Source organism: Zea mays, chromosome 7, assembly GCF_902167145.1.
Source record: "Zea mays cultivar B73 chromosome 7, Zm-B73-REFERENCE-NAM-5.0, whole genome shotgun sequence".
NCBI classification, from domain to species: domain Eukaryota; kingdom Viridiplantae; phylum Streptophyta; class Magnoliopsida; order Poales; family Poaceae; genus Zea; species Zea mays.
This window is the reverse complement of record NC_050102.1, coordinates 164,337,740-164,479,094: the sequence shown is the minus strand read 5'-3', so window position 1 is coordinate 164,479,094 and position 141,355 is coordinate 164,337,740. Positions and strand designations below refer to the sequence as shown.

Here is a 141,355-nt window from a genome sequence, read left to right as displayed (position 1 = left end):
TGTTACTCAGGCTATCATCAAATCTGGATGAAAAAGGAGGATGAGCCGAAGACTAGTTTCATAACCCCAAGTGGTACATATTGCTATCTTCGGATGCCGGAGGGGCTTAAGAATGCTGGAGGGAGTTTCAGCAGGATGACTGCGAAGGTTCTCCAATCTCAGATAGGCAGAAATGTGTTGACCTATGTTGATGACATTATTGTAAAAAGCACGAAGCAAGAAGACCATATTGCTGATCTGCAGGAGACCTTCGCCAGCTTCAGACAAGCTGGTCTGAAGCTGAATCCAGAAAAATGTGTCTTCGGAGTAAAGAAGGGTAAGTTCCTTGGATGCTTAGTCTCAACAAAGGGAATTGAAGCTAACCCAAATAAAATCGAAGCTATACTTCGAATGGAGCCACCAACCACAAGAAAGGGGGCCCAAAGATTGACAGGAAGACTGGCATCTCTTAACAGATTTATATCCAGATCAGCGGAAAGAAATCTACCCTTCTTCGAGGTGCTAAAATCAGCTGAAGTCTTTCAATGGGGCCCAGCTCAACAAAAAGCTTTCGAAGAACTCAAGCAGTACCTGATAGATCTAACAACATTAACTCCACCAATGCCAGGGGCTCCTCTGTTGTTGTATGTGGCAGCTTCGCACTCAGCAGTAAGTGCGGCACTTGTGCAGGAGAAGTTTGATGGACAAATCAAGAAGCAGGTCCCAGTATATTTTGTATCTGAAGTCCTTAGTGTCTCAAAGAAAAATTATACAGAACTGGAGAAGGTGTTGTATGCCGTTCTAATGGCATCCAGGAAGCTTCGGCATTATTTTCAGGCATATAATATTATTGTTCCTTCTTCGCAGCCTTTGAAGGATATCATGAGAAATAAAGAAGCTACTGGCCGAATTGGAAAATGGGCTGCGGAGCTTAATGAATTTTACATTGATTATGTGCACAGATCCTCGATCCAGTCTCAAGCATTGGCGGATTTTATTGCCGACTGGACGCCAGGGGCTCAGGGCGAAGAAGCAAATAAAGATGCCGAAGCATGGACAGTGTTTTGTGATGGCTCCTGGGGAACCTTCGGAGCAGGAGCAGCTGCTGTTTTGGTTTCACCGTCCAAGGTTAAAACTTGCTATGCAGCAAGACTGGATTTCAGTTGCACAAATAATATTGCTGAGTACGAAGCCTTGCTCCTGGGCCTTCGGAAACTAAAGGCGATGGGGATCAGGAGGGCGATCCTTAAAACTGATTCTCAGATTGTTTCGGGTCATATTGACAAAAGTTGCAAGGCTAAAGACCCGAAGCTTGAAAAATACTTAGACACAGTCCGAAGGATCGAAGCTTCCTTCGAAGGATTTTCTGTTAAGAATATCCCTCGAGGGCAAAATGAACATGCTGATTTGTTAGCCAGGTCTGCAGCACAGGGGCTGCCGCTACCTTCGGATGTATTCTTCGAAACAATAAAGGCACCTTCAGTGGAGTTACTTGAAAGAGCAGTTCTTACTATCTCTCCCGTGTACAGTGAAGATTGGAGAACTGAAATAATTTCTTACCTTCAGGGCAACTTCCTATCAGATGACGAAGCTTATAATAAAAGAATAGAGGCAAGAGCTCGTCCGTATATCATTATAGAAGGGGAGTTATACAAGCATGGAGTTTGTGCCCCGCTGCTCAAGTGCTTGTCTAGAGCCGAAGGTATAGAGTTGATGAAGGAGATACATGCAGGCCTTTGTGGATCCCACATCGGATCCAGGCCGTTACTTGGAAAAGTGTTCCGACAAGGTTTTTATTGGCCGAAGGCAGCTTCGGATGCAGCTGAGTTAGTTCAAAAGTGCGAAGGTTGTCAGAAATGTGCAAGAGATCAAAAACAACCTTCGTCTTTGACACAGCTAATACAACCCATCTGGCCATTGCAAAGGTGGGGCCTCGATTTGCTGGGCCCATTACCACCGGCTCAAGGCAATCTGAAATATGTTGTAGTTGCTGTGGAATATTTTTCCAAGTGGATTGAGGCGAAGCCATTAGCTACAATAACTTCGGCCACTGTCCAAAAATTTTTCTGGCAGAATATTGTCTGTCGCTTCGGAGTGCCGAAGGCTATAACTGTAGATAATGGAACACAATTTGACTCCGAAGAATTCAGAAATTTTTGTGATCAAATTGGCACGAAGATCCACTTTGCGTCAGTCAGGCACCCGGAGTCGAATGGGCTTGTTGAAAGGGCCAACGGCATTATAATGACAGGAATAATGAAGCTAATCTTCAATCAACCAAGGGGAAAGTGGCCAGATCAGCTTACCAAAGTGGTATGGAGCCATAACACAACAACATCAAGATCTACAGGCTTTACCCCATTTAAGTTGTTATTTGGTGACGAAGCAATAACCCCGGAAGAAGCCAAAGCTGGATCAATAAGAGTGGTAGCTTCGGCAGAATCAAGTCCCGAAGATGCTTGTCTCGTGGAAAAAGATGCCTTAGAAGGGATCAGGCTTCAGGCCGTGGAGAATATCAATAAGTACCAGGCTGAAACAGTTAAATGGCGAGATAGAAAGGTCCGGCTAAAAAATATTGAGCCAGGACACTTGGTGCTTCGAAGAGTGGCCAATCCAGATACAGTGGGCAAATTGCAACTGAAATGGGAAGGGCCTTTCTTAGTAGCATCTTCGTCAAGGCCTGGTTCGTACAGACTGAAGGACATGGATGGCAATGAAATTCCAAGATCTTGGAATGCGGATGAGCTTCGGCGGTTTTATGTATAATTCGATGTAATTTTGACTTTTCTTTTCTTTTTCATGGCACCCTTTTCCTTTCTAAAGGGGGAGAAAGGTTTTTAATGGGGCCATCGTATGTAATTTCCTTTTTAGTTTTATAAGAGCAAAATCCCCCAAAGATGTACATGTAAAAGCTGAGAGTGCACCATCGAGTGCCGAAACTAAAAAAGAGAAGAAGCTCCAAAGACGTCCCTAAGGGGATGCAGAGCTCACAGCGAAAAGTCAACGCTGATTCCGCCGAAAGTAAAAGGCGAAGAAGCTCCAAAGTCGTTCCCAAGGGAATGCAGAGCTTATACCGTCTAAGTAAAAGACGAAGAAGCTCCAAAGACGTCCCTAAGGGGATGCAGAGCTTACAGCGAAAAGTCAACGCTGATATTGCCTAAGTAAGAGGCGAAGAAGCTCCAAAGTCGTTCCTAAGGGAATGCAGAGCTAATGTGTGGTTGTTTCCAAGTAATGGCTGACAATATGGCTTCGGACATATGCTTCGGACATTCATTCGTGCATTACATTACATCATAACATTCGCATGCATAAGCATTCATTCATAGCATTTGTGTTCCCAAGTGGCTGCTTCGGCAAAAAAGCTTCGGAGAAGTGCCTTTATATGACTTGTTACGCTATGTTGTGTGCAAAAGTGAAAAGTTCCGTTGCTTTGGCACAAAGAAAAGTTTCAGTATAAGGGAGAACTGGATTTTTATGAATCATTGTGTAAAAGAGTAGTAGTCTCTTATGTTTTGTCATGAAAGGTTTCGAAGAAGTGGTTTTTATGAATCGTTGTATATAAGAGAAGTAGTCTTTTATGTCTTGCTATGTAAAAGCTTCGGCAGAAAGAAGAAGTAGTCTTTTATGTCTTGCTATGTAAAAGCTTCGGCAGAAAGAAGAAGTAGTCTTTTATGTCTTGCTATGTAAAAGCTTCGGCAGAAAGAAGAAGTAGTTTTTTATGTTTTGCTATATGAAGAAAAGCTTTGGCAAAAAGAGGAAGCGACCGTTTAGGCTTCGTTGTGTACGAAAAGAAGGGAAGGTGTTTTTTCGCCTTCGGCTCAAAATACTGATTTCGTCCACATCAAAGCGACTCAATCGAAGGGTAAGGATATATTACAAGGTATGTACAAAGTTCCTTGAGAACAGTTCAATTGTATTTACAAAACTTGTTACAAAAGCATCCTGAGTTTTTTCCTATAGTACATTTCTACTGATCTTCATTAAGCTTCAGCTTCGGCGACAGTTTCAGCGACATAACTTAGGCATCATCTTCACCTTCGTCAACCTACATAAATCAAGGAATCGTGAGTAAAAATCAAGTGCAAAGAAAAAGGTAAGTACGAAGTATTATCTCTTACTGGTTCAAGATGGCTTCGTGCTTCATCTCCAGCCTTCTCCCGCCCGCCTTTTGTCCATATCATTTTTATAAATCTGTTGGAGATACTTCGGGCAAGGTCAGGCATATCATCCAGGATTGATGGAGATAAGGCGAAGTTGGGCCTGTTAACAACTTTTCCATGTTCACAGCCAGCCTTCATGAAGGCTGCAGCAGTCCCTCGAGAAGCTACCCAGGCACAGAAATCACCATGCCCAGCTATGACTTCGTCGAGCTCGTCAATTTCCCCCTCAATGTGTTCGAAGGTTTGCGGTAGGTCTTCAGCTGAGGGGGTAAATTTTTCGCTGCTAGCTCCAACCGAATGAAAAATCTTTCTTAGTCGCTGAATGCACTTGTTGCTAAATTCTAGGCATTTTTCTTGAAGATTTGTCAGTAGTTTTCTCAAATCCGAATTTTGCTGAGCTTCGGCTTCAAGTTTTGCATTGAGATCTTGTTTTTCTTGTTCGAACTGCTCAGACTGGCGGAGAAGCTTCGTGTTCAGTTCTAATATTTTTGCTTCAGCTTCCGCCAGTAAACCTTCGGCTGCCTGGAGTTCGAAGTTCTTTTTCTCAAAAGCATCTGATTGTTCCTTTATCTTGTTTTCCAAATTTTCAATTATAACTTCATGCTTTTTATCTTCAAGATCCTGCTGCATTTGCAAGGCCTTGCTCAATAGCATACTCTACACAAACACAACCTTCATCAGACATGTTTTTGTTAGGAGCAATAAAAGTTAGGGGACAAGTCATTTACCTTGAAGTTGGAGTAAAACAAACTACCAACGACATGCTGTCGTCGGTAGCGGCTGATATCTGCTTCTAGCTTCGGAAATCCAATACTCTTGGACAGAGTACTAATAACTCTGGCCCCTGTTTGGTCCCGAATACACTTTAACTTCTCATCATCAACACCTCCGAAGAGGAGTGCCCCAGGTTTGTATCCACAGGATTGGGCATACTCTTTAAGCTCTTCTATTTCAGCTTTTGTTAGATGTTCTCCAACTAAGTTTTGAAACGCGAAGGTTTCGTTTTTTGAAGCTTCGTCAGCAATTTCTTTTCCTTTCTTTGACGCTACGGTCACAATTTCTCCGACAGCAGTAGCAGCTTCTTCTGCAGCCATGTCTAGCAGCATTTGGTCAATATGTTCAATTGTGCTCTCTAAATTAAAATCTTCAGCTGAGGTAACTTCGGCGGCTGCGGCCTCCGAAGGTGTAATTTCAATATCTGCTCCCTCTGCAGCCGCTCGTGTTTTCTGGGCCGAAGCTCTCGGCGGCGTTTTGTCAATTACCTCTGTCACGGTAATGATTCTTTGTTTCTTCGCCTTGATTGTTTTCCTTGATTTCTCGGGCTCCTTGTCCTTCTGAAAAAACTTTGTCAGTTGAGGACCTAGTGGACTTAGCTTCGCAGGTAGGGATTCAGTCATTACCTTCAGAATTTCCCCAACAACAGCAGCAGAAGGCGACGCGGGGGTTTCTTCTGCTTCGGATATTTGTTGCTTCGGAGAAGAAGTTTTCTTTTTCTTTTGAGTTTTCTTCTTTATTGGTTCTTTTTTACCTTCATCTAAGGCCTCAGTTGCTCTTTTCCTTTTTTGGCCCTTGGCACCTTTGTTCAGATCTTCGTAGTCTGGATATTCGAAGCCCAGGGCGTCCAATACTCGATTCAGCCTTCGTTTTGGACGGCTGCCGAAGGCTGCGGTCATCAATTGATCCTCTTTCTTGGAATAATTACCAAGTATTTCGTTGCACATCACTTCAATCGTATCTAGCCACTCTTGGCAAGGAGTTTTAAAGAATTTCTTAAATTTGAAGCAGTAAGGCAAGCGTACAAGTTCACCCTTTTTCTTTTCCCCCTCCAGCTTCGGCATTTCCCACTCTTTTACACTAGGGAAAACTTTGAAAGCCAAGAATTCCTGGACCAGGTCCCTTGTACCGATATTTTCTGCAATTATTTTGAATTCATACATTGCTTTTTGAGTTGGACCCTCTGGTAACATGTGGCACTGGGGGCGGGTTTCTCCGAAGGTCAGTTCCAGTGGGCTTTGCACAAGCTTCTCTTTATCATCATCAACCTTAACATAGAACCATTCCGATTTCCACCCTGCTGCCCATTTGCTTCGGTAGCTAATCACAGGACACTTTGTAGTTTTCCGATAAGCAAAATTATAGCAACCAAAGTTGTCATGTAATCCATCCTTTCTAGCCTTTGTCTGATAGTGCAGTTCATGAACTCGGCAAAAGCTGTCCGCAAACGGTTCCACCGCCTGGCTTCGGAGTGCCCAAATATAAACATTAAGCCTAACGATAGCGTTAGGGGTTAGCTGGTGAAAATAGATTCCAAAATCATTCAATATCTCTGCAATAATCCCGTGAAGGGGGAATCTCAACCCAGCCTTTAAGAAGCTTTTAAAAATAACAATTTCATCTTTCTCCGGCTTTGGGGTAGTCTCTTCTCCTCCGAAGCGTAGTAGCTTCTTTTGATTTTCAGTAAAATAGCCTGACTTTACCATCTTGGACAAGTCAGCCTTCGAAACAGTAGATTTCCCGAAGTCCAGATGGCTGGGTTTGCTTGGTGTGGCAAGGTGATAATCATCTTCGGAGTTTGTTTCCTCAGCTTCTTCTCCTTCTGCTTCAGCGATTGCTTGTTCTGCATCATCAATAGGAATCTTTTCCGAAATCACTAGCCCGGACCGTTGCATGGCTTCGGAGATAGGGACGGTCTCCGAAGCTTCAGTTTCCTCCCCCTCGCGTTCAATCCTAGCAGTAGAACGGATTCTGGCCATTTAACTATGAACTTGTGAAACTTTAATACTTTTTTCTCCGAAGCAGGTTTCAAGATGGAGCTTCGTTCAATTCTGACAAACAAGCTTCGGCGATGGTTAAAAATTTTGGCAGCAAAACAGTGCAAATAGCAATGAATGCTGTGGTAACTTCACAACTACTTGTCAGTTTATATAGTGCTGCAGGTAAGAAGGCGAAGCGGCGGAATTGTTACACCAGGCGCGCAGTAACTTGCACCCGCTGCGCAGTGGACCGCAAGGATCAAACAGTAACTCTGCAAGGTGGGACCGACACGCGCTCGGAAGTCGGATCGTTTCTCCGCAACGAGCTCAGGGAAGGTGTTTTTTGGACCTTCGGCTTCCCGAAGCTGAAGAGGCTTTTTTCACGGGTCAAGCTCGTTACGAAGAACGATCTAGCACCGCGAAAGGGGCTACTGTTGGGGTTGTGCTTCGGTGCGCCGAAGGTCTCACACGAAGAAACAGCTTCGGCTGAAGTCGTCTCCAAGAGATAGCCGAAGGTCCCTTTTTCATGGAGCTTCGGCGTTTTAAACCGACATAGAGATAGAATGACCTTTTTATACATATAGGTCTGAGTCAATGCTGTAAACTTTCGCAAGGGACATAATTGTAATTTGTCACAGGCTGCGACCTGTGCCTATAAATAGATGAACAGTACCTCTGTACTGTTCACGTGAACCTGTCATTTGCTTTCACATCACGCTTGTACTTTTGCCTTCTGCAAGACCGAAGGTACATTTGTAATTCAAAGTCATTTATATTCATTAATACAAGTAGAGATAATTCTATGACAATATAAAAATGTTTATTTCATATTCTATGATTTATGCGAATGCTTCATTTTTCGTTGTTATGCTTACGAAGGTATGTCCTTCGTAACCTTCGTCCGAGATGCTTTATATCCCGAAGGGATATATCGTTATGGAGGACGAAGGACCTTAACACTTAACATTTTTTGTGTTGCCTTGTTCTTAATTCTTAGCATTTGAGAACAAGTCCCCAACACTACAGGAGCAAAGGTCTCCTCAAAGTCCAAACCTGCGACTTGGGCATAACCTTTTGCCACAAGTCGAGCCTTGTTCCTTGTCACCACTCCGTGCTCGTCTTGTTTGTTGCGAAACACCCACTTGGTTCCCACAACGTTTTGCTTGGGACGTGGCACCAGTGTCCAAACTTCATTGCGCTTGAAGTTGTTGAGCTCCTCTTGCATGGCCAACACCCAGTCCGAATCTAGAAAGGCCTCTTCTACCCTGAAAGGGTCAATAGAAGAGACAAAGGAGTAATGCTCACAAAAATTAACCAATCGAGATCGAGTAGTTACTCCCTTGCTAATGTCACCCAAAATTTGGTCGACGGGATGATCCCTTTGAATCATCGCTCGAACTTGGGTTGGAGGTGCCGGTTGCGCTTCTTCCTCCATCACATGATCATCTTGTGCTCCCCCTTGATCACACATCTCCTGTTGATGAACCTGTTCATCGTCTTGAGTTGGGGAATGCACCATAGTTGAGGAAGAAGGTTGATCTTGCTCATCTTGTTCCTGTGGCCGAACTTCTCCAATCGCCATGGTTCGTATAGCGGCCGTCGGAACATCTTCTTCATCTACATCATCAAGATCAACAACTTGCTCTCTTGGAGAGCCATTAGTCTCATCAAATACAACGTCGCTAGAGACTTCAACCAAACCCGATGATTTGTTGAAGACTCTATACGCCTTTGTATTTGAGTCATAACCTAACAAAAACCCTTCTACAGCTTTGGGAGCAAACTTAGAATTTCTACCCTTCTTCACTAGAATGTAGCATTTGCTCCCAAATACACGAAAGTAAGATACATTGGGTTTGTTACCGGTTAGTAGCTCATACGACGTCTTCTTGAGGAGGCGATGAAGGTAGACCCTGTTGATGGCGTGGCAAGCCGTGTTCACGGCTTCCGTCCAAAAGCACTCGGGGGTCTTGAACTCTCCTAGCATCGTCCTCGCCATATCGATGAGCGTCCTATTCTTCCTTTCTACCACACCGTTTTGCTGTGGTGTGTAGGGAGCGGAGAACTCGTGCTTGATCCCTTCCTCTTCAAGGAACTCCTCTACTTGAAGGTTCTTGAACTTGGACCCGTTGTCGCTCCTTATCTTCTTTACTTTGAGCTCAAACTCATTTTGAGCTCTCCTGAGGAAGCGCTTGAGGGTCCCTTGAGTTTCAGACTTATCCTGCAAAAAGAACACCCAAGTGAAGCGGGAAAAGTCATCAACAATAACTAGACCATACTTACTTCCTCCTATGCTCAGATAGGCGACGGGTCCGAAGAGGTCCATATGCAGCAGCTCCAGTGGTCTTGAGGTGGTCATCACATTCTTGCTGTGATGTGTTCCTCCCACTTGTTTACCTGCTTGACAAGCTGCACAAGGTCTATCTTTTTCGAATTGAACGTTAGTCAAACCTATTACGTGTTCTCCCTTTAGAAGCTTGTGAAGGTTCTTCATCCCCACATGTGCTAAGCGGCGATGCCACAGCCAGCCCATGCTAGTCTTAGCTATTAAGCATGCATCTAGACCGGCCTCTTCTTTTGCAAAATCAACTAAATAAAGTTTGCCGTCTAATACACCCTTAAAAGCTAGTGAACCATCACTTCTTCTAAAGACAGACACATCTACATTTGTAAATAGACAGTTATATCCCATATTGCATAATTGACTAACCGATAGCAAATTATATCCTAGAGACTCTACTAAAAACACATTAGAGATAGAGTGCTCATTAGAAATTGCAATTTTACCTAACCCTCTTACCTTGCCTTGATTCCCATCACCGAATATGATTGAATCTTGGGAATCCTTATTCTTGACGTAGGAGGTGAACATCTTCTTCTCCCCCGTCATATGGTTTGTGCATCCGCTGTCAATAATCCAGCTTGAACCCCCGGATGCATAAACCTGCAAGGCAAATTTAGGTTTGGGTTTTAGGTACCCAACTCATGTTGGGTCCTACAAGGTTAGCACAAATATTCTTAGGGACCCAAATGCAAGTTTTGTCTCCCTTGCATCTTGCCCCTAACTTCCTAGCAATTACCTTTTTACCCTTTCGACAAATTGCAAAGGAAGCATTCAAAGCATGATATATTGTAGAAGGCTCATTAACTTTCCTAGGAATATTAACAACATTTCTCCTAGGCATATTATGAACAACATCCCTTCTACCAACATTTCTATCATGCACATGTGAAGAACTAGAAGCAAACATAGCATGAGAAAAATCATCGTACGTATTATAACTCCTATAAGCATTTCTGGTTTGTCTCCTATCATGATACAAAAAGGCATGGTTCTTTTTAGCACTAGTTGCCATAGGGGCCTTCCCTTTCTCCTTAGCGGGAATGTGAGCCTTATGGCTTGTTAAGTTCTTGGCTTCCCTCTTGAAGCCAAGTCCATCCTTAATTGAGGGGTGTCTACCGATCGTGTAGGCATCCCTTGCAAATTTTAGTTTATCAAATTCATTCTTGCTAGTCTTAAGTTGGGCATTAAGACTAGCCAATTCCTCAGTTAATTTAGAAATTGAAACTAAATGATCACTACAAGCATCAACATCGAAATCTTTACACCTAGTGCAGATCTCAACATGTTCTACACAAGAATTAGATTTACCGGCTACTTCTAGTTTAGCATTTAAGTCATCATTAACACTCTTTAAAGTAGCAATGGTTTCATGACAAGAAGATAGTTCACTAGAAAGCACTTCATTTCTTTTAACTTCTAAAGCATAAGACTTTTGTGCCTCTACAAATTTGTCATGCTCTTCATACAAAAGGTCCTCTTTTTTTCTAAGAGTCTATCTTTTTCATTCAAGGCATCAATCAATTCATTAATTTTATCTACTTTAGTTCTATCCAATCCCTTGAACAAACTAGAGTAATCTATTTCATCATCACTAGACTCATCATCACTGGAAGAATCATAAGTGACATTGTTTTGATTACATACCTTCTTCTCCCTTGCCATAAGGCATGTGTGACGCTCGTTGGGGAAGAGGGATGACTTGTTGAAGGCAGTGGCGGCGAGTCCTTCATTGTCGGAATCGGAGGAGGAGCAATCCAAATCCCACTCCTTTCCGATATGTGCCTCGCCCTTGGCCTTCTTGTAATGCTTCTTCTTTTCCCTCTTGCTCCCGTGTTCCTGGTCACTATCATTGTCGGGACAGTTAGCAATAAAATGACCAAGCTTACCGCATTTGAAGCATGATCGCTTTCCCTTGGTCTTAGTCTTGCTTGGCTGTCCCTTGCGACCCTTTAGTGCCGTCTTGAATCTTTTGATGATGAGGGCCATCTCTTCATCATTAAGACCGGCCGCCTCAATTTGTGCCACCTTGCTGGGTAGCGCCTCCTTGCTCCTTGTTGCCTTGAGAGCAATGGGTTGAGGCTCATGGATTGGGCCATTCAACGCGTCGTCCACGTACCTTGCCTCCTTGATCATCATTCGCCCGCTTACAAATTTTCCAAGAATTTCTTCGGGCAACATCTTGATGTACCTAGGATTTTCACGAATATTGTTCACCAGGTGAGGATCAAGAATGGTAAATGACCTTAACATTAGGCGGACGACGTCGTGATCCGTCCATCGCGTGCTTCCGTAGCTCCTTATTTTGTTGATAAGGATCTTGAGCCGGTTGTATGTTTGTGTCGGCTCCTCGCCCCTTATCATCGCGAATCGTCCGAGCTCGCCCTCCACCAACTCCATCTTGGTGAGTAAGGTGACATCATTCCCCTCATGAGAGATCTTGAGGGTGTCCCAAATCTGCTTGGCATTGTCCAAGCCGCTCACCTTGTGATACTCATCCCTGCACAAAGAGGCTAGCAACACAGTAGTAGCTTGTGCATTTTTATGGATCTGTTCATTAATAAACGAAGGGCTATCCGAGCAATCAAATTTCATTCCACTTTCCACAATCTCCCAAATGCTTGGATGGAGAGAAAATAGGTGAGTACGCATTTTGTGACTCCAAAATCCGTAGTCCTCTCCATCAAAGTGAGGAGGCTTGCCAAGTGGAATGGGGAGCAAATGAGCATTTGAGCTATGCGGAATGCGCGAATAATCAAAAGAAAAGTTTGAGTTGACCGTCTTCCTGTAGTCGTTGTCGTCGTCCTTTTGGGAGGAGGAAGATTCGTCGCTGTCGTAGTAGACAATTTCCTTGATGCGCCTCGTCTTCTTCTTCCTCCCGTCTTTTCTTTTGTGGCCCGAGCCTGAGTCAGTGGGCTTGTCATTATTGAGCTCGTTGACGAAGGTCTCCTTCTCCTTGTCGTTGATCACCATCCCCTTGCCCTTAGGATCCATCTCTTCGGGCGGTTAGTCCCTTTCTTGAAGAGAACGGCTTCGATACCAATTGAGAGCACCTAGAGGGGGGTGAATAGGTGATCCTGTGAAACTTAAACTTATAGCCACAAAAACTTGTTAAGTGTTAGCACAACAATTGCCAAGTGGCTAGAGAGGAGTCTCAACAAAACACAATACCACAAGAGATCAAACACAGAGATGACACAGTGGTTTATCCCGTGGTTCGGCCAAGACCAACGCTTGCCTACTCCACGTTGTGGCGTCCCAACGGACGAGGGTTGCAATCAACCCCTCTCAAGCGGTCCAAAGACCAACTTGAATACCACGGTGTTTTGCTTTGCCTTTCAATATCCCGTTTGCGAGGAATCTCCACAACTTGGAGTCTCTCGCCCTTACACTTGAGATTCACAAAGAAATACGGAGTAAGGGGGGAAATGAGCAACGCACACAAGACTTCAAAAGATCAGAGCAACAACACGCACACAAGTTGCAACAAGAGCTCGCAACACAACTCAATGAGTTCACAACTCAACAAGAGCTCTAGATGCTATCACAATGAACCAAATGCGCGGAATCGATGTCTTGGTGCTTAGGAATGTTGTAGGAATGCTTGGTGTACTCCTCCATGCGCCTAGGGGTCCCTTTTATAGCCCCAAGGCAGCTAGGAGCCGTTGAGAACAATTCTGGAAGGCCATCCTTGCCTTCTGTCGTCGGGCGCACCGGACAGTCCGGTGCACACCGGACACTGTCCGGTGCCCGATTTCCTTCCTTAAACAGCGCAGCCGACCGTTGCAGATGCGGGAGCCGTTGGCGCACCGGACATGTCCGGTGCACACCGGACAGTCCGGTGCCCCTTCTAGCCGTTGGCTTGGCCACGTGTCCCGCGCAGATCGCGCGACCGACCGTTGGCCCGGCCGACCGTTGGCTCACCGGACAGTCCGGTGCACACCGGACAGTCCGGTGCACACCGGACAGTCCGGTGAATTTTAGCCGTACGTCGTCGGCGAATTCCCGAGAGCGACCACTTCGCTCGAGCCAGCCTGGCGCACCGGACACTGTCCGGTGCACCACCGGACAGTCCGGTGCCCCAGACCGAAACAGCCTTTTGGCTGTACACAGCCAACTCTTCTCTTTTCTTCTTCATTCTGTTTCTGATACTTAGACAAGTATATTAGTACACAAAATCAATGTACTAAGACTTAGAAACATACCTTTGCTCTTGATTTGCATTTTGTTCATCCATGGGCATAGATTCACATTTAAGCACTTGTGTTGGCACTCAATCACCAAAATACTTAGAAATGGCCTAAGGGCACATTTCCCTTTCAGAAAGAAACGAGGGAAATGGCGGATGTGTGTAGACTACACTGGTCTAAACAAGGCATGTCCGAAGGTTCCCTACCCTCTGCCTCGCATCGATCAAACCGTGGATTCCACTGCTAGGTGCAAAACCCTGTCTTTCCTCGATGCCTACTCAGGGTATCACCAAATCAGGATGAAAGAGTCCGACCAGCTCACGACTTCTTTCATCACACCCTTCGACATGTACTGCTATGTCACCATGTCGTTCGGCTTGAGGAATGCGGACGCGACATACCAGCGGTGCATGAACCATGTGTTCGGCGAACACATTGGCCGCACGGTCGAGGCCTACGTCGATGACATCGTAGTCAAGACGAGGAAAGCCTCCGACCTCCTTTCCGACCTTGAAGTGACATTCCGATGTCTCAAGGCGAAAGGCGTCAAGCTCAATCCCGAGAAGTGTGTCTTCGGGGTGCCCCGAGGCATGCTCTTGGGGTTCATCGTCTCCGAGCGGGGCATCGAAGCCAACCCGGAGAAGATCGCAGCCATCACCAGCATGGGGCCCATCAAGGACTTGAAAGGCGTACATAGGGTCATGTGATGTCTCGCGGCTCTAAGCCGCTTCATCTCATGCCTCGGCGAAAGAGGTCTACCTCTGTACCGCCTCTTAAGGAAGGCCGAGTGCTTCACTTGGACCCCTGAGGCCGAGGAAGCCCTCGGGAACCTGAAGGCGCTCCTCACGAAGGCGCCTATCTTGGTGCCCCCAGCTGCCGGAGAAGCCCTCTTGGTCTACATCGCCGCGACCACTCAGGTGTTTAGCGCCGCGATTGTGGTCGAGAGGCAAGAAGAGGGGCATGCATTGCCCGTTCAGAGGCCAGTCTACTTCGTCAGCAAGGTACTGTCCGAAACCAAGATCCGCTACCCACAAGTTCAGAAGTTGCTGTATGCGGTGATCCTGACACGGCGGAAGTTGCGACACTACTTCGAGTCTCATCCGGTAACTGTGGTGTCATCCTTCCCCCTGGGGGAGATCATCCAATGCCGAGAGGCCTCGGGTAGGATTGCAAAGTGGGCGGTGGAAATCATGGGCGAAGCAATCTCATTCGCCCCTTGGAAGGCCATCAAGTCCCAGGTCCTGGCAGACTTCGTGGCCGAATGGGTCGACACCCAGCTACCAACAGCTCCGATCCAACCGGAGCTCTGGACCATGTTCTTCGACGGGTCGCTGATGAAGACAGGAGCCGGCGCAGGCCCACTCTTCATCTCGCCCCTCGAGAAGCACCTACGCTACGTGCTACGCCTCCATTTCCCGGCATCCAACAATGTGGCTGAGTACGAGGCTCTGGTCAACGGATTGCAGATCGCCATCGAGCTAGGGGTCCGACGCCTCGATGCTCGCGGTGACTCGCAGCTCGTCATCGACCAAGTCATGAAGAACTCCCACTGCCGCGACCAGAAGATGGAGGCCTACTGCGATGAGGTTCGGTGCCTGGAAGACAAGTTCTACGGGCTTGAGCTCAACCACATCGCTCGGCGCTACAACGAGACTGCGGACGAGCTGGCTAAAATAGCCTCGGGGCGAACAACGGTTCCCCCAGACGTCTTCTCCCGAGATCTGCATCAACCCTCTGTCAAGATCGACGACACGCCCGAGCCTGTGGCGCCCTCAGCCCCGCCCGAGGTACCCTCGGCTCAGTCCGAGGCACCCTCAGCTCGGCCTGAGGCACCCTCGGTTCAGCCCGAGGCACCCTCGACCCCCGAGGGTGAGGCACTGCGCGTCGAGGAGGAGCAAAGCGGGGTCACGCCTGATCAAAACTGGCAGACCCCGTACCTACGATATCTCCACCGAGGAGAGCTACCCTCCGACCGAGCCGAAGTTCGGCGGGTGGCGCGGCGCGCCAAGTCGTTCGTCTTGCTGGGAGATGAGAAGGAGCTCTACCACCACAGCCCCTCTGGCATCCTCCAGCGATGCATCTCCATCGCCGAAGGCCAGGAACTCCTGCGAGAGATACACTCGGGGGCTTGCGGCCATCACGCAGCACCTCGAGCCCTTGTCGGGAATGCTTTCCGACAAGGCTTCTACTGGCCCACGGCAGTGGCCGACGCCACTAGAATTGTCCGCGCCTGCGAAGGGTGTCAGTTCTACGCAAGGCAGACCCACCTGCCCGCTCAGGCTCTACAGATGATACCCATCACCTGGCCTTTTGCTGTGTGGGGTCTGGACCTCGTTGGCCCCTTGCAGAAGGCACCCGGGGGCTACACGCACCTGTTGGTCGCCATCGACAAATTCTCCAAGTGGATCGAGGTCCGACCCCTAAGCAGCATCAGGTCCGAGCAGGCGGTGGTGTTCTTCACCAACATCATCCATCGCTTCGGGGTCCCGAACTCCATCATCACCGACAATGGCACCCAGTTCACCGGCAGAAAGTTCCTGGACTTTTGCGAGGATCACCACATCCGGGTGGACTGGGCCGCCGTGGCTCACCCCATGTCAAATGGGCAAGTAGAGCGTGCCAACGGCATGATTCTGCAAGGACTCAAGCCTCGGATCTACAACGACCTCAACAAGTTCGGCAAGCGATGGATGAAGGAACCCCCCTCGGTGGTCTGGAGTCTGAGGACAACGCCGAGCCGAGCCACGGGCTTCACGCTGTTCTTTCTGGTCTATGGGGCTGAGGCCATCTTGCCCACAGACTTAGAATACGGTTCCCCGAGGACGAGGGCCTACACCGACCAAAGCAACCAAGCTAGTCGAGAGGACTCGTTGGACCAGCTGGAGGAGGCTCGGGACAAGGCCTTACTACACTCGGCGCGGTACCAGCAGTCCCTGCGACGCTACCACGCCCGAGGGGTCCGGTCTCGAGACCTGGTGCTTCGGCTGCGACAAGACGCCCAAGGGCGGCACAAGCTCACGCCCCCCTGGGAGGGGCCGTTCGTCATCGCCAAAGTTTTGAAGCCCGGAACATACAAGCTGGCCAACAGTCAAGGTGAGGTCTACGGCAACGCCTGGAACATCCAACAGCTACGTCGCTTCTACCCTTAAGATGTTTTCAAGTTGTTCATATACCTCGCTCCCACGCAAAGTTTAGTCATCAAGGAAGGGTTGGCCTCTCCTCGGCAAAGCCCGACCCTCCCTCGGGGGCTAAAAGGGGGGAACCCCCTCTGCGTCGAATTTTTTCCTCGAAAAAAGATCCTTTCTGCCAGAATGTCTTTCGTGCTTTTTGACTACTTCGAAAGTGGATCCTGAAAACGACGGAGTACACGTAAGCAGCCAAGGTTGACCGAGCCGAGGGACTCCTACGCCTCCGGGATATGGATACCTCACTCATCACCTTCTGCGATAAGTAACTCACGTTCGGATAAGTGACTCCGCGGACCGAACAAGTCTTCATGTTCGGAAGCTCTTCTGCCGAAGCAATTCTTCGAGCCTTCTCGACTGCGTCGGTGACAGAACCCCATGGACGGGTAAGAGTGCGCGTAAGCGGCAAGGCCGACCGAGCTGAGGGACTCCTACGCCTCTGGGATACGGATACCTCACTCATCACCTTCCGCGAGAAGCAACTCTCGCTCGCACAAACATTTCTGTTACCGACAAAAAAGTCCAGATACTCGAAAACAAGAGGAAAAGAGACGCGGCTTTACAACACGGCGAGGGTGTGTGTTGGCCTCGGCGGCCACAGAAAACACACGCTACAAGATGACCCGATCCTGCAGGCTCGGATCTTGACGCTTGAAGGGAGCAGCAGCACCCTCGGCGTCGACAACACCTTCGGCGAGGTCCGACCTGGCCTCGGACGGCGACACGGTCCAAGGATCTCAGCTCTGAAGGACAACGTCATCACCAAGCCCGGGCCATCGCCGCCAGGGTCTTCCCCGAGAATCCGGCCCGAGCAGGCAGCTCGGCCGATCACCCCGGGGCCTCGGCCAGCTGCCCTCCAAGGACATCAGCCCGGCCCGAGGCCTTGGCAGTTTAATTCCGGCGTCGGTCCCACTAACGGACGACCCGGCCAAGCTCCGGCCGGCCAGGTCTTCTTTTCGGGCCAACTCTGCCTCTGTTCACGCTGACACCGCTACCCCTGGCCTCGGATCATCGAAGAGCGGCCGAGGGGTTCCTTTAACTGAGCAAGAGAAGCCTCGGGCAACAAGGCTGACCGAGCCGAGGGACTCCTACGCCTCCGGGATACGGATACCTCACTCGTCACCTTTGCACGGGGCGACTCACGCTTGGTGAAGCGGTTCAGACAACCAACAGGCGAGTCTTAGCGCTCGAAAATGAGGAAAAACACGGCTCCGTGCCGAAATTACATACATGTTGAGGCCTCGACAGCCACAATGAACAAAAACACTGGCATTCAAAGTGCCATTACAAACGGAACTCCGGTTCCATCTCCGCAGGTACGAACAACCCCACTCGATGGGGGGGGCCTACGGAGCAACAGAAGACCGACGGGCGGCTCGCCATCGCCCGCTCCGGCTGCAACGACGACGACCCTCGCTCCGGGTGGCCGAATTGCAGCAGCGAGGGCCTCAGGGCGGATGCTGCTGCAATCTTGCCCTCGCCCACGCCTACGCTCGATGGGCGAGGACAAGTACAAAGAGCCGGAGGCCCGAAGCGCGGATGGTGGCGGTGATCCCGTCGGCAACGGGGACTTCTCGAGCCGCCTCCACCTCGGCATCGACGACAGGGGCCGTCAGCCCTCCAGCAGATCCCCACTCAGATCCTCCCGGACGAGTGGGGCACTGACCTCCGCGCGGAGGCGCCGTACCAGTGCAAAGGCAGGACCGCCCTAGAACACGAACGCCGCCCTGGCAGCGCGCGATATCTTGGGCGGTCCTCCCGTGCACACGGCGCGGCAGCCGCCTTCCGGCAGGGGGGCACCGGGAGCCAAGCCGACGAGCCCGACGCGCTAAGGCTGACGACGCCCGCCGTCGACCGGCCCCGCGTTGTCGAAGTCCGACCCGCCCGCAGGGCCAGTGAGCACCCTCTCCCTCGAACGCCGAAGGAGAGGCCGACCCACGAACCCGCGCGGGAGGTAGAGCTCCGGCTCAGCCCGGCCTCCACCCCAGCGAGGATGATGAACATCCTTGAAGCTGAGGGTGGGACCAAGATCGCAGCCCGGCTTGCTTCTCCCCACCCAGGGGCTGGTGGTCACCGTCTCGGGTGACCGCCGGCGTAGGGGTACAACCGGGCTGGCTGATGAAAATCCTTGAAGCCGAATGATGGCTGAAAGGTACCAACTCCCGCGGAGTTGCGTTCCCCCAACGACAAGGCGGAAAGACGACGGGTATCCCCTATCCGGGGGCTTGGAAGGTGGAAAGACACGATGCATAAGGAAGCGCGAAGACATGGTCGCCTCCTAAGGGGGTCACCCTCCTTTTAAAGGCGACTCTCCTTACTTGCGTCCTCAGCCGTCGCGAGCTGAGTCTTCTCCAACACGCTCCAAGGCCCTCCTCCTACGGCGCGGGGGCTGGGTCCCACACGTCATGCAAGCCGGCACAAAGCAGAAGAAGCCAAACCGCCGTGCGTGATGCGTACAACCGCCCAGCGGTTACAAGCGGCTCTCCACTTTTGCCCAGACCAGTGGGCGAAAGGGGCAGGCAGCCATGTAGGTGGCATGCAACCGCGCCAAGTGGGCGCACTTCTCCGACTCCCAACACGCCCAGCATGGAGGCCTAGGCCCACGCGTCATGCAACCGGCACGCCGAATGCTTCGTGCATGCAACTGCATCGCCACTTGCGCCACCACCGTGCCTCCTCGACTACGGAACCAATACCGCGACTCGAGGCGACCCAGAGCACGACCCAGCAGCGCCAGCCTGGCGCGACGGTCAATGTGGCCAAAAAAGGGCCGGCAGTAATGGCGGTGGCAGGCGGGCAGGAGCAGCGGTCACGTCGTCAGCCAAGCCTACGTCCCATCCAGGGGCGACAAGAGAACCCTCTCTCACGGTGTGAAGACAACGCGCCCGTGTTCCGTTCCTCGAACGGCTCGCGCACGCGCAACGGCTGCCCCGCGAACCACTCGCCCTGTCGCATTAACTCCGCGGCGGGACAGGCGGCGCCTCTGGCAGGAGAAGCGGGCGACGCTTCGCCTTCGCCATAATGACCGCGTCAGAAAAGGTACGCCGCGTCGTTCGATTTCGTATCCTTTTCCTTTTGTCCTCTTTCTCTCTCTTGCAATAGGGACCGGGAAAGGGGGATACCCCGAAAAGGATCCTTCCCCGTGAAGGAACCAGGCTCCGAGCCTCCCTACTGATCAGAGGTTCGAAGGCTGGCCCCTCGGAAGGGTTTAACAGCCGCCTCAGAGCGCGTGGGCTCCAAACCCACTACTGGTCAGAGGTTCGAAGGCCGGCCCCTCGGAAGGGTTCAACGGCCGCCTCAGGCTACTCGGGCTCCGCGCCCACTACTGATCAGGGGTTCGAAGGCTGGCCCCCGAAGGGTTCACAACCGCCTCAGACACAGAGCGAGGGATGACCATGGGTACGTTCGATACATAACCAAGGCTCGGGCTGCGCTCCCGAGGTACCCTAGGACATTTCCGAGACCAGCGGGAACGATCTTGTAACGGAATCCCATCAGAGGGAGGCATCGAGCCCTCGGACCCCGTCGCCAGGGGACCGGGTCCGGCAGATCACCCGCAGGTACTTTTGGGCGCGCCTCTGGGCCCCTAGCCAACCCCTAACGAACGGGGCACGGACGTCCACTCGGATTACCCGCCTGCAGCTCACCAGAGACACCATGTTCGGCGCCCACCGAGGTCAACATGGCGCTTTCCCCCCTCCTCCTTGCGGAAAGGCGACGTAGGGGCATATATAAAAAAGTCGAGTCTGTCCCTGGTCGCCCTCTCGCCCTGTGCAGAGGCTCGGGGGCTGCTCTCGCAAACCCGGCTCCGACCACACCGTTGACAGCGTCAACATACCAGCCCGAGAACTTGGGACCCGACCGTACACCCGGGCTACGGCCAGCTCGCATGAGGGAACGACCAGACCAGCCGAAGCATTGCGCGAGGCATTAAGACCTCGGAGGAGTCAAACCACTCCTCTGAGGCCTCGGGGGCTACACCCGGCGGGTGCGCTCGCGCGCACCCACCGGAACAAAACGCAACCGAGAAAGGCTGGTCCCCTTGCAAAAAAGTGCGACGAAAGCCTCTAAGCGAGTGCTAACACTCCCTTCGAGGCTCGGGGGCTACTGTCGGGGACCATAATTAGGGGTACCCTCAAGGCTCCTAATTCTCAGCTGGTAACCCCCATTAGCATAAAGCTGCAAAGGCCTGATGGGTGCGATTAAGTGAGGGATCAGTCCATTCGAGGGACTCGATCACGCCTCGCCCGAGCCTAGCCTCGGACAAGGGCAGCCGACCCTGGAGGATCTCCGTCTCGCCCGAGGCCCCCCTCCAGCGGCGAACATATTTCCGGCTCGCACGAGGCCCTGTCTTCGCCAAGAAGCAACCCTGACCAAATCGCCGCACCGACCGACCAAATCACAGGAGCATTTAATGCAAAGGTGGCCTGACACCTTTATCCTGATGCGCGCCCCCCAGCCGACAGAGCCGAAGTGACCGCCGTCACTTCGCCGCTCCACTGACCGGTCTGACAGAAATACAGCGCCGCCTGCGCCGCTCCGACTGCGGTGTCACTTGACAGAGTGAGGCTGACAGGCAGTCAGGCCCGGCCGCAGGCACCATAGGAAACTCCGCTCCGCCCGACCCAGGGCTCGGACTCGGGCTAAGCCCCGGAAGACGGCGAACTCCGCTCCGCCCGACCCAGGGCTCGGTCTTGGGCTCAGCCCCAGAAGACGACGAACTCCGCTCCGCCCGACCCCAGGGCTCGGACTCCGCCCTGGCCTCAGCCGACGGTCTCCACCTCGCCCGAACCAGGGGCTCGGACTCGACCTTGGCCACGGAAGACAGACTCGACCTCGGCTTCGGAGGAGCTTCCACATCGCCCAACCTAGGGCGCAGACCAGCCACGTCAACAGGAGGCGCCATCATCACCCTACCCCGAGCTGACTCGGGCCACGGGGAACAAGACCGGTGTCCCATCTGGCTCGCTCTGCCAGATGGGCAACGATAGCGCCCCGCATACTCTGTGACGACGGTGGCTCTCAGCCCCCTTACGGAAGCAAGAGGATGTCAGCAAGGACTCAACAGCTCCGACAACTGTCCCTCCGCCAGGCTCCAGCACTCCTCCGACGGCCACGACACCACACCAGCTGGGTGCCAAAATCTCTCCGGCTGCCACAACGACATGTACTTAGGGCGCTAGCTCACCTCCGCTAGACACGTAGCACTCTGCTACACCCCCCATTGTACACCTGGATCCTCTCCTTACGCCTATAAAAGGAAGGACCAGGGCCCTCTTAGAGAGGGTTGGCCGCGCGGGGACGAGGACGAGACAGGCGCTCGCGTGCGGCCGCTTGCTCCCTCTCTCGCGTGGACGCTTGTAACCCCCTACTGCAAGCGCACCCGACCTGGGCGCGGGACGAACACGAAGGCCGCGGGATTTCCACCTCTCTCACGCCCATCTCCGGCCACCTCACTTCCCCCCTTCGCGCTCGGCCTCGCGCCGACCCATCTAGGCTGGGGCACGCGGCGACATTTCACTCGTCGGCTTAGGGACCCCCCGGTCTTGAAACGCCGACAAGAAGTGACGGACGCCGCGTCGGAGCCGGAGGTGGATGCCGATGAAGAATCGGTCTCATAGTAGACCACCTTCCTCATTCTCTTTTTCTTGTCCCCACTCCGATGAGGCTTGTGGGAAGAGGATTTCTCCTTCTTCTCTTTGTGGTGTGAAGAAGATTTCTTCTCCTTCCCTTTGGCGGAGTCCTTCTTCTTCTCCTTCCTCTTGGTGCGGGACTCTTCCGATGAAGTGCTCCCGTGGCTTGTAGTGGGCTTTTCGCTGGTCTCCATCTCCTTCTTGGCGTGATCTCCCGACATCACTTCGAGCGGTTAGGCTCTAATGAAGCACCGACCTCTGATACCAATTGATAGTCGCCTAGAGGGGGGTGAATAGGGTGAAACTGAAATTTACAAAATTGATCACAACTCGCAAGCAAATGATAACGAGCCGGGTTAGCGTTAGAAATAATAACGAGTCCGAGAGAGACGGCGCAAAACAAATCGCAAGCAAATGAAGAGTGTGACACGCGAATTTGTTTTTACCGAGGTTCAGTTTTCGCAAACCTACTCCCCGTTGAGGAGGCCACAAAGGCCGGGTCTCTTTCAACCCTTACCCTCTCTCAAACGGTCCCACGGACCGAGTGAGCTTCTCTTCTCAAGTCAAAACCGGGAACAAAACTTCCCCCGCAAGGGCCACCACACAATTGGTGCCTCTTGCCTTGATTACAATGGAGTTTTGATCACAAGAACAAGTGAGAAAGAAAAGAAGCAATCCAAGCGCAAGAGCTCAAAAGAACACGACAAATCTCTCTCGCTAATCACTAAAGCCTTGTGTGGAATTGGAGAGGATTTGATCTCTTTGGTGTGTCTAGAAATGAATGCCTAGCTCTTGTAAGTGGTTGAGAAGTGGAAAACTTGGATGCAATGAATGGTGGGTGGTTGGGGGTATTTATAGCCCCAACCACCAAACTAGCCGTTTGGTGGGGCTGACTGTCGTATAGTGCACCGGACAGTCCGGTGCACACCGGACATGTCCGGTGCGCCAGCCACGTCACCAAAGCCGTTGGGTTCTGACCGTTGGAGCTCTGACTTCTGGGCCCGCCTGGATGTCCGGTGGCGCACCGGACATGTACTGTAGAGTGTCCGGTGCGCCACTACGCGCGTGCCTGACTTCTGTGCGCTCTGGCGCGCATTAATTGCTGTTGCAGGTGACCGTTGGCGCGAAGTAGCCGTTGCCCCGCAGTTACACCGGACAGTCCGGTGTACACTGGACATGTCTGGTGAATTATAGCGGAGCTGCCGTTGCGAATTCCCGAGGCTGTCAAGTTCCAGAGCCGCGTTCCCTTGGAGCACCGGACAGTCCGGTGAATTATAGTGGAGTTGCCTCTGAATTTTCCCGAAGGTGACGAGTTTAAGTTGGAGTCCTCTGGTGCACCGGACACTGTCCGGTGGTGCACCGGACAGTCCGGTGCGCCAGACCAGAGGTGCCTTCGGTTGTCCCTTTGCTCTTTTGTTGAACCCAATACTTGGTCTTTTTATTGGCTAAGTGTGAGCCTTTGGCACCTGTATAACTTATACACTAGAGCAAACTAGTTAGTCCAATTATTTGTGTTGGGCAATTCAACCACCAAAATTTAATTAGGGACTAGGTGTAAGCCTAATTCCCTTTCAAAAACCCCTATAGAAAAAGAAATGGAAAAGGAATTAGAAAATTCAGAGAAAAAGAAAAGGAGTAAGCAACCCAAACTAGCCCAATCGGCCCATCCAGGTCGCGCGCTCGCGCGCCCGCGCCGTGTGACAGGCGGACCCCGCCTGTCAGCGTCAGTTCTCCCTCGCGCGCGCGCCCTCCCTCCCTCGCTCGCTGCCTAGTGGGGCCAGCCTGTCGAGGCCAGTTTTCTTCCCCGCGCACTCCCTCTCTCTCTCTCTGTCTCGCGGGCCCGGTCCGCCAGTCGCCGAGCCGTTGCCCCACACGCCCCTTTTCCTCTCTCTGCGTCGTGGACCCTGCCCTGTCAGTTCCGCCCCCTCCGCGCTCGCCGTGGACCGGCGCGTGCGCACTCGCGCACGTCTCCGAATTTCTCGGCCACGACGCCCGCCCACGTGCCCAGCTCCCTTCTTAGAGCCCCGCGCACACCCCTCACCTCATTTCGCGCAGCTTCGCCTTCTCTCGCGCTCTGCCCATGCCGCCAGCCGCCGCCGGAGACCTGCGCTCGCGTTCCCGGCCATCCAGCTCGTCGGAGACCACTCCAAGCCTCCCCAAGCTCCGCCCCAAGGTGAGTCACCCGTCCCCGTGCCCAGTTTCCCTTATTGCGCCCTGTGCTCGGTCAATTTCGCCTTCGGCGGCGCTCGGCCGCGATGGTCCGCCGTGCTCGCGCGGTGGCCGGACGATTTAGCCTGGTCTAGTTCACCGGAGTAGGTCCCCGTGTCGCCCCTACCTCTGCTGAAGTTAGCCAAGGCCTTAGCGCGCCTTAGGATCCCTCCCCGTGTCCGGAATGGCTCACCGGAGTTGCTCCGGCCCGCCCGAGACCTTCTCACCGCCGTTCTCCCTTCTGTGCCCATGGATTCATGGCCTCTTCCCCGCCATTGAGTTCGCCGTGGTGCCCTCTCCCTCTCTGCCCTACTCCGGCGACCCCGGAACCCCCTAGCTCACGCCTGCCTCATCTCCGGCGACCTCACCGCCGCGGAGAGGAGCGGCGCCGCCCGCAGTCGTCTGTTTCCCCTTGGTCTGATCCCCTCCGTCCGATTCAGATCGAACGGCCTAGACCGCGGGTACCACTTCGCGCGTTCAACCCCCCGGTCTGATCCCCTCCGTCCGATTCAGATCGAACGGCCCGGACCGCGAGTACCGCTTCGCGCACGTGTGCCCTGACGCCCTGACCCGCTTGTCAGCGCCCAAGTCCTCTGGCGCCGGGCCCGCTCGTTCAGTGCGCCCCTCCCCCTCTGCCGCTGACGCCCCTGGCCCCGCTTGTCAGCCGCGCCTGCATGCCCGCACCCGCGCGCGCGCCCGCGCGATCTAATCTCAGCCGTCGATTTTCTGATCCAACGGTTGAGGGAGCCCGATACCCCTTCGCTTGGTTGTTTTGCTTAAGAAACCCCCTGTTTTAGGAAATCAACCCGTCGTCCTCTGTTTTAGCGCATAGGTCCTTGGTTTGTTTTAATTAGCCCCTGGACTTTTATTTAATCACAGATTTAGCCCTAATTTCATATTTCAAACTTCAAAACTTGTTTATTTCATATCTTTTTCATATGAACTCCAAATTTAGTGGTTAAAATTGCAAAATGTTCACCAAATTATTCTCTGTTCAAATAAAATATGACCAACTGTAATCTGTACATTTTAATTTTTACACTTAGAATATAGAATTAAAGTATATGTTGATTTATTTATTTAATGAAATAAATAAAAGGAGAACCCTAGGAATAAAGTATATTCAATCTTGTGAGATTAGTGTTATGCATTACTTGGATTTATTTTTGGCTTAACCTCTAGGCCTTAATGACATAAATAGAATTAGGACTGCAATTATGGATAATATTTAAAGGATAATCAAATTTCTAAATGTGAGTAGTTTATCTTATAATTCTAGCTTTCATTCGTTTTAATCACTACTTAACCTTTTTGAGCTATGTTCCAAATATTTAGAGAGTAATCAATTCCCCAATTAGGATTAGTCCATTTTTATAACTTGACCTCATTCCTCTGTACTTAATACTGTTACCATATTGTATTGTGTGTCAATATTTGTACATGTGTGATGTGATGTTCATTTTTACCTTCCAAATGTATTGAATGTATGCTCGCTTTACTTAGACAACGAGCAGCTCGTGGTTCCTGAGTGTGTTTTCGAAGATCCCTCTGAGCAACAACCTGGTAAAGGCAAGTGTCCTCAGACCTATCATGTCCTACTTTACTCTATAATTCACTGTCCCGCATTACTTTATTGAAACCTAAGGATTGACTAGTTTGTATTTCCCTTACCCTTATTTACCTTTTTGGGTTAATCATGGTTAGCCTATGCTATTGCTTAAACTTAATCAATGAACATGATGTGATCTTTTATAATACGATGATGTTATCCCGATGGGGTCCTTGTGATTACTTTAGGGAGCTCAGGCTGTTTCCTGGGTACCTCTCCGTAAGGACCTGTTTGGGGAGTGACAACCCAGGATAACAGCGCAACCATGAGGGTGGAATGAGACACCCTTAGCTGATAATTAGAGGAACCAGAGGAGTAGTTGGCTTCGCCGTAGGGCCGTCAATGGGGTCCGGGCACAGTACTTGCTCTGCCGAGGTTGGTTGCAGAGGTTCTTTGATTTGGTTTTGTTAGTCACCCTTCCTTTGGGGAGATGTACTGTGTTTATCAAACTGGAGAAACCTAACGGGCGGCTATGTCCTCTGGGAAATCTTTGTAAAGGCTACATAGTGAGACCCTGCTAGGTCACCTTGGTAGTGATCAATGGGGAGGCTAGAACCTCGGGCAGAATGGGAATCACGTTTTGTGGGTAAAGTGTGCAACCTCTGCAGAGTGTTAGAAATTGGTATATCAGTCGTGCTCACGGTTATGAGCAGCCTTGGGATCCTCTTCGTTTAGAAGAACAATGGTTACTTTTATGATGATGATTAACAATGATGGTTATAATCCTGATCTCTGGTATTTCCTCTTGGAGGGAGTGCCTCTGGGTAATAACTGGGTTATTACTAAAACTTGGCACTACTTATAGTAATAAAACTTGACCAACTAAAAGCAACTGCTTAACTTCAAACTCTATATACAGCTAGTCCACTTTAGCCAAACGGGACATTTGCTAAGTACGTTGAAGTGTACTCACCCTTGCTTTACAAACCACCCCACCCTAGGTTGTCCCCACTGTTCTCAGTGCTCAGGAGGTGAAACTGGTAAAATGGATGACTTCGAGGAGTTCCAGGAATACGATGAGTTCTAGTTTATTTTAGTGGCAAACCCTCAGTCAGCTGCCTGTGTAGGCTTAACATCTACGTTTCGTATTTCCGCACTTCGATTTAATGTTGAACACTATGTTTATGTAATAGACTCTGTAGATGTCTCAGACATCTTGATGTAACTAAGTACCTTTCCGCTATTTAATTCAAGCATTGTGTGATGATGTCCAATTATGTAATCGTTGTGTACATGAGTTTCTGATCCTGACACGGACATGGTTCGTATTCAGTTTGCCTTCCAAAACCGGGTGTGACATAAGTGGCATCTGTGGGGGATAGATATCCCCCGGGTCCACTAAAAGAGTAAAAGACCTCGCGAAAGGCCCAAGGGCCCAATAAATCGTAAGGTCATCCTTTCGTGAGCCTGGGGGGGGGGGGACAACCAACAGAGCAGATCGACATGAGGCCGGATTGATGCAAACTCGGACGACCCACAATGTCGAGCGAGTGACCACAACAGAGATCCGACTTTCCCGCGCTGGAGCCCCCATGCAACGGAGCCATGCGAGGATACGTCGGCAGGGTTACGTGGAGATAAACTCAAGCAGTTCACTATCTTTTAGCTACTCGTTGTTATCATATCCACATGTATTGCCCCACGGTCGAGTATATAAGGCCTAGGGGGCACCCCTTCAGAACGATCGACCCTATTACTTAGCCACCCACATCAACTCTCTGCATTCTCAATTCAGAGAGCTCTCTTGTAACCTTGTTCACCAAGCATACTCACCAGGACGTAGGGTGTTACGCATCTCTAAGCGGCCCGAACCTGTAAACCTTGTCCACTGTCCCTCGTGCAATCGGCACGAACCATTTTGCTACAGTTGTCGACACCGTCCTACTCCTAAAAACACCTTGAGGGGCAACCCTGGGTGTGCGGTCGGACCCAAAACACCGACAGCTGGCGCGCCAGGTAGGGGGTGTGTCGACGATCCAAGCTAGCTCAATGGCCGTCACCTTCTACAGCAAGATCACCTTGCGTCCCGGATCCGTATTCTGCTTCGGAACAATCTCATCTGTAGCGGATGAAGAGGGAACTCTACACCGCATTGCGGATCCGCCGGAAAGGAAGTCTCCTCCAACAAACTCCGAAAATGTCGGAGAAGCGCAACCTCCAGCTCTCCGGAAAAAGATCGTCTCCGGAAAGTCGGGGGCCGAGGACTCGCTGACCCGGAGAACTCCACTGCCTACTTCTCCGACAAAATAATGGACACAGATCGCGAGGAAGAAGGAGACCAGGGAGAAGCAAGTTGTTCTTTCCGTTCCTCCGCCCTCAAAGGAGAACGGAAAGAAGGTCGCCACGATAGCAGCACCATTCTACCCCGACGTCCTCTTCATCGGGAGAGTGGAGTCGCCTACCGTCTCCGACGACGAGCCGACCGCACCCGGAGAAGAACTGCCTCAACGAGAATCCCGCCGACGGAGGAATCGGCGCAGGAACGTTCGACGACATCACGCGACCGGAGAACGGGATCCGGAGCAGCCTGTCTCGTGAGACGAGGTCTCGGAGATAGGAGAAACTCCGGAAGAACGTGTCTTCAAAGAACGAAGGAACTCCCGACGACGTGATCGCCGACGGGCTCAGGAACAAGCCGAGCAAGATGCAAGGCAACGCCGGGAGAATCCATTCTTCGGGCGCAACCTGAATCCCGACTTCGCCCGAGCTATGAACACGCCGAGCGAAGTCGGAGGGGTACTAGCTCGGATAGCTGATGGACTTCCTCGGACTCCCGACGCTGAGGGCTACCGACGACTGTTCACCCAGGCGACCAACCATCTCCTACCGCTTGCTCACCCGCCGAACGATCTACGACATGCCATCAACAGTCGCCGAGACGCGCGAAGCTCCATCAACGCTTCACGCGAATGGCAGCATGAGAACGAGATTCGCCGCCGGGAGGAGTACGACAGGGATCATGGCATCCCGGCTCAGAGCCAGGCCACCAGAACTGAGTCGGCAACAGCCTCAACTGGTGGTACCACCCGGGGACGGTCGAGGAACCACAACCACAACTCCCCTCCCCAGGACAGACATCGTCCCCGACGACAGGAGGACACGTGCGGAGTATCAGCTCTTACTCCGTGCCTTAGGGCCATCCAGTGGCCTCCCAACTTCAAGGTATCCAATGTCGACAAATATGAACCTAAGCAGGATCCAGGGGGTTGGCTAGCCGTCTACACCACCGCTGCTCGAGCTGCCGGGGCGTCCGAAGACGTGATGACCGCGTACTTACCCATTGTCCTTGGGCAAGACACGCTGAAATGGCTGCGACATCTACCCCGACACTGCATCGATGACTGGGGCGACTTCAGTCAACGTTTCACCGCCAACTTCCAGTCCGTCTTCGACAAGCCGGCGCAACCGTGGGACCTCAAATCCATCAAGCGCCGGGGGGACGAGACTCTTCGGTCGTACCTCAAAAGGTTCCAGACCATGAGAAATCGTATCCCCGAGGTCACGGAGGCGGCCGTGATCGAGGACTTCTACAGAGGATCCAATGACTCGGCTTTCGTCCGAGCCATACTACAGAAGGCACCGACTACCTCCGAGGAGCTGTTCCGGGAAGCCGACCTCTACATCACCGCCGACGAGCGGGCCCAGGACCTCATCGGAGGAACAAAGCCCGCACCGGCAGCACCACGACGCGACGCGAACCAGCAAACCGACAAACGATGGGAGAAGAGGCCTCGCGAAGAAGTACACGCCGCCGGACCACCTGCCTCTCACGCCCGAGGAGGACCTCGTGGAGGCGAACGCACGCTGGACGACATCCTCGACGCCCAGTGCCCGTACCACAAGGACATGCGCCACACTCTTCGTAACTGCCGGGACTTCAAGCATTCCGTCGGACACGGCCGACCCTTCCAACCTCTACCTCCTCCTCTGCCGAGAGGAGGACCAGATGAACCACGACAACCCCATCAGCAGGAGGAGGGGGGAGGAGGAGCTTTCCCGCGCGTCGACAGGGAGGTCAACGTCATCTTCGGCAGACATGGGTCGCAGGAGAACAAAAGACAACAAAAGCTCAACGACCGCCAGATACTGGTGGCGACCACCGGTCCTCCCGCCCCATACCGGTGGTCGGAACACCCGATCACTTTCACTCGGGAGGATCAGTGGCTCAACTTCAACCATCCAGGCAAATACCCGCTCCTCGTCGACCCGGTGATCCGAGAGAGCCGGGTAAAGAAGGTGCTAGTGGACGAGGGGAGCAGCATCAACGTCACCTTCCCCCGGACACTCCAAGGCTTGGGGGTTCACCTCAAAGAGCTCCATGAGTCGGACACTCCTTTCTTCGGCATCGTGCCGACGGAAGGGGAATACCCGTTGGGCCACATCTACATGCCAGTCACCTTCGGAACTCCGGAGAACTACAGAACCGAGTTCCTGAGGTTCGAAGTGGCGAACTTCGACTGCGGGTACAACGCCATCATCGGGAGGCCGGGACTGGCCAAATTCATGGCCATCCCTCATTACACATATATGATACTGAAGATGCCAGGGCCGCAAGGAATCATAACTGTGCGCGCCGACTTCCAAGGCGCCGCAGAGTGTTTCCGAGTGGCCATCCAAGCAGCCCTCACCACCAAGCCGTCGGCGGTTTCTTCGACACTGGCGAATTCTAAGCCTGAGGAGGACCTTGTAGCACCGGCATACGAAGCTCAGGCCGCGACCTCTGTGCGGCCGACTGAAGAAACCAAGAGAATCAACCTGGGGTTTGCTGATGAGCGCAAGACTGCCATCATCAGCTCTAGCTTGGACGACAAATAGGAAAGCGCGCTCGTCCAGTTTCTGCAAGATAACCGAGATGTATTCGCATGGCAACCTGCGGATATGCTGGGAGTCCCAAGAGAACTGGCCGAGCACAAACTGAAGGTCTATCCCCAGGCGAGGCCGATTCGGCAAAAGCTACGTCGCTTCACGCCCGACAAGAGAGAGGCCATTCGCGCGGAGTTAGCTCGCTTGGTCGCGGCTGGATTTATTAGAGAAGTATTACACCCCGAGTGGTTAGCCAACCCTGTTCTTGTACTCAAAAAGAATAAAGTGGATTGGCGCATGTGCGTCGACTATACTGATCTCAACAAACACTGTCCGAAGGATCCCTTCGGGCTCCCAAGGATAGATCAGGTGGTGGACTCCACCGCTGGATGTTCTGTGCTGTCTTTCTTAGATTGCTATTCCGGGTATCATCAGATTAGTTTGGCGAAAGAAGACGAGGAAAAAACGGCGTTCATCACTCCGTTTGGTGCTTTCTGTTATACCTCCATGTCGTTCGGCCTCAAAAACGCTGGAGCAACTTATCAGAGAGCCATTCAAACATGTTTAGTCGATCACTGGGGCAAGCGTGTGGAGGCCTACGTAGATGATGTGGTAATCAAAACGGATAATTCGGAAAACTTCGTCGAAGACTTACAGCTGGTTTTCAACAGCCTGAGACGATATAGATGGAAGCTTAATCCCGAAAAATGTGTTTTCGGGGTACCAACAGGAAAGTTGCTCGGGTTTATCGTCAGCCACCGAGGAATTGAGGCTAATCCGGATAAGATTGAAGCTATCATGAAGATGGAAGCTCCTCGATCACAAAAGAAGGTTCAGCGACTTACTGGATGTATGGCAGCTCTGAGCAGATTTATATCCAGGCTGGGGGGAAAAAGGTTTGCCATTTTACAAGCTACTCAAGAAGGTGGATAAGTTTCAATGGACTTCAGAAGCACAAGAAGCTCTAGATGCACTGAAAAAAATTCTTGACAACACCACCAGTTCTGAAGCCACCCCGGCGAGCTACGTCAACTCAACCAGCTGAAGATTTGCTACTGTATATTTCTTGCACGACTCACGTGGTAAGCACCGCGTTGGTAGTCGAGCGAGTAGAAGAAGGACATGTCTATCCAGTGCAACATCCTGTTTACTTCGTCAGTGAAGTTCTAGGCCCCTCAAAGAAAAAGTATCCTCAAGTTCAGAAGCTATTATACGCAGTACTTCTAACTGCCTGCAAGCTGCGTCACTACTTTGACGACCACAAAGTCATAGTAGTAACTGGTTTTCCAATAGGGGATATTCTTCACAACAAGGAAGCCATTGGCCGAATAGCCAAGTGGGCTTGCGAGCTAGGATCTCATGACATCGAGTTCCGACCTCGCACTGCCATCAAAACTCAAGCACTGGTTGATTTCGTATCAGAGTGGACTGAATAGCAAGTACCAGATAACCCAGAGACTGCAGAAGTATGACGAATGTATTTTGATGGCTCGCTGAAGCTGCAGGGAGCAGGAGCAGGAATCCTCTTCACCGCACCTGGAGGCGAGCACCTCAAATATGCCCTCCAGCTGCTATTTCCGGCTTCCAACAATGCAGCCGAGTATGAAGCTCTGATCCATGGATTGAACATCGCCATCTCATTAGGCGTCAAGAGATTGATGGTATACGGAGATTTTCTGGTAGTCATCAGCCAGATAAATAAGGAGTGGGATTGTTCAAGCGATTCAATGGGAAAATACTGCGCTGTCGTCCGAAAGCTGGAAGATAAATTCGAGGGTCTGGAATTTCATCATGTAGAAAGAGACCGGAACACGGCAGCCGATGTACTGTCCAAACTAGGATCCAGTCGAACTCAGGTCCCACCCGGAGTCTTTGTGCAAGAAATTCTACAGCCGAGTATCTCAATGGATCAAACAGAAGAGTGCAACATCATAGATCAACCCGAGTCAGACTCTAATGACTGGAGAAGGCCGATCATTAAGTATATAAAGAATGAAGAAGAACCAGACGACAAGAAATCGGCAGAGCGCATTGCCAGACAGTCGGCTCACTATACACTCATTGGGGAGACATTATACAGAAGGGGTGCATCAGGCGTCCTCATGAAGTGCATTCTCCCGTCCACTGGGAAGCAACTTCTGGAGGAGGTCCATGGTGGGCAATGTGGAATACATGCAACCTCCAGAACGCTAGTCGGGAAGGTCTTCAGGTCAGGATTCTATTGGCCAACAGCGAAGAACGATGCAGCCGAGTTAGTTCAGAGGTGCGAAGCTTGCCAATACTTGTCAAAGCAACAACACATGCCAGCACAGCAACTGCAGACCATACCAGTAACTTGGCCTTTCGCATGCTGGGGACTGGATATGATTGGACCTTTCAAGAAAGCTCAAGGGGGATACACTCATGTATTGGTGGCGATTGACAAATTCACTAAATGGATAGAGTTCAAGCCCATTGCCTCTTTAACATCTGCTAAGGCCGTGGAATTCATACAAGACATAATATTCAGATTCGGGATACCAAACAGCATCATAACTGACTTAGGATCCAACTTCACAAGTTCGGAATTCTTCGACTTCTGCGAGCAAAAGAGCATTCAGATCAAGTATGCATCTGTAGCACATCCAAGAGCCAACGGGCAGGTTGAGCGAGCCAACGGAATGATATTGGAGGCACTCAGGAAAAAGGTCTTCGATAAGAATGAAAAATTCGCAGGAAAGTGGATAAGGGAATTGCCCTATGTCGTTTGGAGCCTAAGAACCCAACCTAGCCGAGCCCTGCATGGAAACACTCCTTTCTTCATGGTCTATGGGTCGGAGGCAGTGCTACCCGCTGATCTCAAGTTTGGGGCGCCAAGGTTGATCTTCGAAAGCATAACAGAAGCTGAGGCCACCAGGCTGGAGGACATTGATGTACTTGAAGAAGAACAGCTAAACGCGGTAATCCAATCAGCACGGTACCAGCAGACTCTAAGGCGCTATCACGACAAGGCTGTGCGACAACGATCCTTCTCAGTAGGAGATCTCGTCCTCCGCCGAATTTGTCGGCGTTTCGAGACCGGGGGGTCCCTAAGCCGACGAGTGAGTGTGCCGCGTGCCCCAGCCCAGATGGGTCGAGCGCGTGGGCGAGCGCGAAGGGGGGAAGCGAGGTGGCCGGAGGCGGGCGTGAGAGAGGTGGAAATCCCACGGCCTTCATGTTCGTCCAGCGCCCAGGTCGGGTGCGCTTGCAGTAGGGGGTTACAAGCGTCCACGCGGGTGAGGGAAGCGAGCGGCCCCAAGAGAGCGCCTGTCTCATCCTCGTCCCCGCGCGGCCAACCTTCTCTAAGAAGGCCCTGGTCCTTCCTTTTATAGGCGTAAGGAGAGGATCCAGGTGTACAATGGGGGTGTAGCAGAGTGCTACGTGCCTAGCGGGGGAGAGCTAGCGCCCTAAGTACATGCCGATGTGGCAGCCGGAGAGATCTTGGCACCCAGTTGGTGTGATGTCGTGGCCGTCGGAGGAGCGGCGGAGCCTGGCGGAGGGACAGCTGTCGGAGCGGTCGAGTCCTTGCTGACGTCCTCCTGCTTCCGTAAGAGAGCTGAGAGCCGCCGTCGTCACAGGGCACGCGGGGCGCCATCATTGCCTATCTGGCGGAGCTAGCCAGATGGGACACCGGTCTTGTTCTCTGCGGCCCGAGTCGGCTCGGGGTAGGGTGATGATGGCGCTTCCTGTTGACGTGGCGGGCCCGCGCCCGAGGTCGGGCAACGTGGGGGCTCCTCCGAAGCCGGGGTTGAGTCTGTCTTCCGTGGCCGAGGCCGAGTCCGAGCCCCTGGGTCGGGCGAGGCGGAGGTCGTTCGGCAGAGGCCAGGGCGGAGTCCGAGCCCTGGGGTCGGGCGAAGCGGAATTCGTCGTCTTCTGGGGCTGAGCTCGAGTCCGAGCCCTGGATCGGGCGGAGCGGAGTTCGCCGTCTTCCGGGACTTAGCCCGAGTTTGAGCCCTGGGTCGGGCGGAGCGGAGTTCGCCGTCTTCCGGGGCTTAGCCCGAGTCCGAGCCCTGGGTCGGGCGGAGCGGAGTTCGCCGTCTTCCGGGACTTAGCCCGAGTCCGAGCCCTGGGTCGGGCGGAGCGGAGTTCGCCGTCTTCCGGGACTTAGCCCGAGTCCGAGCCCTGGGTCGGGCGGAACGGAGTTCGCCGTCTTCCGGGGCTTAGCCCGAGTCCGAGCCCTGGGTCGGGCGGAGCGGAGTTCGCCGTCTTCCGGGGCTTAGCCCAAGTCCGAGCCCTGGGTCGGGCGGAGCGGAGCTTCCTATGGTGCCTTTGGCAGTGCCTGACTGCCTGTCAGTCCCACTCTGTCAAGTGGCACTGCAGTCGGAGTGGCGCAGGCGGCGCTGTCCTTCTGTCAGACCGGTCAGTGGAGCGGCGAAGTGACGGCGGTCACTTCGGCTCTGCCGGGGGGCGCGCGTCAGGATAAAGGTGTCAGGCCACCTTTGCGTTAAATGCTCCTGCAACTTGGTCGGTTGGCGCGGCGATTTAGTCAGGGTTGCTTCTTAGCGAAGGCAAGGCCTCGGGCGAGCCGGAGATGTGTCCGCCGTTGGAGGGGGGCCTCGGGCGAGACGGGAATCCCTCGGGGTCGGCTGCCCTTGTCCGAGGCTAGGCTCAGGCGAGGCGTGATCGAGTCGCTCGTATGGACTGATCCCTGACTTAATCGTACCCATCAGGCCTCTGCAGCTTTATGCTGATGGGGGTTACCAGCTGAGAATTAGGCGTCTTGAGGGTACCCCTAATTATGGTCCCCGATAGTAGCCCCCGAGCCTCGAAGGGAGTGTTAGCACTCGCTTGGAGGCTTTCGTCGCACTTTTTTGCAAGGGGACCAGCCTTTCTCGGTTGCATTTTGTTCCAGTGGGTGCGCACGAGCGCACCCGCCGGGTGTAGCCCCCGAGGCCTCGGAGGAGTGGTTTCACTCCTTCGAGGTCTTAATGCCTTGCGTAATGCTTCAGCCGGTCTGGTTGTTCCCTCATGCGAACTGGCCGTAGCCCGGGTGCACGGTCGGGGCCCAAGTTCTCGGGCTGGTATGTTGACGCTGTCAACGGTTTGGCCGGAGCTGGGTTTGCGAGAGCAGCCCCCGAGCCTCCGCACAGGGCGAGAGGGCGATCAGGGACAGACTCGGCTTTTTACATACGCCCCTACGTCGCCTTTCCGCAAGGAGGAGGGGGGGAGAGCGCCAAGTTACCCTCGATGGGCACCGAACATGGTGTCTCCGGTGAGCTGCAAGCGGGTAATCCGAGTGGACGTCCGTGCCCCGTTCGTTGGGGGTCGGCTAGGGGCCCAGAGGCACGCCCAAAAGTACCTGCGGGTGATCTGCCGGACCCGGTCCCCTGGCGATGGGGTCCGAGGGCTCGATGCCTCCCTCCGATGGGATTCCGTTACAAGATCGCCCCCGTTGGTCTCGGAAATGTCCTAGGGTACCTCAGGAGCGCAGCCCGAGCCTTGGTTATGTATTGAACGTACCCCTGGTCATCCCTCGCTCGGCGTCTGAGGCGACTGTGAACCCTTCGGGGGCCAGCCTTCGAACCCCTGATCAGTAATGGGCGCGGAGCCCGAGTAGCCTGAGGCGGCCGTGGAGCCCTTCGGGGGGCCGGCCTTCGAACCTCTGACCAGTAGTGGGTGTAGGGCCCACGCGATCTGAGGCGGCTGTTGAACCCCTCGGGGGGCCAGCCTTCGAACCTCTGATCAGTAGGGAGGGCTCGGAGCCCGGTTCCTTCACAGGGAAGGATCCTTTTCGGGGTATCCCCCTTTCCCGGTCCCTGTTGCAAGAGATAGAGAAAGAGGAAAAAAGGAAAAGGATACGAAATCGAACGACGTGGCGTACCTTTTTTGGCGCGGTTATTACGGCGAAGGCGAAGCGTCGCCTGCTTCTCCTGCCAGAAGCGTCGCATGTCCCGCCGCGGAGTTAATGCGACGAGGCGAGTGGTTGGCAGGGCGGCCGTTGCACGTGCGCGAGCCGTTCAAGGAACGGCTGTTTCGCTTCGCGTTTTTTGAATCCCGCGTCCGGTCCGGGCGGAGCGCTGGAAACGGTCTCGCCCTGGTCTTTATATACCCGGGAGAGGGTCTGGTGACGGTTCTTCGCTCTGCTTCCTGCCTCTTCCTTTAGGTTTTCGCAACCCGAGAGACTTTAGCCAGAGAAGAGGAAACCGCCCTTCCTGCCCCTTGCGCCGCCATCCCTTCCGTTTTGGTGATGGCTGATCGGGTGACCATCATCTCACCGCGCGATCCGTGGCCCTTTTCTACGGTGACGACGAGCGATCTGGAGGAGCTGGTCGGCGAGGGTTTGCTTCGCCCTCTCACCGATGAGCAGCGACCATAATGGATTCCTCCCGTGGGCGGAGTCGCTCCATCCCCACCGCTGGGGTACGTCGTGAGCTTCGTCTCCTTCCACGAGCGGGGATTCGGTGTGCCGACGGGCCGCTTTATGCGGGCAATCCTGTTCCACTATGGGGTGGAGTTGCACAACCTCACCCCCAACTCCATCTCGCAGGCCGCTATCTTCGTAGCGGTGTGCGAATGGTATTTGGGGATCGCCCCCCATTGGGATTTGTGGACTCATCTCTTTTTCGCCGAGCTTTTTGCCTCGCCGACGGGGGAGAGGAAGGTCCGTGCAGCGGTGCGGGCCGGCGGCTGCACCCTCTTGCTGAGGCAGTCGCGGGCGTCGCAGTACATTCCTGCCATCCTCACGTCCTCGAACAAGGGGTGGCAGCGTCGGTGGTTCTACCTTCGGAATGACGGTGAGTTGCTCCCGCCGTTCTCCCAGCGAGTAGTCACCGCCGCCGCCGACGCCTGCGTCATGGGACCCCGCACGAGAGACAGAAGAACCTCGAACCGCTTCTCCAGGCCCTGGAGGCGTTGCGGGAGGGGGGACTCACCGCTACGGGAGTGGTTGCCGCCATCCACCGTCGGAGGGTGCTTCCCTTGGCGGAGCGACGGCTGCCGCTTTGGGAGATGACCCCGGAGGCTGACTGGGAGGGCTCACGGATGTCCCCTGATCCTCTTCCCTTCGACGCCCTCCAATGGCGGGTGTCGGCTGCGATGGGGAAGCCGGACTCCCACGCCTTCTCCCAGCTTCGGATGCGCCCCGACCAGGGGTGCGTAACTCTGGTGAGTGTTCGCTCCTTCCTTCTTCATACATCGGGTTGCTCCTGGTTCTTACGATCGGGCTTCTTTCCCCCCCTTTCTTTAGGAGGTGGGGTGGCACAAGCCCTCTCTGCCACGGGTCCCGGAGGACGCGGTGGACCGAGCAGCGCGGCGGGTCGCCGCGGAGGAGAAGAAGAAGAAGGACGCGGAGAAGGCCCGGGCCCGCGAGCGGAGGTGGGCTCGGGACGCCTTGGAGAAGCGCCGTCGCCAGCAGGAGAGGGAGGGACTTCCGAGGGAGCCGTCGCCGGAGACGCCCGACGACGACGACAACGATGATGATGAGGAGGAGGACGACATGGCCGCCCGTCTCGGCCTCAGCCCCGACTTGGGGTGTGGCCAGGAGCCGTCGAGCCAGCCCCCGAGCAGGCCGACACCGTCAGTCCCCGGAGTTGAGGCGTCGGGGTCCCGGCCCGAGGCACGGGGGCAACCCGAGAGGTCACCTGACCCCTCGACTGGAGGAGCTGAGGTGGCTCCGGAGGGCCAGGTCAGGGCGTCTGCTCCCCAGGGGCCGCCGCTCGTACCGGCAGCGCATGGGGGTGACCCTCAAGTCATCGCGATAGTGCCCGGGCAACCTGCTCCCCGGGTGTCCAAAGCAAGGGTGGCGCCGAAGTTGCCGGCGAAGCGGACCTCGGCGGCTGTTCCGGGGGCCGGGATCCAAGAGACCTCCCCCCAGGCGCGGTGGATCATGGCCCGAAGCGGGTAAGTATCTCGGAATGTCTTCGTCTTGGCTTTCCATTCATATGTCTCGGTCGTGATTTTCCTTTTTTCCTCAGCAAGCGAAGCCATGGCCAGACCGACCTGGCACCCCGGAAGGCCCTTAAGACGGCGCCGGTCTGTGCGGCCAGCGCCGCCCCGGGCCTTGTCGTTCAGCCGACCCTTTCGCAGGGCGTTTCACCGCAAGGGGCTCGAGCGTCACCTGTCACTGGGGAGCAGGTTCCCGAGGCTGGCTCTTCTGCCGAGGCGGCCATCGTGATAGGGGAGGCGGCTGATGCCGACGTGGTCCCGAGCTCGCCTGTCGTGCCGGCCATGCTGGCGCCTGCCGCTACCGAAGTCGCCGTCGTCCCAGTCGGAGAGCGACCGGTCGCTGCCGGCGTCGAGATGGCTGATGTGTCGGCGCCCAGTGCCTCGGAAGAGGTGGGCGTGGAGGCGCGATCCGTCCAGCCGGGCGGTAGCCTCATCGCTGTGCGGCGGAGCCCCGGGGCCCGGCGCCAGTTGCTCCGGTTCCGGACCCGCGAGGCCTCGGACCCTGTCTTCGTCCTCGATGATGAACAGGAGGACCAGTCCTGGGATGAGCTCCGCGAGCGTGCTGAAGCAACGGTGGGGTCGCTCCGGTCGTCGCTGGAGGTTTTCTGCAGGGACGTCCCCAAAATTCTCCAGGTAACGGTTTCAGGCATACCTTTTCCTTTCTATGAGCGAGGCGTTCTTCGTGACGCCCTGTTTCCTTCCCCCAGGATCTAACGGATCGGAGCGCCGCCAAGTCGTCGTTCATCCGCCGCGAGGTCGATGTCTGGGGCTCGCTGCGATCCCTGAGGACCTCGCTCGCCGGGGCTACTGCATGCCTTTCTCAGCAGGATGCCAAGGTAGCGGACCTCCAATTGCTCTGCGCTGACCTGAGAGCCGAGGCGGCAGCAGCGCGCGCGGAGGCGCAATGGCAGCGGTCGGAGTTCGTCCAGGTCGTCGAGGAGCGGGACCAATCTCGGGGCCGGGCTGCCGAGGCCGAAAGCCGGGCTGAGACCCTCGCGACCGACCTAGTCGCAGCCCAGGTCGCGGCCTCGGAGCAGCGTGCCCGAGTCGGAGGTACGCCTTGGCCGTCCCTGGTTCTTGTTCTTGTATGTTTCCTCTGCTTGTGCTTGAGGTCTTTCTTCTGGTTGTTCGCAGAGCTCGAGTCCGCCCTTGACGAGTCCGCCAAGGCGCTCGCCGAGGCGCTTGCCGGAGCTACCGAGCAAAGGGAGGCTGACCTCGTGGCCATGTCCGAGGCCGTCTCGGACGTTTATCGGATCCTTGGCTCCGGCGACGTCCCTTCAGGAAGCTCCCCTCAAAGCCGCCTTCAAGCCTTGGGTGATCATGCGCGCGGCAGAGTCCGCGAGGCGCTACACCACGGCGTCAGGCGGGCCTTCGCCGTGCTCGCTTCCCACTACGTTGTGGACCTGGAGCGGGTTAGTGAGGGGTATTGTCTTCCTGACGAAGACGAAGCTGCCCTGGCAGAAGTTCAGCGGCTCGACGCGGTCGCCGCGGGTCCGAGCGCGGCGCTGGCGACCACCTTTGAGGCGGAGATCCTTCCCCCTGCGCTGTCGCCGGAAGCCGAGATGGACCTTACCGACGGCAGGGATGGAACTGATGGCGCGGCTCCTTCCCAAGGCGGCGCCTAACTCTTGTTGGAACAATTTCTGTTGGATGTGCGTCTTACCGCGGCCGCTGAGGCCTCAACACTTTGTTTTTCTTGCATGAAGTCGTACTCTCCTTTCTTTCAATTTGCGTGTTCGGCCTAGCTTGTCAATAATAGGGTGGCTTCCCGAGTTGGGTCATTTTTCGTGGCAGGTGATGAGTGAGGTGTCCCTAACCCGGAGGCATAGGAGTTCCTCGGTTCAGTCGGCCTCGCCACTTACATGTACCCACGTTCGCTCCTCGGGACCCTGCTTCTGACATAGCCGGGAGAACGCAAAAGCCCCTTTTTTGATCGAAAATTTTGGATGCGGAGAAGTACACCCACTCTTGACGCAGAGGGGTTCCCCCTTTTTAGCCCCCGAGGGAGGGTCGGGCTCTGCCGAGGCGAGGCCGACACTTCCTTGACGACTGAGACTTGTGTATGAGCGAGGTATACGAACAGCTTGAAAACATCTTAAGGGTAGAAGCGACGTAGCTGTCGAACGTTCCAAGCGTTGCCGTAGCCCTCGCCTTGACCGTCGGCCAGCTTGTTCATTCCGGGCTCCAGAACGTCGGCAATGACAAGCGGCCTTTCCCAGGGGTGTGTGCAGCCCCCGGGTACCCCCAGCAAGGGCTCGGCTTGACACTTTTCGCTTCTTTTAGCTTGTGGATCTCCTCGCCTATCACTCTGCGCTTCCCCTTGTCGGATCGGCGCAGAGGCTGCCTGACGGGTTGGGCTCCGGCCCGAATATCCAGCGAGCGCTCGACGACATCCCTCGGTATGCCGGGCATGTCCGAGGGACTCCACGCAAAGACGTCGGCGTTTGCGCGGAGAAAGTCGACGAGCACTGCTTCCTATTTGGGGTCGAGCCCGGAACCAATCCGGATCCGCTTGGAGGTGTCGCCACTGGGATCGAGAGGGACGGCCTTAACCGTCTCCGCTGGCTCGAAGTTGCCGGCATGACGCTTCACGTCTGGCACCTCTTTAGAGAGGCTTTCCAGGTCGGCGATGAGGGCCTCGGACTCGGTGAGGGCCTCGGCATACTCCACGCACTCCATGTCGCATTCGAACGCGTGTTTGTACGTGGGGCCGACGGTGATGACCCCGTTGGGGCCCGACATCTTGAGCTTCAGGTAGGTGTAGTTGGGGACGGCCATGAACTTCGCGTAGCATGGCCTCCCCAATACCGCGTGGTAGGTTCCTCGGAACCCGACCACCTCGAACGTCAAAGTCTCCCTTCGGAAGTTGGAGGGCGTTCCGAAGCAGACGGGAAGGTCGAGTCGTCCGAGGGGCTAGACGCGCTTCCCGGGAATGATCCCGTGGAAGGGCGCAACGCCTGCTCGGATGGAGGACAGATCGACGCGTAGGAGCCCGAGGGTCTCGGCGTAGATGATGTTGAGGCAGCTGCCCCCGTCCATCAGGACCTTGGTGAGCCTGACGTCGCCGACGATGGGGTCGACGACGAGTGGGTATTTCCCCGGGCTCGGCACGTGGTCGGGGTGGTCAGCTTGGTCGAAGGTGATGGGCTTGTCGGACCAGTCTAGGTAGACTGGCGCCGCCACCTTCACCGAGCAGACCTCCCGGCGCTCTTGCTTGCGATGCCGAGCCGAGGCATTCGCCACATGCCCACCGTAGATCATGAAGCAGTCGCGGACCTCGGGGAACTCTCCTGCTTGGTGATCTTCCCTCTTGTCGTCGTCGCGGGCCCTGCCACCCTCTGCGGGTGGCCCGGCCCAGTGGAAGTGGCGCCGAAGCATGACGCACTCCTCGAGGGTGTGCTTGATGGGCCCCTGATGATAGGGGCACGGCTCCTTGAGCATCTTGTCGAAGAGGTTGGCACCTCCGGGGGGCTTCCGAGGGTTCTTGTACTCGGTGGCGGCGACAAGGTCCGCGTCGGCGGCGTCGCGTTTCGCTTGAGACTTCTTCTTGCCTTTCTTCTTGGCGCCGCACGGAGTTGACGCCTCGGGAGCATCTTCCGATGGGCGGCCCTGGGGCTGCTTGTCCTTTCGGAAGATAGCTTCGACCGCCTCCTGGCCAGAGGCGAACTTGGTGGCGATGTCCATCAGCTCGCTCGCCCTGGTGGGGGTCTTGCGACCCAACTTACTCACCAGGTCACGACAAGTGGTGCCGGCAAGGAACGCGCCGATGACATCCGAGTCGGTGATGTTGGGCAGCTCGGTGCGCTGCTTCGAGAATCGCCGGATGTAGTCCTAGAGAGACTCTCCCGGCTGCTGCCGGCAGCTTCGGAGGTCCCAGGAATTCCCGGGGCGCACGTACGTGCCCTGGAAATTGCCGGCGAAGGCTTGGACCAAGTCATCCCAGTTGGAGATCTGCCCCGGAGGCAGGTGCTCCAACCAGGCGCGAGCAGTGTCGGAGAGGAACAGGGGGAGGTTGCGAATGATGAGGTTGTCGTCGTCCGTTCCACCCAGTTGGCAGGCTAGGCGGTAGTCTGCGAGCCACAGTTCCGGTCTCGTTTCCCCCGAGTACTTTGTGATAGTAGTCGGGGGTCGGAACCGGGTCGGGAACGGCACCCGTCGGATGGTCCGACTGAAGGCCTGCGGACCGGGTGGTTCAGGCGAGGGACTCTGATCCTCCCCGCTGTCATAGCGTCCCCCACGCCTGGGGTGGTAGCCTCGGCGCACCCTTTCGTCGAGGTGGGCCCGACGGTCGCGACGATGGTGCTCGTTGCCGAGGTGGCCCGAGGCCGCAGGCGCGGTGTTGCGCGTGCGCCCGGTGTAGTCCGAGGCTTCCCGCATGAATCGGGAAGTCACGGCATGAGGTTCCGAGGGGTATCCCTGCCTTCGGGAGGCAGAGCTCTCGGCCCGTCGGACCGCAGCGCCTTCCAGGAGATTCTTGAGCTCTCCCTGGATTCGCCGACCCTCGGTGGTTGATGGCTCCGGCATCGCGCGGAGGAGCATCGCTGCGGCTGCCAGGTTCTGACCGACTCCACTGGATGCGGGTGGCGGCTTGACCCTGACGTCGTTGGCGACGCGGTGCTAGAAACCCTAGGGCAGGTGACGTATTTCCCCGGCCGGGGGTTGGCCCGCCCATACCTGCCCGACGTCCTGGCGGATCGGCTCAAGCGCTCCTGCTCCCTCGTCGAGCCTGGCCTGCGCCCCGCGGACTTGCTCGAGCTGTGGGTCGTGACCCCCCGCCGAAACGGGGACCACAGCTAGCTCCCGCGGGATGTCAGCGCGAGGCACCGGCCTAGGGAGATCACCGTCCTCCGGCATGCCGAGATGGTTGCCTTCGGAGGGATCCCCTAGCTCGACGTGGAAACATTCGCGGCTTGGGCCGCAGTCCTCGTCGTCGAGGCTGCGGCTACCGTCGGAACAGTCGGAGAGGCAGTAGTCACATGCGGTCAAGAAGTCCCGCATGGCACTGGGGTTGCCAAATCCAGAGAAATCCCAACAGATGCTGGGATCGTCATCTTCCTCGGACCCAGAGGGCCCGTAGGTCAAGACGTCCGTCAACCGGTCCCAAGGCAACCGCATATGAAACCCCAGAGGGGTTGCACTCGCCTCAACGAGAGCGTCCACCAACGCGAGGTCACTAAGCGGGTTGAGGCTGAGTCGAAATGACGTAGGATGGGAATTGGTCGATACCTTTTGGTCGACGAGCAGCGACATAGTCACGTCGGGGACTTATTGCACCGTCGTCTCAGGTACGAGGGCGACGTCCTGTAAGCTCTCCGCGAGCGCGTTGGCGTCGTCCACTCGCTCAGGATTGGCGTGTCGCGGGGGGACGACGCTCGCCTTCGTCTCGAACGCGAGGTCGACGCCCGGCGCGCCTTCCGTTGGGGCGCTGGGGACGTCGATTCGCTCGACAGCCGACGAAGCGCGGCTTCCCGCTTGGCCTTGGTTGACCCTCCTCCTCCTCCGTTGGCGGGGGAGAGGACGGGGCGAGCTCGAAAGTTATTCTTCCACCACGCGGGGAAGATGTCGTCGATTCCGCCGCCGGCGGGCGGGTTGTCGGCCGCCATTGTCGTTGTCGCGCGGCGGTGGAAGGAGTATCATGTCGTAGCTGCCGTCGAAAGACATGAACTCTAGACTCCCGAAACGGAGCACCGTCCCGGGCCGGAGAGGTTGCTGGAGACTGCCCATCTGGAGCTTGACGGGAAGCTGTTCGTCAACGCGCAGCAGGCCCCTACCTGGCGCGCCAACTGTCGGCGTTTCGAGACCGGGGGTCCCTAAGCCGACGAGTGAGTGTGCCGCGTGCCCCAGCCCAGATGGGTCGAGCGCGTGGGTGAGCGCGAAGGGGGGAAGCGAGGTGGCCGGAGGCGGGCGTGAGAGAGGTGGAAATCCAGCGGCCTTCGTGTTCGTCCCGCGCCCAGGTCGGGTGCGCTTGCAGTAGGGGGTTACAAGCGTCCACGCGGGTGAGGGAAGCGAGCGGCCCCAAGAGAGCGCCTGTCTCGTCCTCGTCCCCGCGCGGCCAACCTTCTCTAAGAAGGCCCTGGTCCTTCCTTTTATAGGCGTAAGGAGAGGATCCAGGTGTACAATGGGGGTGTAGCAGAGTGCTAGGTGTCTAGCGGGGGAGAGCTAGCGCCCTAAGTACATGCTGATGTGGCAGCCGGAGAGATCTTGGCACCCAGTTGGTGTGATGTCGTGGCCGTCGGAGGAGCGGCGGAGCCTGGCTGAGGGACAGCTGTCGGAGCGGTCGAGTCCTTGCTGACGTCCTCCTGCTTCCGTAAGAGAGCTGAGAGCCGCCGTCGTCACAGGGCACGCGGGGCGCCATCATTGCCTATCTGGCGGAGCTAGCCAGATGGGACACCGGTCTTGTTCTCTGCGGCCCGAGTCGGCTCAAAGTAGGGTGATGATGGCGCTTCCTGTTGACGTGGCGGGCCCACGCCCGAGGTCGGGCGACGTGGGGGCTCCTCCGAAGCCGGGGTTGAGTCTGTCTTCCGTGGCCGAGGCCGAGTCCGAGCCCCTGGGTTGGGCGAGGCGGAGGTCGTTCGGCAGAGGCCAGGGCGGAGTCCGAGCCCTGGGGTCGGGCGAAGCGGAATTCGTCGTCTTCTGGGGCTGAGCCCGAGTCCGAGCCCTGGATCGGGCGGAGCGGAGTTCGCCGTCTTCCGGGACTTAGCCCGAGTCCGAGCCCTGGGTCGGGTGGAGCGAAGTTCGCCGTCTTCCGGGGCTTAGCCCGAGTCCGAGCCCTGGGTCAGGCGGAGCGGAGTTCGCCGTCTTCCGGGACTTAGCCCGAGTCCGAGCCCTGGGTCGGGCGGAGCGGAGTTCGCCGTCTTCCGGGACTTAGCCCGAGTCCGAGCCCTGGGTCGGGCGGAACGGAGTTTGCCGTCTTCCGGGGCTTAGCCCGAGTCCGAGCCCTGGGTCGGGCGGAGCGGAGTTCGCCGTCTTTCGGGGCTTAGCCCGAGTCCGAGCCCTGGGTTGGGCGGAGCAGAGCTTCCTATGGTGCCTTTGGCAGGGCCTGACTGCCTGTCAGTCCCACTCTGTCAAGTGGCACTGCAGTCGGAGTGGCGCAGGCGGCGCTGTCCTTCTATCAGACCGGTCAGTGGAGCGGCGAAGTGTCGGCGGTCACTTCGGCTCTGCCGGGGGCGCGCGTCAGGATAAAGGTGTCAGGCCACCTTTGCGTTAAATGCTCCTGCGACTCGGTCGGTTGGCGTGGCGATTTAGTCAGGGTTGCTTCTTAGCGAAGGCAAGGCCTCGGGCGAGCCGGAGATGTGTCCGCCGTTGGAGGGGGGCCTCGGGCGAGACGGGAATCCCTCGGGGTCGGCTGCCCTTGTCCGAGACTAGGCTCGTGCGAGGCGTGATCGAGTCGCTCGTATGGACTGATCCCTGACTTAATCGTACCCATCAGGCCTCTGCAGCTTTATGCTGATGGGGGTTACCAGCTGAGAATTAGGCGTCTTGAGGGTACCCCTAATTATGGTCCCCGACAGAATTCTATCAGGGGAGGGATGGCACAAGTTATCACCCTTATGGGAAGGACCCTTCATGGTAGCAGAAGTCACTCGGCCCGGATCGTATCGTCTCACTCAGATGGATGGCACGGAAGTTGGGAACTCCTGGAACATAGAACACCTCAGAAAGTTTTATCCCTAGCTGTATTTCAAAACTGCTGGGACGACGATGTATTCTGTAAAGTGGAAATATGTCATCAATAAAAAAGAGGTTTCAAAGATACTCAATTCGTTTACGATTGACTTGCATTCTTACTTAACTCAGTGTGACCACTATGCCCCACTAACGGAGCAATCGACTTAAGTCGGCAACGACTTAAGGCGGTGCAACATGCTCACGCTTACTTAACTCGGGGTGACCACTATGCCCTACTAACGGAGCAATTGACTTAAGTCGGCAACGACTTAAGGCGGTGCAACATGCTCACACTTACTTAACTCGGGGTGACCATTATGCCCTACTAACGGAGCAATCGACTTAAGTCGGCAACGACTTAAGGCGGTGCAACATGCTCACGCTTACTTAACTTGGGGTGACCACTATGCCCTACTAACGGAGCAATCGACTTAAGTCGGCCACGACTTAAGGCGGTGCAATATGCTCACGCTTGCTTAACTCGGGGTGACCACTATGCCCTACTAACGGAGCAATCGGCTAAAGTCAATGGCGACGTAAGCCGGTGCAACATGCTCATGCCTATGCAATTCAGGGTGACCACTACGCCCTATTAACATAAATGATCGACTTAAGTCGGCAGCGACTTCAGGCGATCTGGCGTAATTATGATTACTCATATAGGGATGACTTCTATATCCCGCAAGCAAACTTCAAAATCATCGCGCGTCATTTCACTGCTGCAAATTTACGAACTGATGAATTCTGAAACAATAAGAGAGTAATTATATCATTCGAATGCTGAACTAATGTCCTCTAACAAATACTTGATCATACTAACCACGCGCTCAAAGCACGCAAAATGTTTCTCTATTTCGCAATGTCTTTCTCAGGAGCGACCGACGAAGAAGGGCGACTCGAGGAATCAGGGGCAGCATTCACATCAGCCCTTATGTCTTCAGGAACAACCACTCCGGGTCTCCTCATCAAGATTCGTCCCGCCCGAATAGCCTTGTCCATGGCTCTGTCGCGCTGGGCTCTGAGAGTGACAGAAGTCTCCTCGGCAACCTTAGCAGCCAGTCGAGCAGTTTCTAACTCTTGAACAATGGATTTCTTGGAAGCTCGGAGTTCTTTGATGGTAGCATCCTTTGCTGATATCAACTGCTTGAGGCGGGTCACTTCGTCAGCGGATTCCTGCAGCTTACAGCGTTGATTGTCCAATTCCTCCATAGTAAAGCGGTGACTCCTCTCCAATATGGTCAGCGAGTTACTAGAATCATGATACAATCTGTCAAGACTGTCACGAGAAGCAGCAAGGATACGCTTTTCTTCCTGCAAGCAAAAGTCAACTCTCTCAAAAACCAAGCAAGTAATAGGAACACAGCAAGGCAAAGCACAGTTTTGTAAATTACCTTTTCAGAATCGAGCTGAGCATGAAGAGAAGAACTCAGTGCATTGGCGTCATCCAAGGCAGCAGAGACTTGACCCAGTTCAGTTTGGCTCTGAGAGTACTTCTCCTCGAAGTCAGCACACCGCTGGACCAATTCAGCCTGATCTCGGGAACGTTTTTCCTCAAGAATTGAAATCTGCCGAGTCATTCCTAGCAAAAGATAATCAAACAAAACGGGGTTAGAAGGTAAAGCAGTCCACAGTGAAGGCAAAGAGAAGCAAAAAGGCACTAACCAGCGTTGGTTGCCTCCAATTCAGAGACGCGATGTTGAAGTGACACTGGATTCCAACATGCAAGAGACGAAGCCACTTCTGGGACGGAAGCACCATGCAATCTCAGCTGGCTGGCCATCCCATCCACCAAAGCCTGATGAGGAGAACAGATGAGTGTAATGACAGCAGTTCGTGCAATGTAAAAATCAAGCTAAAATACATCACAGTACCTGGAGGTTGGAAAAGAACGAAGGAATCCCCAAATCAGGGGAGACCAGTTGATAAGCAGGCGTAAGGCCACCACCCGAAGCAGCTTGCAACGAACCAGCAGAGATCAGCTCAGTACCTTCAATACAGCCCAACACTCGATCAGCGGGGACGTTGCCCTCTAAAGCGACTCCCTGGTCCAAGGTTTGAGCTACCACCATACAGCCAGAGTGTGGAGGAGAACCCGCATGAACATCCATGGAAGTACAGGAAGGAGACCTTGCTCGGGCACCCTCGGGGGCTGGGTCATAGTTTGCACTGCCCACTTGAGCCGGATCATCCCCGGCAGCACCCTCGGGGGCTGGGCAGTGGCTTGCACTCCCCACCCGAGTCAAGTCATCCCCGGCGACATCCTCGGGGGCTGGGCATGTGTCAGCACCATCCTTGAGGTCCAAGTTCCCTGCAGTAGCCACTTCTAAGGTTGACGGACCCTCAGCTATCTCCATGGGATCAGGACGATCCAAGTCAGTCTCCCGACCCTCGAGATCGCGCTCTAAGGTCGACGAGGCGCGGGATGACCTCAACCCAGCATCAGGCACGTCAGCGCAAACCTCTATTACACCATCATCCACTGGCTCTGATAACAAGTCCTCTAGGACCATATCCTCGAGAGTCTGATCAAAGTTGGCTAAGGACAGTTCTTGCAGACCAATGAGGGCAGACAAAGCAGGAGAGGGAATTCCACTACTTTCACCGCTGGCGATGAACTGCCGACTGTTTTTCCGAGTCAAAGGAATCTCATTTTCTTCCTCCTCGTCATCCACATTGGCAACACAAGCAGCACACCCATTGGGATCAGCAACAGATGGAGCACCCACATTGGGATCAGCAGCGGTTTGGGTACACCCATTGGGATCAGCATCAGTAAGTCCAGTCGCAGGTACTTCTTCAGTAGCAGGAACCGAGGTACCAGCGTCGTGATCAAAGCTGGATACTCGCCGGAGGCGTCTTCTTTTCTTCTTCTGTTCATCAGCAGAAGGATCAGGCTGGTTGGCTCGGCAAGGGCGCCTTGGGCGAGTATTGACAGGCTTCTGAGCATCCAAAGTCGTATCAGCCTCTGGGAGGGGTGCCACCACCAACGCACCAGCAGGAGCAGCGTCGGAAGAATCCTCAGCTAGCAGATCAAGCATAGCACCTATCTCTGCATCACTAGGGTTCAGGGGCACCTCAAAATGGACCTGCCGCTCGTCATCAGGAATCTCCCCAAGCGAGGCAACCAAAGCACTAACTTCTTCAGCAGAGGGTCGCACTCTAAGGCCCAAACTGCCATCAGTGACAGGTGGATTCGACACAAAAAGGGTGAAGGCTTTGGGAGGAGGCAGGTTCCAGGCCGAGTATGCCACTGGAGCACCAACATTTGACACTTTGCCTCTGAGGATCATTTCAAGTCGTCTCACCAAGTCTGCAGAAGGAATTCTCCTGTTGGTAACCCGAGTTGAGTCGGCCAGCCCTCGATACAGATAAGCTGGATAGGCCCTGTCTTTCAGTGGCTGAATATTCTTGAAAACAAAATCAGTAACCACAGCTTCAGCAGTCAGACCCCTCTCTTTCAGCAGTCCAACTTCAGCTAGCAACACACCTGCCTCAACTACCTCCTGATCTGTAGGAGACTCGGTCCAGCTTGGGGTGCGAACATCCGGTTGTCTTCCCGACCAGGAGGGGAGAGAATTCCCATAATTCTCAACTGTGAACCACTCTAGGCGCCATCCCTTAATACTGTCCTTGAGAGGGATCTCGAGATATTCAGTTTTCCTCCCGCGGCGCATCTCCAAGCTGGCACCCCCGACCAACTGATGTTGTCCCCCGGCCATCCTAGGGCGACAATGATACAAGTATTTCCACAAACCGAAATGTGGCAGCACGCCAAGAAAGGCCTCGCATAAGTGAACGAAAATGGAGATTTGCAGAATTGAATTGGGGTTCAAATGGGTCAAGTTAATATGGTAGAAATCAAGGAGGCCGCGGAAAAAGGGAGAGATGGGAAGGCCAAGGCCGCGGAGAAGGAAAGGGGCGTAAACAACGGACTCATGGGTATCCTCTGTCGGAACAGTAAACCCATGGCAAATCCGCCAAGAACAGAGTTCCCGCGGAGGAAGAACCCCGATGGATACGAGATGAAGAAGTTCAGTTTCAGAAATGACGGACATATGGTTACCTGCGAAAGGCAACTGACTGTTGGGGTCGATTGGAGGAATCACCACAGCAGACGAGCTCGAGGTCTTCCTCTTTGGTGCCATCTCGATTCCACCAGCGAGCAGAGTGGGAGGCGAATGGCAGAGAGGATTCGGAAGCGGGAAAACAAGAACTAGGGCACGGAAAGCAAAGGCGGCTAAAAGCGCAGCACTTATGGGATATTCTCGAGCGAGATACCATTTCAAAAAGTGCCCAGACATCACCCGGTGGTTATTTCCAAAACCCCAGCGAGCCACGTGGTCACCCGGCAGTTATCTCCAGAACACCGGTGCGCCACCTCATCACTCGGCCATCATCCTCAAAGTGGCTCACGCGGCCTGCTATCACTCGGTGTTGCCTCTAAAACGCTGATATAGTGTTCAGTTGCTCGGCGTTGCCTCTAAAACGCCGACGTTGCCCTCCAGTCACTCGGCGTTGCCTCTAAAACGCTGATATTGTATTCAATCACTCGGTGTTGCCTCTAAAACGCTGACATAGTGTTCAGTTGCTCGGCGTTGCCTCTAAAACGCCGACGTCGCCCCCAGTCACTCGACGTTACTTCTAAAAAGCTAATATTGTATTCAGTCGCTCGACAGTTATCTCTAAAACTCCGATACTGTGTTCAATCACTCAGCAGTTACTCTAAAAGCGCCGACACCATTTACAAAGTTACTCGGCGGCTATTCCTAAAAGCATTAGTTTGATGCCCGAGTAATTCATTTACTGTCTCAAAGGAATCAGCTTCACAAACGAGCAAGACAAGTCATAAAGGAGAAGCCAACATCATTCTTTCATTAGAAGGGAAGATAACATACTTACAAATCAACTCTTTGCGAGTTGATACTTCCCTACTATTACTACATTACATTACTACTACTACTACACTACGCTATACTACTCTACATTACTACTACATTATTCTAACTATACTATACTAATATCTAAAAGACCAGTGGCATCTAGCCACTGGCCCTGTTGTTGCCGCCGCCGCTGTCGCCCCTGGTACTGCCCCTGCTGCTGCCGCCCCGGTCGCTGCCCCTGCTGCCGCCGCTGTCACCGTCCTTGCTGCCACCGTCGCTGCCCCTGCCGCTGCCGCTGCCGTCACCGTCACCGTCGCCATCGTCGTCGTCGCCGCCGCCGTCGTCGTCGCCGCCGTCGTCGTCGTCGTCGTCGTCGTCCTCGCCGCCGCTATCCGAGTCCTCGTCATCCGAGGAGTACTCCGACTCATCCGAGCCCTCGAGCCCGGAGCGCTCGACGACCCGGATGTACGTCCAGACCTCCGCCGCGAGCCCCTGGGAGTCGTTTGAGTCGTCAGATGACTCACGCAGGGGGACGGGAGCCGGAGACCCCTCAGACTCAGAGGAGAACTCCTCCTCTGAGTACTCCGAGTCACCAAACTCCTCCGATGGAGGAGTTGGCTCACGCTTGCGCTTGTTGTTCTTGCCCATGGTGGAAGCAGAAGGGAGAGAAGAAAGGGAAGCAGCAGAGAACAACAAAGAGATGTGAAAAAGCCAGAGAGACAATGGCATTATTTATAGAAGGAGAAGGCAACCGCTCACCTCCAACTGCGGTCACTGAACAGTCGCAAAGCATTCAATAAGCACTTCAACCCGTCTGAAGACACGTCAGGCGGCTGACGCCGTTTCGCGCAACACAACACCCATTGGGACTCCAGTCAACAGCGCGGAGGATATGATTACACTCGCCGTCACATCACATTACTACTCAGAAGCAGCCGGCTAAAACACTCAGCGTACCAAGTCGTCCCTTGCCCACACCCATTGGGGGGGGACGCCCAGGAATTATCAGTATATTTTTCAAAACGGTCACATCTGTGCAGGGCACGCAGTGAATACCTCAAGACAAAAATGAGATATCAGTAAGGATCAGAGGAAAGCCAAATATAGCCAGCGAAGTACAAAATATGGCCGACAGAAGCGACGTGAAGACTAGACAGAGAACGTCCATCAAACGTCCAATCAGTCGCAGAGCAAATAAACTGCACTACCTAGCAAGATATGGATGGATTGCGAACTCGGCTACTAAAGACAAAATATATGCTGACCTCTGAAGCAAAATATTGATGACATAATGCTGACCTCCAAAGCATAATGCGAATAGCTTCATGCCAATTTCTACAAACAGAAAGGATAATTTTCAGCAAAGAGACACGAAAGGAAGACCTTCGAATGGATTATCCTCAAAAATCCATTTGAAGGTCGGGGGCTACACCCATTGGGTGCACCTCCGGTGCACCCCATGGATTATCATTCCAAACCAAGATAGTGCTGACTTCTAAACCGTGGGACAAGATTAAAAGGTCAACCCTCAACCAAAACACAAGAGCACAAATGGAAATAATTTCTGGGGAAGACCTTCGAGCAGATTATTTTCTAAAAATCTACTCGAAGCTCGGGGGCTACACCCATTGGGTGCACCTCTGGTGCACCCAATGAAGTTCAGAATCCCACAAATTGAAATGCCGACCTCTAAGGCACAAGCACGAAACTAAGCTTCGGTCAACGAGTGATCGAAGCGGGAGAAGACAACAGGAAGTCATTTTCTTCAAATCACCTGCAAGCTGGACCTGGGATCTTTGGGCAGATTACCTCTAAATTAACCCAAAGATCGGGGGCTTGTGGGGGATAGATATCCCCCGGGTCCACTAAAAGAGTAAAAGACCTCGCGAAAGGCCCAAGGGCCCAATAAATCGTAAGGTCATCCTTTCGTGGGCCTGGGGGGAGACAACCAGCAGAGCAGATCGACATGAGGCCGGATTGATGCAAACTCGGACGACCCACAACGTCGAGCGAGTGACCACAACAGAGATCCGACTTTCCCGCGCTGGAGCCCCCATGCAACGGAGCCATGCGAGGATAAGTCGGCAGGGTTACGTGGAGATAAACTCAAGCAGTTCACTATCTTTTAGCTACTCGTTGTTATCATATCCACATGTATTGCCCCACGGTCGAGTATATAAGGCCTAGGGGGCACCCCTTCAGAACGATCGACCCTATTACTTAGCCACCCACATCAACTCTCTGCATTCTCAATTCAGAGAGCTCTCTTGTAACCTTGTTCACCAAGCATAGTCACCAGGACGTAGGGTGTTACGCATCTCTAAGCGGTCCGAACCTGTAAACCTTGTCCACTGTCCCTCGTGCAATCGACACGAACCATTTTGCTACAGTTGTCGACACCGTCCTACTCCTAAAAACACCTTGAGGGGCAACCCCGGGTGTGCGGTCGGACACAAAACACCGACAGCATCAGAGCCTTGCTGACTGTAGGACCGCTAGCCTAGACTAGAATGGTCGCCCTAAGGACTATAGACCCTTACTCTTACCTTGACCTTGGAGTTCTTTCAAAAGTTGATCATCTTGACCAACTCTATGTTATTTACTCATCTCAAAAGGTTTTGTCTCACTTTTCTACCTGTTTACTTTCTAGTATCATAGTTCTACTCTTACTCTCGTGCTTACGATGTCTTTTGTAGATGATCCGTATCAGGTGCACTGCACGTAAGTCTGTGATTCCCTTTTTGCCTTTCCGCCTGGCAGAGCATCCCCTGCGTCGCACGGTGCCAGGTCAGTCCAGTCACCTGGAGAGACTGCATCGTCGCCTGCACGAGGAGCAGGAGCGCCGACGCCAGGAGCAGGAGCAGCAGGACTCTTCCCCCTCGCCTCAGCGGGAGGTGGAGTCTGAGAGGCCACCTTCCCCTGCACCTCAGCCGGAGATGCCCCCCTGCACCACCACAGGACATCCCGGCTGCTAGAGGAGACCCAGACGGAGACGGAGACGATGACGACGGTGGTAGTTCGAGCCACGACACGAAGCGTTCAGAGGAGACGGAGCCGGAGGGATGGGTCGCGAGACCCATCACTCGTGATGTCGCTCGCGGGTGTCACTTCCACGACGCTCTCGATACCCTGCTGCGTCGGGCCTTCGACCGACACACTTGGTCCATCGAGTACCGTTGTGTAGTCTACCAACATCATCGCGGGCTATACCCGGACCGGTGGGAGGCTACTTGTTTGGTGCGCCGTCCGGACGATGATCTCCGGGGTGCAGAGGCCTTCTCATAGCACTATTCTATTACTGAGAGGGATATTGCCGAGGCAGCCATGCAAGATGCAACACGACGGGCACTTTCTCAGTATTGCTCGTTGTTCAGCGGGGTAGCTGATGGCCTTGACCTGAAGTACTACCCTCGTCGTTCGACCGGCAGTGCTGGAGGTGTGATTGTCTCGCCAGTTGGTGAGGGCAATCCCAAGTTGAACAGTATGGTCAACTTGGCTGTCATGCTCAACACAGAGTTGGACCACACCCTTGACGAGTTGGGCAAGGTTCGGGCGGAGGTTGCGGAATTGCGTGCTGAATGCGCGACACACCACTATCTTGATGGTGGTTCTCCCGCCCCTGTAGGGATTCAACACCCTTACCGTTCACCGCCCCGTGGTCGCTTCGACTATGGTACCTCAGACTGCAGGACCCGGATAGATTTGGATCCCTAGATCGACAGAGTCGGAGTCTGTAATAATGCTTAGTTCAGTGTCTTAGTCCATTCAGTCTTAGTTAGAGTTAATTTTGCTTATTTTAGGTTGGATGCTTGTTATGATGAACATGTACTGAAGTTGGATCTTTGTAATGATTGTCACTAAGGTGTGGGTATCCCCTGCAACTTGATGTAGTTATTAATAAAGTCAGTTATTTAGTTGGGTAACCTATTTATCTCCACTTTCCTCTTTATCTGAGAAGTTGTCAGTGAACATGATCAATTGTTCAATGCTGTGAAGATTTCCATATATCTTTTCTTATGCTGAAAGACTGCCGCGTCAGATCTAATATGTGTGGGATTTCTACAGATGTCTGAGAACAGGCGCAGAGGTGCGAGGCGTGCACAGCCAGAGCAGCAGGCGCCTAAGAGGAGGCAGCTCCGCAGCAGCATTTGCCACCGCCACCCCCGATGACCATTGAACAGATGTTCTTGATGTAGACCCAGGCGACTCGTCTTCCTGCCCCCGCAACCCACCAGAATGGCCAAGCAGCCTCAACACAAGTAGGAGGTCGTGCATGCTTCTACTGTGGAGAACAAAACCACTGGACGAAGAATTGTCCAAAGAAAGCAGCTCAGCAGCTGCCAGCAGTCAATGCCCTAGCAAGACAAGGAGCGCCACAGCAAGCACCAGGAGTCCGTGGTCAGGCCTACAGTTGTGGATGAGAGCACCTAGAGGGGGGGTGAATAGGTGATCCTGTGAAACTTAAACTTATAGCCACAAAAACTTGTTAAGTGTTAGCACAATAATCGCCAAGTGGCCAGAGAGAAGGTCTTGCACAATACGATAATCACAAAGAATTCAACGCAGAGAAGACATAGTGATTTATCCCGTGGTTCGGCCAAGTACAAAACTTGCCTACTCCACGTTGTGGCGTCCCAACGGACGAGAGTTTCACTCAACTCCTCTCAAGTGATCCAATGATCAACTTGAATACCACAGTGTTATGCTTTTCTTTTCTTATCCCGTTCGCGAGGAATCTCCACAACTTGGAGCCTCTCGCCCTTACACTTTTGATGTTCACAAAGAATCACGGAGTAAGGAAGGGAAGCAACACACACAAATCCACAGCAAAATGCGCACACACACGGCCAAGAATCGAGCTCAAAGACTATCTCAAAGTTCTCACTAGAACGGAGCTCGAATCACTTAGAATGACAAACAAATGCGCAAAGACTGAATGTGGATGATCAAGAATGCTCTAAGGTTGCTTGGTGTTCTCCTCCATGCGCCTAGGGGTCCCTTTTATAGCCCCAAGGCAGCTAGGAGCCGTTGAGAACAAATCTGGAAGGCCATCCTTGCCTTCTGTCGTCGGGCGCACCGGACAATCCGGTGCACACCGGACAGTGTCCGGTGCCCGATTTCCTTCCTTAAATGGCGAAGCCGACCGTTGCAGATGCGGGAGCCGTTGGCGCACCGGACATGTCCGGTGCACACCGGACAGTCCGGTGCCCCCTTCCGACCGTTGGCTCGGCCACGTGTCCCGCGCAGATCGTGCGGCCGATCGTTGGCCCGGCCGACCGTTGGCTCACCGGACAGTCCGGTGCACACCAGACAGTCCGGTGAATTTTAGCCGTACGTCGTCGGCGAATTCCCGAGAGCGGCCACTTCGCTCGAGCCAGCCTGGCGCACCGGACACTGTCCGGTGCACCACCGGACAGTCCGGTGCCCCAGACCGAAACAGCCTCTTGGCTGTACACAGCCAACTCTTCTCTTTTCTTCTTCTTTCTGTTTCTGATACTTAGACAAGTATATTAGTACACAAAACCAATGTACTAAGACTTAGAAACATACCTTTGCTCTTGATTTGCACTTTGTTCATCCATGGGCATAGATTCACATTTAAACACTTGTGTTGGCACTCAATCACCAAAATACTTAGAAATGGCCCAAGGGCACATTTCCCTTTCAATCTCCCCCTTTTTGGTGATTTATGCCAACACAACATAAAGCAACTAGAACAAGTGCAATATCACTTCAAATAAAACTCAAATTTATTTTGATTCAATTTTTGGCATATATGGATCATCCTTTGCCACCACTTGGTTTGTTTTTGCAAATCAAACTCAAATCTCTATCTCTAAGTCAAACACACATGTTGAAGCATAAAGAGAGTCATTCCAAAAGAGATTGATCAAAGATTTCAAAAACTCCCCCTATTTCCCATAATCAACACTTCTCCCCACAAGAAGCCAACTTTTGACAAAAGAGACAATGCAAGAGTTTTGACAAACCAAAAGCTCTATTCTACTATTTTCAAAGTTTCTCAAGTGGTAGCTGATCCATCTATTGCTTTGGCCTTTATTTTCTCCCCCTTTGGCATCAAGCACCAAAACAGGATCAATCTTGGCCCTTTAACCCCATTGCCTCACCAAAATCTTCAATAAGAATACAAAGGCAATAAGAGTATAAAGATGAACTTGGAATAAGTTACCCTCTCATCGGAGTGCAGTGGAAGTCTTTCATGGTCCAAGTCCACCTTTTTCCCTTTCAATCCATCTTCGAGACTAAATCATCAAACTCAAGCATATGGTTAGTCTCAAAGGGTCAAGTTGTAGCAGAATTCCCCCTAAATATGTGCATCACTTACACAAGGACTTGTGAGGTCCGGGGAATGTTTGTACAACTTGAGCACCACAATAAGCAACAAAATGCAGAATGAACATGATCAAAGGCATAAACACATGTATGTTACAATTCAATCCAAGTTCCGCGAATCTAAGACATTTAGCTCACTACGCAACCTGCAAAAGGTCTTCTCATCTAGAGGCTTGGTAAAGATATCGGCTAGCTGGTTCTCGGTGCTAACATGAAACACTTCGATATCTCCCTTTTGCTGGTGGTCTCTCAAAAAGTGATGTCGGATGTCTATGTGCTTTGTGCGGCTGTGCTCAACAGGATTCTCCGCCATGCGGATAACACTCTCATTATCACATAGGAGTGGGACTTTGCTCAGATTGTAGCCAAAGTCCCGGAGGGTTTGCCTCATCCAAAGTAGTTGCGCGCAACACTGTCCTGCAGCAACATACTCGGCCTCAGCGGTGGATAGGGCAACGGAAGTTTGTTTCTTAGAGTTCCACGACACCAGGGACCTTCCTAAGAATTGGCACGTCCCCGATGTACTCTTCCTATCGACCTTACATCCAGCATAGTCGGAATCTGAGTATCCAACCAAGTCAAAGGTAGACCCCTTTGGATACCAGAGCCCGAAGCAAGGCGTAGCAACCAAATATCTAAGAATTCGCTTCACCGCCACTAAGTGACACTCCTTAGGATCGGATTGAAATCTAGCACACATGCATACGCTAAGCATAATATCCGGTCTACTAGCACATAAATAAAGTAAAGACCCTATCATTGACCGGTATGCTTTTTGATCAACGGACTTACCTCCTTTGTTGAGGTCGGTGTGTCCGTCGGTCCCCATCGGAGTCTTTGCGGGCTTGGCGTCCTTCATCCCAAACCGCTTTAGCAGATCTTGCGTGTACTTCGTTTGGGAGATGAAGGTGCCGTCCTTGAGTTGCTTCACTTGGAACCCAAGGAAGTAGTTCAACTCGCCCATCATCGACATCTCGAATTTCTGTGTCATCACCCTGCTAAACTCTTCACAAGACTTTTGGTTAGTAGAACCAAATATTATGTCATCGACATAAATTTGGCACACAAACAAATCACCATCACATGTCTTAGTAAAAAGAGTTGGATCGGCTTTCCCAACCTTGAAAGCATTAGCAATTAAAAAGTCTCTAAGGCATTCATACCATGCTCTTGGGGCTTGCTTAAGTCCATAGAGCGCCTTAGAGAGCTTACACACGTGGTCGGGGTACCGTTCATCCTCGAAGCCAGGGGGTTGCTCCACGTACACCTCCTCCTTGATTGGCCCGTTGAGGAAAGCGCTCTTCACATCCATTTGGTACAACCTGAAAGAATGGTGAGCGGCATATGCTAGCAAGATACGAATTGATTCTAGCCTAGCCACAGGAGCAAACGTCTCCTCAAAGTCCAAACCTGCGACTTGGGCATAACCTTTTGCCATAAGTCGAGCCTTGTTCCTCGTCACCACTCCGTGCTCGTCTTGTTTGTTGCGAAACACCCACTTGGTTCCCACAACATTTTGCTTAGGACGAGGCACCAGTGTCCAAACTTCATTGCGCTTGAAGTTGTTGAGTTTCTCCTGCATGGCCAACACCCAGTCCGGATCTAGCAAGGCCTCTTCTACCCTGAAAGGCTCAATAGAAGAGACAAAGGAGTAATGCTCACAAAACTTAACTAATCGAGATCGAGTAGTTACTCCCTTGCTAATATCACCCAGAATTTGGTCGACGGGATGATCCCTTTGAATCATCGCTCGAACTTGGGTTGGAGGTGCCGGTTGCGCTTCTTCCTCCATCACTTGAGCATCTTGTGCTCCCCCTTGATCAAGCGCCTCCACTTGAGGTACCTGTTCGTCATCTTCGGTTGGGGGATGCACCATAGTTGAGGAAGAAGGTTGATCACGTTCATCTTGTTCCTGTGGCCGCACTTCTCCAATCGCCATAGTTCGTATAGCGGCTGTCGGAACATCTTCTTCATCTACATCATCACAATCAACAACTTGCTCTCTTGGAGAGCCATTAGTCTCATCAAATACAACGTCGCTAGAGACTTCAACCAAACCCGATGATTTGTTGAAGACTCTATACGCCTTTGTATTTGAGTCATAACCTAACAAAAACCCTTCTACAACTTTGGGAGCAAATTTAGAATTTCTACCCTTCTTCACTAGAATGTAGCACTTGCTCCCAAATACACGAAAGTAAGATACATTGGGTTTGTTACCGGTTAGTAGCTCATACGAAGTCTTCTTGAGGAGGCGATGAAGGTAGACCCTGTTGATGGCGTGGCAAGCCGTGTTCACGGCTTCCGACCAAAAACGCTCGGGGGTCTTGAATTCTCCAAGCATCGTCCTCGCCATGTCGATTAGCGTCCTGTTCTTCCTCTCTACCACACCATTTTGCTGTGGTGTGTAGGGAGCGGAGAACTCATGATTGATCCCTTCCTCCTCAAGGAACTCTTCCACTTGAAAGTTCTTGAACTCGGACCCGTTATCGCTCCTTATCTTCTTCACCTTGAGCTCAAACTCATTTTGAGCTCTCCTGAGGAAGCGCTTGAGGGTCCCTTGGGTTTCAGACTTATCCTGCAAAAAGAACACCCAAGTGAAGCGGGAAAAGTCATCAACAATAACTAAACCATACTTACTTCCTCCTATGCTCAGATAGGCGACAGGGTCCAAAGAGGTCCATATGTAGCAGCTCCAGGGGTCTTGATGTGGTCATCACATTCTTGCTGTGATGTGCTCCTCCCACCTGTTTACCTGCCTGACAAGCTGCACAAGGTCTATCCTTTTCGAATTGTACGTTAGTCAAACCTATCACGTGTTCTCCCTTTAGAATCTTGTGAAGGTTCTTCATCCCCACATGTGCTAAGCGGCGATGCCACAGCCAGCCCATGCTAGTCTTAGCAATTAAGCATGCATCTAGACCGGCCTCTTCTTTTGCAAAATCAACTAAGTAAAGCTTGCTGTCTAATACACCCTTAAAGGCTAGTGAACCATCACTTCTTCTAAAGACAGACACATCTACATTTGTAAATAGACATTTATACCCCATATTGCATAATTGACTAACCGATAGCAAATTATATCCAAGAGACTCTACTAAAAACACATTAGATATAGAGTGCTCATTAGAAATTGCAATTTTACCTAACCCTTTTACCTTGCCTTGATTCCCATCACCGAATATTATTGAATCTTGGGAATCTTTGTTTTTGACGTAGGAGGTGAACATCTTCTTCTCCCCCGTCATATGGTTTGTGCATCCGCTGTCGATAATCCAGCTTGAACCCCCGGATGCATAAACCTGCAAGGCAAATTTAGGCTTGGGTCTTAGGTACCCAACTCATGTTGGGTCCTACAAGGTTAGTGCAAATATCCTTAGGGACCCAAATGCAAGTTTTGTCTCCCTTGCATTTTGCCCCTAACTTCCTAGCAACTATTTTCCTATCCTTTCTACAAATAGCAAAGGAAGCATTTAAGGCACGATAAATTGTAGAAGGTTCATCCATTACTTTCCTAGGAGCATGAATAATGTTCTTTCTAGGCACATGATGAATAGCACTTCTCCTAGACATATTTCTACCATGCATATAGGAAGAACTAGAAGCAAACATGGCATGAGAATCAAAATCATCATAAGCATTATAACTCCTACAAGCATTTCTAGTTTGTCTCCTATCATGGTACATAAAAGCATGATTCTTTTTAGCACTACTAGCCATAGGAGCCTTCCCTTTCTCCTTGGCGGAGATAGGAGCCTTATGGCTTGTCAAGTCCTTGGCTTCCCTCTTGTAGCCAAGTCCATCCTTAATTGAGGGGTGTCTACCAATTGTGTAGGCATCCCTTGCAAATTTTAGTTTATCAAAATTACTCTTGCTAGTCTTAAGTTGAGCATTAAGACTAGCCAATTCATCATTAAGTTTGGAAATTGAAACTAGGTGTTCACTACAAGCATCAATGTCAAAATCTTTACACCTAGTGCAAATCACAACATGTTCTACACAAGATGTTGATTTACTAGATTTTTCTAGCTTAGCATTTAAATCACCATTTATGCTTTTTAAACTAGAAATTGAATCATGACATGTAGACAACTCACAAGAAAGCATTTCATTTCTCTTAATCTCTAAAGCAAGTGATTTTTGTGCTTCTACAAACTTATCATGTTCTTCATATAAAAGGTCCTCTTGCTTTTCTAATAGCCTATTCTTATCATTCAAGGCATCAATGAGTTCATTTATCTTATCTATCTTAGATCTATCTAAGCCCTTGAATAAGCAAGAATAGTCTATGTCATCATCATCACTGGACTCATCATCACTAGAAGAAGCATAAGTGGAGTCTCGAGTACTCACCTTCTTCTCCCTTGCCATAAGGCATGTGTGACGCTCGTTGGGGAAGAGGGATGACTTGTTGAAGGCGGTGGCAGCGAGTCCTTCATTGTCGGAGTCGGAGGAGGAGCAATCCGAATCCCACTCCTTTCCTATATGTGCCTCGCCCTTGGCCTTCTTGTAATGCTTCTTCTTCTCCCTTTTGTTCCCCTTTTCCTGGTCATTTTCATTATCGGGACAGTTAGCAATGAAATGACCAATCTTACCACATTTGAAGCACGAGCGCTTCTCCTTTGTCTTGGTCTTGCTTGGCTGTCCCTTGCGACCTTTAAGCGCCATCTTGAAGCGCTTAATGATGAGGGCCATCTCCTCATTATTGAGCCCGGCTGCCTCAACTTGCGCCACCTTGCTTGGTAGTGCCTCCTTACTCCTCGTTGCCTTGAGAGCAATGGGTTGAGGCTCATGAGTAGGACCGTTCAACGCGTCGTCCACGTATCTCGCCTCCTTGATCATCATTCTCCCGCTTACAAACTTCCCTAGAACTTCTTCGGGCGACATCTTGGTGTACCTAGGATTTTCACGAATATTGTTCACCAAGTGAGGATCAAGAACGGTAAAGGACCTTAGCATTAGGCGGACGACGTCGTGGTCCGTCCATCGCGTGCTTCCGTAGCTCCTTATTTTGTTGATAAGGGTCTTGAGCCGGTTGTATGTTTGAGTTGGCTCCTCGCCCCTTATCATTGCGAACCGTCCAAGCTCGCCCTCCACCAACTCCATCTTGGTGAGCAAGGTGACATCATTCCCCTCATGAGAGATCTTGAGGGTGTCCCAGATCTGCTTGGCATTGTCCAAGCCGCTCACCTTATGGTACTCGTCCCTGCACAAAGAGGCTAGCAACACAGTAGTAGCTTGTGCATTTTTATGAATCTGTTCATTAATAAATATGGGACTATCCGTACTATCAAAGTGCATTCCACTCTCTACAATTTCCCATATGCTAGGATGGAGAGAGAACAAGTGACTACACATTTTGTGACTCCAAAATCCGTAGTCCTCTCCATCAAAATGAGGAGGTTTACCAAGTGGAATAGATAATAAATGAGCATTAGTACTTTGAGGAATACGAGAGTAATCAAAAGAAAAGTTCGAATTGACCGGTTTCTTTCTCTCGTAGTCGTTGTGGTCGTCGTCCTTTTGGGAGGAAGTAGACTCATCGCTATCGTAGTAGACGATCTCCTTGATGCGTCTTGTTTTCTTCTTCCCATCCTTGCGTCTGTGGCCCGAGCTCGAGTCGTTGGACTTGTCATCCTTTGGCTCGTTGACGAAGGACTCCTTCTCCTTGTCGTTGATCACGATTCCCTTCCCTTTAGGATCCATCTCTTCGGGCGGTTAGTCCCTTTCTTGAAGAGAACGGCTCCGATACCAATTGAGAGCACCTAGAGGGGGGGTGAATAGGTGATCCTGTGAAACTTAAACTTATAGCCACAAAAACTTGTTAAGTGTTAGCACAATAATCGCCAAGTGGCCAGAGAGAAGGTCTTGCACAATACGATAATCACAAAGAATTCAACGCAGAGAAGACACAGTGATTTATCCCGTGGTTCGGCCAAGTACAAAACTTGCCTACTCCACGTTGTGGCGTCCCAACGGACGAGAGTTTCACTCAACTCCTCTCAAGTGATCCAATGATCAACTTGAATACCACAGTGTTATGCTTTTCTTTTCTTATCCCGTTCGCGAGGAATCTCCACAACTTGGAGCCTCTCGCCCTTACACTTTTGATGTTCACAAAGAATCACGGAGTAAGGAAGGGAAGCAACACACACAAATCCACAGCAAAATGCGCACACACACGGCCAAGAATCGAGCTCAAAGACTATCTCAAAGTTCTCACTAGAACGGAGCTCGAATCACTTAGAATGGCAAACGAATGCGCAAAGACTGAGTGTGGATGATCAAGAATGCTCTAAGGTTGCTTGGTGTTCTCCTCCATGCGCCTAGGGGTCCCTTTTATAGCCCCAAGGCAGCTAGGAGCCGTTGAGAACAAATCTGGAAGGCCATCCTTGCCTTCTGTCGTCGGGCGCACCGGACAGTCCGGTGCACACCGGACAGTGTCCGGTGCCCGATTTCCTTCCTTAAATGGTGAAGCCGACCGTTGCAGATGCGGGAGCCGTTGGCGCACCGGACATGTCCGGTGCACACCGGACAGTCCGGTGCCCCCTTCCTACCGTTGGCTCGGCCACGTGTCCCGCGCAGATCGCGCGGCCGACCGTTGGCCCGGCCGACCGTTGGCTCACCGAACAGTCCGGTGCACACCGGACAGTCCGGTGAATTTTAGCCGTACGTCGTCGGCGAATTCCCGAGAGCGGTCACTTCGCTCGAGCCAGCCTGGCGCACCGGACACTGTCCGGTGCACCACCGGACAGTCCGGTGCCCCAGACCGAAATAGCCTCTTGGCTGTACACAGCCAACTCTTCTCTTTTCTTCTTCTTTCTGTTTCTGATACTTAGACAAGTATATTAGTACACAAAACCAATGTACTAAGACTTAGAAACATACCTTTGCTCTTGATTTGCACTTTGTTCATCCATGGGCATAGATTCACATTTAAACACTTGTGTTGGCACTCAATCACCAAAATACTTAGAAATGGCCCAAGGGCACATTTCCCTTTCAGTGGAAAGGTGAATCACCTGGAGGCCGAAGCAATCCAGGATGCTCAGGACGTGGCAGTAGGTATGTTTCGAGTCGAATGGGAGACGCACTACCGCCGCCACCGTTTCTTTGAGGTTTCAGGGATGTGGCTTAATGCTTGTCCGGCTGTCCCTCTCAGCAGATGACTGTAGGTTTAGTTTTGGGCCTTCATGGACCGTTGAATTCAATGTATTGCTCTATTTTTGGCCCACTCTAGAAAACAGAAATAGCGTCAACTATTTGGTGCTAGCGCTATTGTATTTAGCGGCGCTATTTTCAGCTATAGCGCCCGCAGCGGATATAGCGTGTGAAAATGGTATATCGTAGCTTTTGGTCTCCCAAAACGCTATAGCTAGGCTATAGCGCCGCTATAGCCCGCTATTTTAAACCTTGCCGTGAAGATTGTGGAGGAGCCACGATGTTGACAGTGAGGGGTTCACGCCTACCTCACCGGAGCGGCAAAGGAGACGCTAGTGGAATCGAGGTATTGAGTGATTTCTTGTCCACTTGGCTCAAAGATCAAGTCGTGTCTTGATAGAGTAGCAAATGAGAGCTTGAAGTCCACCTCAACGTGGATTAGGGTGATCGGTAAATCAACGATACCACAGGATAAAATTCGGTGTCATTCTCTTCACGCATTACATATTACTTTGCAAGTAGTTAGTAATTTGTGTATTGCCTCTCATTTCTAGCATTGCTATAATTGTTCCTTGTAGATTGCTTACTTGTTGTAGCTAGAGAATTTATATCTCTTGTCGTATCGATGAAATCCTCTAGCAATCCCCGCGGGAAAAATTTATCCCCCGACGGGTAAACGGGGACTAGGACGGGAAAGCATTTCCTATCCCCGTTCCCGCAGGGACCCATTAAACTTGCATGTGACTATGTTTTTGTCTATTAGTTAACCACAAAAATAGATAATTACCTTGTCGAAAGACCATTAATTGTACAAATGTGTTCATTTTGATGTATTCATAATAATTTCTTACATCTGATAATGTGTATAAGTAACAATGTTTAACATTAATAACAAAGAACATATATCTTAGTTATAATTTAAACAGAGATAGAATCCCTGTTGGGGATTTATCTCAGTGGAGAACGGAGATATAGAAGAAATGTTCACTGCAAGCGTTCGTGTGGATCCCCGCAGAGAATTTTTTTGTCATGGGGTCGGGGAGTTATTCCTCGAGAGGGAATTCTCGTCACGGGGTCGGGGAGTTATTCCTCGAGAGGGAATTCTCGGTTGCCATCCTAATTTGCATCAACCTGAATATAATGTTGTGTCAACTGTCAACTCGACCCGCTCTCGATCATTGTGGAACAGTGCAAACATCGTGCTATCGAGTTCCTGAAAGATTTCACCGGCGAGCGTACCAGTTCGCGAACGCCATGGCGAGATGTTATACATACTACACATGCACACCGCATACCTGCAAGACGAGATAAATTCCATCCCATGCACAGCCATGCATGATCGTTCGAGAAACGAGCAAAATTACATCCCATGCCCAGCCCGTCCGACGCCATCTTCTGTGCCAGCACCTTCGTCAAGAGCACGATACAGTCATGGTCTCATGGAGGGGTGGCTAATAGAACCGAACAGACTACACGTGCGTCGCGTCGCGGCGAGCCTCCCGCGCCGCGGCGCTAGCGGAGGCGTAGTAGACGGCGCAGAAGGGCGCGTGCACGAAGCAGAGGACGCCGCCGATGGAGAGGAACCGGTGCCGCGCCACCCCGCACTCCGCCAGCTTGCGCTTCGCGTTGGGCAGCGCGCCGAGCACCAGCAGCGAGAGCGCGACGACAAGGACCATCCTGCTCCATCCACAGTCACCAGACGACAAGAATCGCTTGTCACTAAAGCAAAATAGCAATAATAAAATCGAGCGTTATTTGTTCCAAGGGCAAGGTTCCCCTTTTATTTTCCACTCGCTGGAGTGGAGGATGCATGCAAGAATCTGTGAAGCTCATCATCCCACCCTGGCAATGCAATGCAATGCAATGCAATGCAACCAACGTAGTAACGTACCATGTGAGGACCAAGGCGAAGGACGCCATCTGCCGGTTGGGCGACGCCCGGCGGAGCTTGTCGCCGGAGCAGGCGCACGCGCATCCGCCGGCCGCGTTGGCGATGGCGTGCGCCGCCGCCAGCACCGCGGCCGCCGCCATGCCGAGCTCGTAGGCCCGCCGGACCGGCTGCCGGCACTCCACGAACAGGATCCGCAGGTGCCTGCCCTGCAATCGCCAGCCGCACCGGGTGAGCGGCGGCCACGGCCAGCCAGCCTGATTCCTGAATACGGACGAAGCCCCTGCCCCCTGGTTCCCGGATACCCTACAATGAAAAGAAAAGAGCTTCCCGACTACACGGAAACTTGCCTGGTTCTGAGCCTTCTCCGCGTAGACACCGAGCACGCCGGCGGCGACGTCCATGGCGAGGACCAGGAGGCAGATGACCACCGCTTCTACTCTCGCCATGGTTCAGCTTCTCCTCCTCTTGCCCTTTCCAGCCCCGTGCCTCCTTGAGCAGTTGAGCGACAGCGCTGAGACTGAAATGGACTGTTGTGACCTGTGATATGAGAAAGATGCCTCATGCCTCCGGTGTCCAGTCTCCGCACTGCTTTTGATGTTCTTTATCCCTAGCTCCGCTCTGTTCCGGCTTTGGTTTTCTTTACACATTCCCTGCCACGAGCGGTGCAGGAAGGAAGCTACCAGGTGCGCTTAACTGAAAAGAGAGAGACGTTGAGGTTAAGGGTGAGCCGACATGCTCCATTGGTGCCATTACGAGTAACAAGCCTGTCAAGCCATAAAAAAGGCAGTGTGCTGCTGTACTTGACCTTCTTTTCTTTAATAGACATTAGACAATATAATTTCATCTTGGCTTTTCTTTTGCCATGAGCACTACTCTCACACTTTTGCCCATCACAAGTGCTTGATTCCAATTCCACCTGAATTACATACAGTCCTCATACAATGATACAAACAGTGTGGAACCACTTTGTGCTGCACACAGGCGGAGACAGGTGCACACGTGCCGTAAGCAGATGCCACCTGGGCTCACAAATTTTACCACGCATTGACACGTCGACGCGATGGGTTTCTACTCCTCACTCCGTCATTATATATAGGACACCCTGCCAATTTTTTAACAGATTATAGGAAAAAATCTTGTTGTCATCACATGTTGTTTCTAGTAACTAATGTCCAGTCCCTACATTTTATTATATTTTAATATCTAAATTACTAAATATAAAAATTAAAACTCTATTTTATTTTTCGTATTTGGTAATTTAGGGACTAAAATAAAATAAAATAACGAGACTAAAGATTAGTTTCTAGATTCCAAACACGCTGAGTCTGATGACACATAAAAGCATCACGTCACGTGTAGAGCATCAAGAGCTTGCAGCAACACATTATTTTGCATCCTAAATAAAAAACTTTGTTGTGGAAGAAGGGCTATGTCAGGCTCAGTATGTGAGAGCCCAATGGTATAGTAATGACTCAGGCAACCAAGATGGCCTGTTTAATTTGTATGTATAGAATTGAGCTCAGTTTGGAGATAATAAATGTAACGTAGAATAGAGCTCATAAAAACTCGTAAACTAATAAGGTTGAATTTATTTACTTTAAAAAAGCAATATACGATGGCCTCAAGATAAAAAGAGCATATCTATCGGATTAGCTTCCGTAGTAGAACTACGTAAATATAGCACCGAAAATTGAGCAGTTTTGAGTCATAGGAAAGCCATTCTTCACTTGGTTCAGAGATAAGCATGTGGCGTGTGTGCAGGGTTAACGTGCGGGGGGGAAAGGATGGTAGCAGTTCTCAGCATGATATGTGTCAGACCTGTTAGAACAGATTAGGGATGAAAGTGGTAATTCGAACTGTTAGGACAAATTTAATATTTTAAATAGATATGTATAAAATTTGATATTGATCTTTTCTTATGTTATCAAACACATTAGTACAAATATAAATAAAATATTACGTAAATTGTTTTATGTATTATTTGCTCCCTACAACACAAATAGTTGAAAAAATTACCGAATTTATTTCCGAATCCATACCGAAGTTTATATCTATTATTTGAGAAAATATATGATGAATTTGAGGTTTACCTTTTATGAATTATTAGAAGCTGAATGTTAAAAACAAGAATACAAATTTGTATTATAGATTCTATATCCTATTTATTCACAATCGAAGAAAAACGACTAAAAAACTGATTACCGAATAAATACCGTTTTCGACCGTTTTCATCCCTAGAACAGATAGAGTGCAGCTCCATTTGAACACTAGAAATTGCATTAGCTCGCTCTTAGTTAACCAAAATATTATGTGGTTCATAATTATGGCGATGTGGTTTTAGTCTTTATAACAATTTCCATGTTTGAAAACTGAGAAGAAATGACTTCAACATTCGAAAGGGAAACAAAAAAAAAGTTACCTGCCACATGTAGGGGATGTTTGGTTCCTGCCTCTTAAACTTTAGTCATTTTTAATCTCTAAATTACTAAATAGGGTAACTAAAGGTGGTCTCTCAAATAGAAATTCTAGGGATTAGTTTAGTCACTAAATTTAGAAGGGTGACTAAAGAAACTAAACACCCTCTAGGATGAGGCGATCCTGGTAATCCTGTAGAACCAAATAGATTGTGAGGCCCTAGCGAAAATATCATAGAAACATGTAAGGCCTTTCATCTCTAGTTATGCTATATAATATGTATCAATAGCAGTGTCGGCAATTCGAACCCGGGGGTCCCTGGACCGACGAGTAAATTGTCGTCGCGTGCCCCAGCCCAGATGGGTCGGCGCGAGACGGAGCGCGAAGGGGGGAAGAAGCCGGAGGGAGACAGGCGTAAAAGGGGGAACCCGCGGCCTTCGTGTTTGTCCCGCGCCTAGGTCGGGTGCGCTTGCAGTAGGGGGTTACAAGCGTCCACGCGGGAGGGAGGGAGCGGCTTACGCGAGCGCCGTCCCGTCCTTTCCCGCGCGGCCAACCTTCTGTATGAGGGCCCCGGACCTTCCTTTTATAGGCGTAAGGAGATGATCCAGGTGTACAATGAGAGGTGTAGCAGTGTGCTAACGTGTCTAGCAGAGAGGAGCTAGTGCCCTAAGTACATGTCGTTGTGGCAGCCGGAGAGGTCTTGACACCCGGTTCGTGTGGTGTCGTGGCCGTCGGAGGAGCGCTGAGCCTGGCGGGAGGACAGCTATCGGGGCTGTCGAGTCCTTGCTGACGTCTCCTTGCTTTCGTAAGGGGGCTGAGAGCCGCCGTCGTCATAGAGCATGCGGGGCGCCATCATTACTTGTTTACCGGGACGAGCCAGATGGGACGCCGGTCTTGTTCCCCGTAGCCTGAGTTAACTTGGGGTAGGGTAATGATGGCGCCTCCTGTGACGTGGTCGGTCCGAGCCCTGGGTTGGGCGAGGTGGAGGCTCCTCTGAGGTCGAGGTCGAGTCTGTCTTCCGAGGCCGAGGTCGAGTCCGAGCCCCTGGGTCGGGCGAGGCGGAGACCGTCGGCTGAGGCCAGGGCTGAGTCCGAGCCCTGGGGTCGAGCGATGCGGAGTTCGTCGTCTTCTGGGGCTGAGCCCGAGTCCGAGCCCTGGGGTCGGGCGAAGCGGAGTTCGTCGTCTTCCGGGGCTGAGCCCGAGTCCGAGCTCTGGGGTCGGGCAAAGTGGAGTTCGTCGTCTTCCGGGGCTGAGCCCGAGTCCGAGCCCTGGGGTCGGGCGAAGCGGAGTTCGTCGTCTTCCGGGGCTGAGCCCGAGTCCGAGCCCTGGGGTCGGGCGAAGCGGAGTTCGTCGTCTTCCGGGGCTGAGCCCGAATTCGAGCCCTGGGGTCGGGCGAAACGGAGTTCGTCGTCTTCCGGGGCTGAGCCCGAGTCCGAGCCCTGGGGTCGGGCGATGCGGAGTTTCCCATGGCGCCTGAGGCCGGACTTGGCTGCTGTCAGCCTCGCTCTGTCGAGTGGCACAGCAGTCGGAGCGGCGCAGGCGACGTTGTCCTCTTGTCAGGCCGGTCAGTGGAGCGGCGAAGTGACTGCGGTCACTTCGGCTCTGTCGACTGAAGGGAGCGCGTCAAGATAAGGTGTCAGGCCACCTTTGCATCAAATGTTTGCGTTAAATGCTCCTGCGATACGGTCGGTCGGCGTGGCGACTTGGCCAAGGTTGCTTCTTGGCGAAGACTGGGCCTCGGGCGAGCCGAAGGTGCGTCCGTTGCTTGAGGGGGTCCTCGGGCGAGACGTGAATCCTCCGGGGTCGGCTGCCCTTGCCCGAGGCTGGGCTCGGGCGAGGCGAGATCGTGTCCCTTGAGTGGATCGAGCCTTGATTTAATTGTACCCATCAGGCCTTTGCAGCTTTGTGCTGATGGGGGTTACCAGCTGAGATTAGGAGTCTTGAGGGTACCCCTAATTATGGTCCCCGACAGTAGCCCCCGAGCCTCGAAGGGAGTGTTAATACTCGCTTGGAGGCTTTTGTCGCACTTTTTTGCAAGGGGATCGACCTTTCTCGGTTGCGTTTTGCTCCGGTGGGTGCGCGCGAGCGCACCCGCCGGGTGTAGCCCCCGAGGCCTCGGAGGAGTGGTTAGACTCCTTCGAGGTCTTAATGCGTCTCGCGATGCTTCGGCCGGTCTGGTTGTTCCCTCATGCGAGTTGGCTGTAGCCTGGGTGCACGGTCGGGTCTCAAGTTCTCGGGCTGGTATGTTGACGCTGTCAACGGTTTGGCCGGAGTCGGGTTTGCGAGAGCAGCCCCCGAGCCTCCGCACAGAGCGAGAGGACGGTCAAGGACAGACTCGACTTTTTTACATACGCCCCTGCGTCGCCTTTCCGCAAGGAGGAGAGGGGGAAAAGCGCCATGTTGCCCTTGGAGGGCGCCGAAAATGGTGTCTCCAGTGAGCTGCTAACGGGTAATCCGAGTGGACACTCGTGCCCCATTTGTTAGGGGTCGGCTAGAGGCCCGGAGGCGCGCTCCAAAAGTACCTGCGGGTGATCTGCCGGACCCGGTCCCCTTTTGAAAGGGTCCGAGGGCTCGATGCCTCCCTTTGATGGGATTCCGTTACAAGATCGTTCCCGCTGGTCTCATAAATGTCATAGGGTACCTCGGGAGCGTAGCCCGAGCCTTGGTTATGTATCGAACGTACCCGGGGTCATCCCTCGCTCTGTGTCTGAGGCGGTTGTGAACCCTTCGAGGGCCAGCCTACGAACCCCTGATCAGTAGTGGGCGCGGAGCCCGAGTGGCCTGAGGCGGCCGTTGAACCCTTCCGGGGGGCGGCCTTCGAACCTCTGACCAGTAGTGGACGCGGAGCCCGAGCGCTCTGAGGCGGCTGTTGAACCCCTCCGAGGGGCCGGCCTTCGAACCACTGATTAGTAGGGGGGCTCGGGGCCCGTTTCCTTCGTGGAGAAGGATCCTTTTCGGGGTATCCCCTTTCCCGGTCCCTGTTATAAGAGAGAGAAAGAGGAAAAGGATACGAAATCGAAACGACGTGGCGCACCTTTTTTGACGCGGTCGTTATGACGAAGGCGAAGCGTCGCCCGCTTCTCCTGCCAAAGGTGCTGCATGTCCCGTCGCGGAGTTAATGCGACGGGGTGAGTGGTTCGCGGGGCAGCCGTTGCGCGTGTGCGAGCCGTTCGAGGAACGGATCACGGGCGCGCCGTCTTCACGCCGTGGGAGAGGGTTCTCTCGCTGTCCCATGAGGGGACGTGAGCTCGGCTGACGACGTGACAGTTGCTTCCGCCCGCCTGCCACCGCCATTACTGCCGGCCCATTTTTGGCCGCATCGACCGTCACGCCTTCTTCCACGACTCACTGGCCCGTGACCGATGCGCCTGGCTGGCACTGTTGGGTCATACGCAGGGTTGCCTCGAGTCGCGGTACTGGTTCCGCAGTCGAGGAGGCGCGGTAGTGGCGCGAGGGGCGGTGTAGTTGCTCGCACGTAGCAACCGGCGCACCGGTTGCATGACATGTGAGCCTGGGCCTCCATGCTAGGCGCGTTGGAGTCGAAGGGGTGCGCCCACTTGGCGCGGTTGCATGCCGACTGCATGGCTGTCCGCCCTTTCACCCGCTGGTCTGGGCAAAAGTGGAGGAATGCTTGTAACCGTTGGGCAGTTGCATGCACCGCGCACGACGGTTTGGCTTCTTCTGCCTTGGGCCAGCTTTCATGACGCGTGGGACCTAGCCCCCGTGTCATAGGGGTGGACCTTGGAGCGTGTTGGAGAAGACTCAGCCCGCGATGGCTGAGGACGCAAGTGGGGAGAGTCGCCTTTAAAAGGAGGGTGACCCCCTTGAAAGGCGACCATGTCTTCGCGCTCCCTTATGCATCGCGTCTTTCCACCTTCCGAGCCCCCGGATGGGGAACACCCGCAATCCTTCCGCCTTGTCGTTGGAGGAACGCAACTTCGTGGAAGTTGGTACCTTTCAGCCATCGTTCGGCTTCAAGGATTTTCATCAGGCAGCCCGGCCGCATCCCCTCGCCGGTGGTCACCCAAGACGGTGACCACCAGCCCCTGGGTGGGGAGAAGCAAGCCGGGCTGCGATCTTGGTCCCGCCCCCAGCTTCAGGGATCTTCATCATCCTTGCTGGGGCGGAGAGCGGGGTGAGCCGGGGCTCTACCTCCCGCGTGGGTCAGCTAGCCACCTCCTCTTCCAGCTTCTGGTGGTGGAAACCATCCTCCAGCTCTGCGGAAGAGGTGTCCTCCAGCCATGCCGGGGAAGGCGAACTGTTGCTGCCCAGCTAGGATGCAACATCCCGTCCTCCTCCTCGCTTTCGTGGCGAGGACGGGAGTGAGGACCTGCCGGTGCGCTTTGGAGCGGCCCACGCTCGCCGGTGCAGCGTTGGTGGAGAGGCGGACGCCGCCGTCGGTGCTGACGTGGTGGCAGCTGGGGGAAGCTTCCCCACCGTCGAGGCCATCGGCGCCGCCTTCGGACCGACCTCCGGCTCTTTGGCTTTAATGTCTGGTTCGCGTCCCTTGAGCGGGGACACGAACGAGAGCCTTCTGGTGGCTGCGTCCGTCCTGGGACCATAGCTGCTGCTGCAGAGGTCGTCGGCGAGTCGCACGGAGCTTGTCGCCCCGCGGGCTCCCCTGTGTGGAGGTTGTTCATACCCGCGGGGACGGAACCGGAGTTCCGTTTGTAATGGCACCTTGAGTGTCGGTGTCTTGTTCATTGCGGCTGTCGGGGCCTGAACATGTATGTATTTTTGGCACGGAGCCATGTTTTTCCCTCATTTCGAGCACTAAGACTCGCCTGTCGGCTATCTGAACCGCTTCACCAAGCGTGAGTCGCCTCGTGCGAAGGTGACGAGTGAGGTATCCGTATCCTGGAGGCGTAGGAGTCCCTCGGCTCGGTCGGCCTTGCTGTCCGAGGCTTCTCTTGCCTAGTTAAAGGAACCCACGGCCGCTCTTTGATGAGCCGAAGCCGGAGGTAGCGGTGTTGAAAGGGAAATGTGCCCTTGGGCCATTTCTAAGTATTTTGGTGATTGAGTGCAAACACAAGTGCTTAAATGTGAATCTATGTCCATGGATGAACAAAGTGCAAATCATGAGTAAAGGTATGTTTCTAAGCCTTAGTACATTGGTTTTGTGTACTAATATACTTGTCTAAGTGTTAGAAACAGAAAGAAGAAAAGAAAAAGAAGAGTTGGCTGTGTACAGCCAAAAGGCTGTTTCGGTCTGGGGCACCGGACTGTCCGGTGGTGCACCGGACACTGTCCGGTGCGCCAGGCTGCCTCGGGCGGAGAGGCCGCTCTCGGGAATTTGCCGACGGCGTACGGCTAAAATTCACCGGACTGTCCGGTGTGCACCGGACTGTCCGGTGAGCCAACGGTCGGCCGAGCCAACGGTCGGCCGCGGAATCTGCGCGCGACACGTGGTCTGGCCAACGGTCGGAAAGAGGCACCGGACTGTCCGGTGTGCACCGGACATGTCCGGTGCGCCAGATCTGCAACGGTCGACAACGGTCGGCTGCGCTGATTAAGGAAGGAAATCGGGCACCGGACAGTGTCCGGTGTGCACCGGACTGTCCGGTGCGCCCGACGACAGAAGGCAAGGATGGCCTTCCAGATTTGTTCTCAACGGCTCCTAGCTGCCTTGGGGCTATAAAAGGGACCCCTAGGCGCATGGAGGGAGACACCAAGCATTCCTACAACATTCCTGAGCACCAAGACATCAATTCCGCGCCTTTGATTCATTGTGTTAGCATATAGAGCTCTTGTGGAGTTGTGAACTCTTTGAGTTGTGTTGCGAGCTCTTGTTGCTACTTGTGTGCGTGTTGTCGCTCTGATCTTTTGAAGTCTTGTGTGTGTTGCTCATTCCCCCCTTTCTCAGTGCTTCTTTGTGAACTTAAATTGTAAGGGCGAGAGGCTCCAAGTTGTGGAGATTCCTCGCAAACGGGATTGAGAAAAGCAAAGCAAAACACCGTGGTATTCAAGTTGGTCTTTGGACCGCTTGAGAGGGGTTGATTGCAACCCTCGTCCGTTGGGACGCCACAACGTGGAGTAGGCAAGCGTTGGTCTTGGCCGAACCACGAGATAAACCACTGTGTCATCTCTGTGTTTGATCTCTTGTGGTATTGTGTTTTGTTGAGACTCCTCTCTAGCCACTTGGCAATAATTATGCTAACACTTAACAAGTTTTTGTGGCTATAAGTTTAAGTTTTACAGGATCACCTATTCACCCCCCCTCTAGGTGCTCTCAATTGGTATCAGAGCGACAACACGCACACAAGTAGCAACAAGAGCTCGCAACACAACTCAAAGAGTTCACAACTCCACAAGAGCTCTATATGCTAACACAATGAATCAAAGGCGCGGAATTGATGTCTTGGTGCTCAGGAATGTTGTAGGAATGCTTGGTGTCTCCCTCCATGCGCCTAGGGGTCCCTTTTATAGCCCCAAGGCAGCTAGGAGCCGTTGAGAACAAATCTGGAAGGCCATCCTTGCCTTCTGTCGTCGGGCGCACCGGACAGTCCGGTGCACACCGGACACTGTCCGGTGCCCGATTTCCTTCCTTAATCAGCGCAGCCGACCGTTGCCGACCGTTGCAGATCTAGATTCGCGGAACTTGGATTGAATTGTAGCATACATGTGTTTATGCCTTTGATCAAGTTCATTCTGCATTTTGTTGCTTAATGTGGTGCTCAAGTTGTACAAACACTCCCTGGACCTCACAAGTCCGTTGCAAAGTGATGCACATGTTTAGGGGGAGGTGTGTTACAACTTGACCCTTGGAGACTAATCATATGCTTGAGTTTGCTTGATTTAGTCTCGAAGGAGAATTGAAAGGGAAAAGGTGGACTTGGACCAAGAAAGACTTCCACTGCACTCCGATGAGAGGGTAACTTATTCCAAGTTCATCTCATGAACTCTTATTGCCATTTGCTCTTAATTGAAGATTTTGGTGAGGCAATGGGGTTAAGGGGCCAAAGTTGATCCCGTTTTGGTGCTTGATGCCAAAGGGGGAGAAAATAAAGGCCAAAGCAATAAATGGATCAGCTACCACTTGAGAGATTTTGAAAATAGTAGAATAGAGCTTTTGGTTTGTTCAAAACTCTTGCATTGTCTCTTTCGTCAAAAGTTGGCTTCTTGTGGGGAGAAGTATTGATTATGGGAAATAGGGGGGAGTTTTTTAAATCTTTGATCAATCTCTTTTTGGAATGACTCTCTTTATGTTTCAACATGTGTGTTTGACTTAGAGATAGAGATTTGAGTTTGATTTGCAAAAACAAACCAAGTGGTGACAAAGGATGATCCATATATGCCAAAATTGAATAAAACTCGAATTATTTTATTTGAAGTGATTTTGCACTTGTTCTAGTTGCTTTATGTTGTGTTGGCATAAATCACCAAAAAGGGGGAGATTGAAAGGGAAATGTGCCCTTGGGCCATTTCTAAGTATTTTGGTGATTGAGTGCAAACACAAGTGCTTAAATGTGAATCTATGTCCATGGATGAACAAAGTGCAAATCATGAGTAAAGGTATGTTTCTAAGCCTTAGTACATTGGTTTTGTGTACTAATATACTTGTCTAAGTGTTAGAAACAGAAAGAAGAAAAGAAAAGAAGAGTTGGCTGTGTACAGCCAAAAGGCTGTTTCGGTCTGGGGCACCGGACTGTCCGGTGGTGCACCGGACAGTGTCCGGTGCGCCAGGCTGCCTCGGGCGGAGAGGCCGCTCTCGGGAATTTGCCGACGGCGTACGGCTAAAATTCACCGGACTGTCCGGTGTGCACCGGACTGTCCGATGAGCCAACGGTCGGCCGAGCCAACGGTCGGCCGCGGAATCTGCGCGCGACACGTGGTCTGGCCAACGGTCGGAAAGAGGCATCGGATTGTCCGGTGTGCACCGGACATGTCCGGTGCGCCAGATCTGCAACGGTCGGCAACGGTCGGCTGCGCTGATTAAGGAAGGAAATCGGGCACCGGACAGTGTCCGGTGTGCACCGGACTGTCCGGTGCGCTCGACGACAGAAGGCAAGGATGGCCTTCCAGATTTGTTCTCAACGGCTCCTAGCTGCCTTGGGGCTATAAAAGGGACCCCTAGGCGCATGGAGCGAGACACCAAGCATTCCTACAACATTCCTGAGCACCAAGACATCAATTCCGCGCCTTTGATTCATTGTGTTAGCATATAGAGCTCTTGTGGAGTTGTGAACTCTTTGAGTTGTGTTGCGAGCTCTTGTTGCTACTTGTGTGCGTGTTGTCGCTCTGATCTTTTGAAGTCTTGTGTGTGTTGCTCATTCCCCCCTTTCTCAGTGCTTCTTTGTGAACTTAAATTGTAAGGGCGAGAGGCTCCAAGTTGTGGAGATTCCTCGCAAACGGGATTGAGAAAAGCAAAGCAAAACACCGTGGTATTCAAGTTGGTCTTTGGACCGCTTGAGAGGGGTTGATTGCAACCCTCGTCCGTTGGGACGCCACAACGTGGAGTAGGCAAGCGTTGGTCTTGGCCGAACCACGTGATAAACCACTTTGTCATCTCTGTGTTTGATCTCTTGTGGTATTGTGTTTTGTTGAGACTCCTCTCTAGCCACTTGGCAATAATTGTGCTAACACTTAACAAGTTTTTGTGGCTATAAGTTTAAGTTTTACAGGATCACCTATTCACCCCCCTCTAGGTGCTCTCAATTGGTATCAGAGCGACAACACGCACACAAGTAGCAACAAGAGCTCGCAACACAACTCAAAGAGTTCACAACTCCACAAGAGCTCTATATGCTAACACAATGAATCAAAGGCGCGGAATTGATGTCTTGGTGCTCAGGAATGTTGTAGGAATGCTTGGTGTCTCCCTCCATGCGCCTAGGGGTCCCTTTTATAGCCCCAAGGCAGCTAGGAGCCGTTGAGAACAAATCTGGAAGGCCATCCTTGCCTTCTGTCGTCGGGCGCACCGGACAGTCCGGTGCACACCGGACACTGTCCGGTGCCCGATTTCCTTCCTTAATCAGCGCAGCCGACCGTTGCAGATCTAGATTCGCGGAACTTGGATTGAATTGTAGCATACATGTGTTTATGCCTTTGATCATGTTCATTCTGCATTTTGTTGCTTAATGTGGTGCTCAAGTTGTACAAACACTCCCTGGACCTCACAAGTCCGTTGCAAAGTGATGCACATGTTTAGGGGGAGGTGTGTTACAACTTGACCCTTTGAGACTAATCATATGCTTGAGTTTTCTTGATTTAGTCTCGAAGGAGAATTGAAAGGGAAAAGGTGGACTTGGACCAAGAAAGACTTCCACTGCACTCCGATGAGAGGGTAACTTATTCCAAGTTCATCTCATGAACTCTTATTGCCATTTGCTCTTAATTGAAGATTTTGGTGAGGCAATGGGGTTAAGGGGCCAAAGTTGATCCCGTTTTGGTGCTTGATGCCAAAGGGGGAGAAAATAAAGGCCAAAACAATAAATGGATCAGCTACCACTTGAGAGATTTTGAAAATAGTAGAATAGAGCTTTTGGTTTGTTCAAAACTCTTGCATTGTCTCTTTCGTCAAAAGTTGGCTTCTTGTGGGGAGAAGTATTGATTATGGGAAATAGGGGGAGTTTTTGAGATCTTTGATCAATCTCTTTTTGGAATGACTCTCTTTATGTTTCAACATGTGTGTTTGACTTAGAGATAGAGATTTGAGTTTGATTTGCAAAAACAAACCAAGTGGTGGCAAAGGATGATCCATATATGCCAAAATTGAATAAAACTCGAATTATTTTATTTGAAGTGATTTTGCACTTGTTCTAGTTGCTTTATGTTGTGTTGGCATAAATCACCAGAAAGGGGGAGATTGAAAGGGAAATGTGCCCTTGGGCCATTTCTAAGTATTTTGGTGATTGAGTGCAAACACAAGTGCTTAAATGTGAATCTATGTCCATGGATGAACAAAGTGCAAATCATGAGTAAAGGTATGTTTCTAAGCCTTAGTACATTGGTTTTGTGTACTAATATACTTGTCTAAGTGTTAGAAACAGAAAGAAGAAAAGAAAAGAAGAGTTGGCTGTGTACAGCCAAAAGGCTGTTTCGGTCTGGGGCACCGGACTGTCCGGTGGTGCACCGGACAGTGTCCGGTGCGCCAGGCTGCCTCGGGCGGAGAGGCCGCTCTCGGGAATTTGCCGACGGCGTACGGCTAAAATTCACCGGACTGTCCGGTGAGCCAACGGTCGGCCGAGCCAACGGTCGGCCGCGGAATCTGCGCGCGACACGTGGTCTGGCCAACGGTCAGAAAGAGGCACCGGACTGTCCGGTGTGCACCGGACATGTCCGGTGCGCCAGATCTGCAACGGTCGGCAACGGTCGGCTGCGCTGATTAAGGAAGGAAATCGGGCACCGGACAGTGTCCGGTGTGCACCGGACTGTCCGGTGCGCTCGACGACAGAAGGCAAGGATGGCCTTCCAGATTTGTTCTCAACAGCTCCTAGCTGCCTTGGGGCTATAAAAGGGACCCCTAGGCGCATGGAGGGAGACACCAAGCATTCCTACAACATTCCTGAGCACCAAGACATCAATTCCGCGCCTTTGATTCATTGTGTTAGCATATAGAGCTCTTGTGGAGTTGTGAACTCTTTGAGTTGTGTTGCGAGCTCTTGTTGCTACTTGTGTGCGTGTTGTCGCTCTGATCTTTTGAAGTCTTGTGTGTGTTGCTCATTCCCCCCTTTCTCAGTGCTTCTTTGTGAACTTAAATTGTAAGGGCGAGAGGCTCCAAGTTGTGGAGATTCCTCGCAAACGAGATTGAGAAAAGCAAAGCAAAACACCGTGGTATTCAAGTTGGTCTTTGGACCGCTTGAGAGGGGTTGATTGCAACCCTCGTCCGTTGGGACGCCACAACGTGGAGTAGGCAAGCGTTGGTCTTGGCCGAACCACGGGATAAACCACTGTGTCATCTCTGTGTTTGATCTCTTGTGGTATTGTGTTTTGTTGAGACTCCTCTCTAGCCACTTGGCAATAATTGTGCTAACACTTAACAAGTTTTTGTGGCTATAAGTTTAAGTTTTACAGGATCACCTATTCACCCCCCCCTCTAGGTGCTCTCAATTGGTATCAGAGCGACAACACGCACACAAGTAGCAACAAGAGCTCGCAACACAACTCAAAGAGTTCACAACTCCACAAGAGCTCTATATGCTAACACAATGAATCAAAGGCGCGGAATTGATGTCTTGGTGCTCAGGAATGTTGTAGGAATGCTTGGTGTCTCCCTCCATGCGCCTAGGGGTCCCTTTTATAGCCCCAAGGCAGCTAGGAGCCGTTGAGAACAAATCTGGAAGGCCATCCTTGCCTTCTGTCGTCGGGCGCACCGGACAGTCCGGTGCACACCGGACACTGTCCGGTGCCCGATTTCCTTCCTTAATCAGCGCAGCCGACCGTTGCCGACCGTTGCAGATCTAGATTCGCGGAACTTGGATTGAATTGTAGCATACATGTGTTTATGCCTTTGATCATGTTCATTCTGCATTTTGTTGCTTAATGTGGTGCTCAAGTTGTACAAACACTCCCTGGACCTCACAAGTCCGTTGCAAAGTGATGCACATGTTTAGGGGGAGGTGTGTTACAACTTGACCCTTTGAGACTAATCATATGCTTGAGTTTTCTTGATTTAGTCTCGAAGGAGAATTGAAAGGGAAAAGGTGGACTTGGACCAAGAAAGACTTCCACTGCACTCCGATGAGAGGGTAACTTATTCCAAGTTCATCTCATGAACTCTTATTGCCATTTGCTCTTAATTGAAGATTTTGGTGAGGCAATGGGGTTAAGGGGCCAAAGTTGATCCCGTTTTGGTGCTTGATGCCAAAGGGGGAGAAAATAAAGGCCAAAGCAATAAATGGATCAGCTACCACTTGAGAGATTTTGAAAATAGTAGAATAGAGCTTTTGGTTTGTTCAAAACTCTTGCATTGTCTCTTTCGTCAAAAGTTGGCTTCTTGTGGGGAGAAGTATTGATTATGGGAAATAGGGGGAGTTTTTGAGATCTTTGATCAATCTCTTTTTGGAATGACTCTCTTTATGTTTCAACATGTGTGTTTGACTTAGAGATAGAGATTTGAGTTTGATTTGCAAAAACAAACCAAGTGGTGGCAAAGGATGATCCATATATGCCAAAATTGAATAAAACTCGAATTATTTTATTTGAAGTGATTTTGCACTTGTTCTAGTTGCTTTATGTTGTGTTGGCATAAATCACCAAAAAGGGGGAGATTGAAAGGGAAATGTGCCCTTGGGCCATTTCTAAGTATTTTGGTGATTGAGTGCAAACACAAGTGCTTAAATGTGAATCTATGTCCATGGATGAACAAAGTGCAAATCATGAGTAAAGGTATGTTTCTAAGCCTTAGTACATTGGTTTTGTGTACTAATATACTTGTCTAAGTGTTAGAAACAGAAAGAAGAAAAGAAAAGAAGAGTTGGCTGTGTACAGCCAAAAGGCTGTTTCGGTCTGGGGCACCGGACTGTCCGGTGGTGCACCGGACAGTGTCCGATGCGCCAGGCTGCCTCGGGCGGAGAGGCCGCTCTCGGGAATTTGCCGACGGCGTACGGCTAAAATTCACCGGACTGTCCGGTAAGCCAACGGTCGGCCGAGCCAACGGTCGGCCGCGGAATCTGCGCGCGACACGTGGTCTGGCCAACGGTCGGAAAGAGGCACCGGACTGTCCGGTGTGCACCGGACATGTCCGGTGCGCCAGATCTGCAACGGTCGGCAACGGTCGGCTGCGCTGATTAAGGAAGGAAATCGGGCACCGGACAGTGTCCGGTGTGCACCGGACTGTCCGGTGCGCTCGACGACAGAAGGCAAGGATGGCCTTCCAGATTTGTTCTCAACGGCTCCTAGCTGCCTTGGGGCTATAAAAGGGACCCCTAGGCGCATGGAGGGAGACACCAAGCATTCCTACAACATTCCTGAGCACCAAGACATCAATTCCGCGCCTTTGATTCATTGTGTTAGCATATAGAGCTCTTGTGGAGTTGTGAACTCTTTGAGTTGTGTTGCGAGCTCTTGTTGCTACTTGTGTGCGTGTTGTCGCTCTGATCTTTTGAAGTCTTGTGTGTGTTGCTCATTCCCCCCTTTCTCAGTGCTTCTTTGTGAACTTAAATTGTAAGGGCGAGAGGCTCCAAGTTGTGGAGATTCCTCGCAAACGGGATTGAGAAAAGCAAAGCAAAACACCGTGGTATTCAAGTTGGTCTTTGGACCGCTTGAGAGGGGTTGATTGCAACCCTCGTCCGTTGGGACGCCACAACGTGGAGTAGGCAAGCGTTGGTCTTGGCCGAACCACGGGATAAACCACTGTGTCATCTCTGTGTTTGATCTCTTGTGGTATTGTGTTTTGTTGAGACTCCTCTCTAGCCACTTGGCAATAATTGTGCTAACACTTAACAAGTTTTTGTGGCTATAAGTTTAAGTTTTACAGGATCACCTATTCACCCCCCCTCTAGGTGCTCTCAGGTGTCAGCACGGACAGAGGCGGAGTTGGCTCGAAAAGAAGACTTGATCGGCCGGAACCTGGTCGGGTCGTCCACTGGTGGGACTGACGCCGGAGTTGAGTTGCCGAGGCCACGGGCCGGGCTGATGTCCTCGGGGGACAGCTGGCTGAGGCTTCGGGGTGGCCGGTCGAGCCGTTTGCTCGAGCCGGATTCCTAGAGAAGACCCTGGCGGCGATGGCCCGGGCGTGGTGCTGATGTCGTCCTTCGGAGTGGAGATCCTCCGACCGCGTCGCCGTCCGAGGCTAGGCCGAACCTCGCCGAAGGTGTAGTTGACGCCGAGGGTGCTACTGCTCCCTTCAACTGTCAAGATGTGAGCCTGCAGGATCGGGTTATCTTGTAGTGTGCGTATGTTTTCTGCGACCGCCGAGGCCCAAACATACTGTCGTCGTGTTGTAAGGTTGCGTTCCTTTTCCTGTTGTTTCGAGTATCTGGACTTATTTGTCGGTAACAGAATTGCTTGTCCGAGCGAGAGTTACTTTTCACGGAAGGTGACGAGTGAGGTATCCGTATCCTGGAGGCGTAGGAATCCCTCGGCTCAGTCGGCCTTGCCGCTTACGTGCACTCTTACTCGTCCATAGGGTTCTGTCACCGACGTAGTCGAGAAGGCCCGAAAAATCGTTTCGGCAGAGGAGTTTTCGAGCGTGAAGACTTGTTCGGTCCGCGGAATCACTTATCCGAGCGTGAGTTACTTATCGCAGAAGGTGATGAGTGAGGTATCCGTATCCCGGAGGCGTAGGAGTCCCTCGGCTCGGTCAGCCTTGGCTGCTTACGTGTACTTCGTCGTTTTCAGGATCCATTTTCGAAGTAGTCAAAAAGCACGAAAGACGCTCTGGCAGAAAAGATCTTTTTCCGAGGAAAATTTTGACGCAGAGGGGGTTCCCCCCTTTTAGCCCCCGAGGGAGGGTCGGGCTTTGCCGAGGCAAGGCTGACCCTTCCTTGATGACTAGACTTTGTATGTGACCGAGGTGTATGAACGACTTGAAAGCATCTTAAGGGTAGAAGCGACGTAGCTGTCGGATGTTCCAAGCGTTGTTGTAGACCTCGCCTTGACGTTGGCCAGCTTGTACGTTCCGGGCTTCAGAACCTTGGCGACGACGAACGGCCCTTCCCAGGGAGGTGTGAGCTTGTGTCGCCCTCGGGCGTCTTGTCGCAGCCGAAGCACCAGGTCACCCACTTGGAGGTCTCGGGACCGAACCCCTCGGGCGTGGTAGCAGCGCAGGGACTGCTGGTACCGCGCCGAGTGTAGTAAGGCCATGTCCCGAGCCTCTTCCAGCTGGTCCAGTGAGTCTTCTCGATTAGATCGATTGCTTTGGCCGTCGTAGGCCCTCGTCCTTGGGGAACCGTATTCTAAGTCTGTGGGCAAGATGGCCTTGGCCCCATAGACTAGAAAGAACGGCATGAAGCCCGTGGCTCGGCTCGGTGTTGTCCTCAGACTCCAGACCACCGAGGGGAGCTCCTTCATCCATCGCTTGCCAAACTTGTTGAGGTCGTCGTAGATCCGCGGCTTGAGCCCTTGCACGATCATGCCGTTGGCACGCTCTATTTGCCCATTCGTCATGGGGTGAGCCACGGCGGCCCAGTCCACCCGGATGTGGTGATCCTCACAGAAGTCCAGGAACTTCCTGCCGGTGAACTTGGTGCCGTTGTCGGTGATGATGGAGTTCGGGACCCCAAAGCAATGGATGATGTTGGTGAAGAACGCCACCGCCTGTTCGGACCTGATGCTGTTTAGGGGTCGGACCTCGATCCACTTGGAGAATTTGTCGATGGTGACCAACAGGTGCGTGTAGCCCCCGGGTGCCTTCTGCAAGGGGCCGACGAGGTCCAGACCCCACACAGCAAACGACCAGGTGATGGGTATGGTCTGTAGAGCCTGAGCGGGCAGGTGGGTCTGCCTTGCATAGAATTGACACCCTTGGTAGGTGCGGACAATTCTAGTGGCGTCGGGCACCGTGGTCGGCCAGTAGAAGCCTTGTTGGAAAGCGTTTCCAACAAGGGCTCGAGGCGCTGCGTGATGGCCGCAAGCCCCCGAGTGTATCTCTTGTAAGAGCTCCTGGCCTTCGGCGATGGAAATGCATCGCTGGAGGATGCCTGAGGGGCTGCGGTGGTAGAGCTCCTTCCCGTCTCCCAGCAAGACGAACGACTTGGTGCGCCGCGCCAACCACCGAGCTTCGGCTCGATCGAGGGGTAGTTCTCCTCGGTGGAGATATTGCAGGTACGGGGTCTGCCAGTTTCGATTAGGCGTGACCCCGCTCCGTTCCTCCTCGACGCGCAGTGCCTCACCCTCGGGGGCCGAGGGTACCTCGGGCCGAGCTGAGGGTGCCTCGGGCTGAGCCGAGGGTGCCTCGGGCTGGGCCGAGGCCTTCTCGGGCTCGGGTGTGTCGTCGGTCTTGACGGAGGGTTGATGTAGGTCTCGGGAGAAGACATCCGGGGGAACCATTGTTCGCCCCGAGGCTATTTTAGCCAGCTCGTCCGCAGTCTCGTTGTAGCGTCGGGCGATGTGGTTGAGCTCGAGCCCGTAGAACTTGTCTTCCAGGCGCCGAACCTCATCGCAGTAGGCTCCCATCTTCGGGTCGCGGCAGTGGGAGTTCTTCATGACTTGGTCGATGACGAGCTGCGAGTCACCGCGAGCGTCGAGGCGTCGGACCCCTAGCTCGATGGCGATGCGCAACCCGTTGACCAGAGCCTCGTACTCGGCCACATTGTTGGACGCCGGGAAATGGAGGCGTAGCACGTAGCGTAGGTGCTTCCCGAGGGGCGAGATGAAGAGCAGGCCCATGCCTGCTCCTGTCTTCATCAGCGACCCATCGAAAAACATGGTCCAGAGTTCCGGTTGGATCGGAGCTGTTGGGAGCTGGGTGTCGACCCATTCAGCCACAAAGTCCGCCAAGACCTGGGACTTGATGGCCTTCCGAGGGGCGAACGAGATCGTTTCGCCCATGATTTCCACCGCCCACTTTGCAATTCTACCCGAGGCCTCTCGTCACTGGATGATCTCCCCCAGGGGAAGGATGACACCACAGTTACCGGATGAGACTCAAAGTAGTGTCGCAACTTCCGTCGCGTCAGGATCACCGCGTACAACAGCTTCTGAATTTGTGGGTAGCGGATCTTGGTCTCGGACAGTACCTCACTGATGAAGTAGACTGGTCTCTGAACAGGCAATGCATGCCCCTCTTCTCGTCTCTCAACCACGATCGCGGCGCTAACCACCTGAGTGGTAGCGGCGACGTAGATCAAGAGGGCTTCTCCGGCAGCAGGGGGCACCAAGATGGGCGCGTTTGTGAGGAGCGCCTTGAGGTTCCCGAGGGCTTCCTCGGCCTCAGGGGTCCAAGTGAAGCACTCAGCCTTCCTTAAGAGGCGGTATAGAGGCATGCCTCTTTCGCCGAGGCGCGAGATGAAACGGCTCAGAGCCGCAAGGCATCCCGTGACCCTCTGTACGCCTTTCAAGTCCTTGATGGGCCCCATGCTGGTGATGGTCGCGATCTTCTCCGGGTTGGCCTCGATGCCCCGCTCGGAGACGATGAACCCCAAGAGCATGCCTCGGGGGACCCCGAAGACACACTTCTCGGGATTGAGTTTTACGCCTTTCGCCTTGAGACATCGGAATGTCGCTCCAAGGTCGGAAAGGAGGTCGGAGGCTTTCCTCGTCTTGACTACGATGTCATCGACGTAGGCCTCGATCGTTCGGCCAATATGTTCGCCGAACACGTGGTTCATGCACCTTTGGTATGTCGCACCCGCATTCCTGAAACCGAACGGCATGGTAACATAGCAGTACATGCCGAAAGGTGTGATGAAAGAAGTCGCGAGCTGGTCGGACTCTTTCATCCTGATTTGGTGATACCCTGAGTAGGCATCGAGGAAAGACAGGGTTTCGCACCCAGTAGTGGAATCCATGATTTGATCGATGCGAGGCAGAGGGTAGGGAACTTTCGGACATGCTTTGTTTAGACCAGTGTAGTCTACACACATCCGCCATTTCCCTCCTTTCTTTCTCACAAGCACAGGGTTGGCAAGCCATTCGGGATGGAATACCTCTTTGATGAACCCTGCCGCCATTAGCTTGTGGATCTCCTCGCCTATGGCTCTGTGCTTTTCTTCGTTGAATTGGCGCAGAGGCTGCTTCACGGGTCGGGCTCCAGCTCGGATATCTAGTGAGTGCTCGGCGACATCCCTCGGTATGCCGGGCATGTCCGAGGGACTCCACACGAAGACGTCGGCGTTTGCGCGGAGAAAGTCGACGAGCACTGCTTCCTATTTGGGATCGAGCTCAGAGCCGATCCGGATCTGCTTGGAGGCATCATTGCTGGGGTCGAGAGGAACGGATTTAACCGTCTCCGCTGGCTCGAAGTTGCCGGCGTGGCGCTTCACATCTGATGCCTCCTTAGAGAGGCTCTCCAGGTCGGCGATGAGGGCCTCAGATTCGGCGAGGGCCTCGGCGTACTCCACGCACTCCACGTCGCATTCGTACGCGTGTCGGTACGTGGGGCCAACGGTGATGACCCCGTTGGGGCCCGACATCTTGAGCTTGAGGTAGGTGTAGTTGGGGACGGCCATGAACTTGGCGTAGCATGGCCTCCCCGGCACTGCGTGGTAGGTTCCTCGAAACCCGACCACTTCGAACGTGAGGGTCTCCCTTCGAAAGTTGGAGGGTGTCCCAAAGCAGAAGGGTAGATCGAGTTGTCCGAGGGGTTGGACGCGTTTCCCGGAGATGATCCCGTGAAAAGGCGCAGCGCCTGCCCGGACCGAGGACAGATCGATCCGCAGGAGCCCGAGGGTCTCGGCGTAGATGATGTTGAGGTTGCTGCCTCCGTCCATGAGGACCTTGGTGAGCCTGACGTTGCCGATGACGGGGTCGACAACGAGCGGGTATTTCCTCGGGCTCGGCACGCGGTCGGGATGGTCGCCCTGGTCGAAGGTGATGGGCTTATCGGACCAGTCTAGGTAGACTGGCGCCGCCACCTTTACCGAGCAGACCTCCCGACGCTCTTGCTTGCGGTACCGAGCCGAGGCGTTCGCCACTTGCCCACCGTAGATCATGAAGCAGTCGTGGACCTCGGGGAACTCTCCTGCCTTGTGATCTTCCTTCTTACCGTCGTCACGGGCCCTGCCACCTTCCGCAGGTGGCCCGGCCTTGTGAAAGTGGCGCCGAAGCATGGCGCACTCCTCAAGGGTGTGCTTGACGGGCCCCTCATGATAGGGGCACGGCTCCTTGAGCATCTTGTTGAAGAGATTGGCACCTCCGGGAGGTTTCCGAGGGTTCTTGTACTCGGCGGCGGCGATAAGGTCCGCGTCGGCGGCGTCGCGTTTTGCTTGCGACTTCTTCTTGCCTTTCTTCTTGGTGCCGCGCTGAGTTGACGCCTCGGGGACATCTTCCGGTAGGCGGCCCTGGGGCTGCTTGTCCTTCCGGAAGATGGCCTCAACTGCCTCCTGGCCAGATGCGAACTTGGTGGCGATGTCCATCAGCTCACTCGCCCTGGTGGGGGTCTTGCAACCCAGCTTGCTCACCAGGTCGCGGCAGATGGTGCCGGCGAGGAACACGCCGATGACATCCGAATCGGTGACGTTGGGCAGCTCGGTGCGCTGCTTCGAGAATCGCCGGATGTAGTCCCGGAGAGACTCCCCTGGCTGCTGGCGGTAGCTTCAGAGATCCCAGGAGTTCCCTAGGCACACGTACGTGCCCTGAAAATTGCCGGCGAAGGCTTGGACCAGGTCGTCCCAGTTGGAGATCTGCCCCAGAGGCAGGTGCTCCAGCCAGGCTCGAGCGGTGTCGGAGAGGAACAGGGGGAGGTTGCAGATGATGAGGTTGTCATCGTCCGTTCCACCCAGGTGGCAGGCCAGCCGATAGTCCGTGAGCCACAGTTCCGGTCTCGTCTCCCCCGAGTACTTTGTGATAGTAGTCTGGGTTCGGAACCGGGTCGGGAACGACGCCCATCGTATGGCCCGGCTGAAAGCCTGCGGACCAGGTGGTTCGGGCGAGGGACTCCGATCCTCCCCGCTGTCATAGCGCCCCCCACGCCTGAGGTGGTAGCCTCGACGCACCTTCTCGTCGAGGTGGGCTCGACGGTTGCGGTGATGGTGCTCGTTGCCGAGGCGACCCGGGGCCGCAGGCGCTGTGTTGCGCGTGCGCCCGGTGTGGACCGAGGCTTCCCGCATGAATCGGGAAGAAGCGACGCGATGTTCCGAGGGGTACCCCTACCTTCGGGAGGCAGAGCTTTCGGCCCGTCGGACCGCGGCATCCTCCAGGAGATTCTTGAGCTCTCCCTGGATACGCCGCCCCTCGGTGGTAGATGGCTCCGACATCGTGCGGAGAAGTATTGCCGCTGCAGCCAGGTTTTGGCCGACCCCACTGGAAACCGGTGGCGGCCTTACCCTGACATCGTCGGTGGTGCAGTGCTGGATGCCCTGGGGTAGATGACGCACTTCTCTGGCCGGAGGTTGGCCCGCCCGTTCCTGCCCAATGTCCCGGCGGAACGGCTCAAGTGTTCCTGATCCCTCGTCGAGCCTGGCCTGCATCTCGCGGATTTGCTCGAGCTGTGGGTCATGACCCCCCGCCGGGACGGAGACCACAGTTAGCTCCCAAAGGATGTCAACGCGAGGCACAGGCCTAGGGGGATCACCGTTCTCCGGTATACCAAGATGGTTGCCTTCGTCGGGACCCCCTAGATCGACGTGGAAACATTCACGACTTGGGCCGCAGTCCTCGTCGCCGAGGCTGCGGCTACCGTCGGAACAGTCGGAAAGGCAGTAGTCGCATGCGGTCATGAAGCCCCGCATGACACTGGGGTTACCAAGTCCGGAGAAATCCCAACAGAAGTCGGGCTCGTCATCTTCCTCGGAACCCGAGGGCCCGTAGATCGAGACGGCCGTCAGCTGGTCCCAGGGTGACCGCATACGGTACCCCAGAGGGTTTGGACTCGCCTCTATGAGAGCGTCCACCAAAGCGAAGTCGCTTGGTGGGTCGAGGCTGAATCCAAAAGGCACGAGATGGGAATCGGTCGGTACCTCTTGGTCGACGGGCGGTGACGAAGTCACGTCAGGGGCAGACTGCACCGTCGTCTCAGGTACGAGGGTGACGCCCAGCAAGTCCTTTGCGAGCGTGCTGGTGTCGTCCATTTGCTTGGGGTTGGCGTGTTGCGGGGAGACGACGCTCGTCTTCGTCTCAGACGTGAGGTCGATGCCCGACGTGCCCCCCGTTGGGGCGCCGGCGCCGTCGACTCGCTCGACAACCGACGAGGTGCCGCCTCCTGCTTGGCCTTGGTTGCCCCGCCTCCTCCTCCGTCGGCGGGGGAGGGGACGGGACAAGCCCGAATGTTGTTCTTCCACCACGTGGGGAAGACATCGTCGATTCCGCCGCCGGTGGGCAGGTTGTCGGCCGCCATTGTCGCTGTCGCGCGGCGGGGGAAGGAGTATCATGTCGTAGCTGCCGTCGAGGGACATGAACTCGAGACTCCCGAAACGGAGCACCGTCCCGGGCTGGAAAGGTTGCTGGAGACTGCCCATCTGGAGCTTGACGGGAAGCTGTTCGTCAACACGCAGCAAGTCCCCTACCTGGCGTGCCAACTGTCGGCGTTTCGAACCCGGGGGGTCCCTGGACTGACGAGTAAATTGTCGCTGCATGCCCCAGCCCAGATGGGTCGACACGAGATGGAGCACGAAGGGGGGAAGAAGCCGGAGGGAGACATGCGTAAAAGGGGAAACCCGCGGCCTTCGTGTTTGTCCCGCGCCCAGGTCGGGTGCACTTGCAGTAGGGGGTTACAAGCGTCCACGCGGGAGGGAGCGAGCGGCTTACGCGAGCGCCGTCCCGTCCTTCCCCGCGCGGCCAACCTTCTGTATGAGGGCCCTGGACCTTCCTTTTATAGGCGTAAGGAGAGGATCCAGGTGTACAATGGGAGGTGTAGCAGTGTGCTAACGTGTCTAGCAGAGAGGAGCTAGTGCCCTAAGTACATGCCGTCGTGGCAGCCGGAGAGGTCTTGGCACCCGGTTCGTGTGGTGTCGTGGCCGTCGGAGGAGCGCTGGAGCCTGGCGGGAGGACAGCTGTCGGGGCTGTCGAGTCCTTGCTGACGTCTCCTTGCTTTCGTAAGGGGGCTGAGAGCCGCCGTCGTCATAGAGCATGTGGGCGCCATCATTACTTGTTTACCGGGACGAGCCAGATGGGACGCCGGTCTTGTTCCCCGTAGCCTGAGTTAGCTTGGGGTAGGGTAATGATGGCGCCTCCTGTGACGTGGTCGGTCCGAGCCCTGGGTTGGGCGAGGTGGAGGCTCCTCCGAGGTCGAGGTCGAGTCTGTCTTCCGAGGCTGAGGTCGAGTCCGAGCCCCTGGGTCGGGCGAGGCGGAGACCGTCGGCTGAGGCCAGGGCTGAGTCCGAGCCCTGGGGTCGGGCGATGCGGAGTTCGTCGTCTTCCGGGGCTGAGCCCGAGTCCGAGCCCTGGGGTCGGGCGAAGCGGAGCTCGTCGTCTTCCGGGGCTGAGCCCGAGTCCGAGCCCTGGGGTCGGGCGAAGCGGAGTTCGTCGTCTTCCGGGGCTGAGCCCGAGTCCGAGTCCTGGGGTCGGGCGAAGCAGAGTTCGTCGTCTTCCGGGGATGAGCCCGACTCCAAGCCCTGGGGTCGGGCGAAACGAAGTTTGTCGTCTTCCGGGGCTGAGCCCGAGTCCGAGCCCTGGGGTCGGGCGATGCGGAGTTTCCCATGGCGCCTGAGGCCGGACTTGACTGCTGTCAGCCTCGCTCTGTCGAGTGGCACAACAGTCGGAGCGACGCAGGCGGCGCTGTCCTCTTGTGAGGCCGGTTAGTGGAACAGCGAAGTGACTCCGGTCACTTCGGCTCTGTCGACCGAAGGGCGCGCGTCAGGATAAGGTGTCAGGCCACCTTTGCATTAAATGTTTGCGTTAAATGCTCTTGCGATACGGTTAGTCGGCGTGGCGACTTGGCCAAGGTTGCTTCTTGGCGAAGACTGGGCCTCGGGCGAGCCGAAGGTGCGTCCGTTGCTTGAGGGGGTCCTCGGGCGAGACGTGAATCCTCCGAGGTCGGCTGCCCTTGCCCGAGGCTGGGTTCGAGCGAGGCGAGATCGTGTCCCTTGAGTGGACCGAGCCTTGACTTAATTGTACCCATCAGGCCTTTGCAGCTTTGTGCTGATGGGGGTTACCAGCTGAGATTAGGAGTCTTGAGGGTACCCCTAATTATAGTCCCCGACAGCAGTCATAGAAATTAAAACGTATAGATTAATGAAACCAATAAACGTAAAGTGTAAGGAACAAATTTTAATGGTAACTATGCTAACAACTGCGTCATTTTTTTTAAAAAATTGGATGGCTCTATAAATAAGAAACATTCATATCTGATATATGCAAGCTAAAATTCAACATAAGCATAACCTAAAAATGTTGGGAGCAACAACATACATTAGGCCCATTAACTATTTTTCTTATACATGTGGCCCAGCCAACACTGATACAACGGCCCAAAGCCCAATATTGCAGCCCTAGCGCTAGCGGCCAGCTGAGTGGAAGCATCTCCGCCTCTCGTCCAGCGCCCTGCCGCCCTAGGCACCAAAACCTCGCAAGGCAACCGCCCGCCGGCGCCGCCGTCGTAGCAAGAGAGTCAGCTGAGGATCAGAGGAGGGGGAAGATGTCGTTCCGGGCGCGGGAGATGTACAAGAAGGTGGTGCGGCGCGTGGGCGGCGAGGGGAAGCTGCCGGCGGAGCTTATGAAGTCGGTGAAGGACATGCTTCCCGACAGCAACGTCATCATGGGGCGGGCCAAGCGCGGCATCTTCGCTGGGCGACACATCCGGTTCGGGAACAAGGTCTCCGAGGACGGCGGCAACAAGTGAGGCATCTATCCTCTTCACCTCCGTAATTTTCCCCTTTGTCCTGATCCATGCGAGGCGACGTTGTCTGGAGAAATTAAGATGCACATTTTCCGAAACGAGGATTTAGACTTTGTGAATCGTGTTTAGAGTTAGCGGGTTGGGTGTTGAAGATTCCGGTTCTAGTCTTGTTCGGGAAACTTAGGATGCATCGACCTGGATGCGAGGCTGGAGCAAATAACCGAAAGAATTGGTCCTTGAAGAAAAATGCAACAAATTTCATAGAACTAGAGATTAGAGAGGGAATGTGCATGATCAAGGGTGACCACTATCTGGGAGAGCAGGGATGCATTGTCCGGTTTCCCCCCTCCCATCAGGTCTACCATTTTTGGAAATTATACTTGTCTGGCCAAACCAGTTTCCTTAGGGGCTGTTTGGATCCCATAGCTAAAACAAAATTGACTAAAGTTTAGGGGGTGTTTGGTTTCTAGGGACTAATTTTTAGTCCCTCCATTTTATTTTATTTTAGTCCCTAAATTGCCAAATATGTGTATTTGTCAATTTAGGGACTAAAATGAAATAAAATGGAGGGACTAATGGCCCGTTTGGTTACTTTAGTCCAGAGACTAAAGTTTAGTTAGGAGACTAAAATTTAGTCCCTACCCTGTTTAGTTATAGAGACTAAACTATTCAAAACACATTAAAAAAATCATAAAAGGACTAAAATACTCCTTATTCTCCTACTATTAGTGCAACTGAAATAAAGGAGGGACAATTTATATGGTTTAGTCCTTTTTAGTCATCCCTTGAGGGACTAGAGACTAAAAATTTTTAGTCCCACCGTTTGATAATTTAGGGACTAAATGAGACTAAAATGGAGGGACTAATCTTTAGTCTCTCAAACCAAACGGGGACTAAAAATTAGTCCCTAGAAACCAAACACCTCCACTTAGGAGCTAAAGATCCAAACATGAAGAGCTAAAAGTGACTACATGACTAAAATGGTAGTCACTTTTAGCTCTTCCTGTTTAGATATTTAACTCCTAAGTAACTAAACTTTAGTCACTTTTGGTTTAGCTCGTGGGATCCAAACAATGCATTATTACCCCGATGTAAGAATTGATAGTGCTTCAAACACTTTTGGGAACATTTGTCATTGATAGTTTGAATAACATATTCTTGATGATTGGAATGTCCGAACCAACATTTCTGGTCTGCCCAACACAACAAAACTTGCTAGTCTATGACATTGATGTTAACATCAGGAGTTACAATTTCCAAGCTGTCTCACAAGAGAAAATGGGCTTGCTTTGTTCTCTCTTCTGTTAGTGTAAATTCTTGACAGGGTGAACGAGGTACCACTGTGGTAGCATGTTTCCCTGCCATTGCTTGGATCTTTTGCTAGTTTAGGTTAAGCAGGCTTTAGGCAAGCTTTGCCCAAACTAGCTGAGCAAAGGGTGGCAAGATATGTTCTCATGTTTGGTTCCTAACCTTGTTCGCCTCCCTTTTTCCCCTTTTCCTTTTCTTCAACCTCCCACCAAATCAAATCCCAAATGAAATGGTCCAAAAAACTGACCATGGGAATTACGGCAAGCATGGCCAGCAGCCCAGCAGCATGACTCTGGCAACCTCCAATGTCTGTGCGGCCTCAACTTTCCCTTGTGCTTTACTGGTTCTCGTGCATCTCTCTGAAGACTGATTATGACACCAATATTGGTAGCAGGGCAGAGATCTTCTCTGATCTCTGTGATTTTTGTACCTGATCCTGATCATTGATTTTTGCTTCAATCTGAGCTACATGGCTTTGTTTTTTTTCCCTTTTTTTGTGTAACAGCTCAATTTTGTTGCTTCGCTATTTCGAGCTCAGGCAGAGCTCCATCGCTGCGACATCACGCTGAGGAAGCATATCATGTTTCATGTGTGACCTTGATCGCGCAGTAGAGCGGATTTGGCTCTTCTGCACGAGCAAGGATTTCCATGTCCAGCTGGGTGAGATTGCCAGGCAAAGTGAGTCTCTCGCTTGGTACCCAAACAGTGATCCTTGCTTAGCGAGGCATGACAAGGGGCTTGCCCAGGAACTAAACATGCTCTTAATGCCACACCCACATGACTTGATTATTTCATAGATTCCTCCAATTAAGTTAAAGCCATCAGCCCATCAGCCATCTTGAGAATAATAATCCCATAACCTTGCAACTCATTATCTCATGATCTCACCGTCAGTCTTAACACATCTGGTGCAACATGTTCACCTGCTTTTCATCACATATAAATAAATAATATGTCGCATTTTTATCTCTTGCCTTTTGTCTCCACTTATAATTCAATATTTTTTCAGAGGAATGTCTCGATAGGATACATTAAATCAATATCCACACTCAACTGGTTGATTGACTCATCATTAAAGCATATAGATTTGAGTTTTTTTGAACTACGGTATCCCGAACACTAGGCTTCTTAAAAATAGTATCCCAAACGTTGTAATTGGATTTATAGTATTATAATAGCCGCTTCTTTGTAGTTTTGTTATTGTCGCCGGTATTAACCGATAACTTTCCATTATTTAGAACAGATCGGAGTCTTTCGTTCCTCCCATTCATCCGCGTCTTCTTTAGCGGCGCCCATTCCTTGGAGGAGCATGTGCGTCGGTTCAACAGAGGAGCGTGTTGCGGCTAGCCTGGAACATGAGTCCCCATGGCTGCGGTGACGCGTCGAGAGCAAAGCCCGTTGCACCTGCGAGGGCGGTGGAGATGTATGGTTGCAAGCGAAGGCCGTTGCGCCTGTGAGGGCTAATCAGGAGCTACACCTTTTGGGAGAAGACATCTGCTTTGATACTGTTGGTGCTTTTGCTAGCTCTTGTATATGAAGAACCGAGTTTAGCTTAGCTTAGCTCGCTGCTGGTTCTTTGCAGACACCTCAGGTGTCAGGGAAGAAATCAAAGCAAGGGAAGAGAAGGAAGAAGCTAGTCGTCTGGAATCTAAAAAAGAGAGATTAATTGTTTCTCCTTACAGCGCGAGGTGCGCGCGTGGGGACTGGGGATTGTCGTGGGCACGCTGCTCCTGCACGGGATCATCGCCTCCCTCAAAGACGACGGCGGCGCGGCCAACCTGCAGTGACAGCGCATGGTCGACGACATGCGCGCGCTCGATAAGCTGAGCAACTGCGTCGCCGTGTGCGATGTGTCCGGCCTGCCCATGGATGTGTGCATGGCCCTCGGCGTCCTCGTGTCCGAGGCTCCGAGCTCAGCGACTACCCCTGGTGGTGTTCTTGAACGAAGTCCTTGACAGGTTCTTGAACAACAGCATAGGCACACGATTTGGGTTGATGGCAGTCGAAAACGGTTAATAGTAGCTACAATAGCAAAATTACAAAGAAATGTCTGTTATAATACTATAGATCCAATTGCAACGTTCGCGATAATATATTTACAAAGCCCAGTGTTGGGAATACTATGGATCCAAAAAGCTCTATAGATTTGGTCTGTGGGTCCATTCTCAACTAGATATATCTGTGGATTACACTGGCTTTACACTTCGGTTTCTCAATAGAGATAATGCAAAGACCTGCATTGTTGCCTTATATATTTAAAGTGGCAGGTTCTTAAATCTTAGGCGGAATGTGACCTCCTGCAGTCTGACATTAAAATGATTCCTTTTAGTTAAATTCCATGACACAACATTCACTAATGAGGTGTTTGGTTTGATGAATCACTCCATCCAAAATGAAGTGGTGCATCATGGGTCCATTCCTCAAATTTGGTGGGATGACTCCATTCCACATATTAGTACTAAACAACTAACTATGAGGAATGAGGTGATGATGGATTAACTCACTCCATTCTACACACCAAACAAAAAAGTGATGACTGAGAAGATGATGGACTATATCATTCCTCAAACCAAACACTCCATAAGAATGTCTTGGTAGTGATGGAAATATCTATTTGTACCACCGTGCCAGTCAGAAGGATATTGTTTTTGTAATCATATTATTGGATTATCTTTTGTTTATTTAGATCAAGGCGATCATGGAAGCCAAATGTTCAGGAGAAGCGTCTTTTCAGCTATATTCATGACCGGCACATTAGAGTCAAGGTTACCACACATGCGCTTCGGTGCATTGACAAAGCTGGTGGGATAGATGAATACCTCCTGAAGACACCTTACAATAAAATGGATACTGAGATGGGGATAGTGTGGAAAGCAAAAATCGAAAAGATGTATTCAGATTTGGGTGAGATGGAAGTAGGCTTCTTCCCTCCTGAGGAAGAGGCTAAGGTTAAAGAGGGCTTTGACGAGGTTCGTGCTGCCAAGAAGGACTTTCGTAGGGAAGCAAAACGAGCTTTGGCAAAGCAAAGGCAGCTAGAAGCAAGTAGTGCTGGTGATGACCAAGCGGGTGAAGTCACGCATACAAAGGAAAAGGTATCAGCTGCTGCTGCTAAACTCTGAGCTTGGCAATCATTGGATGTCCCTGGGCAAATAATGGGAGGCTTGCTGCTTGATACAAACTGGGGAAGGTTTCTAGTGCAATAACTATACCCCTTTTCAGGGAGCAGGCGGTTTATCTTAAGCCAGCGTATTGTAAACACTTGTCACGAGGTCGAAATTTTGTACAATTTGAAAATTCAAGAGCCTGAATTGTGGGGCAGTTTGTATTGTAGAATCTATCAGAGACTCAGAGCTAAATTGGCTAGAGGTATGACTCCTAGCTCATTTCAGTTTCATCCCTATGTTGCTTAAAGATTAGCAAAAATGCCAAAATGAATTCATCGGTAGCTTACTATGTGACACGCTTGCTGTTATCTGCGACTCATCTCATGACCAATTTAAAATGCCGAACTTTCAATTTTGCACCTTTTTAATGTAGTGGATCACGAATTAAGTCTGTTAGTACCTTTTTCTGATGTTTGCATAAGCTCGCAACGGTACTTGTCAAGGACTCAAGATAGCATTGTAGTTAAGTGCTTCCTGATACAATATCAACAGAAAATGGTACATTGCCTTGCCGGGTCCATATGAACAAACACAAGTCCGAAATTACATGGCCATTATTAGCCCTTGCGTCTAGCCTAGCTTGGCGAGAACATCGCCAAGAGCATCTTTGGTTGCTGCGAAGTATTTCTCGGCCTCTGGGGTGCTCTTGATCTTCGCGGCATGGTCAAGCTGCCAAAACGAGAGACACACAGTTCTTGTCAGAAACTGGAGGAGAAAGAAAATTGCACTGTTCCCAGATCTCAATGGGGTTGGTTAACTTACATCGTCGATGGTGCTGAAGAGCTTGCCGGTGAGCTCCTTGAGGCTCTTCTTCTCCTCCTTGGGCTTGGAAGCGATGACGGTCTTGAGGTCGTAGCGCAGGTAGGAGGCCCGGAGGCGGAGGTCGTTCTGGACGTACGGCCACGCCTTCTTGTCGATGAGCGGCTTGAGGTTGATGATGTCCTGCGCCGACGTCTTCACCCTCGCCGCCGCCTCCGCCGGCGGCAGCGGCTGCAGGTAGAACCGCTCCTTCAAGGGGAGGTCGAAGTCCCTCGCCTGGTCAGAGTTGAGAGTCCCGGCTGTGCCATAGCAAATGTCAGATGTTTTTTTTTTGTGCAAAGCTGCAAACATATGAGGTTTTCGATCTGAGCTCGTATATCTGTACCTATCCTTTGCCGATGTTTTTAATCTAAACTAAACCCTTACAAATCAGCTCCAAACGATTCTGAACTCGTGATCAAGATTCAAGAGACGTATATATGAGGCGCGCGCGGGCGGGCAGGCACTCACGGAGTCCACCGGAGGGCGGCGGCGGGGCTCCAATCTTGATGGTCTTGACGGTCTCGGCGCGCGCCGCCTGCGACAAGGCGCCGCCGACGATGCCAGTGGCCACCAGCCCGATCACGGCGCGGCGGCCCGCCTGCGCAACGGCGTCGCCCTCCGCGGACGCCCTGACGATGACGACGGCCGTCCTGGTTCTGCTGTCGGCGCGCCTGCTGGGCAGGACGCCCTGCGAGAGGCCGGTCATCGACGCCATGGCTTGTGCCATCTCAGCTCCGAGGTTCTTCTCTTTCTGCGCGCTTCGTCGCTCGTCGGTCCGGTCGAGCAGTCTCTTGCCCGAGTGGCAGCGTGGCAAACATATACGTCGCTCGCAGTTGGAGGCGCCACCTTATCTGACTGGATAAGTTGATGGCCAGTGTGTGAGCGCCATGTGGCCGCGTGAACCACTTGCGGCCTCCGTTCAGGATTGCGTCACTGCCAATGGAGAGCTGACACGTGTCAAGTACTGTTCGTGACCACTCTCGGCATGCCCTTGGGTTGGTCGGTAGCAGCTGTCAAATAACACACAGAATGCTTCCCAGATTTAATTTGGACCGAATTTTTGCCACCTAGTACTAGTTTGGTAACCTTAGGGCTAGTTTAGAAACCCATTTTTCCAATATATTTTTATTTTTTTTCAAAATAAATTAGTTTATTTTCTCTTGGGAAATAGGAATACTTTGGAAAAATATGGTTCTCAAATTAGCCCTTAAAGGATTTTCATTTTTCAAAGAAAATTAATTCATTTTTCCTTAAGAAAATAGGAATCACTCGGTAAAATAGGGTTCCCAAACTAATCCTCGTAACTCTATTTTCCCAAAGGATTTTGGCAACTCTATTTTTACACGGGATTCTCATTTTCTAAAGAAAAATGAACTAATATCCCTTACAAAAATAGAAATCTCTTGAAAAAATGAGATTATCAAACTAGCCCTAAATACCTTTTTCAAATAATATTATTTTAACAACTAATTGCAGATCTAAGTGTAAAAATTTGTAAATCAATATCCTAGCGCCTATGAAAGGGCACCTAGTATCGGCTAATGAATCATCAAGATCCTAAGTGGGCAAGCAAAAAAATAAAAATAAAATACATAGTTCAATCTTCTCTTTTGTGAAAGTTCATATCATCTCTTTAGATATTTGGAAAGTGCCTCTTTTGAGTTGTGTCTTCGCACATCACCTACTTGTATCTGTCAAAGCTTCTCCTTTTAAGTGGTGATGCAGTAACCTAAAGACATAGTATCACTATTACAAAAAGTTATCATCGTTGAACTCGTTCCGCTGGCTTTTTGCGAGCACTTTAGCAAATGAAAAAAAAAATGTAGATCTGTCTCACGCTAGCAGCCCAAACAGTGGTAGGCGCCCAAACGGCTTTTTGCCAGTCGAACGAGTCTGTCTTTTAAGCCACCTTCACTGCTATATATCATCGTCGCTGGTGATTGCCTCAATTATCACCATTAATTTAAAACCAATTATGGTAAATTTCATCATTATAGGATCAATGTTCAATCTGTTGGTGATGTTATGTTCGTCATCGCCAGTTCAGAATTTGGTACTACTGAAACCGATTATATATCATCGTCTTCGTGATGAAGGTCCCCGAGCTAGGGCTCACAAAACGTGACGTACCTACAACCACAACTACTACTTATATGATATTGGTTATCAATGAACCCTCTAGGGTGTGGCCTTGCCCCCAATAGGGGTGGAATGATCACAATAAGGGCAACACCTTTCGAGTGAATGATTGGGAAGGGTGTCAGTTTTGGTGTTGGAGAAAGGTGGCAGATGAAGACGCGGACCACGAGAGACAGAGGATGTTGGTGGCGTGGCCATGTTTGTAGCCTCGAGGCATCATGGTGGGACACATAGTTACCGTCGATGATGCTCAGACGGGCTTCACAAATATTTTCGTACGATGTGTGTGAGAAGGTGGCCAATGATTCTTTTAGATGATGGAAGACCTTAGGGTTCAGTTTGGATGGACGACCTTACATGAATATTTTCGTACGATGTGTGGGAGAAGGTGGCCAATGATTCTTTTAGATGATGGAAGACCTTAGGGTTGAGATTGGATGAACGACCTTACATTGAGTCCAAATGGTGGTAAATGTTTTTATCTATGGCGACACAGTCCGATTATGTTATTTGCTATAAAATTTTGAATTTCATCTAAGAATGTTACTCCCTCCAGGTCTAAAATTCTTGATGTTTTAGACAGGATCTCACATACCATGAAGCCATTAACTAGAGTGCATTTGAGGCCCTTTTTCGCGATGGGATTTTTTTGTTGCATCCGCCATTTTTTCCGTTCGCACCAATGTTACCGCTATATGAAGAAAAATACTCTAGAAAGATAAGGATGTCTCCCTTTGCGAATCACTTGCGAGACAACATTGGTGGCTGATGCTATGGCCAAGCTAGCTGCATGGAATATCTAGAAAAGGATTAGTAGCGGCACAATGGAATCAGATAGTTAGAGTAGTACTGATCTTAGTATACATAGAGTATTATGAATTAGAACTAGAATATTCATTGACCTTTGCTAGTACTTATAGAAAAGGTTTAGAAAAAAATGATCTTCAGCGTCTCCTTACTAAACTCTCGCATTTTTGGGACCTCTAGAGGTTGATCGATTATCTTCATAGGCTACTCAACCTCTCTCGCGGCTTCCTTCACAATTCTAGTATGTTTAATATGCATGCATACAGACAAAATAAGGAGCCACATGCAGATCAGGGGAGTTAAATGTGCAACATTGGAACCATGGAGGCTAAGCGTACACGCAGAGGCACAAACGACTAAACTTGCATGAAAGCTAAAACACTAATTTTTTTATCTATCCTTTTATAGCCTTAAATGTCAAGAATTTTAGACTTAGAGGGAGTACCTTTTAAACCATGAATTTAGATAAAAGAATACGAGTAGTCGAGTACGGATAGAAAAAGAGTCAACCCTGAATACGAGTACCCCTTTGGTGGAGCCGTTGGATGATTTGTTGGTCCGCTTCGTTTGATGCCCGGAACGTTCGATCGGAATATACCGTGGGCCAGGAGAGTGCCCCAACTGGCCAACTGCTTGACGAACAATCCTCTCCGTTCTCGCAGTGGCGGGTTTCGGCGACAGCGCCGCCTCCGATGCTCGGCTCGAGCGCCGCGTACAGTGGAGGGAGCGGAGCTCGAAGGGCGAAGGCGCAGGGGGGCTCGCGAGTCGCTATCCAGCCCACGCCGTCACGCACTCACGCAGGTTAGTCGGCCGCTCTGTGCCTGTTCCAGGCTCAAGACCACAGTACCACACCCTCGTTGAGATCACGCAGTCGACCCCGAATCATGATTTGCGAGTAGTTCCATCAATCAATCAATTCAATCGAAGTCAAGGCCCGCGCGCCTGCTAGCGCTTAACTGAAGCAGTAGCGTTAACCTTCATTCACAGCATACCACACACCGTATTCCGTATTGTTTGTAACGCCCAAGTTGCTATATGATATTTTCAGGATCAAAAGCAATAGGATATCTGTCACGGATATGTGTGAGCCATAATATGTAGGGGTTTTTATTTTCTCCATGTAGTACTTTTGTGATTTGCTAAACTTGGTGGGATCAGCCCTATAACATGTTCTGATAGATTCATTTTCTGCTCTAGCTACACCAGTCCGCTAATTAACTGACTGAAACTGAAATAGTGGTGTTCCTCTCTGGCACTCTTCCTTCCGTTTCGTTAAAAACCTACAAGGATTCATGCATATGTACCCTTAATTCGGTTGCTCTATCAGTAATCAATTAGCATGTATGGCCCTAGTGAGCTCCCTGAGCTGGAAGAAAAACATATTGTTACTTTTGCTCTGTTACTTTGATTTTCTCCTTACTCTAAAGACAATTCCTGTGCTTCTGTTGACGAATCCACAGACAAATCTTGTAGCATTTTAGAAATTGAAAAAAGAGGAACACGAAGACCTTCGTTGGGCCAGCCACGGGAGCTGCTGTGCTTGATCTTGGACGAAACAAGTGAATGGTCTTCAGCGGGTTTCAGACACTTGCAGTCGCTTCCTATTCTTCTACGATTACCTTCTATTACCGGCTTATGTTGTGTTGCAAAATGCGTTCTGTAGTATCGCTTTAGTGGTCCTTTGGGAACCCTCCTATTCGGTAACTCTAATTACCGACAGGGGGTTTGTACTTTGTTCACTCTACTCCCTCTTAATGAAAAACGTGCAATGACACGGTCACGAAAAAAAAATCTTGTAGCATTTTCTAGGAGATTTGTCCTGGTATTTTTTAAAACAGAGAATGTTAGGTCATCTGGCTTTTATTCAAGGACTTTTGCCTGAGTTGGACCACTAGATTGGCAGGATGTTAAATCCCACCTCCACTAACCAAGTGGCCGATCTGTCGATCCTCAGGTTTGATCCTTTTTTAGTTCAAGTTCGAGCACGGGTTGCATGATGATCCACACTACATAGTACATGTTTATGCCAATTTGTGACATCTTTGGCTTTGGGTTGAGGTGAAGCAAACATTTTTTTAGTTACATGAAAGGTTTGTATTCTTTTGAATTATAGAATTGGTAGAGGCAGCCGCAGGAAATCGATGACAACCTATCGTCACGATAATGGCTGTACGGCGTCACCGACCAGTTGTCATTGGCAGTGCCTGCTAATAGAATCGTTGGCAATCAAGCATGCCTTGCTCTTCCTTGAACCCTTTATTTATAGTCCATAAATGACTCAACCTTCCAAAGGAAAATATAGAAACTCTAAAGGTAGAAAGACTTAAATATAGAAAGATAAGGTTATTAATCTGCTAACCTGAACCTAGACAGAGGCTGACTCAACCTTCCAAAGGAAAATGTAGAAACTCTAAAGATAGAAAGATAAGGTTATTGATTTGCTAACCCTGAACCTAGACGGCGTCGGACATAAATCCGGTCCAGAGCCATAACAGTATGCATAAAACTGACACAGAAAATAGGTGATCCAAATCATATACAACCATGGTGCTCTCTTAGCTTCACAACACATTTTATTCTTTTATCATCACACCATTTTGATTTGATTATTATTTTTCTCTTGATGTTGTGTAATGATTTGTTTTTATCATCACCAGAATGTGCAGGTAGAACTATTATTTCAAGCACTTGTAAACCACACATACTCTCTAAAGGGCACAATAAATAACCCACAAAGCCACAATTTTTATTCCTTAGCTCAAATACATACATACAACAGGAAGACCAAGGCTATTATTACAACTCATCAGATAACCATCAAGCCTCAGGTTTAACAACACAATATTATTAGGGCAATATGCGATTATAATATGCTCCACACAGCATTTTATTTAGTTAATAGACTACTGCTCGACAATAGGCTTACTATTTGTCTTGATTTTTTAAGTGTCTCGTGATTCTTCCTGTAGTTTGCATCATTGGAGTGTTTAAACTGGTAGGTCGGTGTCCTTGTCGAAGGGAAATGGCTCCAATTTTGGCTGTGCTACTTCTAGGATTTCTTCAATTGGTATCTCTGCCTTTGATCTTTCCAATGGTGCAACTGGATCGACATTTGGATTATAATCCTGATTTTTTTATATATATTCTGTCAGCATGTAGCTCAAACATAAATGTGTCCAATTATGAATGTCTAGATTTTCAAGGGTGTTACTCACCAGGTTAGCATGCATTCTCCTGACAAAAGTTTTGAAAGTGGTGTAGTTCTGTTCCTGGAACAGTTCATCAGATACTCGGAGGTAGGTGAATCCGTGCAACTTGTGTTCTGGAGGGCCATTCTTGTTGATGCCTTGAGGTCTTGCATTCCTGAGGATGGTGTTGTAAGCTGTTGCATCATATCGGTTGAGTGCATTTTCACATGCCAAATTTAGGCCCTCTCTCCATCCAGCACTCAGCACCTGCCATTTTTTATAGTTTGCACCAGAATATTTTGTTAATGATTGAAAAGTGCCTTTTGTGTTCCGTAAAAGGAGAATACAGACAAGTGAAAATGGCTTAAACCTGTTGAACCAGTTCCTCAGGTGCACTTTTCGCCTCTGAACTCTGTTCACTGTCCCTCATCTCAGCACAAGTGAAGTTCATGCTAGCACGATGCCTTGTGAGCATGTGTGCTATGGTTCTGTAGCCATCTCTGTCATCTAAGTTGTAGTATCCGGCAGTGAGCTCAGCTGCATGGTTTGGAACGTTGTACCACCAGTGTATGCCAGAGACCTGCAAACGAATACTAGTGCATCTGTGATATCTGCGTTTTTCACCCGTAGATCAGTTCTTAGTTTGTGTCGTAGCCTATAGTAAACCTTGTACCTTTATTATGTTACAATATGCAAAGACATCTACCTTGAAATGGGGGGGGGGGGGGGGGGGGTTAAGCTAGGTGTTATTCACCATGGTACTTACTTTGATTGCCAGCTGCACCTTGCATCCCAGGAAGACCTTGTTTGCTTCGTCCAAGATCTTATCACCGTGCTTGATCAGTTTGTTTGAGTACCATGTGAGGAAGAACTTCCCCTTGTCGGTCTGGTATGTTCCGTTATCCGCGAAGAACTGGGTCTTCTCAGGAGTGTCATTGTACGTCCCAGCATCATCAGGCAAATCCCACTCAGGATGCCCAGCCTCTTCTGCTGCTGCTTTGAAGTCTGCTTGCAGGTACTTATCATAGCACTGCAGTTTTATTTTATCGCTTTAGTAACAATTGTAGCATTTAAGGTCTAGTCCTCTGTTTGCTGGTAATGACACATTAATATTAGTTGGTACTTGTTTTGTTCCATTTTCTTTGATTTGAAGGAAGCTTGCTTTATTTATTCCTTGTCATTAGTTTATCAAGCATTTGATTCATCTGGTATTTTTCTCAATTGATGTGGTCTAGGCTTTGTTTCTGACATTCTTCTGAAAAGCACAGCACGAATTTTAAGGCATTGCTGGCCTGATCAGTCAAATTGTTACTTCATCCAAGAGAACTTTTGATTTAGCCACTTTTATACTTTTTTTCTCTCATTTCTTTTGTGACTGCTTCCAGCAGAAACCAACGCACGGACCAAGACTAGTCTGTCTCTGCCCAACACATGGAGATGAATCCCCTTTTGTTTTGTAATAACCAAAAAAAAATACAGAAAAATATTTGTTTTTGGAAAGAGAACTCACTATGAATTCTCCAACGCCTGGGAACACCCATCCCTGACTCTGGGGATACGATGGGTACCTCATCTCGCCAGCAGGGCCAAGTCCCACCTCAATGTCCACAACGACACCAGCATCCAAGAAGTCTGCCATGTTCTCCCTGAAGCTCTTCATGTAATCAGCATACAGCTGCAACAGACAGACAGAGAAGTTCGCTTGATTTTACCATCTTCCTTTCGTTCTGCATGTGCTAGGTACACCAAGAGGGCAGGAGTTTCAAGTCAGCTGACCTGAATGGCAGTTCTCCCATGGAAGAGAGGCTGGTCGTCCACTCCAAGCGTGAGATACTCGATGTTCGTCAGCCCACTCCGGTTGGTGTAGAAGATGTCGGGGTTGCTTTTGCCGACGTCCCGCACCCACTGCGGGATCGGGATGTTGACGACGTCGCCGACGTTGCCGCCGCACTGGTGGCACGACATGATGGCCTGCAGCTTCAGCCCGGCCTCCTGCACCAGCTTGAACACCTGCCTGTAGGCGCTCCAGTCGTAGACTCCCGGCTCCTTCCCTTCCACCAGCCCCCACCAGACGTCGATCATGACCCCGTCGGCGCCCGCCTCCGTCAGCTTCTTCAGCTGCGCCCTCGTCTCGTCCTCCTTCTCGAACGTGTTGTCGACAGTGATGACATCCAGCTGCATGTTCGCAAGCCAAGCAGAGTTGACAAAAAAAGGGGGGGGGGGGGGGGGGGGGTGTAAATCATTCAGCTTCATCTTTCCTTTTTTGGAATGGCACGATTCGTTTAGGTCGATCTCTCCTTTTTTTTGTTCGTTATACAAACTGGTAGCAGTATGCTAATAATGCTGCAGCCGCACATGATTCTTAAGCAGCTTACCGGGAGCATGACGTAGACCTGGACATAGTTGGCTAGCGCGTTCCCCGCCATTGTAGCTGGCTGGCTACGCTCTGAGAGACCTCACTGGCTTGCTCTGCTTGGTGGTCGCTGAGCTTGGGCCTTGATGGATGTTGCAGGGAGCTTGAGGGTCTATTTATACAGCGGAGGCAGGGGAGATCTGGAATGCGACTTTGCAGCGCTTCTCCAGCGATGCAAAAACCTATCTTTCCGTATAGTCGCCCAGGAATGCGCATGTGCAGGGTGAGCTGATGATTTTGGATATCGATACCATCCCGAGCTGGCATATGTAGCACAGCAGGTTGTTGCCATTGTGATTCGCGGGGACTGCGTCCTGAAGAACTTTGGTTTTGACGCCTTGTATTTGTACGGCAATGATTGGGATGAACATGGCCGGTGAGAATTTTTTATTTTACATTTTCTGTCCTCGTTTGCCACGTGAGTGTTGTCTGATTCTGATGTAAAACAGCAACGAGTAAAAAAAAAGTATAAGTGGAACCTGTAATGTGGGATTGTAACAAATATATATATTGCATGGCTTATTATAACAGCACACGGGCTGCGGTACCATGTGTGTGGCATGTTTTATACACATATTCCGCTTTGATGCTTTTTTAGCGCCCTGTATATATTTTGTTATATAGGCTGAGCATCCAAAAAAAAAACCTTTGCAATTTTTTTCTCTAAATTATTATTTAGAGAGTCGATGAGTAAAAATGATTTTCTTTTTTTACCTTTCAACAGTTTCTATATATATATCTTATAAGCACCTTAGACGGTCATCCTCGCTATCCATTCTTAGTTAGACAGGAATCTGAATCCAAAATAAAAGATGTTTATATTTGTCAAATTTATTAGGAGAGATTGTTGAAGAATGTTTTTTTTGTAATACGGAGGACATAAAAATTCTTATGTGTTTCGTTCGAATAACTTTCCAAATGATGATACAAGAGTAAAAATTCTAGAAAGAATGTTCTTATATCTATCTCTGTATATTTGCTTTTCCATCTCTGAGTCTGGAGTGATGACCACAAAATAACTAATCATGCCTGCACTCTTGTCTATGGGTGTGTTTGGTTGGAGGAATAGAGTGATTCATCTTCTTCTTACTCCTTACATTTTTATTTGGTTTGAGGAATAAAATGAGTTGATCTATCACCACTCATTCCTTATAAGCTAATAATTAGTATATATATAAGGAGTGAGTTGATTCTACCAAAATTGATGGAATAACTTATGATGCATCATCTCATGAAGTATTGGGTGACTCTACAAACCAAACACGCCATGTGTGTTCCATGTCATGCGGTTCACAACTGACAGTTTCAGGATCATGCAGTTTCTCTTGCGGCTGACCATGGAACGGAATCTGTTACGTACCTGTCGCGTGAGGTGAGGGCATGTTCAGTTGCAAGGGATTGATTTCCCCAAGTGTAACCAACTCATTGATCCCTGGGTATCTGCTTTCCTTGCAGAGTTAAAATGTGCAGCTAAACTTACAGGGTAATGCAATGCAGAGATCAGGCCTCTATGCATCCACAACTCTAGAGAAGCTGCTTGATTCCAGGCGGCGGTGAGGGGGGTTTCTCGGGGAACCGGAGAAGTAAGCTAACTGAGCGCGCCGGCCAGGATTCCAGAACCGAACAGAACCTGACGTACCCAACAGAAGTTTGTTCGGGCGTGGATGCGCACTGCCGCAGGCCCGCAACCTATCCTCGGGTCCAAACTGCTGCTGCCTCTAATGAAATGGTTCGTACGCATAATTATATAATGCATATTTGGCACCTTAATAGTGGCAACGTATTAGGTGTAAATCAAGTTTCCTTGTAAACTCTATGCAAAGCAACTAACAAAAGTCACAAAAAATCCATAAAAGTCACAAAAACTCCATGTATATGATAAATTTGAACTTGAAATTTTATACATTAGGCAAAGTAGGCAATGCGAATTACATCTATAATTTTTTTGAGATTTTTTTTAAACTTTTGTTAGTTGGTTTACATCCGATAGATTGCCATAGTTATAGTGTTGTAAAATATATATTTTGAGCAAAAGCCATCTGGTTTGCATGTGTACCAACCTTCTAAAAATCGCGATTCTGGATGGACAGTTTGTTGCCATGAAATTATTGAGATGGACGACATAAAAAGTATCGATCTGGCACCCATCAATTACATGCATTATTGATTGATTGGCTGAATTTTTCGGTTCCATATTATCTCTTTTGAAAATAACATCGATATATTTTCACAATAATTGTGCGCCGTCATGTGCGTTAGAATGCACATCGTTTACTACAATCGGTGTGTTTATTTCATTTTAGTCGTTAAATTATCAAATATATAAACTAAAACTCTATTTTAATTTCTATATTAAATAATTTATATGATAAAATATAATAAATAGAGAGACGAAAACATAGTTCTTAAAAATCAAACACCACCATTACTAATGGTACAATTGTCGACCTACCCTACCTCTCCACTCCAGGCGGTGGTTTCCTGTCACCGGGCCGGCCCGACCGACCTCGATCGCGGGATCGTTTTCCCACATGTGCGTATTTAATCTGTCGTATCTTCTCAGCGGTGGGGGGCATTTTAACGCGCGAAAGCGAGGCTGCCGGTGTGGATGGACGGTGAGCGTCCCCGCCACGCCGCGGCCGAGGTGGACGACGGCGAAATCGCAACGGGTTCACCAGTGACGCGGCGGCATTGCTGTCCGCGCATTGAGTGCGGCTGCGGGGCGGGCTGGTGCGGGATTGGGATCGCCGGCAAATTGCGACGGGCGCCCAAAGGCCATGCAGCACGGCCACGCTGGCGAACGATGTCGTCGGAGCTAGCTTCTCGTCAGCGTCCTTCTACAGCATGGCTCTACTCTGCTTCTGCTTGACGAGCAGTTGAGCTAGCTTTCCATCCCCCAGCTAGCTAGTTGCATGCTTCCTCGTGACTGTACATGGCCTAGGGGATGTACCATCCTTTCCCTGTCCATGAAGTGAACACAGTAGTAGTTCTGATCGGTATTGCTAGCACCGTGTGCGTCGTCAATCGTCATGCAGCTAGCTGATCAAACCCAACAATGCTGTTCATGCATGCCATATTACCATGTCACTCCTGATGTCATCTGATCGTTCCGAATATCCGATCATACCCAAATAAATATCCAATCCATCTTGCTAATAAGCACCCACGCTCAGGCCGTCGGTCTCCTGCTCCGGTGGCTTACAGGTCAGCAGCCGTCGTTCAACTCCCGTGCATAAATGATTATTTTCCGATGGCTACCAGAGTCATTGCATTTTTTTTTACTTTTGGCTGAGTAAGTGTGTTTCTTGTGCAGAAACCGCTCCAAAAGAAAATAAAAAAAAGGCGCCGCAGCCAAGTGACCCATATTGTTCGGCTGTCCTGCAACCGTAGTTGCTGCAGCTGTTCACAATCCATAGAGACGAAATATTGTATAAGTCGTAGCTAAATTAAAGCCACAGCAAGACGCAGCGAACAAGTATGTGGATCTGATTTAATTACATGAAGTAAACACCTATGCTTTTATTCCTCCGAAGGAAACAAATATAAGGCTATTCTCGGTGCAAAGTTTTATTGTACTGTTTTTGACAATGCCACATCAGTATTTAGGTCCATAATCTTTACTAACTCATTTAGCAATAAACTTGATCTAGTATGATTCCCTCCATGATATTCACCCTAATTTTTACAAGTCTACAAATTCTCCAAAATCCTTTAGACTTCTCAATTCCCTCTTGGGATCCAAATCTTTTTTTGGTGCTCTTCATAGTTGAAATGATTTTCTTTGGCACTAAAATCAGTTTGGCCCCTTTGATGTTGGCTTGCTTATTCACCTTAATGGTTATCACCTTGACATTTTTTCTTAAGGATATAAGGCATGCTAGGCTTCTTGTTCACTTTGTTGGTATATGTATTAGAGAGGTTACTTGTTTTCTCTTGCTTTTCTCCCCAACTGTTCACCTTGTGCTGATAGTAATTGTGGTCTTTCTTATGGCACTTGAAGCAAACTATAGTTTATCCCTCGTTAATCTTCTTCACTCCCTTGTTGGTGTTATCCTGATGAGGTTAGGTTAGCTTTCCTTTGCCTTCTCTCTTTGTCAAGTCCTCAGTGAGGCGAGCTACTTCTCCCTTAAATTGCTAATTCTTCCTTGCAATCTCCTTTGAGTATGTTTCTACAATAACATTCTTAACACAAACTTTTTTTTATAAGGGGGTGAGTTTAAATTAATTAAATTATTGCATGCATTTTTTTGTCAATTATGGTTATTCCAAAGTTAGGTGCTTAAAGGGTGTTAACAATGGATTCTAGCTTGTTAGTTAGCTCATCATTGTTTATGCTAAGTATTTCCATGTTATTTAGCAAACTATCATAAGTATCTTGAGAGCTAGCTAACTCTGCCTTTTATTTTCTTATTTTTCATCATTATGTGCTCATTGATAGATGTGTTTGCACTAGCTTCTAATGACTTAATTTTATTATATATCTCAACATTAAGATTTGCAAAGATTTCATATTGTTATACAATTTTTTAATAGGCATTTTGGCACCTAAGTAATTGTGATTTTAGTATTTTTAGATAGAGTCATTGCCCATTCGTTCAGAGAAGGCCTCCAATTTGCCTCTTTTAAACTTTCCAATAACCGTTTTGCATTTTTGTTTTTTTGATAGTTTGATATTATTCTAAAAAAACTTATTTAATGCATCTAACCATTATCTGATTGAGGTGTTTGATATAGGGCAAGGTCCGATCTTCTGTGAGATAGGATAACTTGATTGGATGGAGATCTCGACGTTGATAATCCAAGGCTTTGAATGAACAAATCCTCACAGTCACTATACCACTACTCTGTTGGTTATCACACATGACACACGAGTGACCTTGACGAGAAGACTTATCCCAGCAAGTGCAATAAAAAACACAAGCAAGAACATGGAGAACACAACCAAAATTGTACTAATCATGAGGTGGGGTTGTAAGTGCAATCAACCTGTTTGAAGGTTTTGGTGATTAAATGACAAAACAAATAAAGTATCTAATAAGTTTGTGCCTAGTATATGATCAGTTATTTTAAAGACAGAAGGAGTACATGAATTAATTGCAAACGAAAAAGGAACACACATTGGCTAAGTTATTCACATCATATGTCATGATTCCATACAACGACAAATTCAAATTTTACATTTCTTGAGTTGTAGGAATCACCGTACAATTAAGAGGGATCCATAAAGGTACCAGTGTTTGCAAAGCTCAAGTTTCTCTATTTCAAAATCACATTTCAAAAACCAAGTCTTTGGACCATTTATGCGTGTTCAACTGATCTGAGGTTTTGGTGTTGGAGAATCTCTTTGGTTGAAGACAGTTGAACATGCCCTTAGGGGCATCTCAACTTGCCCTAGCCAATGGAGCTCTCTACTCAAAGCCGGATGAACCGGCCCCAAGGGAGGTACAACTTGGTTTTTATCCTGGACCTCTCTGCTCAAAACCGGTTGATATAGCCCTAGTGGTGGTTCAACCGCTTCTTGAGCAGATAGCCGTTCTACCACCCCCTTCAGCACAGTCTGACAGCCCTGCTTCACAAGCGGTTGAACTGGCGCCCAAGGGCGATTCAACAAACCCTCGGTCAGAGGACCGTAATGCAAAGTCCTGTTGAGTAGGCAACTGAACTGGCCCTGTGGGGCGGTTCAACTGGGGTAGGCCGGCTGAGCCCCCTAATTGAGCTAGCCTATTGAACCGGGATGTGGTTCAACCACATGTCACGCTGAAAATTAGAACAATCAACCTTTTTTGAGAGACCCCTATATATCCTCTCCCCTCTCTCTCCTCATTTACTCCTCAACAAACTTGAGACAAAAGCTCTAACTCTCCTCTCACACCCCAACTCTCTCCCTCATCGATTGATTGAAGGAACATTGGTGTGAGGTTTGAGTTCTTCGATTCTAGACTTGGTTTTTGTTCTCCCCCTCTTTCTCCATCTCTTGAGCTTGTTGCAAATACCCACTTGTGCGGATTTGTTATTCTTGGAACCTTGTGTTCCTTGATGGTTGAGGTTGCTTGGGTGTCTTTGATTTTGTAGACGACCTAAGAAGTTTGTATCATCTGCTTGTTGAACAAGATTGAGAAAGTGGTTGCCTTGACCTTGGTGGTCGGCGTGTGAAGGATTAGGGTTGGAAAAGACCCGACCCATTGTGGGCTCCTCAACGGGAGTAGGACACCTTTGTGGTGTGACCGAATCTCGGGATAAATCTCATGTCTTTGATTTCTTGCTTTGTTCATTCGTCGTACTTTATCTTTGGCAAGCAAGGCATCGAGCAATTCGTTGTGTGCATGGATCTTTTAGAGTTGTTGTCACACCCGGCTTTAAGGAACAAAGCCAGGTGCATCTCATACATGCGCCAAGAAGACAACATATATAATAACAGAGTGTATAGAGATAAATATCACAAAACATCAGAGTATTTATCACATAGCGGAAGACTTATTACAAAATAAAAGAATAAATATAAAACGAACTAAGGATCGTCGGCGCCAATGTCAACTGAGAAACGCCACCTAGATCAGATCATACTCCTCGCCTTGTGGCTCCTCCTGAACCACATGTTCTTCTTCTGGGGGCTGTGAGACAACAAGGGTGAGCTCACACATGATCATAGCTCAACAAGTTGTGGGGAACCAGTGGACATGAACTCACAAAAGTGGGAGTTCATGTGATGTGTAAGGCTAATCAATGACAGGGGTTAAAGCTGAGCATTGCTTTTAAGTAGTTGATCAAAATTTTATTAGCAGTTACTAAGTGTAAGTAAATACCAAACCTTAAGTAAGTAATTGAACAAAATTAATGATAAACCCATGCAATGCAAATGACAAAATTGAATTTAAGTTCCATAATTTAAACATCAGAGAGTCCTGAGCTGCTCATGACCATGAGCTCGGCTAGTATACCAGTTTTACACTCTGCAGAGGTTGTACCCTTTACCCACAAGTCATGTTACCCATCTGCCAAGGGGTCGCGACTCCCATACACCTCTACCTAGGAAGCGCGGTAGGACAACACTACGAGGCCTTTACAAAGTTCCACTAGCTTCCGAAAACCCGCTACAGTTTATGGGAAGAGCACTTGCAAGAATCCCCCGTCTGACCGCAATCGCAGCTAAATCAACCCGAGAACCTCCTTGCATGCAACTCCCCTACTGCCCTTGCCCCTTTTGGGTAAGGTAGTCTTCCACTAGCTTTCCTAATTAGTCAGCCAAGGGTGTCCCATTAAACCCTTGTGGTGGCACGTGTTTCTCAAGTTAAGCTCTATGTTCCAATTAACATTAATGAACTTGACATGAACATAAATAGAATAACAAAAAGAATTGGAACATAGATGTAATAAATGATTATCCCAAAACCATGTAAAGCAATAGCAAACTACCCAAGTGATTCAGGGGTAAACAAGGTAATGAGATAAACAATCTAGGGTAACCTATTGGGTCCCATCAAAATTAACCTATGCATGAGTAAATGGTATTAAAGAACATTATTGGGTAAAAAGTGGTCAAGGGCACAACTTGCCTTCAATGAGCTCCTGCTCAGCTACTTCTATCTGCTGCTCACCAGGATCCTCAGTCACGTGTTCTTCTACTCACCACAATACAAACAAGCACAGTGTATATAGAGAAATTAACATCACACCAAACATATAAACAAAATACACAGCAATAATCTATATATTAAAATAAAATCCTAGGAACAGGAATCATAATTTTTGGAGTTATAGATTTTAAGATATGAATTTTCAAAAGTTTTATGTGTTTAAAATGGATCAAGTGAGGAACTAATTTTCTTACTGTTTTCATGACAAAACAGAGACTCTAAGTGCTGGAGAATAAAATTACAAAATTTTAGAAACTGGAATGAAGTAATTTGGATTAAAAATAAATTTTCTATGAATTTTATAAGTTCTAGCCATTATTTATACCTTAAAATCAATTTCTATATTTAATTATTGAATTTCCTGGGTCTCTGGATTTCGCATCAATTACTGCAAAGTGCAGGGGCTACGACGCAATTACTCCTAAGACTCAGGGAACTGTGCACTGGACGGCGGGTTGATTCACTAAAAGCATAAGGTTCCTTATGCAAAACTTCAGGCCGAAGGGGTATGGCGCGAGATCAGCCGTCCGATCGTGGACCGAAGGCTCGGATTAGATTGGGACTTATAATGATTCGGGATGAAACCGGAACCGTCCGATCTGGAACAGGCGGCCCAGATCCCACAACGAAACGGTACGCGACAGATCCACTCACAACCGTGGATATGCCAAGCAACGGTGCACGATGACTACTCTCCAGATCTAATCCTAGGCGTTCCTTTCCTATCCAACGGCCAGGAGGCCCTTCTTCCTCTACCGAGCTAAACCCGGCGGCGCCGCGCGGACCCAGGCCAGCGCACTTCGCCATGCCGGCGAGCTCCCTACTCAGCGATCCTCGGCACAAATCCTTGATTCCACTAGCGCGAAATGATTACAGCTATCGCGTGAATATGCTAAAGGGCTACTCACCACGAATTGTTGCGCGGGCGAGTCTGGCCACGGAGGATGGCGGGTCCACGGCGGCGTGTGCACGACGACGAGGAATTCCTTGCCCGCTGTCCGCGAATCGCGTCCGCCGAGGGCACCACAAGCACCGGGATGCACCAACGAAGGCCCCGACTGCCGTCCGAGGCCAGAGCGATGACTAGGACGCGTAATCACGGCGGCAGCGGCACTCTCTCACACACGGCGCACGACAGTAGGTGATGGCGGTGTCTAGTATGAACTGCGAGAGCAAAGGGGAGGAACGGGTTGCGGCTAGGGTAACGGCACGGGGACCCGACTTCATTATATGCGCGCGGTAGCCAGACGCAAGCGGTCATCCATGCCGTGAAGCTCGGCGTTCGCTGCGCGAGTTCGGTGAAGAAGAGGATTCTGACCAGCTGGGCCTACTGGACAGCGGACCAGTGATACCGAGCCGCGCGTGAGAGAGGCTATGCAGTGGGCTCCACACAACGGTGTCTGGTAAGCAAGCGCGCGCAGATGGGCTGCGCAGTGGGGTAAGTGGGCCGAATTGGCGCCCGGTGGCCCAATTAGGGTTTTACTCCTTTTCTTCTTTTATATTTCCTATTTTCTTTTCTTTTTCTTTTGAATCTCCAGTTTGAATTTGATTCTTGTTATGAGGTTCAACTTTGAGTCAATTATACAAATTCAAATCTTAATGTGCAAGTAATATATTCTATTATATATATTTTTATACCATTTTTAATCACATAGTATTTCCTTTCTTCTTTTCCAAACTCTATAATTTCTTTTAGGATTTAATTTCCCCATTTGGATATTTAACATATTTCTTTTCACATTACTGTAATATTGTCACAAAAATGCACACAAAAAATATCCCAGCATGATGCATGTATTATTTTTGGTGTCCTTTATTATTTATTATTATTTTCTTTTGTGTAAGTGAGATGTCCATATAAAATAATAAATAGAGATAACACACATATCTATAGAGTAATATAATTTCTCTTTCTAGATTTTTCTTACAAAGTGGGTATTACAGTTGTTCCATCCGTATCCATCTTAAGTTTCAAATAGATTATCCCCTGAGTTCTTCCTATAGAAGAATATCTCATTATTCTATGTGTTGTTTAGATCTATTCTCGCAGTTGAACTGGTTCATAGTGGTTTTAACTGCCCTGGTAGCGGTTGAACCGGCCTGCACTAGTTGAACTGATAATTTGACATTATTTCAAAGTTTGTGGTGAAATTTTTAGGCGTAGCCTATTCACCCCACTCTAGGCTACTTTCGGGGGTCTCACAAACCGATGAACGGGATACTGTTCGGTGACAGAGTGAATCTAAGAAAAACTCCACCCTAATGGCAGCGACGACCATCGATTAAATAGAGATTAGGGTCGTGCAAGACCCCTAGACGCACCCCTAGTAGGCTCCAACAAGATATATGGGCGAACAACACAACAAATGGTGTCACAACACCAAAATAGAATCTTAACGTTGACTTGTTTTGATAACCGATGACTCCAAACGAATTTGAAGTCAGGAACAATTGAGTTGGATATCTTATCTCCTTAGCTTTCGAACCGTATAAATTCCGACCTAAACAAAGTTAGTATGTGTTCTGGCCGTCTATTTTAGTGTGAACTGTTCATGGAACCTGAGATGGAATCGTAGTTCAATAGAACATGGTCTCCTTCTTGCTGTGAACATCATTTCTTCTCCTTCTTGACATCTTAAGTTCTTAACCTTTCCTAGGTCCCTACTGGTCCTCTCCAAGGTTCTTAATCAGCAAAACATCTATGACACCAAACGTAAGCTCTAAAACACAAGTGACTAAGTTATAACGAACCTAAAGATTTAGCTATTGTACATGTGTTTGTGTTATCGGTCCATGCATTGTATGTATAGGAGCCATATCATCATCAATGTTCTTGATTGCATAACTTTTATGAAGGTTTGGTATTTTAGAGGCTTGGGCTCAAGTTTTAGGAATTAATACAAGTTTACTTTGTGCAAATATTTTTATTGGCTTTTATTCACCCCACTCTGGTTGTCACATTGGATCCTTATAATTATTTTTCTAAACACATAAATTTATCAATTTAACAAATATATGTATCACCTCAATTTATTTTTACTTTCAAACCTCTTTTAATAGTTTCTGTCGCTTACTATTTTCTCAAATAGAACCTTTTATTTTCTTAATTTATCCATGCGTCCAATTTACTCATATTTATCTAAAAACGTTGGATGAGGAGCCAATACAGAGTTCCTATTGGTTTTGAAAAATTATGAGTTAGAGGAGAGTTTTACAAAGTTACTTTTAAGAAGTTTTTTTTTCCAAGGGCACTTTTAATTTTTTCCAGAAATATCCAAACAGGGAGTTCATTTAGAAAATTACTAGAGCTATTCTCAGGATCTTAAAATAGGAAAGAGTTCTTCTTACCTCCCTAAATTATCTATCTCATGTGATTTTCTTCTCAACCTTTAAAATCAAACACCTTATCATCTTAATTGTTAAAACTATTTAAACTACCTCTCTCTATCTCTCTCTCTGAAGCAGTTTCATCATTTGACTATTTTTTGTATATATCTATTAATTATTGAACCATGAAAAAAATCCTCAAATCTTATAAAAGTATCAAGAAAAATCCCAGAAATAGGCTATACCATGAACAATTTAGAATATTCTAATTGATGTATAAATATGTTTTGAGAACCTCATAACAAAACATAAGATTCAACTAACATGAATGTATTCGACATTAAATTTGTGATGCATTCTTGTGTTGTTGTCCCTTATGTTTTTAAAGTTTTTAAAACACACTTAAACATCAATTAGAATGTTTTTGGAAAATTTTAGGTTTTCCTAAACTTTTTTCCATTTCACTAGAGCTAAACTCATAATTTTCGATAGGATACATGGTTTAGTAGAAATATGCCACTCCAGTTTTAAAAAGTTAGAAACTAGTTCATTTTTATGCCACTCTATAGTGTTAAAATGAACTAACCATCTAAGTTTGCAAAAGTAGAGTGACCTATATACAATCAATCCCTTTCAAAATATACAAATACTTCATTTGTTTTTTCATATCCCAATCTAGCTCTATAATTTATTAGCGTTTTTACAAGTTTAGAGATCTTCGTGGAGTTTTAGAATCTTATTAAACATTTATCATTTTAACTAAAAACTGTAAACCACCTCTATGCTAGATAGATAGTTAATTTAAATGGTTTTATAAATTGATATTGTAAAATATCCGAGTTTAGAGTTTACATAAAATCAAACCACACACATAATTTTGAGAGATAAAAAGGCATAATATATTATCCCAACCTCACAGTCAAATGAGACCCATTCAGCCCACCGGCTACACGGCCCATATTCCGTACTCGTGAACCTCGTGCTGACGTGCTCACACAGTCACTCCGTTTAGCTCAAATCCTTATCGGCGACTCGGCGTCGGAGCTCACGACCACGACCGCTTCCACGCCCTCGACCCCGAACCCCCAATCCCGGACGCGACCGCTGAACCCTAGCATACTCCGGCCATCTGCTGCCGGCCCCGGCGATCCCCCGCCATGGCCTCCCCCGAGGGCACAACGTGGGTCTTCGACTGTCCCCTTATGGACGACCTCGCGGTCGCCGCCGACTTCGCGGCAGCCCCCGCGGGAGGATTTTTCTGGGCAGCGCCGCCGTCGCTGCAGCCGCAGGCGCCAGTGCAGTCTGTCGTTGCCGCGTCGGCTCCCAACCCATGGTAATTGCCGGATTACGGTCTCGATTTGGGCTCGGCCGTGGCGGTGGTTGGTTGGACTTCGTGGGGTTGGGTTGCATTTGGTCGGGGTTCGTTGCCAGCATATCTGTAGATTCTGTACGTATAGTAGTTCGTTATATGGATCAATGACTTGATTGGAATTCGGTGAAGCGGCTGAACTGTGGGATTTGGACCGTGTCCTTGGAATCGTGTTTGCCCAACATTAATAGTAGAACTGATTATGGTTCTTTATGTTTCCAATTTACTATACCAGCGTCGTCCTGTGGAAGGTGTGGGCTGTGGACTCTGTTGGTTCTGCCAGTGGAGTTGTGTGAGAGGACTGAGGAAATGGTTCACAGGATGGGTCAGTGGACCTTTACTATAAGTTCTAAGTAGTATGGCGTGAAAGGACTGTTCCCATCTTATGGTGTGCAAGCTGGTAGGTAGGTGCATATAGGTAGTCTCATCAAGCCTAGATGCTTTCCTTTGGGCACACCTTTGTGTCATCTATACTCTTGTCACAAAAACATATTGTTTATTAAAACATTTAATAAAGCATTAGAAACTACAAACATCAATAACCATCACATTATTTATTTGGAAATATGTAAGTTATATATGTGTAGATTTGTATTCAAAATCTGTTAAACTTGAAGGATTTTAAGAATTTATTCTGTGTGGCCCTGTGGAATGTGTGGATGAGTCGGTGTACCTTTACTGTAATAATTCTCGGTAGAACGGTGGAAAGGATTGTTCACATCTTATGGTGCTCCGCTGGTGGGTAGGCAACTAGGCATATATAAGGCCTGTTTAGTTTAGCTTTTTTCTGACTATTTTTTCTAAGAATCTGGATGTGGAGAAAATCTGACTGTGGGAAGAATCTGAATATCGTGGGGATTACACGCGGAGGAAGATGAAGTGGTCCAAAGGGTCAATGATCTAGAAAGCGATGTATTTCTAATATCGTGACGACTCGACCGATTATGCGTTCATGTTGATTTTGGACGGTTTTTACCAAAACAATTCTTATAGAAGCGGACTGAAAAGCTGGGGCGTTTGGCAGTCCGCAACAGATTTTGGTGGCCGGAAGTTGAAAAAAGCCCAAACAAACAGGGCCACAGGTAGTGTTATGGCTCCTCATCTAGCCTAGATTGCTTTTGTGCACACTTTGTGTCATCTATACTCCCTCCAGTCACCATTGAAAATATTTAGCTAAACCTTGGAAACTACAATAATAACTGTTTAGGGTTACATTATTTATTTGGGAACTTAAAGTTTTATGTGTAGATTTGTATCAAAATACTTGCAAAATCTCGTAAATTCGAAGAATTTAATCTATAGAAAAAGGTGGTCAAATATACGTATTGAAGACTACTCCAAGTCAAAGGTGGTCAAATATTCTTGACTGAAGATAGTAGTTTGCAGAATCTGTTAGAAACATACAATCCTCATTCTGCAATCAACTTGTGGCTGCTCTATTGTTGGGCCTTTATAAGGCTAGTTACTACCCTTGTTCACAGAGAAGAATAGATAAATTCCTTTTGGGTCAGTATATTCTTTATGTATTGATCTCTTGGTTCATCCAATAGTCTGCAGAAACAGGTTGCACACAAGTTGTTGTAATTGAATCCTTCATGATTGGTGTGGTGTGAAGAGGATTACCATATTGTGCTGGGGTTCTGACAGCTCCATTGCTCTTTAGTACATACAAGCTCATCTTTGATGTTAAGTTGGAGAAGTTTTGAGGTGTTTGGTTGGCTGCTTTAAACAGTTGTATTGTGTGCTGTCTGTGGTAAATTCTTCTTCTATTTTTCCACATATATTTCGTTAGATGTAGTTTGTAGGGTTATGACTTGCTATTTGCTAAGTTGAAAAGCACCAAGTAGTGATTTTTTATATTTACTAATTATTGTCTTCGATTTGCTTGCATAGATATTTTGTTTACCATGCTATGTTATTTGTCTTTTTTTGCTTCTTATTATGGCGCATTATCTTGATATTTGGCATCCTAAGGGCGTACCCAGTGCTGTAGGCTTCCCGCACTGTGCGGGGTCTGGGGAAGAGTATCTTTAAATATTTGGCATCCTAACATTGGCTTTTATTTTAGCAGTATGGAAATCAGTAGCTCTGTGGACTGTGGTCAGGAAAAAGAACAGCCAACAAATAAACGGTCTGTATCTTTATTCTTTGTAGTTTGTATCGTGTATTGCAGCCATACATTTTTAAGTTTGTGTTCCTTTTATCATTGAGTGTTTAATATTGCAGTCCAAGGTCAGAAAGTACTACAGAATCAAGCACAAAAGCATCCAGGGAGAAAATTAGAAGGGACAAGCTGAACGAGAGGTATGTTCCCTGGTGAGACAAGACAATGATTGCATTTTAGTTTGCAGTTTAATCTTTTTTTCTCTTCATATTATCGTATTCGTCAACTACCACTGTACTTATGATATTCTTTTTGTTAGATTCTTGGAATTGGGTGCCATTTTGGAGCCAGGGAAAACTCCTAAAATGGACAAAACAGCTATATTGAGTGATGCTATTCGTGTAGTAGGTGAATTGCGTAGTGAAGCAAAAAAGCTCAAGGATTCAAATGAGAATCTCCAAGAGAAGATTAAAGAGCTGAAGGTCTATACTATTTCATGTGGCCAAGTTATAAATGGTGCTGTTCAGATGGGAGGTGGCACGTGATGTGTTGTTTAGGCACTTCATACTGTTCCATTTTCTTGATTTATGATCCCCTTTTTCCATTTGGTCATTTTTTTTTCTTATCTAGATTTAATTCATCCAGTCAAATAACATGGGAATAATTATTAGTACACCTGTCATTCTCCCTCCAGTTTGTGGTTTAGTTTATTTTGGGTTGCTTGCATTAGCAACTTTATATCCACATAATGCGTTTTTTTTTCTTAAATGGTTAAACCCTGCAGCTGTATAACAGTATGGACATTTGTCAATTCTTTTCTCTACTGTATACACTTCTTTGCTACGTGTTCCATAAAATATATAGAGGTTTATGATTCAGCATCTCATGTGCTGCAAAAGGCTTTGGCCTTCGATTTTGCTGGTTGTTCATCAGAAAAACAATCTCACCCTGAAATACTTTCCTTTTGCAGGCCGAGAAGAATGAGCTGCGAGACGAGAAGCAAAGGCTGAAGGCCGAGAAGGAGAGCCTGGAGCAGCAGATCAAGTTCCTGAATGCCCGGCCAAGCCTCGTACCACACCACCCAGTGATCCCAGCCTCTGCGTTCCCTGCTCCCCAGGGGCCAGCAGCCGCCGCCAGGCACAAGCTGATGATGCCTGTGATTGGCTACCCTGGATTCCCGATGTGGCAGTTCATGCCGCCTTCAGATGTTGACACCTCTGATGACCCTAGGTCTTGTCCTCCTGTGGCGTAGAAGCCGTGCGAAATCCTGTTGGAAAGAGGCGATGCTGCCTTCCATTGATTCAAATCTTGATCGGTCCGCAGTGTTGTTGGTGTAGTTGATTCCAGAACTGAAGGGGATGTTACATGTGTCGGACGGTGACATGGGGTGATCTGATGACCCCTTTGTATATTATATATGGTATGGTATAAATAAATTCCGCGACCAGAAGCTAATGTGGATCGGTGGATTAGCTTATGTCTATTCTTGCCTGTTTGGTTATGTTCCTCCTCGCATGTGAAAACTGACGACGGCTGTTGGTAGAAGTGGATGCGCATTACTACATGCTAGCTGTGCGCCTGTGCGTTTTGGTATAACGTGCTCGCCTGTTATCAAGACGTGGCCGCCATTGACCTCGTTCCTCTGCCTGAAATGATTTGGGTGGTATCGATCTTCTTTCTGCTTAAGAACAATCAGCTCCTGTTTGTTTCATTTCATTTTAAAAAATTAAAATCTTACATGTTTCCTTTCATTTTGAGGAATTAGAATCTTACTAATGGAATAGACTATTTTTTTAAATGTAACATTCTACCACTTTTAAAAGTTATTATATAAGCCTATCTTAAATTCATGAGTGAGAAATGAAAATTGATTATATAGATTTACATACTATTTTTCCGATATACAACTTATAGCACACTCTTCTACATGTTTCGCTATACCATAAATATAGTATATAACTATCTCTTATATGATTTAGGATAATATACAAATATATTACATATATAAACATATGAATTTAATTAGTTTTGTCCAATTTATAATTATTAAAATGGAATTGAATTCCAACAAAACAAATGGGCCTCATTGTATTTGTAGAGCCAAATTCATATTTCTGAGCTGTATGGAAAACATTCATATTTCTGAACAGCATGGAAAACATTATATCGTTCCTATGCCTCGAAGTTTTGCAACATAGTGGTTGTGAAATGGATTCGCACACCCTGTCACTGAAGACATAACCATTGACCAATGCCGCTAAAATGGAATTATAAGAAGTAAATATCACAATTTACACCCATGTACCGAATATAAACACACGACAAGAGTAAAAAGAAGAAGCACAAATGAATATACCGCTTGTACGTTCGCAGTAACAGAAGTCCTGTTTCAGGTACAGTACAGCAGCAGTAAGCAGTAACTCAAAAAGTCAAAACTGCAACGTGCGTGCAAATTACACGCACGTTGCTAGCTTAGGCGACCAAGGCCACCAGAGCGGCCACCGCCAGCCCAGCCACCGCGGCCGCGGGCTGCTGATACCGCGGCGCGCTGCTCGGTGCGCCCGCCGGCGACTTCCCTGCAGCGCCCAGGGCCACCTTGTGTCCCGCCGCCGGTCCGGGCGCGTAGGCGTCGGCTGCTGGAGGCGATGAGGATGACTGGAGCGGAGCCTGCGCGGGGCCGCTTGCCGCGGCGGTGGCGGAATCGTAGGGAACGGTGGTGATCGTGACGTGCATGGTGCCGTTGAGGCAGTGGCGCGGGATGCCGCAGATGAAGTAGCGGGTGCCCGTGGCGGTGAGCTTGAAGGCGGTGCTGCCGCCGGAGTGGGTGGAGATGGGGCTGCCGGCGTTGCAGCTGGCGTAGTCCGCCGCCGTCACCTCCAGCACGTTGTGGTACGGCATGTACTCGAACGCTGCAGTTAGTCGTTAACGTACATTATCGCACGCCACATCAAGATGAGATGGGAAGGAAATAATGCACGGGCAAGTACGTGAACGGAGAGAGCTAGCAGTAGCACGCACTTATGGTGTCGCCGACCATGAACGTCTTGCCGGCGGTCCACTTGCCGTAGTCGACGTAGGTGTCCCACCTGTCTGACCCGCCCACCGTGTAGTCCTTCGCCGACGCCGTCGTCGCGGCCAACGCCGCAACCACCGCTACCACGGCCAGCAGTGCTCCGGCGGAGGCGATCTTATTCATGCTCGCTCCCGGCCCGTACGTACGCGTCCTTTGAGTGGTGGTCCACCGAATTATATTGCTTCGGCGTTCGGGTCGGTATATATGGCCCTTTAATTTGGGATCGCGTGTGCTGCAAAAGGTGATAGGACTATATATACACGGAGACACAGAACATGGAGAGAAATTCCCTTCTTTGCCAATGCCAAACGAAGAGGTGTTCGTGGCCGACCATGAAACACATGCCCGTAGCAGGGGGGAAGACAGGCACACAGACTATGAGTTGGAGAATCTGCTGTTCATTTTCAAATGAATTCGGGGTCGAAATGATTAACTGTACGCTGCACCCTGAGACACTCAAAATTAAAGGTCAATGCAATGCAAGATTACATTGCAAGATGGCATGCATATATGCTTATTGGTTTGACTTTCGCCATTGATTCTGTGCACTACGTGAGCACGACTAGCTACACAGGCCCACTGGTTGCTTCGTCCCGCAACAGGAGCAGATCGCGAGGGAGCTCCCGGCCCGATCGATGTCGTGCGTGCCTCGCACGATCCTCGAAAATTTTCGCACGTACTATATCGATTAATTTTGATGAATCTTTTCAGCACAAGGGCATGTATAGTAGAGGGACACCAAAACGATTCTCCAAGCACAAAGAGACAATTAAGAGACTTTATTATACAATGAAGTGTCTATAAATATAGTCTATTAATAAATACAAAATTAAATGCGTTTGTACAACATCTGATCGATAGAACAGACGACAAATTCGTACAGTGGTAAGTGAGACGTCTGTTGCTACTTGGGTTACGAGCCAGATGCGTCTCTTCACGGAGAGACGGCTCCACGATTTTTTTTAAACACTTCAAGAGCCTCTACATTAAACACCAGTGTAAATGCCCTAATGTCATGTATAATGAGTGTCTTGAGGTGTGTCTTTAAGTATGTCTAAGAAGGTAAATGTAAAAAAATTAAGACACGTCCCTTGACGAAGACACTGTGTCTTGGCTCTATAGTCAAAACAGAAGAGTAGCTAATTGGTCAATTTAATTTATTGAATGCTCTGATCGATGTAATAAATATAGTAAGATACATATTTTAGATACACCAATTGTATTACATTGTTTTTTTTTGACGAAGGGGCGAAGCCCCCTATTTCATTAAGAAATAGGAAAGTATGTAACAACCGCACCCACGTGGTAGGACCTCCAAAAGAACAGACATGGCCAGAAAGTTATCTAGACTCTAAACACTATCGCTAGATCAGTGAAGAGACTACGATAACAGTGAAAGTTTTGGCCTACGAAGAGCTACATAAGACTTTCTTATATACAACCAACCAAGACAGGCAGAAGCCACAAAAGACCTGAACAGTTTGGCCAACAAAAGACAGACAACTATCCCAACAAGCTTTCTCGGCATCATCATCTTGTCATCCAGGAATCCGCCTGTCAAGAGGACACCACCCCAAGGCCCTCCCGAAAGCTTCACTTGCCGTCTTTCGGATTAACCTGCTTCCTAGCACCACCATTTTTCGCTCCTTCTTTTTCTGACGAATCGCCCAAGAATCCAACCAGAAGCAGCAAAGAAAAATGATGTTAGATGGGTCAAGTAAATGACTATTCCCAAAACACCAATCATTCCTAGTGCGCCAAATAGCCCAGAATAAAGCACCACAACCAAATAACACCAGCTGAGCCATCGTGTCTTTTGGTTTACAAAACCAATTATCATACAAATCTTTGATATTTTTTGGAATAGATCTCAAATTCAGGGCCACTTGAATAACTCTCCACATGTACTGAGCAATGGGGCAATAGAAAAACAAGTGATCAATGGATTCATCCACCCCACAGAAACAGCAGTTTAAAGAACCAATCCAGCATCTTTTTCTCAAATTATCCTTAGTAAGAATCTTATTTCTTACCACTAACCAGAAGAAAATCTTAATTTTATGAGGCAGTTTAGATTTCCACAAAAATTTATATGGAATCAAAGCTTGATTTTCCATTTTCTTTCTGTATAAAGAATTAACAGAGAAGCTTTTATTCCCCAGTGACCACACAATTCTATCCTCCTGATCAGATAGACAAATCTGCTCACAATAATCAATCAGATCATCATATAATAATTTTAGATTACCCACAATCCTTCTTCTGAAAGTCAGGGATTCAAAATTTGAAGTGAAAACTTCGTTAACAGAGACATCTTTGTTATAAGTCAAGTCAAACAAAACTTGAAACTGGCTAGACAACGGTTGGTCACCCAACCAAGTACTTTTCCAGAAACTAGTTTTCAAACCATTACCCACGTCAGTTTTACAGTATTTGTAAAAGATGTCCCTTAAACTCAACAGCTTTTTCCAGAAATGAGTGTCATTTTGCTTTTGTTTAACAACAATAAGGGGTTTTCCCTTAATATATTTACTAGCAATAATCTTTTGCCATAAACCATTTGAATTCTCAATATTCCAAAGCCATTTAGAAAGAAGAGAATCATTCATAACTTCAAGATTCAACACTCCAAGGCCACCTTGAATTTTGGGAGAACACACTGACACCCAATCTGCCAGGTGAAAATTCTTGGACTGCTTACCCCCCTGCCATAAAAGTCTCCTTCTTAACAAATCAATTTTCCTAATAACAGACTTAGGGGTAGGATAGATTGACAGCATATATAAAGGAACATTAGATAGACAACTATTAAGCAAAGTAAGTCTACCACCAAGACTCAAGAATCTACCCTGCCAACCAGCTAATCTTTTCTCCAACTTCTCATTCATGGGGCACCAAAGGTTTTTCTTAATCTTTTTCTTATCTATTGGCACACCAAGATATTTCATAGGAAGATTACCTATAGGACAAGTAAAAATATCAGCATACAAAAAGTCAATCTCTTTAGCATCACCAAAACATAATATTTCACTTTTGTGAAAGTTAATTTTCAAACCAGACATGCTTTCAAACAGACATAAAATGAATTTAAGATTTCTGGCGCCTTCTAAGCAATCTTGAATAAGAAAAATGGTATCATCAGCATACTGTAAACAACAGCAACCATTTTGAATGATGTGAGGGATCAACCCTTCAATAAGACCTTCCTCCTGAGCTTTTTTAATCATACAAGCTAATCCATCAGCAACCAAATTGAACAAAAGGGGAGAAAAAGGATCCCCTTGCCTCACTCCTTTGTGAGTAGTGAAATAAGGGCCCAGAGTATCATTAGTCTTGATGGCAACTTTACCACCTCTCACAATCTTCATGACCCAATCACACCATTTACTACCAAAACCTTTTTTCTCCATCATATTATAAAGAAAGTGCCAATTCACTTTGTCATAAGCTTTTTCAAAATCAATTTTTAGAACTACTCCACTCTGTTTTTTCCTTTTAACTTCATGGAGAATTTCATTGAGCGAAATGACCCCATCCATAATATATCTATGCTTAATGAAACCATATTGAGAATCACTTATCACTTTTGTGATGCAACTTGCCAGTCTGTTGTTCAGAACTTTGGAAATAATCTTGTAGCACACATTCAACAGGCAAATAGGTCTGAAGTTTTTCATGTCAGCCGCTTTGTCCACTTTTGGTAATAATGTTACCACCCCAAAATTCAATCTCTCAATTTTGAGACTATCATTGTAAAAGTCATTGAATAAATGGATAATATCCAAATGAATAGTCTCCCAGAAAGTTTGAAAAAATTCAGCAGGGAAGCCATCGGGACCAGGAGCACTGTTATGCTTCAACTCAAAAATAACTTTCTTAATCTCCTCCACCGAGAAAGGAGCCGTCAGGAAAGATCTATCATCGTCAGATAATTGCTTCATGTTACACTGAGCCATATTGATATTAGATATCACCGAATGACCAAAAAGATCTTTATAATAAGAAGTGGCAATTTTATTAATACCATCGGCATCACTCACAGGGACATCATCCTGATTTAAGAAAGGAATTCTAACCCTCCTCTTCCGGCCTTTAGCCAAAAGATGAAAGAACTTTGTGTTTTCATCACCCTCATTGATGAATTTCTCTCTAGCAGTTTGTTTTTTTTACAAATCTCTTCTTCCATGATTTTCTTCAGATTCCATTCCATATCAAGTTTTTCAATTCTCTCAGCATCCGAGATGCCCATAATTTCACATTTTTTATCCAAAATATCAATTTTACCAATTAACTCTTTTTTTAATTTCAAATATCTACCCTCAACATTGATATTCCAACCTTTCAACATTTTTTTCAATCTTTTGATTTTTTCTTTCCAAATGTCAATACCAATCTTACTTCTAACAGGCAAAGACCAATTATTCACCACTAAAGACTTAAAATCAGGTCTTAACTTCCAACAAAGCTCATACCGAAACTCTCTTCTAGCCGGAGAAATGTAATCAGTTTTTAGGCATAAAGGGACATGATCAGAAAAGGATCTACTAAGACCAGTAACATTCAAATTATTATAATGCAGATCCCAATCAGTACTAACAAGAAACCTGTCTAACTTCTCAAAAGTAGGAGGATTACGATTATTCGACCAGGTAAAATGACGACCACTAAGATCCAACTCAATCAAATCATGAACCTCAATAATAGAATTAAAAAGAGAGCTCCACCTGTTAGTACCCCCATGTTTGTTCTTATCCGATTCCTTTCTTAGAATATTAAAGTCACCGCCGATCAATAAAGGGTGAGAACAATTAGAACAAAAAGCTGATAACTCACTCAAGAATTTCTGTTTTTGATCATTTTGAGCAGCACCATAAACATTAATGAAATTCCAAATAAAACCTGAAACTTTATGAATCACCAACAACCTAATCATAAATTCCCCCAACTCTTTTTCTCTAACATCAAACATTTCCGAATCAAAACCAACCAACAAACCACCTGACCTACCATTAGGAGGAGACCAAACCCAAACAAAATTTCTATTACCACTAATAAAATTCAGCCAAGATTCCTCAAAATCTTTCTTATTGGTTTCTTGAAGACCAATGAAGTTAACCTTCTCTTTCATGATAATATCACGAAGGAATTCACTTTTAACACTTTTACCAAGCCCCTGACAATTCCAAATCACACCAATCATTCTGAACAAATTGGGGGCTGACCAACTAGTTGGCCTTTCCTCTTAATAGGGATTTTCCTATTATTGGGAGATTTACCAGCCAAAATACTATTGTTTTTTTTCCTCACAGTTTTTTTCCTGTGTTGAATTTTACGACCTTTTCTAAGAATCATAACATCTTCGAGATCAGAAAAATTATCCTCAAGATTATCTTTATGCATGATATTATCATCATCAGAAACAATACAATCAGCATTAGAATTATCAACATTAATCCTAACAGATTGAACCACTAAGTTTTTTCTAGACAATTCTAAAGATTTAATCAGATTTAAATTTTCAACTGCATCATTAAAGGAAGAACCTAATTCAACACCTAATTTGTTAGCCACATCAAAGAGAACATCATTATCAGTATTCAAGACCGAGAAAGGATTACAAGACATACCTTTATTGATGAAAGCATCTTTCGCCATAGCTCTTGCAGCAGCCTTATCAGCAATTTTCACTTCCTCAGACGATTCCAATCTACTACTCCTTCTCACACCTTCAGAAGCTTCAATTTCCATTGTACCACATTTTTTACCACCAGCAGTCTTGCTAGCATCCTCAACAATACTCATATGCAATTTCTTTTTGTCTTGGGCGGGGGAAGGAATAAAATCATCATCCTTGATGAATTCATCCAACTCCTGCGAATCCAACAAATCATCCTCACTATCATTGAATTCTTCATCCTCATTTCCCTGACTATCAAGGTAGCCTTTAGGATCTTCAGAACCTTTTCCCATTTTCATGCTTTCGGATTGTTCAGACAGGGAACCAGCAACATTGACTTGACTTGATGGTATCTTTAAGGGAGATTTTCCCTTGATATCCTTGCCAGAGTCCTCATCACCACTCTTGGCCTTTTTAGCATATTTGCCAAGAGAAATCTCACCAAACCCTTGTCTATCAACCGAAGCCCTCTTGCCCAGATTAACAGAATCATCATTCCAACCTTCATCAGTAATGTTGTCAATTTTGAAGTAAATGTCATACAAAAAGGGTTTGACACCAACTTCAATGATAGGAGGGATCATAGCAACACTCTTCACATGAACTTTAAACCTCACAATCTCTTTAGAGTTTAAAGAGTTAATATCCACTTCTTCCACTACTCCAATAGTGGATCCCAATTCACAAATGGCCTGATAATTTTGTAGCTCTTCTGGCACATTCTCAGCCACAATCCACACCGAATGCAGTTTAGATTTAGGCTTAGCCTGAGAACTCCAGGAAGAGACAGAGATTTTGGCTCCAGACAATTTCATTTTCAATTCACGGAAATTAATCATTTCATCCAATCTCTCTTGAGAGGGGAATTGCATGAGAAAACCAGAATGGCACTTAGTAGCTTTCCAAGCACGGCCCCAAGGGAAGTGAAAACCGAAATCCTTCTCCAGATCATCGGCGGTGATCAAACCCTCAACAATTTTAACCAAGCCGATAAAACTGCGTTTAGGTTTGTTGGATAAGGGTTTGGCGAAATGAGAGGAATAAAACCCTAACCCATCGGCCGCCATCCCAACAATCGGCATACTTGGCTTATTCTGTTTGGGAAGAACACACCGAGCAGTATTGTGGGTTTCTTTGCGACAGATTTCGCACCACAAAGACTTAAAGCACTCCCTAGCATGATGACCATCTAAACCACATTTCTGGCAAAAAACCCTACGCACCAAATCATTCTCAGATTTTAGAATGGGGGGCGGGGGGGTTTTGAGAATACCTGGCAGACCGGCATCACCGGGAGTGGAGACGGGAATATCATCTTTGACCTCAGATTTACCAGATCCAGTCTTCAAACGCCAGCTAAGGTTCCGATTCTTCCCCCACGACTGAGATCCCTGCGGCGCCTCCTTCGGACCCCATCGATCCCAGTTAGGGTTTCGATTTTTCGAATCCATCAGAGCCGACTCACTAGAGCGACCCGGAAGAGGCCACTCCTCACCAAGCGAAAGCGGGCGGAACGGAGAGGAGAACCACCCACCACAGAAACTTTCTCGCGACGAACACGGAAGCGACCAGAGGCGAGAAAGACGCGAAGCGAGATGGGGAAATGAGTGCGACCCAAGGAAGTCGAGAGGAAAACCTACCTGCGAACCTGAAGGACGCCGTCCCTCGCAAGCCTCGTCGCGCACCTGTAGCCGTGGGCCGCCCTCCAACGCGACCGCGCGCCCGGGGCGCGGAGAAGACGGCCCAGCAACCACTCCATCCACAGTACGGGCCGCCAGCGGAAGAAGGGGGGCAGAAGCATGGCGCCGCCCTTTTTTCTTTTTCTTCATCCTGTATTACATTGTGTTTTAGCTATATCTTATATTTGGAGTACCGTGTAACAGTGTTAGCGTTGTACATGCCCTATTGTATGGGTAGCTGGCGCTGAAAGTTTGACACTGGTTCGATGCCGGTGTTTGTTCATCTTAGGGTCTGTTTGGTTGGGCTGTGGCTGTTAAAAAAGTTGTTGTGGGCTGTGAGCTGTGGAAAAGGCTACTGTAGGCTGTAAGCTGTTAAAAAGCTAAAAACCGTTTGGTGTAAATCACTAAAAGTCATTAAAAATTCTTCGATTTATGTTTTCACAGTTCCATCCGAAAAAAGCCACTAAAAGCAGGTACAAGGGTGCTTTCAGATTTGCACTACGAGAAAGTCGGCTTTTAGAAAAAGCTGTTTTCTGGATTCAGTTCTTTGGTTGGTTTTTAGCTTTTAAGGGAGCAAAAGCCAAAACCAAAAGTCAAACCAAACACATCAACTCTCCTAGAAGACTAGCTAGGACCATTCAATCAGTAGTGTACATTTTCGAGCTGATGGCCACTACCATCTTGCAGAGTTGCCGTGGGTCCGATAGATGATGACTATATAAGCATGCATGCGAATCTACCGTGCAGTGGTCCGATAGAATATAGATGAGCCGACGTCCTGCCTCTGCTTCAGCCTGTAGTAACTCCATTTTAATTACTACTCCCTCCGTTTCTTTTTATTTGTCGCTGGATAATGTAAAAGCGATAAATAAAAAGAAATGGAGGGAGTAATGGTTTTGCTGCACTGATGACTGAAGAAGAGTGCTGCACACCCGGCCGCATTCCTACGTACTAGCTGTAAACACACTAGTTCTTTGAACATTATTTTCGTAAGCACCCTCATTATTGCAGCTGTACTGTTGTACCTCAAAAGCACCGTAGAACATATGTATGTATTAGATGTTTCAGGTAGAACTAAAACATATATGTGCTCACATTTTATTACCAACCCATGAATACTTTGTGATGTTATTTATAAAACAGCTCCCATGAATTTTGTTTTGGGTAACCAGGGTTGTGGGTACTGTACAATATCAGCAACAGTTGTTTATACATATGACAAAGCCTAACCTAAATAGTCTTCACACAGTGTTTAACTCAACGAATTTCAGTTCAACATGTTTAGAACCGATCGTAACCCTAGATATATATTAGGGCCTCTTTGGGACAGCTCCAGGGTGCTCCGGCTCCCGGTCGACCAACGCCCGACAACCCACGTGCACAGCAGACAAACAAAGGCAGCGGCTCCGACTCCGTACGTTGCGTGAATCGTGCTCTCACAAGAATAGCTCCCTTCAAGGAGCCGCACGAGCGTGACTCCGTAGAAAGAGACGGAGCAATACGTGGAGCCCTCCCAAATAGACCCTTACTTGTTATTTTTCAATGAAATCATATATTAGAGGAGACTAGTAGTATCTTCTACCTTATCAGCAGGAGCGGATATGCGACTAGAGCTATCAGGATTGAAGCCCCGCTCGCGGTCCAATATATAACACTAAGGTCACTACACCAGTGTCGTTTGGTTCACGAATTTGTCGGCGTTTCGAGACCGGGGGGTCCCTGGGCCGACGAGTGAAATGTCGCCGCGTGCCCCAGCCCAGATGGGTCGGCGCGAGGCCGAGCGCGAAGGGGGGAAAAGGCAGCCGGAGACGGGCGTGAGAGAGGTGGAAATCTCGCGGCCTTCGTGTTCGTCCCGCGCCCAGGTCGGGTGCGCTTGCAGTAGGGGGTTACAAGCGTCCACGCGGGAGAGGGAGCGAGCGGCCTCACGCGAGCGCCTGTCCCGTCCTCTTCCCCCGCGCGGCCAATCCTCTGTAAGAGGGCCCTGGTCCTTCCTTTTATAGGCGTAAGGAGAGGATCCAGGTGTACAATGGGGGTGTAGCAGAGTGCTAACGTGTCTAGCGGAGGAGAGCTAGCGCCCTAAGTACATGCCATCGTGGCAGCCGGAGAGGTTTTGGCACCCGGTTCGTGTGGTGTCGTGGCCGTGGAGGAGTGCTGAAGCCTAGCGGAAGGACAGCTGTCGGGGCTGTCGAGTCCTTGCTGACGCCCTCTTGTGTAACGCCCTGAATTTGGGGGTAGAATTTTTTCTTCTTTTCTCTCACCAAATTCGGGCGTTACTCTCTTTTCTTTTCCCCGTTTTGCTCCTTCTTCCCAATTTCAAACCAGTATAGCGACAGGTGTCCGTGTCATGTATAAACCAAAACCTAAGTGCCATGGGTGTTGCATCATGCCGAAGCACATTTCTTTGTCTGATGTTGAGTGTTCGTCTCGTTCCGTTCCGGATTTCGATTCGCGATTTAATTCCGTTTAGTGGTCCGTGCACGTCGTGGGTTTTCGATCCGTGAAGTGGCCCGGCCCAACCCAGCCCGGCCCGGTCCGGCCCGGCCCTGCGCGCCCACACCCCCCCATGCGCCCCCTTCTCTCTCTCTCTCATTTGGATCTCCCGCGCAACAACCTCCCCTCTCCCTCTTCCACCTCTCTCTCCCCGTGGTGCCCTAGGATTTGGAGACGGCGATCACCGGATTTTGGACCCCAAGGTGAGCTCCCCTCCCCTCCCCTTCTCCTCTCTCTCTCCCTCTCCCTTCTCTTCTTCCTCCCCCGCGCGCGCCCCCTTTTTTTTCCCTGCTCGCGCGCGCCCTGCCCTTCCCCGCTCGCCGGCGGCGCGGCCGGCCCCGCCCCCCTGCCGCGGCGGCGCCCCCCGCCCCTGCACGGCCCCGCGGCGGCGCTCGCCCGCCCCTGCCCGGCCCTGTGGCGGCGCTCGTCCGCCCCCTGCCCGGCCCCGCGGCGGCGCTCGCCCGCCCCCTGCCCGTCCCGCGGCGGCGCCTCGCCCGCCCCTGCCCGGCCCCGCGGCGGCGCTCCCCGCCCCCTGCCCGCCCGCGGCGGCGCCCCCCGCCCCTCCCCCTGCCCGCGGCGGCGCTTCCCCGCCCCCTGCCCGCCCGCGGCGGCGCCCCCCCCGCCCCTCCCTGGCCCGCGGCGGCGATCCCGCCCGCCCCTGCTCGCCGGTGCGTGGCCCCCGGCGCGGCCTCCGGTCCCCGGCGGCTCGGCCCCAGCGCGGCCCCCGCCCTCTGCTCGCCCGGCTCGGCCCCGGCGCGGCCCCTGCCCCAGCGCGGCCTCGACCCCCCCCTGCGCGCGTCGTCCTGGCCCTTGGCGTGGCCTCGCGCTCCCCGTTTGCCGCTAGCGCATTCCCGCGTGCGCAACCCGCGCTCGCTACGATTATTTTTGGTTGGTAGTTAATGTCAAACTCCGTTAGTTAGCGTGCTGCGTCGCGCGCTTCGCCGCGCGACGGATTTGTCTAATTTCAGATTCTATCTATGTGTTGCGCCGTGCGCTTCGTAGCGCGACGATCCATTTTGATTTCAGGTTGTTTAAGGTGTAACGCCGCGCGCGTATTCACGCGACGTTCCACTTTAGACTCAGTTTAGTCGACGTATGCCGTCGTGCGTTTCGTCGCGCGACGCTTAACGTCTCTTCACAACTAATGCGAAGTGTCTCGTTGCGTGCTCGGTCGCGCGACGAGTCGTTAACTTCTTAATTTGTTTTAGAGTGCTATGTCGTGCGTCTCGCCGCGCGACAATCCTTTTTATTTATCTTCACCTGCTTATAATGATTTGACGTTAAACATGGCTTTACTTTACGCTAAACATAGTGTCTACATTAAATTTCCTTCCATTAAGCGAGTGGTTAATTTATAATCATGTAACGTGACCGTTTCTCGACTGTCTTGTTCTCTTTCTCTCTTAACTATAACTGCGAGCCTGCGTGGAACGTCTGTTTACTTACTGCATTCTATTGTATGGTGTACTGTTCTTTTGTATTAAATGTGTGGATGTATGTGTGTTTGCGCTCGCATAGAGAATGATCCGGTCGGAGAACCCGAAGAACTCGCAGGAGAAGCCCCTGAGCAGCAGTCGGTTGGTGGAGGCAAGTGTCCCTTGACCTATCTCTGTCCTATTCATTATTTAATTCACCTCCCGCTTTACACATTTATGCCTAAGGATTGACTAGCTTTTGTTATCCATGTCCTTGTTACCTATCTGGGTTGGATTATTATTGCTTAGTCTTATGCTATTGCTCAACTCTAATCAATGAACATGATGAGATTATCTATGATACGCTGTTTTCCCTTCTCTTATTCTGATGTTGTACTTGTGGCCTTTAAGGGGGCTCGAGCGGTTTCTCGAGTGCCTCTCCGTAAGGACCTGTTCTATGGATGACCGCCCGGGAAAACAGTGCAACCATGAGGGTGGAATGGGATGCCCCTAGCTGAATAATTGGAGGATCCGGGGTGTAGTTCGCTTCGCCGTCGTGCCGTCAATGGGGCTCGGTGTATGCGGCTCGCTCTGCCAAGGTTGATTTGCCCCTTGGGGAGGAGTGCGGTACATTTAGGAAACCTAACGGGCGGCTACAGCCTCGGGGAATCTTTGTAAAGGCTATGTAGTGATGCCCTGCTGGGTCACCTTGGCAGTGATCAATGGAGAGTCATGATCTCCGGGCAGAATGGGAATCACGGCTTGTGGGTAAAGTGCACAACCTCTGCAGAGTGTTTGAAAACTGATATATCAGCCGTGCTCGCGGTTATGAGCGGCCAAGGGAGCTCCAGTGATTAGTGGTACTTGATCAGAGATACTTTGGTTTACAGGTGGCAATGAGACTGATGGTTCTGGTTATGAACATGGTGCTGGTAAGTGGTATTCTTTCCGTTTGGAAAGGGTACATCGGGCTAATAACTTGGGTTAATGCTAAAACCTGGCTTTCTATTAGTAAATAATAATCTGACCAACTAAAAGCAACTGCTTGACTTATCCCCACATAAAGCTAGTCCACTACAGCCAAACAGGATACTTGCTTAGTATGTTGATGTGTACTCACCCTTGCTCTACACACCAAACCCCCCCATCCCCAGGTTGTCAGCATTGCAACCACTGCTCAGGAGAAGATGAAGCTGTGGAAGGAGACTTCCAGGAGTTCCAAGACTACGACGAGTTCTAGGCGTGGGTTAGCAGCAACCCCCAGTCGGCTGCCTGTGAAGGCCGCGGTTATCTACGTTTCTTTTCCGCACTTTGATTTATTGTAAGGACTATATGGACGTCTCAGACGTATGATGTAATCGACTATTATTTCCCTTTTAATACTATTTTGAGCACTGTGTGATGATGTCCATGTTATGTAACTGCTGTGTACGTGAATAACTGATCCTGGCACGTACATGGTTCGCATTCGGTTTGCCTTCTAAAACCGGGTGTGACATAAGTGGTATCAAAGCCGTGTTGACTGTAGGACCGCTAATCTAGAATAGAATGGTCGTTCTAACGACTATAGACCTCTGTCCCTGCCTTGACTTTGATATCCCTTCAAAAGTTGGTCATACCGACCAAACCTATGTTCTACTATATAATATACCTTGCTGAAAATTGTGTTTTATTCTAATCCTTCATTTACTTATGATTCATTATTTGCGGGTCATATTAATTCTGTTCTCACCCTTTTGCTTGCGATGTCTTTTGTAGATGGCTCGACTTAGACACACTGCACGAAAGTCCGTCATCCCCTTCTTACCCTCCCGCCTTGCTGAGCGTCCGCTTCGCCGTCTCGTGGCCGGACAGTCCAGCCACTTGAAGAGACTGCACCACCGCCTGCATGAGGAGCAGGAACGTCGACAACAGGAGCAGCATGGCTCTTCTTTCTCGCTCCACCAGGAGATAGAGTCCGTGAGGAGCTGCTCCCCCGTGCTTCCCCTGGAGGTGCCCCCTGCACCATCACTGGGCGCCCAGCTTCTGGAGTAGCTGCTGGAGGAGACCCAGACGACGGAGGTGGCGATGACAGCTTGAGCCACGACATCGACTTCTCTGCTAACCATGAGCCGGAAGGATGGGTTGCTCGACCCATCACTCGCGACGCTGCTCGCGGGTGTCACTTCCACGATGCGCTCGACACCCTGCTACGTTGGGCACTTAACCGACATACTTGGTCCATCGAGTATCGCTGTGTGGTCTACCAGCATAGTCGCGGGGTCTACCCGGACCGCTGGGAGGCAACCTGCTTGGTGCGCCGTCCGGAGAACAGTCTCCAGGGTGCGGAGGCCTGCTCAGAGCACTATTCTATCTCTGAGCGGGACTCAGCTGAGGCAGCCATGCAAGATGCTGCACGGTGTGCGCTTTCGCACTACTGCTCGGTTTTCGGTGGGGTAGCTGACGGTCTTGACCTGAAGTATTACCCCCGCCGTCCATCTGGCAGCACAGGAGGCGTGATTGTCTCACCTGTCGGTGAGGGCAATCCTAGGTTGAGCAGCACAGTCAACCTAGCCGCCGTGCTAAACACGGAGCTGGACCATGCATTAGAAAAGCTGAGTAGGGCTCGTGCTGAGATCGCCCTGCTGCGGGCTGAGCGCGCGGAACGTCGTCACCTGGATGGTGGTTCCCCCGCTCCCGTCGGGACTCAGCACCCGTACCGCTCACCTCGGCGTGGACACCAGTCTTATGGCAACCCCGACTGCAAGACCAAGATAACTCTAGAACCATAGCTCGTTAGAGTTGGATCTTGTAATTAATACAAAATATATACGTAGAAGCTACAGTCTTAGCGTTAGTCTCGGTCTTAGTCTTAGTTAGACAGGGTAGTTTGCTATATCCTGTGCATTTATGGTTGTCATGATGAACTTTGTTTGGTTTGGATCTTTGTAATGACTGTCACCAGAGTGTGGGTATCCCCTGCATTTTGGTTTACCTATTATGTTAATGGAGTTAGTTATATAGTTGGGAAACCTTTTTATTCCACTTTCCTCTTTATCTGAGAAGCTGTGTGGTCTGTGTTGGAGATCAGTGAAGATGCTCATCTGTTCAGTGCTGTTGAAGAATTCTATACTCTTTTCATATGCTGCAAGATTTGCAGGATCAGTTCTGATGTGTGGTTGCATTCTGCAGATGTCAGAGAACAGGCGCAGAGGAGGAAGGCGTGCTCAGCAGGAGCGAGCCGCTCAACAGGAGGAGGTGCCCCAGCAACAGCACCTGCCGCCCCCGCCCCCGATGTCGATCGAGCAGATGTTTCTGATGCAGACTCAGGCAGTTCAAGCCATCGGTCAGACTCTGGCCGCCATTCAGCAGCAGCAACAGCAACAGCAGCAGGCCCCACCTCAGCCTCAGATGCCTCAGATGCCCAGAGACAAGCGTGCTGAATTCATGAGAGGTCATCCACCAACGTTCGCTCATTCTTCTGACCCCATGGATGCTGAAGACTGGCTGCGCACTGTGGAGCGGGAGTTGCATACCGCTCAGTGCGATGATAGGGAGAAAGTCCTGTATGGTCCCCGTCTGTTGAGAGGAGCAGCTCAGTCCTGGTGGGAGTCTTACCTCGCCACCCATGCCCACCCTGACGCCATCACCTGGGAAGAGTTCAGAGGTAGCTTTCGTCAGTACCATGTTCCTGCAGGTCTGATGACAGTAAAGAAGGAGGAGTTCCTGGCCCTCAAGCAAGGGCCATTGTCTGTCAGTGAGTACCGGGACAGGTTTCTGCAATTGTCTCGCTATGCTCCTGAAGATGTCAACACTGACGCCAAGCGACAATACCGTTTCCTGAGAGGCTTGGTTGACCCTCTTCAGTATCAGCTGATGAATCACACCTTCCCGACATTCTAGCACCTGATTGACAGAGCAATCATGACAGAGAGGAAGCGTAAGGAGATGGAGGATCGTAAGCGCAAGATCAGTGGACCCCAGCCTGGAAGCAGCAATCGTCCTCGTTTCTCAGGCAATCAACCTCAGCAGTTCAGGCAGAACCAGCGCCCACCTCAGCAGCATCAGCAGTTCCAAAGGCAGTATCCTCAGCATCAGTACCAGAACCGTCAGAGCAATCAGTCAGGAGGTCAGTTTCAGAGGCAGAATCAGCAAGCACCTCGCCTTCCTGCCCCAGCAAACCAGCAGAACAATCAGGCAGCACCAGCTCAGGTTGGAAATAGAGCATGTTTCCACTGTGGAGAGCAAGGCCACTGGGTGATGCAATGTCCGAAGAAGGCAGCCCAGCAGCAGTCAGGCCCCAATGCCCCAGCAAAGCAGAATGTGCCTCAGCCTGGAGCAGGCAATCGCTCTCAACCGCGCTATAATCATGGAAGACTGAATCACTTGGAGGCTGAAGCAGTTCAGGAGACCCCCGACATGATAGTAGGTATGTTCCCAGTCGACTCCCATATTGCAGAAGTGTTATTTGATACTGGAGCAACGCATTCTTTCATTACTGCATCATGGGTAGAAGCACATAATCTTCCAATTACTACCATGTCAACCCCCATTCAAATTGACTCAGCCGGTGGTAAAATCCGAGCCGATAGCATTTGTTTGAATGTGAGTGTGGAAATAAGGGGGATAGCGTTTCCCGCCAACCTTATAGTAATGGGTACTCAGAGAATAGATGTCATCCTAGGGATGAATTGGCTAGATAAGTACCAGGCAGTTATCAGTTGTGATAAAAGGACCATCAAGTTGGTGTCCCCACTAGGAGAGGAAGTGGTGACCGAGTTAGGCCCGCCTGAGCCAAAGAAAGGAAGTTGTTATCAGACAGCTGTTGATAGCAGTGAAGCAGACCCAATTGAGAGTATCAGGGTTGTGTCCGAGTTCCCAGATGTGTTTCCAAAGGACTTACCGGGTATGCCACCAGAGCGGGAAGTTGAGTTTGCTATAGAGCTTCTTCCTGGAACCTCCCCTATCTTCAAAAGAGCTTACAGAATATCTGGACCAGAGTTGGTTGAACTTAAGAAGCAGATTGATGAGCTGTCAGAGAAAGGTTACATCCGGCCAAGCACCTCGCCTTGGGCCGCCCCTGTCCTATTTGTGGAGAAGAAAGATGGCACCAAAAGGATGTGTATCGATTATCGAGCTTTGAATGAGGTCACGATCAAGAACAAGTACCCTTTGCCCAGAATAGAAGATCTGTTCGACCAGTTGAGAGGAGCCAGTGTGTTCTCCAAGATTGATCTGAGGTCAGGTTATCATCAGCTCAGGATCCGACCTTCGGACATTCCGAAGACAACATTCATTACCAAGTATGGTTTGTATGAGTTCACTGTGATGTCTTTTGGTTTGACCAATGCACCGGCCTTTTTCATGAACTTGATGAACAGTGTATTCATGGACTATCTCGATAATTTTGTGGTGGTATTCATTGACGACATTCTGATTTATTCTCAAAGCGAAGAAGAGCATGCAAGTCATTTGAGGATGGTATTGCAGAGATTGCGAGAGCACCAGTTGTATGCAAAGTTGAGCAAATGTGAATTTTGGATCAATGAAGTCCTATTCTTGGGTCACATAATCAACAAAGAAGGATTGGCTGTAGATCCGAAGAAAGTGGCAGATATTCTGAACTGGAAAGCGCCAACAGATGATCGAGGAATCAAGAGCTTCATTGGAATGGCCGGATACTATCGGCGATTCATTGAAGGGTTTTCGAAGATTGCGAAACCAATGACAGCGTTGCTAGGCAACAAAGTTGAGTTCAAGTGGACCCAGAAATATCAAGAGGCCTTTGAAGCGATGAAAGAAAAGTTGACTACATCGCCTGTCCTAGTCTTGCCTGAGGTGCACAAGCCCTTCTCGGTGTATTGTGATGCTTGTTACACAGGTTTGGGATGCGTGTTGATGCAAGAGGGAAGAGTTGTGGCCTACTCGTCCCGATAGTTGAAGGTTCATGAGAAGAACTACCCAATCCATGATCTAGAGTTGGCAGCAGTGGTTCACGCACTGAAGACATGGAGGCACTACCTGTATGGACAGAAATGCGATGTTTACACAGACCACAAGAGTCTGAAGTACATATTCACTCAGTCAGAGTTGAACATGAGGCAACGAAGATGGTTAGAGTTGATCAAAGACTATGAGTTGGAGATCTATTACCATCCAGGCAAAGCAAACGTAGTGGCAGATGCTTTGAGCAGAAAGAGTCAAGTCAATCTGATGGTAGCTCGCCCGATGCCTTATGAGTTGGCCAAGGAGTTCGACAGGTTGAGTCTCGGATTTCTGAACAATTCGCGAGGAGTCACAGTTGAGTTGGAACCTACCTTAGAGCGCGAAATCAAAGAAGCG

General features: G+C 50.2%; 6 protein-coding genes and 1 long non-coding RNA gene across 8 annotated transcripts; 3 read left to right on the top strand and 4 right to left on the bottom strand.

Moving 5' to 3' along the window:
* Positions 1-66,118: 66,118 nt before the first annotated feature.
* LOC100275254 (uncharacterized) lies at positions 66,119-67,320 on the bottom strand. The gene is made up of 3 exons (NM_001149388.2): positions 67,065-67,320; positions 66,718-66,923; positions 66,119-66,503 (listed from the first exon to the last, which is right to left on the bottom strand). The coding sequence occupies exons 1-3, from the start codon at positions 67,161-67,163 to the stop codon at positions 66,296-66,298; spliced, it is 513 nt and encodes a 170-aa protein (NP_001142860.1). The 5' UTR covers positions 67,164-67,320; the 3' UTR covers positions 66,119-66,295.
* Positions 67,321-92,118: 24,798 nt separating this feature from the next.
* On the top strand, positions 92,119-97,134 carry LOC100283328 (60S ribosomal protein L24). Its single transcript, NM_001156229.2, has 2 exons — positions 92,119-92,445; positions 96,441-97,134. The coding sequence occupies exons 1-2, from the start codon at positions 92,246-92,248 to the stop codon at positions 96,871-96,873; spliced, it is 633 nt and encodes a 210-aa protein (NP_001149701.1). The 5' UTR covers positions 92,119-92,245; the 3' UTR covers positions 96,874-97,134.
* A 261-nt stretch (positions 97,135-97,395) lies between these two features.
* On the bottom strand, positions 97,396-98,550 carry LOC542279 (oxygen-evolving enhancer protein 3-1, chloroplast). The gene is made up of 3 exons (NM_001324194.1): positions 98,188-98,550; positions 97,681-97,976; positions 97,396-97,587 (listed from the first exon to the last, which is right to left on the bottom strand). The coding sequence occupies exons 1-3, from the start codon at positions 98,444-98,446 to the stop codon at positions 97,489-97,491; spliced, it is 654 nt and encodes a 217-aa protein (NP_001311123.1). The 5' UTR covers positions 98,447-98,550; the 3' UTR covers positions 97,396-97,488.
* Positions 98,551-101,272: 2,722 nt separating this feature from the next.
* LOC101202719 (uncharacterized) lies at positions 101,273-106,796 on the top strand. Its single transcript, NR_172518.2, has 3 exons — positions 101,273-101,466; positions 104,632-104,868; positions 105,594-106,796. It is a non-coding gene; the product is annotated as an uncharacterized lncRNA (long non-coding RNA).
* On the bottom strand, positions 103,391-106,531 carry LOC542472 (beta amylase 5). The gene is made up of 7 exons (NM_001112026.2): positions 106,229-106,531; positions 105,630-106,028; positions 105,364-105,528; positions 104,620-104,883; positions 104,224-104,433; positions 103,881-104,120; positions 103,391-103,790 (listed from the first exon to the last, which is right to left on the bottom strand). The coding sequence occupies exons 1-7, from the start codon at positions 106,277-106,279 to the stop codon at positions 103,653-103,655; spliced, it is 1,467 nt and encodes a 488-aa protein (NP_001105496.2). The 5' UTR covers positions 106,280-106,531; the 3' UTR covers positions 103,391-103,652.
* Positions 106,797-118,208: 11,412 nt separating the features above from the next.
* On the top strand, positions 118,209-122,183 carry LOC100273838 (uncharacterized). 2 transcript variants are annotated; one of them, XM_008652886.4, is made up of 5 exons: positions 118,209-118,560; positions 120,665-120,727; positions 120,823-120,900; positions 121,020-121,182; positions 121,671-122,183. In XM_008652886.4, exons 1-5 carry the CDS (start codon positions 118,385-118,387, stop codon positions 121,950-121,952), a joined length of 762 nt encoding a protein of 253 aa, XP_008651108.1. In that variant the 5' UTR covers positions 118,209-118,384; the 3' UTR covers positions 121,953-122,183. The 2 variants fall into 2 exon arrangements, with proteins under 2 accessions (XP_008651108.1, NP_001295326.1); NM_001308397.1 differs by having other exon boundaries at positions 118,232-118,560; positions 120,668-120,727; positions 121,671-122,176.
* A 747-nt stretch (positions 122,184-122,930) lies between these two features.
* Positions 122,931-124,022, bottom strand: LOC103633266 (chemocyanin). Its single transcript, XM_008654969.2, has 2 exons — positions 123,719-124,022; positions 122,931-123,609 (listed from the first exon to the last, which is right to left on the bottom strand). Exons 1-2 carry the CDS (start codon positions 123,894-123,896, stop codon positions 123,173-123,175), a joined length of 615 nt encoding a protein of 204 aa, XP_008653191.1. The 5' UTR covers positions 123,897-124,022; the 3' UTR covers positions 122,931-123,172.
* Positions 124,023-141,355: the final 17,333 nt, after the last annotated feature.

Coding starts and splice junctions, on each gene's coding strand:
- LOC542279 (NM_001324194.1), bottom strand. CDS start 98,446: ATGGCACAAGCCATGGCGTCGATGACCGGCCTCTCGCAGGGCGTCCTG. Junction 97,977..98,187: donor GCCGCCCTCCGGTGGACTCC/GTGAGTGCCTGC, acceptor GCTATGGCACAG/CCGGGACTCTCAACTCTGAC. Junction 97,588..97,680: donor TCTTCAGCACCATCGACGAT/GTAAGTTAACCA, acceptor TCGTTTTGGCAG/CTTGACCATGCCGCGAAGAT.
- LOC100275254 (NM_001149388.2), bottom strand. CDS start 67,163: ATGGCGAGAGTAGAAGCGGTGGTCATCTGCCTCCTGGTCCTCGCCATG. Junction 66,924..67,064: donor CGGAGAAGGCTCAGAACCAG/GCAAGTTTCCGT, acceptor TGGCGATTGCAG/GGCAGGCACCTGCGGATCCT. Junction 66,504..66,717: donor TTCGCCTTGGTCCTCACATG/GTACGTTACTAC, acceptor TGGATGGAGCAG/GATGGTCCTTGTCGTCGCGC.
- LOC542472 (NM_001112026.2), bottom strand. CDS start 106,279: ATGGCGGGGAACGCGCTAGCCAACTATGTCCAGGTCTACGTCATGCTC. Junction 105,529..105,629: donor ATGGGAGAACTGCCATTCAG/GTCAGCTGACTT, acceptor TGTCTGTTGCAG/CTGTATGCTGATTACATGAA. Junction 104,434..104,619: donor AGGTGCAGCTGGCAATCAAA/GTAAGTACCATG, acceptor ATTCGTTTGCAG/GTCTCTGGCATACACTGGTG.
- LOC100273838 (XM_008652886.4), top strand. CDS start 118,385: ATGGCCTCCCCCGAGGGCACAACGTGGGTCTTCGACTGTCCCCTTATG. Junction 118,561..120,664: donor GCGTCGGCTCCCAACCCATG/GTAATTGCCGGA, acceptor CTTTTATTTTAG/CAGTATGGAAATCAGTAGCT. Junction 120,728..120,822: donor GAACAGCCAACAAATAAACG/GTCTGTATCTTT, acceptor TTAATATTGCAG/TCCAAGGTCAGAAAGTACTA.
- LOC103633266 (XM_008654969.2), bottom strand. CDS start 123,896: ATGAATAAGATCGCCTCCGCCGGAGCACTGCTGGCCGTGGTAGCGGTG. Junction 123,610..123,718: donor CATGGTCGGCGACACCATAA/GTGCGTGCTACT, acceptor GACTAACTGCAG/CGTTCGAGTACATGCCGTAC.
- LOC100283328 (NM_001156229.2), top strand. CDS start 92,246: ATGTCGTTCCGGGCGCGGGAGATGTACAAGAAGGTGGTGCGGCGCGTG. Junction 92,446..96,440: donor TCCGAGGACGGCGGCAACAA/GTGAGGCATCTA, acceptor TTGTTTATTTAG/ATCAAGGCGATCATGGAAGC.